The sequence below is a fragment of the Hetaerina americana genome, unplaced genomic scaffold (genome assembly GCF_022747635.1).
Source record: "Hetaerina americana unplaced genomic scaffold, ioHetAmer1.1.p SCAF_1, whole genome shotgun sequence".
Classification (NCBI taxonomy): domain Eukaryota; kingdom Metazoa; phylum Arthropoda; class Insecta; order Odonata; family Calopterygidae; genus Hetaerina; species Hetaerina americana.
This window is the reverse complement of record NW_027286069.1, coordinates 45363310-45507488: the sequence shown is the minus strand read 5'-3', so window position 1 is coordinate 45507488 and position 144179 is coordinate 45363310.

The window sequence follows — 144179 nt, the reverse complement described above, 5'->3', positions numbered from 1 at the left end:
TTCCAGGGGCACAGAGGGGGAAGTTTTGGGAGGCGAGTGGGGTGCGGTGCGGGATACGTGTGATATTGGGTACGGCGGGAGGATGGAATGAAAAAAAAACGACGACGAGGGAGGAGGAGGTGCGTCGGGTGGAAACGTCGGTGTCGTCGCAGGCGGGATCGATTTTAAGTCAGGGGAACCGAACCCTTTCTCCACGACCAGGGCCCTCCTCTCTCGACCCCCCTCTCGCCCTCCACGTCCCCCTGGGCGCATAATTCCCTTTACTCCTCGCACCCACCCACCCACCCTTCCACACCCTTATAATCCATCCTTTCCTCTGCCCACACTCACGGCTCGCCCTCTATTATGGAACTCGGGACGTGCTTTTGGGGGAAGCGGAGGGAAGGAGGAGAGTGGGCGTGGAGGGAACCCTCGGCCCGTGAAATTGGGCGAGGGGTGAGGGTTGTGGGAGGGGGGAGTGGAAGACCTGAGTCCTTCCTTTCGGTCCGGGGGAGAGAAGATCACGAGAGAGGGGGGGCGCGGATGCGGCGACGAGTGCGGCCGCGGCGGAAAGGATGCGGTCTCGTCCCTTTTACCTTTCAATACACGCTCCCTTGCCTTCTCCCGCAAAAACCGTAACTTTCCCTCTCTCTCTCTCCCGCATTATAGGCCATAGGGCTGCGGGCTGGCTGGCCGGGGGAGGGTCAGGGGGAGATGAGATGGAGGGAGCGGAATGGATATATATTTTCGTCTCCGATAACTACGTGGATGTTCCAATTCTGATACGGAGAAATCGTGCGGGAGATATTTTGGAAGGGAAGGCTTAATCGCGCGAACGAGAGAGCCGCATCTGCCGCACTCTTCGATCGGAGGGGAGGGAGAAGCAGACGCACCGTTCCCCTTTATCTGGAGGAATCGTCTGCAGCAGTTAAATAATCGGGATACGCTTAACATTTGACCAAATCAAACAAATATCCGTTTTCAGTGGGAGGAGGGTCACTCGAGTCTTTTCGGATCGCCGGCGGTCGGGAAGCGCACATTTTTTTTTGCGACGGGGAAACCTATTTGCTTAAGGTTAATTAGACAGAACACAAGTGGAAAATAATGGGCTCACGTTTATGTTCACCCGATCCAACCCCACGGTTCCATGCACCGAAGTGTTACGTCTCGGGTAAGGACAGCTTGAATTTCCTTCGGTTTCTATGGTTCCTCTACTGTACTGGCGACAGTAGGATTTTAATTGTAAGACTTAATTATTTTATATTTTTGGCCACATGCTGATCTCAAAAAGTGAAACAAATTTGAGAGACCAGTACGCCAATATCGAGTAGCTTAAGCTAGTAGCTTATTTATAACTACTGAAAAACTCGGGAATAAATCATACCCTCCAAGCTTCATCGGTAAACAAGTTGTACCTATGTCCATGAGGACAATTCTCACTTAAATATTATACGATTTTATTACTTAAGTTGAGCTAAAATTTCCGAAGAGGAAGAAGCAACTGGATGATTTTAAATTAAAAATAGTTAGGTTTTTCTATAAACTTGAACTTGAAGAGAAAAAAAAGTCGGAGGAACTGAGTTTTGCCTCTAGTAAACATTCATGAACAATATCAAGTATTCACAAAACGTCTTCGCCATTAAATAGATTCTGTATGAAATTTATAATATCGACTTCTCATTATAATTTTAAAAAAATCACCAGTAATGCATTTTTGAATCAAATATAATTAATAGCACCGCACATGCCATTCTCGAAATTCTTGATTAAGAGTTAACTTTTACTTAAGTCTATAGCAATACGTAGCACTAAATTGATATGATTTCAGGAGTAATAACAAAATATTTTAGATGTATCTAAGATATTGGAAAGGAAAAAAGGAAGGACGTCCACATTTTATGCGCATTATATTGTGACGTTGTGCTTGGCGCAGCGTCACTTGCCCAGTTCGAATACGCGCGCCCCTCTCGCGAGCCGTAGAACGGCGGAGCGCTATCTGTGGGCGCCGACAATGTATATAAGAAAAAAAGAAGAGCGGGGCGCGCCGCGCGCGGAGAGTGCCGGCCAACACGTGGTAAGGAGAGTTCGTTGTGAGATGTCCGAGAGAGAAGGTCGTGTGCTATCATCGTCGAGTCACCGACAGCCTGCGAACACCGGGGGTGCGCGTGCCAGCAACCGACTTCGCCGTGTGGGCCCCCCGCAGGCCCCGACCGGAACATCGGGAGCCAGCAGTCGACAGCGAGGCGGCCATCTTCGGCTGCAGCCGAGCGGCCACCCAACATCGTGGCCCAGCAGGCGTCGGCACCACGCGTCATGTTTGCTTGGGAGCGCCCACACCTTTTCTTGTGATAATAAATAGTTCTTGTGAAGTTTACTCGTCGTAGTCCATTTTTATGCGCCTCCTAGCGTCCCTCGTGATTTCAGCTGAAGAGCCGCTGCCCACCCCGGGGCACATAAAAGGTGAGCGAGCCCTCCCCTGGGACGAGGAGTGTGATGGGGCAGGTGACAGCCAGCGGCGTGACTCTGCGGCTAGCCATGCGGCTAGCCTGGCGCCCTCAAAACAAGTAGAGTCGCGGCCTCCCTTGTCTCGCGGTATCGGGGAAAATTTATCTATGAATTAAATACCGCGTCACAATATATATAAATGTAGTCTGAAGACGACAGCCGTGCTGTCGAAACGTCAAATAACAAATTGTGAGTGTCCTTTCTTTGTGTCTCTATATTCTAAAAATCTACATCTGTGTTTTTATATATTTGTGCGTCGCCAAAGAGCGTTCCATTTCGAAGATATTATATATATATATATATATATATATATATATATAATGCGCATATATAGATAGATAGATATATAAGTGGTGGAAGGGCTTGTGCATTCCGATGACCCCTAGAGCTGCACTGGCGGGAGTAATAATTATTGCTCCTGGTAGGGTCACCCATGCCAGATAGGTCGAAGGTTAGGAGCCAGACGAAAGATAGTCCACGCAGCGTCTGTTCCTTAGCGAGGCGGCTGCAATGGCGTCTGACCCCAGTGGGGCGGCCAGTAAGTGATGGTGTCACGTTAAAAACACTATTGAGGAAGGCAACGGGAAACCACCTCAATTATCATTCCCAAGATTAACATGATGGACTATGGAGATTTTGAGTCCTGGCAACTACGAGGCTCGGCCCAATGGGCCGTGTGTCGTGCCCGGCAGCGGGGGAGGCAAGGCTTCCGCGGTCGTCATCCCACGAAACCCTTGCGGGGGAAAACCAGCAGCAGCAGGACAGAAGACGCAGGAGAAGAAGACCACATTAGTTAGAATAGGAACGTGGAATGTTAGGACAATGATGAGGACAGGGAAATTGGAGAATGTTAAGCGAGAGATGGAAAGGGGAAATATCGATATTTTAGGTCTATGCGAGGTGAGATGGAAAGATAGCGGGGATTACTGGAATGATAAGTATAGAATAATATACAGCGGCGGGGACGAGAGCCAACGAGGGGTTGCCATAGTATTAAATGAAGAGGTAGGAAGAAGCGTAGTCACCATAGAGCAGGTAACGGACAGAATACTACTATTAGAGATAAAAGCACAACCGACGAACTTGGTTATTATTCAGGTAAACATGCCACAGATCAACCATAAGGAAGAAGAGATCGATAGGATATACGATCAGTTAGAGGACATAATCGCGTGTGTTCCCGCAGGGAAACATTTGATAGTGATAGGGGCTTGGAATGCGACGGTAGGCGAAGAAAGAGATGGTGATGAGGTGGGGGACTACGGTTTAGGCACGAGGAATGACCGCGGGGAGAAAGCAGTTGAGTTCTGCTGGAGACAGGGGTTAGTCATCTCCAACACTTAGTTTAGACACCACAAAAGACGCAGGTATACATGGAAAATGCCAGGTGACTCAGAAAGGTATCAGCTAGATTATATCCTGGTTAGACACAGGTTTAGGAACAGTGTGATAAATTCGCACAGCTTCCCGGGAGCGGATGCGGACTCTGACACAATTTAGTTGTTATGAAATGTAGCGTACGTTTCAAAAAGATATGGCAGGGGCGGCGAGTTAGAAAATGGAATGTAGAAGCATTAAATGGTTTGTAAAGGAAGGAATACAAACAGGTGGTAGAGGAATTCATGGAGGATGGTAAAGAGCTAAGTTCTATCGAAGAAAAATGGGAAAGTATCGAGAAAGGGTTGTCTAAAGCCGCAAAAGACACTATTGGAACCGTTGACGCTAAAAGGACTAGGAAACCATGGATCACGAATGAGATGATTACAGAGATGGATGAGTGGCGAAAATGGAAGAATGTAAATATAGAGTTAGGCAAAATGAAGTACAAAGAATTAAACAATAAATTGAGGCGGGAAACAAATAAAGCAAAACAAACATGGTGGAAGACGCAGTGCGAGGATATGGAAAGTCTGCAGAGGAAGGGTAAAATCGGTGCGCTGTACAACAAAGTTAAATCTTTATCGGGAAGTAAGAAAGGGAGATCAACGATAGCAGTTAGAGAAAAGAATAGTAAGAAGTAAGAAAGGTAAGATAATAGTTGACGCAGGTAAGATCCAAGAGAGATGGAAGGAATACATAGAAGAACTGTATAGTAAAGAGTTTAGACCAACAAAGTTAGACATTGAAAAGGAACATGGTGTAGAGGAAGATAGCTTAGGTCCAGGCATAATAGACAATGAGATAGAAAGGGCATTAAGGGAGATGAAACTAAATAAGGCCGTGGGGGTGGATAACATTCCCGCGGAACTTTTAAAATGCTTAGGAAAACGTGGGAGAAAAGGCTATATGGGCTGATCCGTAGTATTTATGAGGAAGGAATCTGGCCGGAAGACTTTGTGAGATCAGTTTTAGTTCCTATTCCGGAAAAGGTAAAGGCCACGTCACGTGAGGACTACAGGACAAAAACTAGACCAGGTAGAACCGTTTACGTATCTTGGTAGTGTTTTGGACCAACACGGTCAAAGTAGTAGGGACGTAAGGAGAAGAATTGCTCCTTGTGAAGAGGCTTTCACAAGGAGGGAGTTGATGACTGGGGCGTTGAGTAAGGATGTTAAGAAAAGACTCGTAAAAACTTTGATATGGAGCTTGGCTATGTACAGCGCGGAAACGTGATCATTGAAGCAGGAGGATAGACGTAGACTGGAGGCTTTTGAAATGTGGATGTGGAGAAGAATGGAGAAGGTGAAATGGACCGAGAAGAAAACAAACGAGGAAGTACTTGGTATGGTGGGCGAAGGGAGGGAGACTATTGATTGAGTCTCACTTGAAGAAGGCCTCTGAGATGACCGAAAGCTCGAACAATTTACCGTGTGAGTGTCCTTTTAAATGTTGCCATTCTAATCTATTTGTGTTATATTGTATCAGCCCATTATGTGTGTGTATATATATATATATATATATATATATATATATATATATATATATATATATATATATATATTCCATTGTTTGGAAATAATGAGATTTAATGGGCTTACGTGGAAATATGTTCCGGCAATAAAGTTTGTTTCGTAAACACCCTCTCCATCAGGAATTCAAGTGTGGACGCCCATTCCATTTATAATTCTGTCAGGCTACACCATAAAATATCTTCACATAAAAAAATTGAGATTCCTGGTACTTCCCGTGTGCTACACTATATTCATGATCTCAGTGCTTTAATAACAGACTTGCATTCCTTCTCGCACAAACCTTAGCGTTTGCGTGGGATGCACGATTAATCGACTTTTATGAGGAAAGGTAGAGGGGTTAAAAGGCACTTCAGGGAGATCACTTCTATCGTGGATGCCCAGACCACACAATAACTTTGAAGACCTTTGATCTCCTCGGTAGTGATAAGAGGTGAGGGGTTCACCTCTTTAAGTGACGGGAAGATAGTTAATGCCGCTAATGCATTAAGAACGTAAGTGGGAAAGATTTTTAAAAATTCGCTCTATAGTCTCATTATATTATCTCATATTGATATCTTTCTAAACCAGTTTTCCGGAATTGAGCTGTCTAACGGAGACCAGGCATCAACCTGGACTTCCCCTGCAATTTTCAGATATTAGGTAATTAAGTGAATTAAACCTTACAAAGTCAGGTCATTAGTCCGTTTGCCTCGCAAGTCTATCTGGGCCATACATTTATGTCCTGCATTTGCTGTTTGGTAGCGCAGAGAAAATAGTGGCTTTTATAAATAAACACAATGATTTGAAATTGTTTTACTTAATAAACGGCTAAATTTGGAGCAATTTTGTCATAATGCACTTAAATTGAAAGAATAAATAGGTCACTTTATTAATCTAATTTATAGATAAAATAATTTTCTACCTCAAAAATAGTAACGCATTTTAATGTTAAATTCTCTTTTGGAAACTTCACCTCACCATAAAAATTTTTTCAATTTTTCAATTGAACAATAGATTCAAATAATTTCATCTAAATTTAAAATTTAATTTAGGTATTTTATTTCGATGATCATATCATTTTATAAACCTTTGCCCATTTAATATCCTCTAGCGTAATGGTATCCTGCAGTATAGGAAAGAATTTATATTAAAATTAAAGCTTAAATAGATTCTGTAAAGTGGGTAAAGAATAATGCGTGAAAACATCATAGAGATATCACACTCACACTATTGTGTGAAGGTCTTGATGCGCTCTGCAGAAACGCCTTGGAACTCACCTGAAAATAGAAATGAAACTAGATTACTACAAAGTAAAATCAGAAGGTTATCTTAAATGCATAATATTTATTCATAATAAAACATTTGGAGCGTCTTATAGGGCTAATTTTGGGTGTAGATAATGAATTTCATTAAATTAGGGAAGTAGATAAACTAAGATGTAAACGAAATAGAGGGATATAAAAAGAATATGAACTTTTGAAGACGCAAAATACCCTATTCAAATGAGAAAGATACACTGTGAGAGATTTTAGTACCTTGCAGCTGGGATTGTTGCATTAATTTTTTACCTTTTATTCCATTGCGGTGATATGCACTTGGGGTTTTTAGGTAGGCCATCAAAAATTTGAGTTACGAATAATTCTTCGTATAGATTTGCTTTTGCTAGCACAAGTCATAGTATTTTACATCTTAGTTTGATATGGTATCGTAGATTATAATTTAAAGCATAGTTGGTTTTCATAGCCAGTTTTTACGAACATTATAAATTTTGCAAAAACGCAACGAACGAATTTGAAGGCGTCATATAGGGTCAGTCTATTCAATCCCTCCCCACTTAGAAACATGGGCGTACCGACAAATCGGGTACATCCAAAGTTTATAGATAACTCAACGCATGTTCCCTTGGTAACGATTCAGAAGAGCTGTCAACATTAAAAACTTTTTGATAGGGTATCAATAATGCCCATGAAAAACATCAGTTAGATTCGCGCCGTTTATTAAAAAAATTTGAAGTCAAAAAACGAAAGGATAATGCGAGAGAATTGCGCCGGGAAGTGATAAGGGAGCTTGGATATGAAGATAGATCGACGGATACGCAGTGGATTGATCAGTGTGCATCAAAAGTTATCCGTGCCGGTTAACGTGCCCGCGACGCCGTAAAAGAGGTAGATAATCATGTATATTGACAGTTTGATGGACTGGTGGGTGGAGTGTAAGGGGAGCGGGAGAAGGAGGATAGCGAAAGCCATTATATGATTGACGTGGCGAAGGCTGCCGGCGGACGCGCGGTCGGCAGACGCACGCGGTCGTGTTTGTACCGTCGCCACCGAACCGAAGTGCGTGAACATGACTTTATAAAACGCACGAGTTTGGTGAGCGAATTCTCCCTCTCTCTCTTTCTCCCTCGCCGTTTATGATCCTACTCTGCTCCATTACGGTCAAGTGGAGTTATTCATGGTTTATGGACCGGACCCTGTTACAAGAGTCAATGGTCGGATTAGGGACCGGGACTGATTCCAAGGCTTAACAGTAATGCGGATGCTCGTGCCTGAGCACGCATTGCAAGGTGCTCAGAACGGGCACGGGTACGACAAGGTGCTCTGCCCTCTACGTCACACCACAAAATCATGCGGCGAGCCATCAATGGCCACATCCGAATTTCGCATTGCCTCAAACTAGAAAACAACCGTATTTACCGTTGATTACCATTGGAATGGCTGAATAAATCCTCGATACTCCTCCACATCATTATCATTACGCCTGCTCCCATCCTGATCTTCAACTTATTAAAGAAAGACACACACACACACAGATTCTAGGAGAGTTCCACATGCATGAACACTAAGAACAGAATGTAAATGCTTGAGTAATGTGTACTGAAATTTGGAAACTTAGAGAGCAAAGAGAAATATTCTCTCCATTGTTGTCCAATATTTAACATTGACGGATTTAATAACGAAGAAATTCTGCGAATGCGGGGCGAAAAAAGAAACCTTTGATAGAAGAGAGCGAGGGAGAGAAGAGGGGGGGCAGAGAGAAAACCAAAGAATCTATTCACTAAGAATAAAAAAAGGACGACTGTAGACGGTAAAGTCAACGAGGAAAAATACATGAGAGGAACGTAAAGCAGAAAAGTGCAACATGAAAAGGTGAGCAAGCATAGCATGCAAAAGAGGGATAGCTGGAGAGAAAACTACCGATTTTAGGGTAAAAGTTAAAACAAGGAGACTCCTGAACCTCAATCTGAAGCGGTAAAACATGAGACGGAATACGCTCCAATATCAGCATCATAATAGTTCCACTTAAAAGAGCATTAACGATTAAAGTTAAACTACCATTCCCAAAGTTTTTCGAAGCATGATCATAGGAAGATTGTCTGTGGCCCAAAGTACATTTACGTCAAATGAAATATGAAGGGAGTGAATTAAGATACGAACAACAAGAACAAGAAGTAGGACGTTTTAAGGAAATAATCGATGAATAAGGTGAAACGAGGCACTAAGATTAATCAATACTTGGACATAGAGATTTATAATGTTGATTATTCTAGGCTATCTTAGTACAACTTGGTATTCCAAGAGTAAAAGAAAGGCTATAGGGCATAATGTGTGCAAGATTACTTAGAACTCAGATAGGCAAACAGATATAAAGAATAACATGAATGAAAAGTACCAAAAGAACTGCAAAAACAAAAAAGAATTGCTTGAGAGAGCAATAAATGTTCGTCGAAAATAAATTAGTTTTTTCGGATGACTTGATACTAATTCCTACAGTTTAATGTTCTTTCGAGTATCAATTACATCTGTTTATTCATTGAAACATAAAAATAGGATGCCATCAACTGAAAAATAATTAAATGCCTTGATAAAATCCTACGTTACTCTAAGAAGACTTGTATTGTAAGCAAGACTATCTGCATGCATGGTCGTATTACTCGCATGGTTGACGATACATTTTTGGTTCCACCATTTATTAAAAAAAAATATGCTCCATAAAACCTTTAAAAATGGCAATTTTAAAAAGAGCCGAATGTTGCGAGATATGCTGATATTTTACTGACGGGAAATATTCCAGGTGTGCCATAAACCTTCTCGCGTTAGTGAGTGCAAAATACAGATACACATTTGAAAAAATCTTGATTTACTGCTTTAAATGTTTTCCCATCGTAAATTTGATACATTTTTACTTTTATCCATTTTTTACGGGATTTTAAAAATCTAACTCTGAAAAAAGGAGAACTTCTGAAAAGTAGGTATACTCATACACACATAACTTTGCCAATTGCTCGAAACTGAAATTCAGGATTATTGAAAATAGCTCATTGTAAGGACTTGATTTCATTTATTGATTCCGTCGATAGCCGCTATCTTCCTGTGTTATTTTTTGCCACAGAGAGATTAAGACTTATACACTACTTAAACTGAGTAAGTGTATGTTTGATGTTTTTATTACTAGAGAATAGGAGTAAACAAGTAAGGCAATTTGAAATGAGCAAGATGGAAAATACAATATCGGCTTCCGTATTCATTTCCTGTATCCAAATATTACCACGACGAAACGACAAAAAGTTACCTGAACTAGAATGAGTGAGAGGGCAAAAAAAAATAAAAATAAGAATTAGTTTTCAAAGCGAGGAAATCCCCCAAAATATTCAAAGGGTTGAAATTTAGTATGCTTGCCGTCAAGCCGTTCTTGTCAATGAGATTATATTCTCGCTTCTTTTTGCCGGCACCAACATATCCCGCTGTTTGTTTGTGTGACGCCGGTTCTACAAAGCGTCAACGTCGCGGTAAAAAGATCCCTTCCCCCGATTCCGACCTCGAACGCGCGAGGCCATAAAACTTTCCGCGCATCCGCGACGGAATTTTTTTCGGAGAGAGACAGAGAGGTCACCATCCGCTTGAGAGCCCCTTCCCTCCCAGTCCCTCCACTTCCCTCAATCACAAAACCCCGACGCCCCCCTGTTTTATTCAACACCCAACTTAGAACACCTTAGATATTGCCATGAAATTGTTCTGCTGTGCCATGTTCGAATCGGAGTATCAAGGAGCGTATGGATCGAAACTGAGAGTCACAAAATGTGTGCAACTCCCGACAAGTATCGATACGGGTATGTAAATGGAGAACCGTGCGACCACATGGAGAAATCGTGTTCATAACGCTCAGATAAATTTCCAGGGTATGGGATTTGAGCCACAGAAAATGATTATAACTCATCTTTCGACCACATGAACACGATATTAAACTAAAATATTGCATTCACGATATCTATATATTTGCTCTCTGTCTTGATTGTGCAATATATGCATATAAATATATTGCTATCGCTATGTGTATATGGTACTGTGTGTATATGTATATATACATGTATATGTATGTATTATATATATATATATATATATATATATATATATATATATATATATATATATATATATATATATATATATATATATATATATATATATATATGTGTGTGTGTGTGTGTGTGTGTGTGTGTGTGCATATAGTTCGTCCTTTATGTGTGTTCCTATCCCTTTTCCTTATATCTGTTTCTGTATATATATATATATATATATATATATATATATATATATATATATATATATATATATATATATGTACTCAGAGATGAAGAGGGACTTGATATAGAGTAGGATGATGGATTTTGTGTTTTGTTAGGAGTAATAAAATATTTGTTTGGTAGTTAGTTGTGTCCATCCAAAAACCTACCTTAACCGGTAGATTACCTTAAAAAAATATATATGTGTGTGTGTGTGCATATATATATATTTATATTTATATCATTATGTGTATAGTAATCACTCGTCACATTACATTGTATTTCGTGCTGCACCATGACTAGAAATTGAATATGGCATCTAGATTATGAATGAAATTCGAAGCATGAGCATTATTCGGCGCTTAATTATTGCATAAAGTTATAGCATGGTAACCTCAAATTGAAATGCATGCCTCTTCACGCTGCTTTGTCCAACCCAGACGCACCTTGGATCTTGTCCCCTCACATAAGTGATCCTTCTCACCTTTTTATCCCCTTCCCTCTCGGTTCCACACGCAGGTATTTCTTTCTCTCCCTCTCTCTCCCGCCACGCCCCTCCATCATATCTGAGGGATCGCACATACCATCCAACCCTTGGACTCACGGACACGGCGAAACATCAAAACACCCGTAGACGTGTCTCATTCTCGGCTCTCACCGTGACGTGACCAATGCGCCCGTGTGGCCCGCTGGACGTGGGGCGACTCGTCCTCTCTCCCCATTACACCGCGGCTGAGCGACAGCGGCGGATGGATTCCATTCGGGGATTGGAAAAAATTCACCCTCTCCCCTAGTGTTCTACTTGTGACACTTGCCTCCTTTGAATAGTTCACATGACACCGAAATTGCCGAAAACACAGCAATAATAATATTGAGACTGGCGCCACTCACGTGGCGCCAGTCTCAATATTATTATTGTTATATAACTATTTTAATCCGAGGATTGATCGACTTTATGCCTGCATTTTGCCATTTCCGGAAATATTTTGTTATGCTCAAATAACTTTACCGCCTTCGATACCACTTTTTGGTCCACATGCACCGTTACCCGGATCTTACTCGAGAGACCATGCTTACTATTTTCCCCTCTGTTATGTTTCAACCGAATCCATTTTTTCTCGATGAGCATCCATTACTTATTTACAGAGTAGTTCACCATTGCCTATTCTCTTTATTCCTGTTCATGCTTCATTGTGTTTCACTTTACCTATTACCATTTAATATTAAATCTACGCTTCCGGCACTGAAGACTTCTGAGACTTTCATTGTCTTCTCTGGCCCGCTTTCACGATGAACCATGTCTCTGCTAATCCATTGATTGTCACATTCCACAAAGGCTTATCAAATACTGCATCATTAAATTGTAATCTTATCGTTAAGTATAAGTTATTATATTCTTATAATTGTAATCTTATCTAAACGATAACTTAAATTATTAAGCTATTCTGTTTTTGACGCCCGCAGTATTGATCCCAGATCTGTCCATACGATGCTGATTACGACGTTGTTAGCATGACACGTGTTTCAATAAATTAATTAGAGTATTAATCACTGTGAATTTCAATAGCTAATAAATATTAAACGTTTTTTTAGACTATTGAAAGAAAAGTGACAACGATATTTAGGCAAGTTCCTTTAAAAACTTGAAATAAAATGTGAGATTGCTGTAAAATGCTTTTACTGCAAAATATCTGGAAATTAATATCTACCATCAATATTTTTACCCCCACTTACTCGGAGGGGTCGTTTCCAAAACATAGTGATCAAACGAAAATACCGCTGATTCACGTAAATTAGGACATTAACAATGTTAAATACGTTAACATTAGCTGTGGCGTTGCATTTAAAAAACTATTATTCAGCAAAAAGATAATGGGGAAGTTAGTATAAAATAAATATAATAATTAAACTCTATGAATAATAGTGTTTGGATTGCGTCAGTTAGAACTCATTTCGAATCCGCCTCATGCATTGGTAAATCCGCGAAAAATTACCGAATTCCACAAAAGCAAAGGAAAGCTGCCCAATCCGTTAAAATTATTTATGAGTTTAATGAAGATGTCACACGAACTATGGAAAAACAAACAAAGGAAAATACCAAAGGCTAACTTAGATAAGTAGATGGTTACAAAAGTAAGAGCTTAATACAGTCACAGAGTAAATAAGATTGATCATATTTTAGAACGATGGTCAAAACCACAATGGGAAACTAATTGCAATGAAAATAGACTGCTAACACTTGCAGGACTCCACTTTCCCACATATATTACGTGGTTAATACACAAGAAAAAAACATAAAAATCTAATATTATTCTAAATATTATAACCAAATCGCATGTTCCCCTAAAAACTCGTGACGCAATACACCCTGCCACTTAACTCCGTGGCGGTGTGCAGAGCGGTTATTGACATGATTTCTATGAATCACTTTGAAAAATTCTTTTTATAATGAACTTACACTGGAGAATTTGGATTTGGAAAACTCATAAAGAAGCACTCACCTACTGCTAATACATCACTGAGTAATTTCGAGGAGAGAGGGATGGAATTGGAGGGGAAGTGATAATGTAATCCAATTGGGATTTTGGGTTACAAGGGCCGCAGACCAGAAAGCGTACTTATTCACCCGGCATGCTGGTAGAGAACCGGGAATGGGATGCGGTGAACTTCATGATAGGGTACCAAACATTATAAGAAAGCTTTTAATCCTTTCATTACTCATTGGGGATCTTCAGCCATAAAGTATCAAATGCTCGTACCTCACCAACCGTCTTTGTGTGCCTTCTCCTCTCTTCCCTCTGACCTAAATGATAGTTTGCTCTTCTTTTTTTTACATATTTGATGAAAAGCCAGTTTTTTTCAAGGTGAGCACTTTTTGCGAGGTAAAAGTTAATAAGAAATCGAGGCGCCCTTGTATGTCTACTAATCTCGTCTAAAAGAGGAATATTCTTTTTAGGCATTTTTCATCATGTCGTCTGAAAAAATGTTGTTTATTACATCTGTCCACCTGTCTCCAGGAAATCTCAGGAAGAGAATGAGAGAGATGCGCTATAAAATTTATTTACAAGGATAATTTTTTCTAAAAATTGCTTTTTCAATCATATTCATAACCCTAGAAGTTCTTTGGTGTGTAATGGAGAGAGGAGAGTTTCAAGGAAGTATCAACACTTGACAAAAGGAAAGCTGATGTGTTTCAAGCTTTCTATCTCGATCATTTTCTGAAATTAATTCAGTAATTAACTTGGAATACACTTATTTTGAGAATATTATTAATAATGAATTTGAATAGATAAGAAAAATAAAATGATTGCAATAAAAAATATGTGGGGAACTAAAATTAATGTCAAAAACTCTGTCATGAGACTCTTAATTAATGAGTAAAACTTGACCAAATTCTTCAAAAGGATTTTTTTATAAACCATGTCCTGAACGTTAAATTACGCTGCGTAGCTTAAAATCCGTTGAATAGCTATTCCTGTGATGTAAATGCAAGTCACAATTTTGTCCATTCAAATTTCAGGTATTTCTTACAAATATGTCAAATTGGCCCCTTCATTTCATGCCATTTGTTTTTCAAATATTGCATAATTCCGGCATTATATCAACGCAGTAGTGAGTTTTGTCGGAAATCCTATTTTACGCCATTTACCAAAAAAGAATTAAATGATTTGTCAATGAATAATGTGTCCAAAACAATCATTCAAAGTCATTAGAAATAAGTGGGTAACGCTAAGCACAAAGCAATGTGAATGAAACGAGTACTTCCTCGGTGAATTGTATGCATATAAATGGATACAATCGGAGCAATAGCGGAAATGTTCATTTTATTATGATATCTTATTTTCGATTTTGTATTAGCGGTCCTTCTCAAAATTTATTTAAATCCCCCGGAATTTATTCATGTTTCTGAGTGGAATGACCTTTTCTCGCTCAACGCCTGGTCAGGTGGAGAAGCTGATAGCCGAACGCCAAGAGTATATAATAAGATCTGGAATCGATGATCGAAAATCGAATCCGGATTGGGTGTGAAATTGGAAACATTTAGATTGAAACGGCATAAAAAATTGTTTTATATGCGTCACGTGATCCGATGCAAAATTTTAAACCAGTACAAATACTAAAACCTTGAAAAAGAACGAGGAAGATCGATACCGTAATCACCAGGAAATAAACGGATAACGAATGAGCGCAGAATGTTTGACATAGCCACTACAATATCAGGGCACAGTGGGGAAATTAAATATTTAGTACGACGGAAGCCGAAAGCACACTGCCATACGGTAGGTAGGAATAACCAGATTTCGTGACGCCCGTCACGTGACCCTTGACGTGGCTCCTGTACTCGTGCGTCACCCGCTCTCCTTCTGCACTCCTCACCGTGACGGGGAGTGACTCCATCCGCGCCACCCTCCTCCAACCCAGTGCCCCGACACCCATGTCGCCCCCACCCTCATTACCAATGCAAAACGATTACGCAAGAGGGAGGGAGAGAGCGCAGATGGCGATGCACTCCAGTCCGTGAATGAAAAAACATACCACGCGGATCTCTCTTTTTGTTTCACGAAAGCTCTCTCGCCGCCGAAACCCCCCTCGAAATCCCCACAAATCCTCCTTCCCTCCCCCATCGCGCCAATTCCTCCACCGGCATCCGTGATCCCCCCCAAATGCCGCCACTCACCTCCGATGAGGGAAATCGCGAGATCGCTACGTCCCAGGAAGCATTATTTCCTTTAATTTAGGTTGTCGGGGCGGTTGAGTTGACCCGAGAGTTCCAGGCAAAAAAAGTAGAAGCAAAGGGAGAAAGGCCCTAGGCGTGTGCATGCGGCATTCGGGTCGACGGGCGGGATATTTGCTCGGAAAAAATGAACGGCGTTCCACGTCGTCTGTCGTGCAGCGCTCATCCGAGAGCGTAGGTCTACTCCTTTCCGCCGAAAAAAATGGCTCGTATCAGCGCGGCGCGGTAGCGCTATCGCGGTCATGACTAATCATACGATCATTTACTAGCTTTTGAAGGATCGATCACTCGGGGCCTTATCAATCATATCTAGCGATCGCTATCTGCGCGCGGTCTGCTGATGAATGGTTCACGGTGACTGAAGTTATCGCAGAGGAATGAAGTGCTAAAAAGACTGATGAGTACAGGCATCCGAAAATGCTTAGTAATACCTCGCGGAGTCAGCAGAGTTTTTGAAAAATCAGATCACAAATGCAAAAGGACAGTTACAGAGAGGTGTAGAGGCATTTGTTAAGAGCGATTGCGGATTGCTCACGCGGGAAACAAGCCAGCAAACATGGACATGAACGCGCAGCACTCGGGTATCATTCCTCGCCACGAATTCTGCGAAAATTCATTTTCCCTAATAAAAACAAAAGCTAGGTTTTATTGAAGGAAAATATGTGCGACTATACGTATATTTAACATGCTAACTACTACCACATCGTGAGCGGAATAATTCAATTTTATCGGACGAAATTAAACTAAATGACTAAACTCATTATGCCTTTCTTTTATTACGAACATGGGCCTTTAGTGGGAAAAAATATACATTAAAGCCATGCACTACTCTTAGTTGCGGACGAGTTCATAACATGAGAACAATCAAACAACCAACCAGTGAAATTCAAATTGAGATAATAGTAATTATCATTTATAGCTATATAAAGTTTTAATGAGTCATCCTATCATTATCAACTTTAAACCTTCCCATTCTTCCAAAAGGAAAACAACCTTTTTACAAAGACATATAAATATATTTGTTCATTTATTTATTTGTTTGTATAAGGAGAACATATATGTATGTGAGTGTGTAAGAATAATAAGATAACGGCTATTAAAAATTCATCACCGAATCTTTTTAAAATGCTATCCCTTGTTCACACAGCATAAAGAATACGGGATTAAGACTTCAAAAGTGCGCATTCCCGGGAGGCATTTTTATCGGATTACGTATCGCGGGCATATCTTCTCCTTAAAAGACATCCGAAAACGTTTTATCTACAGTTTCTGGCTTAAGGAACTGCGGACAAAACTTCAAAGATTTCTTGGCAAATCTCCCAGCGGATCCCCCAACATGTTTTCTCGTCCGTGCTGATAGCTACACAACGAGAGGTGTCTCCCCCTCCCCACTCTCGACCGGCTAATACGCGACGTCATCATTCTACCCGTGTCCCCGATACACTACGGGGTGAGACCGACCCGAAACGATGCCCCGGCCGCGTCGAGGCCTATCGGTCGGGACCGTGACACATGATGGGCGAGACATTTCCGAACCGGTCATGGTCGACGTTTACTTCTAATAGACCCAAGCAAATGAAAATGCCGCGGACGCCTCTTCTCTGCCCGACCTAGTCATTGCTCACGCCGGCATCGCTTATCCTTTGTGCTCAGCTTCCCCTTTCCGACTCATCAGCCCCCGACCTTTTGGAGGAAGACCCGGTCCATTTTATACCCACGGGGGAAGAAAGGGAAGCACAAGCAAGGCCACCACCCCGATATCCTCTGCATCAAATACCTTCCACAACCAACCAACCCCTCCGCGCATCGTCTCCTTTTTATCTCGTGCCCACCCTGTCCGACCAAACAACCCGCGTCGGCATCTCCAGACCGTAAATGGATTTACGATATCTCCGGCGGAGATCGGACCGCCGGCGATGATGCCGCCGCCGACTCCATGTGAATGGCCTCCCGAATCCAATCCCCCCCTTACCCACCCACGCCTCCGATCTGCCGCCCTTCCACACCCCCCTTCCTCCCCTCACTCCCCCCATCACACTCCTGTGCCCGCTTGCTTATGAATGCTTCACTTGTATATTTTCCCTTCTTGATACATATCTGCATGTTCCTCTCTTCCTTTTCATTTTATACTCTCTGCAAACATCCTTTCTTTTTTTTCATTTGCCCCCACGCGATGCTCCTCTCTCCTGCCCCCCAAGCCCCATCCATCCCCAACCATTCCTACTACCGAATTTGAGTTATTTCCTCCCGCCGCCGTGAGTGGGCGCCGCCGGGTTGATAGCGCCGCTTTCTTTTCATCCCTTCGGCGCTTTTGACTCCGAGGATATGCTTCCGTCTTTTTTTTCTTCTTTTGACGTTGAATCGCATGAAGTTTTATTTCAACACAAATATGCTTGTGTAAGGGTATTGTTGGAGGGGGAGGAGGAGTCCTCGCAAAAGTTAAAAGCATGTTTGCAGATTAACTGCAGGAGGGTAGTAACATTTCTGTTAAGGTGAGTTGAATTTATGCCACCCAACTCTTTTGTTATTTTAAAACGAATATGTTTTTTCACAAATCGAATGATATCTGTACTCGGAAAGTTGAAAAAGAATCTAAAGTGAAATGGAAGAGATCCATTAATCCCCCGATATTCATCGCAATATCCCGAGAAACGATTTGTTAATAACTTTTTTTGACACACCACTATCCTTAAATGAATTCATCATGATTTATTCGAACATTTGAGGAAATGGACGTGAGGGGTGGCTCTAGATTAACGAAAAACGGAACATCAAGAATTTAACCTGCAAACCTTTGAGTACACACTCCTAGAAATCTTGTAATGGGGAAATGGCCATGATGGCATATGATCATAATTTGACACTTTGAAACGTTGCTGTCGTTTTATTATCCTTTCGGTCAGATAAATCGCCATTCTCCTGCCTGGTATGTAAGTACCCCATAAAACTTGAATGTGTTAAAAATCTTCCATAATAATTCAAAAACCCTTTGGTGAGGAAATAGCAGCTTTCATCGTTGATTATAGGGGAATAAAATTACAAATTTCATTCCTAAACCTTTTAAAGATATGTTACATGATTTAGTGAAAAATGAAATGAAAAATTTGAATTCATAGAATATACATACAAAAATTAAGGGTGTGATTTTAGATATTTTTTTTCAACCAGATAAATATCTTATATCTGGAAAAACCACGCTTTTATCCCTATAGTTATCCTTGAGTAAATTGCTAGTTCGCTAGTTATAGTTTGGAATCCATGTCCTTGCATTAAAAACATTTTTTCAAACTATGACTCTTTGTGGCTACTTGTGCCTTTGAGAAAATAACCACGTTGCATTTTCCTCTGCAATTTTGGTTTTTGAAGCACTCGTTAAAATTCCAGAAGCACGTTTGAGCAGTAAGATATCAAGCAGCCTCGAGCATTACCATCTCCTCCCTGACCCCCGACCGCCAGAAAGCCGATGTATCTAACGTTTTTTCCTCCCGAGAATTTTGCTGTGGTAGTGTTTCCCACACAGAGATAGACGTAGATTTGATTATGCCTTGAGACAGGCGCAAACCGTGAAAGAGGTCTATACCGAAATGCTCTCGGAGCATGAAGATGACCGCGATGCAGATAGCATAGCATGAAAGGAGAGCCAAGCGAATGAATAAGTACAAAGAAACACCCTAAGGAAAGAATTTAAGCTCAACCGGAGATGATATGTTTCTGATGTCTTTTAAAATGAAATAAATTTCAAAGATAAGTTTTGTGATAGGAATATATGCGGAAAATAAGAAAATCATATCGGAGAAACAAAAATCGCCCATGTTTTATGTGCATTGGCACCAAATTGCGTAAGCCATGATTGAGATTTTGCGCTTCCGCTTGTGAACGCGCATCAATTATCAAGCATGTGCAAGGGGAAAACATTTTCTCGCACATGCAACCCTCTAAGAAGTGATGAAATGGAAACTTTTTAGCCCTGTATCAAATTTATTACTTTGCTGCTGCTCATTAATGATATAAAAATGAAGGTTCATTACCTAGGTCCACCGCACAGGATGAAGGAGGATGAGTCTGAGTCATTGAGCAAGTGGATGTGATGGGAATAATTTGCACGAACATCAAACGGGCAGCGTCAGACGCATGGGTGTTCCAGCGTGTTTGGTGGCTGAAATGCAAGAAATATGTTGCATACGCCGGAGCACCTGTCTGGCATTATCTGGAACTTCATCCGACCCTCGCATTACATGCAGTAGGCGACACAATTAAATCTCCGTCGATATCAAACGCAAATGTTTGAATCAGAAACCGAGATTAGCAATGACAACGCTAAAAAATGTATCCAAGCTAATCGAGAAATATCATCCAAGGCTTGCAACAAAAATGTAGGACGGAGCGCATTTATTAAAGAGCATATATCCGCTTTTATTCACAGCAAGTGGGTCAAAAATGTATGACAGAATACGACTTCGGGATTGAATTTTTCTCTTCAAATTTTTCACGAAACGGTGAATGGATTTTCAGAGCCATCTCTGTTAATATGTCATCCGTTTGAACACACTGAAATCCCGGGTTATTCTTTCTCAGAAATAATAAAATACAGACACTCGTAACTTTCATTCAAACCATTAGAGAGCAATTAGAGATGAAAAATAAATGCTCTATCAGATACTGTAAGAAAGAGTGCTAACTTTACAATGAAGCTATATTTTTCCAAAAAATCACCAAAGCCTAATTTCTTTTGATACAAAAACACATCAAAGTTACTTTAGGATTTGATTGGCCATGAAGGCAATCAGATAAATTCAGGAAAATGAGTCAAGATTCCAAATAAATCACATGATCCGTATCTTTTTGATGGCCTGATTAATCATGGCAGAAAACGAACCATACAAAATAAATCCAAGCAAAAAAATAAATGCAGATTCTTTGCATTTAAACCGGGGAATCATAATTTTCCGCGGCGATAAATAATTCATTTACAATATCAAACAGATGGACGGTTCCATTTTGACGGTCTAACTAGACGTAAATGGAACACGCAAAGCCGATCACTGTCACGCATAGCGTAGTGCTGCATCCTACTCGCCAACAAGCACAGAGAGAAAGAGAGAGGAAGAAAGCGAGCGAGTTAGAATCGTACAAACGATAATGAATTTGTTCTGATTATTGGTACGACAACGTGAACGTTTGCATCTAAATATTTTCCAAGCGGATATGAGCATGGTTGAGATCTAAGTATTCACATATTTTTGGAACAGTTCAAAATTCATCACAAATAGATGTAAAAATATGACGTTACTTGCATAATTAAATAGATTATCATGAAAATTTGAATGACGTAATCAGCAGGTTATAGGTAGGGTGATATGCGCAAAGAGCCCCTGCTTGACCTGAAAATCTGATATCCAAGTGGGCTAGTTCCCTACGTCTCCTTGATTCACCCGAGGTTATATATATTTTGTGTTAAGGTGGAGGGTCAAAATGGGTAAATTTCGGCACCCACTGGTGAATTTCGACATTCATTTAGAATATCTTACGAATTAGATTGTGAGTTATCTCGAAAAATAAATAGCATTTTTAAAAAATCTGAATGCTACCGATGATTTTTGACGTTAACCACGAGACATTGGGCACTATGTACAATTCAGCACACTATATTCAATGCACGAAGTACACAGGTATAAAAAGCCATTTCTATGTTAAAGTAACTTTTAAAGTGCAATTTCATAATATGTATTTAGGAACATTATATATTCGTCTAAATCCACAGTTTTATACAATACGATATCAGCCAATGTTTGATAGCAAATGTAAACATTTACCAGTCAATAACATATTCTGATAAAATATTGTTTTTAAGTATTCAAACCTACTGAAAAGTTTCCCAAGATTACTATCGGAAAGTATCTCGCTTTAGTCCATTGCCGTGACATATGAAAAAACGAAATCAATTTAGCCTACACGAAATAGAGATTAAAAGAGAACCGCAAATAACGCATTTCTTTTAAAATATGAGACAATTATGTTATATATATATCCATATCTCTCTGTATATCATACACTAATCTCCTCGGAAATTAATAGCTTTAAAACGAGTTTTCATCAGCATGAAAATGAGTCCCAAGCCACCAAAGGCTACATTTTTCCCTCCAACGAAATTTATTTTTACCTAAACAGGAAAACGGAAATGGGAGGGAGTGTGATCCACATCATAAGGAGACACAGCGTTATGGAAGAGCCAAGGGGGGTGGGTGGTCGGAGGAGGGGAGCGGGTGGGGAGGAAGAGAGAACTTGGAGCGGAGGGGAAGAATAAAAGGATACGCAATAAATCACATTCGCGTCGAGATAAAAATGAATATTTCTTAAACAGGCTCTCACTACATCTGAGGGATGCGTAATTCTAAAAGGAGACACTTAGCCCCTTTCCGAAGAGGCTGGAGATGAAAGCGGGGGAATAAATAGGGAGAGACGTGGGGTGGATGGGGGATCGGCTCGGAAAGGAGAAATGATTGATGCCGTGGATGGCTCCCGACTTGCGATTCCGTGTCGGCGCGGGGTGAGGTTTTCGACCGGATGGGGTGGGAGGGAGGGAAGGGGAGCGAGGCGCGTGTGGGCTCATGCATGACCGAAGGCGGCACGATGGGAGCCTTCGAAGAGAGACAGGGAGGGGCGAGAGAAGGGGAGGTTTCGGCGGGGACCGCTGCATGATTCAGTCGCACGGAGTTCGAATGTTGATCAGCTGGGCGAAAAATAAAGTCAAAATCTCTCGCAGGAAGGATGGAAGCAGGCAGGAAGAAGAAGGCCGTGGCTTTCGAGCACGCTTAATTGATCCTAGAATAACACCTGCTGGAAGCTGGCAGAATCCACTCTCCAAGCGTCAGAGTTCTCGCGTCCATTGAATTGCTGTTTTACAATTATTCGGCTCTCGTCCCGTGAATTGAGGATGAAAAAAAGAATTGAAATGATCTGATGTCATCACGTGATCGCCTAACTTCCAACCCTGGTTCATGTAATTCAACTCGTCCGAAAAGACATCACGAAGTAGCGGAAGAAGTGAAAGGGGGCATTCTCCACCAAGCGTCTACACATGGATTCCGACTCTTAACAACGGACTTACGACCTCATGAAATAAAGTCAAGACGCTATGAAAAAAAAGTTCAAGGAAACAAAACTGATGTGCCTACGGGATCCGAGAATACCAGACTGAACTTCACTTTGTTTCACAAAAATATTAGAAGAGTCCTAAAAGTACTTCTAAATTATCGAATCTGAGATTGATAGATTGAAGTGGATGGTTGCGTTGAAACTGCGCGAAAAATATTCAACGAAACGAAAACTACCTTTGTAGTCGAAAATTTCGTTGAGTCTCCGAGCAAGAATTATTTTTCCTGTGAATTCAAATATTTTTTAATATTCAAAGAGAGAGAAACCATTTTATTCTTTTTTAAAATTTTAGGAATATATTTCCTAGTTTTTATCTAATTGCAATTTTTAATTCGCCTCTTGCTTAATTCCATTCAATTTGACTTAAAATATACTGTCTTATAGTCATAACAACATCAAAAGCATCCGAGATGTTTTTGAATTTCGCACATTTAGAAAGAAGCATACATTGTCGTGGGTGTAAAAGGATCAACCTTGGAAGTTCCAGGAAGAATGCTCAAATGTTACTCAAGTACATGAACTTTTATCACAATGAGAAAACTGTAGCATACTCGATGATTTTCGGCTTGTGAATTCGCGTTGGCGCGGGTGGTTTTTGCGCATGTATGACCGATGGGGGACATTAAAAGAAAAACATTTGACTACTACCTTGGTCACCTGAGGAAAGGAGAGAAATACTCGTTGTTGACATGGCTTTCAGTATGCAAAGGAAGTTAAGAGACAAAATAAGCATGGGAAGGCGAAAAATACCCTCGCGATGCTTGGCTCAGTGAAAGGGACTTAGCTAAAATAAACTATTCAGAGTTTCTGTCAGGTCTTTGCTTTCACAAGTTTTAGAACCTTTCCGTTTAAAGCAACAGAGGGCTTTATTGCCTAATTTTCACTAGCTTGTTTAAACCCAATTTAAAATCATTTAATGGTGCATAGAGTGCAACTAAAATAGGTTTGATTTCTACCTATCCTGCGAAATTAAATAGGTATGGGTTCTATGATGATTTTTAACCTCCAAATGGAGCAGATGGTTGAAGATTAATAATCTTGGCATATCGCTATTTGGTTTTTATCTGTTTAATAGTCTATGTTCTTTCAATGCCTATCAATCGTCTTTTAATTAACTTCATGTCGTAACACGTGACCAGACACGGCGAGTATATTATCCTATAAATTTCTACGGTCGGCATCATTCAGCTGAACATTGCCCTATATAATTAGGAACCTCTTTCACCAATGCAAAAAGTTCCCCAATAGTTATCATTCATACCATAATTATAATTCGCTATCGAAAGAGAGAGGAACGGCATATTATTTACTAGTCAGTTTTAATAAACCCTACTCATTGGCGGAATAACTTTCTAAATCGTGAAAAGTTCGACCTCGAATAAAGTCAGGGCAGTGCAGATGATGAATTAGGCTCAGCACTATTTTATGTTGTTACTCACACCACAAATTAATTTCCTCACCATTTTCTGCACTGAACTGATTTTATTACAATTACACTGTTACATATTCATCGATTTTTCGAACCCAAATGTTCAAGATTCTAATTACTCTCCTCATTCCCTTGCTCACAAATTTTCCCTCAGCACAGCGACAGCTGCTCCTTGCAATCACCCGTAAATTTTCCAATAAAAGTTCAGAGCTTCCTAATATTAATTCATGTTCGTGGAAACCCCGAAAACAAGAACCGCGTGCTGCTCAACCCTGGCAATGTTGATATTATACTTATTTCCCCACGTTTGATAAACCGGCCTGAGTAAAAAAAGATTCATTCTAGTTTCACGAGATTCCTTAAATTATAAACCTACATGTTTCAGCATGAGAATCTGACTTAATTTTTTTTGCGGCCCCCAAGGGAAATGGATGTGGGACGGAGAGAGAAACGGGAAGAAGGGGAAAGTGGTCGTTAAAACAATTGGAGTTCTTGGATGCCTACCGTGCGATGGAAGCGAATGGATGTGATGGATGTCGCGGGTAGTTCCCTGCACACGCGTGCGAGTTGTACGCGCTCGTTCGACCGTGTGTGAGCGTCGCTGTGCTCTGCTCCCGTGCTCGCACGCTTTTTGCGCTCCTCGCGAGGTGTGCTTTTTTGCGAGAGAGCGGGAGACAAGAGGCACACCATCTTTCCATTTCCCTTCATACCACCACCTCCCCAGACTGCGGGAGGGATTGAGAAAGAGATGCCGCGAAGGGAACGACGAAAGTTGTGACGGGGGTAAGGGGGGAGGGTGGGAAGGGAGGGGGAGAGAGAATGGAGGATAGTGTCTGGAGGGCTCCGGAGAGGTATGAATTAAAGTAAAGTGCACGCTGTGGAGAAAGAGTGAGTGAATGTGACCGCTTGAACTGAAAGGAGGGTCTGAGGGTTGCTGGTGAGTCTGCCAGGCATGGGGAAGAAGTGGTTGAAGGGCACGCGAGTGGAGGGAGGAGACACTTGGGACTGCTGGATTCTGGAAAATCTAGGAGAAAAAGGGATGACATCACTTCCCTGTCTAGCTAAGTCCAAAGGTAAATTAATCCATGTTTTCTCTACAATCTCATTCTCTTAAACCAATGACAAAATAAATTGCGACAATAATTCACATTCATTTTCAAACGAATAATGATGGATGCTTTTCATGAGATTAGCCTCATATCATTATTCCAGTAAGGTATAACATTGTCTTTAAATTATCTCAACATAGCAAAATAGAGGTTAATTATAATGGTTAACAAAACCTAACGATGCTTGATTTGTCTAGGTCGAGCACACAGTGCACCTTTTTAAAAAATTTAACCCCGCGGATAAGTAGGTTCTAATTCCATATATATATATATATATATATATATATATATATATATATATATATATATATATATATATATATATAGGCATAACTTTGAATCATTACAATTTTTAAAAACATAAGCATTTCCTATAATTATCACTAGCATACCTACACTTAGCATAACTAATGTAAAACATTAAAAGCCATAGGCTGTTGATAAAAACACACGAGAAAAACGTATTAAATCAGTCTTTATCAATCAGAAGAATGAAGGAGCGGAAACTCGGAAAAATCAATGAGGCGAAAGGTCAGGAACATGAAAAAAACTTGGAATGAGGGATATAGTCAATGGATATCTAAAGAAGAGCTGTTGCAAGAATGAGGGTGAGAGTGGTTTGAGAAGATCCGGTGTATGAAGGATTGTATCGGGGAAGGAAGCAGGAAAAGAGGGAAGGGTCATAAAAAAAAACGCATTATATAAAGAATAGAGAGAGAGATAGTAAGAGTGAGTGAGTGGGAGATACGATGGGAAGAATCGAGAATCGATACTATTGGATCGCGGGGAAAGGGCCTTAATCCAACTGGGATGAGACCGATTCCGTGTGCGTTTGTGTGTTAATGCGAGTGTGTGCGCGCACGCATGTGACCCCGTAGAGGAGATCATAAAAATAAAAGGAGGAAGAGACCGATGGAGTCCTCTATAGGAGAAGAGATAGAGTGGGAGGTGTTGGAATAAGGAAATACCTCGGGATAGGAAGAGGGAGTTGTGGGGAGGTTGTCGCCTGGGAGAGGAGTGAGAGAGGAGGTTGCCAATAAATCGGTACGAGTCGATAAATAAAACACCCCTCGGTCTCCTTTTTATGTGGATCCACGATGTGTTTATTTAGCCCTAAAAAGTTTCATTCCCCCGGAAGTTTCCACGCAGGAGTGGGGCCTCGGTACTTTCCCCTTTTGGAGGAACGACACCCACGCAACAGTTACGTCCCACCGGTTGGAGATGAATAATATCTCCCCGTGTGAAACGATTAAGTAATCTCCATACGTGGGCAAGAGGTAAATATTTCATGGACCAGATAGAAAGCATGTACTGGTATCAAACAACGCGATCCTCCCAAATGAATGCGGCATTCATATGTTCGGAGGGTTGAGCGTTTTGTTGACCACGTACTGGAGGATATATTGAGAATAACTATTGACAAGGTTTCCCCTGGTTATCAGATAGATCAAGATTTCGGAGCCATATGAAAAGCTATAGTCAAACGGTGGTCGCGTATCCAACGAAAATTTAAAAAATAAGGTTACATATTTGTTACTGTGTTTGACTGGACTTCTTATTAGTTTATATATTCAGAAACGTGAATGTATGGTTATAAATAAATTAATAAATATATATATATATATATATATGTATATATATATATATATGCATATGTATATATATATGCATATGTATATATATATATGCATATGTATATATATATTCATATGTATATATATATATATATATATATATATATGCATATGTATACATAGATATATATATATATATATATATATATATATATATATATATATACATACATAGATATATATATATATATATATATATATATATATATATATATATATATATATACATAGATATATATATATATATATATATATATATATATATATATATATATATATAAATGTACATGTGTGTATATACACACACACAAATATAAATTTTTATATAGGGTGTGTTCAAAAAGTAAGGTGACTTAAAATTTCGCGGGCAACTTGCGTCCGATTTACGATTTTTTTGTTTTTATGCATTGATACACACATTCCAAAAATTTTTGTACCATTTCAAAAACATAACATGCTTAGTTTGTTTTTGACAAATTCAAATCTTGGACGTTTTTTGGTGATTTTCTGCTATTAAAAAAATGGATCGAAGAATTTGCATCAAATTTCGTGTAAAAAATATAATTAGGCGCTCCAAAACGCTTGATATTTAGACAGTGGCATACGGTGAGTCTGCTCTGAGTAAAAAAGTATTTATAAGTGGTACAAGCGCTACCAAGATGGCCAAGAAAATTCCAATGACGACCCTCGCTCTGGACATCACAACACGTCAACAACAGAAGAAACGGTGAAAGTAGTGAAGAAAATATTTTTGAAAAATCATCGAGCCGTTATTAGAAAAGTTGCTGTGGATATTAGCATATCGGTTGGCTCATGCCATCCAAAGTTTTTGGAAGTTTTGGGCATGAGACGTGTGTCAGCAAATTTCGTTCCGAAACTGCTTAATTTTGACCGGAGGAAACGTCGCATGAGTATCGCTCAGGATTTGTTGAATGACGTCAATGATAATCCTAATTTGCTTAAAATGATCATAACTGGTGACAAATCATCGGTATATGGTAATGATGTCGAAATAAAAGCCCAATGGAAGAACCCAGGAGAACCAAGACCGAAAAAACCACGCCAAGTTCGATCAAATGCCAAGGTTTTGCTCACTGTTTTCTTCGATTACCGTAGTGTAGTGAATCAGAGTTCTTTTCACAAGGTCGTAAGGCCAATAAGGAGTATTACCTAAAAGTTATGCGCCGTTTACGAGAAGCATTACGAAAAAAACGTCTGGAATGGTAGAAAAACAATTCATGGCTTTTGCCCCAACGATAATGCACCTGCTCACTCATCGCTGCTTGTGAAAGACGTTTTGGCCAAAAACAACAAAATCATGACTTAGCCACCAGATTCACTGGATTTGGCCCCCCGCGACTTTTTTCATTTCCCAAAATTGATGAGACCTATGAAAGGACAAAGTTTTGCAACGATTGAGGAGATAATGCATCGCTAGAAGAGCTCAAGGCTATACCAAAAAAGCTTAGCAGAATAGATCCGAGGATTGGAAATAGCATTAAAACAATTGCATTATAACTGTTCGGGATTAATTTGAAGAAAACAACTTGAATATTGAAGAATTATTCAATTTTTTATAAAAATATAAAGTACCCTTACTTTTTGAGCACACCCTGTGTGTAAATAATATATATATATAGTTAAGTCTGGATGAACCGTAGGTACTTCTTTCTTCAGAGGAAGCTTGGCCACCGAAAATTTAGAAGAGGAGTGAGTGTCCTTCTGTATGTGTGGTTTGTCCGTTGGCTAGCCCTCTCTGGCCCCTTCGTTTGAATTATATATATGGGTCGTCGTGGTAGTCTATGGGGCAGAGCGTTGGACTACTGACCGGAGGGCCCGGGTTCAGTTACCAGGCAAGCCACTGCGGGCACCTGCAGTTCCACAAAAGCTATGTGATTTATCGGGTTCCAAATCTTTATGGGAAGCCATCACCGGCCCAGGGAAAGGAGCTGGCCACCCTACCTTGATGTGTGAATTTCAGGGGCGAGAACATTCAGGGTAGGGTTTAGTATTGTGTGAACTGTACCATCACCTACCAAACCGACCTTCGGGTTGTTACTATGTTTATGGTTTATATATATATATATATATATATATATATATATATATATATATTCTATATCTTCAGATGAAGACAGATTGTTTCCGTCGAAATATCAAGAAATAACGTGTGAGTGTTCTTCTTTTTTTGTGTTTCTATATTGTGTGTTACTGTGTATTGTACTATTCGGCACTTCCGTGTTACGTCTACAAAAGCATATACACACACACACACACATATATATATGTGTGTGTGTGCGTTTGTGTGTATAAAACATATGATCTAGAGAATAGAGTGCTTCATTTAGCCACCGCAATTGTGAAGCTAATATTCATCAGGAAGAGTAGAGGACGAAGAATGAATGCTCATGTGGGGATCAATTTGGATTTAAGAAGGCAAAATGGACGTTCGACGCTATAACAGTAACCATTACATTAATAGAAAGGACTACAGGGCAGAGGAAAGTGCTTAAAATCCACGAAGATTACTTATTGGATTTTGAGCAGGCGTTTGACACGTAACAACGGCGGAAATAATGAAAATTCAAATGATATAGGAGCAGGCAAAGGGACACTGCATAATTAAGGGTAGTGGAAGTAAAATCTGGGCGAGTGTGATAATCAGAGTGGTATGAATGGAAATGACTTATAGTTTATGGATAGGGCTTTTTAAGTTGTAGAGCGAGAATAGGATGCGTGCGTAGTGAAATATTTCGGAAACAATTTAAGAAGGTCGGTGGAAAGCCTAATTAAGCTACATTTGAGGATGGCAAAACTTTATAAATCCAATGAGCCAAAGAACGCTTCGTTGTAATGGTTTTTCATACGAAAGTCACATTAGGGAGACACCGGAGTTTTCGGATACGGATTCAACGTAGATGGAACCCGAAACCCCTTAGTCTAATCTTCAATAACTGTGTGACAAAGAAGTTCAGAGTGAGATGCATTTGATAAAAAGAAATCATAAAAAAGAAAATAAGCAGATAATTGAGAATAATGAAGATCGATTAAAATATTTAAATAAGAGAGCATAAGTTGAGAATTACATTTTGTAGTTTTTTATAGTCAGTGTCTTAGACAAAAATGGGTAGATCGATGGGGTGTTTAAAAGGAATAAGTTAGAAGTACTTTCTTTACTAAACAAGAGCATACAGAAAGAATGCCATTGATGACTGCAAGAGACGCAAAGAAGTAAGGAAAAATAAATGCTTTTTAAATCTGTCCTGTTTCAAAGTTTCATAGTTCAGAGAATTCTCTGAGAGAAGAGAATTATGGGGATGGAGACTTTTGAAATATAACTAGCACGCAGTTGGACGAAGAAACACAAATATAGAAAAATGATATATGTGAACACAAATTGACAATTAACAGACACAGCCGATGGAAAATATGAAGAGTCCTATTTAGACACGGCAGAATAATGAAAGGGGCCTTGGAAGAAAAATTGTAAGATCAGCGGAAAAGAGAACGGAAAAGAATGAACATTCGCTTAGGATTGAACAGCATGAGGAGATGCACAAGAAAAAGTCATCAGATAAAAGGTGATTGTATAGTGCGGAGCATTGCCTGGAATCAGTACATAGATATCAATCTAGTTAGGGAAACGGTAAAATTACAAATATAATAAGAAGTCACACAAGATTTTAGAACAAGTTTAACATGACCACATTTCAAGCAATTTTTATGATGCTAAGACCCAACAAAGTCGCTATAAGTAGCCAAATGAGCCAGACAAGTTATGAGTATAGACTTTTCAACTTAATTAAATATATATATATATATATATATATATATATATATATATACATATATATACATATATTATTATTATTAGGTAATCTACCGGTAAAGGTAGGTTTTTGGATGGACGTAATTACTAAATAAATAATTTGTGGCCCCTAGCAAAACACAACATCCTACTCTACATCAGGTCCCTCTTCAGGACTACAACCTTGAGGTGGTGGAAGGGCTTGTGCGTTCCGATGACCCCTAGAGCTGTGCTGGCTGTGCTGTGCTAGTATAATTATTGCTCCTGGTAGGGTCACCCATGCCAGATAGGTCGAAGGTTAGGAGCCAAACGAAAGGTAGTCCACGCAGCGTCTGTTCCTCAATGAGGCGGCTGCAATGGCGTCTGACCCCAGTGGGGCGGCCAGTAAGTGATGGTGTCACGTTAAAAACACTATTGAGGAAGGCAACGGGAAACCACCTCAATTATCATTCCCAAGATTAACATGATGGACTATGGAGATTTTGAGTCCTGGCAACTACGAGGCTCGGCCCAATGGGCCGTGTGTCGTGCCCGGCAGCGGGGGAGGCAAGGCTTCCGCGGTCGTCATCCCACGAAACCCTTGCGGGGGAAAACCAGCAGCAGCAGGACAGAAGACGCAGGAGAAGAAGACCACATTAGTTAGAATAGGAACGTGGAATGTTAGGACAATGATGAGGACAGGGAAATTGGAGAATGTTAAGCGAGAGATGGAAAGGGGAAATATCGATATTGTAGGTCTATGCGAGGTGAGATGGAAAGATAGCGGGGATTACTGGAATGATAAGTATAGAATAATATACAGCGGCGGGGACGAGAGCCAACGAGGGGTTGCCATAGTATTAAATGAAGAGGTAGGAAGAAGCGTAGTCACCATAGAGCAGGTAACGGACAGAATACTACTATTAGAGATAAAAGCACAACCGACGAACTTGGTTATTATTCAGGTAAACATGCCACCGAGCAACCATAAGGAAGAAGAGATCGATAGGATATACGATCAGTTAGAGGACATAATCGCGTGTGTTCCCGCAGGGAAACATTTGATAGTGATAGGGGTTTGGAATGCGACGGTAGGCGAAGAAAGAGATGGTGACGAGGAAGGGGAGTACATTTTAGGCACGAGGAATGACCGCGGGGAGAAAGCAGTTGAGTTCTGCAGGAGACAGGGGTTAGTCATCACCAACACTTGGTTTAGACACCACAAAAGACGCAGGTATACATGGAAAATGCCAGGTGACTCAGAAAGGTATCAGCTAGATTATATCCTGGTTAGACACAGGTTTAGGAACAGTGTGATACATTCCCACAGCTTCCCGGGAGCAGATGCGGACTCAGACCACAATTTAGTTGTTATGAAATGTAGCGTACGTTTCAAAAAGATAAGGCAGGGGCGGCGAGTTAGAAAATGGAATGTAGAAGCATTAAATGGGTTGAAAAGGAAGGAATACAAACAGGCGGTAGAGAAAATCATGGAGGATGGTAAAGGGCTTAGTACTATCGAAGAAAAATGGGAAATGATCAAGGAAGGGTTGTCTAAAGCCGCAAAAGACACTATTGGAACCGTTAACGCTATAAGGACTAGGAAACCATGGATCACGGATGAGATGATTACAAAGATGGATGAGCGGCGAAAATGGAAGAATATAAATACAGAATTATGCAAAATGAAGTACAAAGAATTGAACAGTAAATTGAGGCGGGCAACAAATAAAGCAAAAGAAGCATGGTGGAAGACGCAGTGCGAGGATATGGAAAGTCTGCAGAGGAAGGGTAAAATCGGTGCGCTGTACAGCAAAGTTAAATCGTTATCGGGAAGTAAGAAAGGAAGAGCTATGCTAACAGTTAGAGATAAGGCGGGTAAGGTAATAGTTGACACAGGAAAGATCCAAGAGAGATGGAAGGAGTATATAGAAGACCTGTATAGTAAAGAACTCAGACCAAAAAAGTTAGACGTTGAAAAAGAAAATGACGTAGAGGAAGACAGTTTAGGTGCAGGCATACTAGACAATGAGATAGAAAGGGCATTAAGGGAGATGAAACTAAATAAGGCCGTGGGGGTAGATAACATTCCCGTGGAACTTTTAAAATGCTTAGGAAAATGTGGGAGGAAGAGGCTATATGGGCTGATCCATAGTATTGATGAGGAGGGAATCTGGCCGGAAGACTTTGTGAGATCAGTTTTAGTTCCTATTCCGAAAAAGGTAAAGGCCACGTCATGTGAGGACTATAGGACAATTAGTTTGATATCCCACGCAGCTAAAGTTGTTCTCAGGATCATAAACAAAAGGATAGAGAGTAGGGCAAATGATTACTTAGGGGATGATCAGTTTGGGTTTAGGAAGGGGAGAGGTACGCGTGATGCCATTGCAGTAATGAGATTATTAGTCGAGAGGAATATAGAACACAACCAGGAGGTATTTGCCTGTTTCGTAGATTTCGAAAAAGCGTTTGATAGAGTGAATTGGGAAAAACTAATGAGTGTATTGCCGAAAATAGGAATAGATTGGAGGGAAAGGAGGCTAATCCGCAACCTGTACATGTCTCAGACTGCTCAGGTGCGGGTGGGAAACGGGGAGTCAGGATAGGCAGTGTTAGGAAGGGGTGTAAGGCAGGCTTGCCCATTATCACCGCTGCTGTTCAACCTGTATGCAGAGGAAATGATCAAAGAGGCATGGGAAGAACTCGAGGTAGGAATGAAAGTGGGCGGGGAATTCGTAAAATCAGTTAGGTTTGCTGATGACCAAGCTTTAGTTTGTCAGTCAGCGAAGGGGCTGCAAGCATTGCTGAGTGAATTGGAAATTCAGTGCGACAGGTATGGGATGAGAATCAATATTAATAAAACAAAGGTTATGCGATTTTCTAGAAAGAAAAAGGCCAAGCTTAACATTAAAATAGGAGGGCAAAAACTAGAGCAGGTAGAACAGTTTACGTATCTCGGTAGTGTTTTGGACCAACACGGTCAAAGTAGTAGGGACGTAAGGAGAAGAATTGCGCTAGGCAAAGAGGCTTTCACAAGGAGGAGGGAGTTGATGACGGGGACTTTGAGTAAGGATGTTAAGAAAAGACTCGAAAAAAACTTTGATATGGAGCGTAGCTATGTACGGTGCGGAAACGTGGTCATTGAAGCAGGAGGATAGACGTAAATTGGAGGCTTTTGAAATGTGGGTGTGGAGAAGAATGGAGAAGGTGAAATGGACAGAGAAGAAAACAAATGAAGTACTTGGTATGGTGGGCGAAGAGAGGGGTTTGTTGGGAGCAATCCTATGGAGGCAGGAAAAGTGGATGAAGGGGGTGTTGACCGGCAGTGGTATGTTGAAGACTGTGATAGAGAGTAGAATGTTGGGCAAAAGAGGAAAGGGAAGGAACAGGATAGGGTTGTTGGACGGGATGAAGGGAGGAAGGAAGTACTCAGAGATGAAGAGGGACCTGATATAGAGTAGGATGATTGATTTTGTGTTTTGTTGGGAGTGATAAGGTGTTTGTTTGGTAGTTGTGTCAGTCCAAAAACCTACCTTAACCGGTAGATTACCTTAAAAAAATATGTACATATATATACACATATACATATACAGGAAGGAAACTGGCCCTCCTACTCTGGTGTGTGAATTTTACACGCCGTCGGGCTTAGTAGTAGGTGAACTCTACCACCACCTACCAAACCTACCTTCGGGTTGATTACTGTGTTTATGGTTTAAATATGTATTAATAATGGATCGAAAGTTTTCAGAGAGTAAAATGTTATCGTTTACGCCAAAAAATAAGGTATTTCATTATCAAGAGAAAAAATATAACCCCTAAAACTATACATCGTGCATTCAAAATTAGTTTAAGGTGTTAAAAAGGTGCATTCCGTATGACTGGTGGCCAAGCAATTATTAACAGGCTCAGCTACAACCGAATACATTAGCAAAATGCTGGTGGTGAAAAAAATTCTCGGACCAGTGGGCTCATTTGTTCATCGCGCTCGCAATTTTTGACCGGGTACGCACAGACGTTTCACGCATTGTATTACGGACAAATTGCACGAAAGTTTGAGCAATCAGTCTTCCGATTAAAAATTCCAGACGATGGTTTATAGGGGTAAAAAACATAAGCTCTCCTGCACAGTCTACGCTGCAAAGGGTGGGTGGCTTGGTTTTTGCGGTCGTACTTTGTCGTAGGGAATTCGGGGGAGGGAAGGGGCGCTGGGGAAGTGGCGTGGGTTTAAGTGTGGGCCGGGATCGGGAAAAGGCTGGGTGGGTAGGGTGGGGCTTTTGGAAGACAAGGAGCGGGAAGGAGAGAAAGAAAGGAGATAAAGGGAGAGGGAGGGCCGGCGACGAAAAAAGCAGTTTCGGGAGAATGTTCCACCAAAGTGGAATGGGTGTTGCGGGCGTGGGAGGGAGGGAGTAAGGGTGTGCGAGGGGAGGTGAGGAATAAAGTGGAAGGAGAAAAGGGCTGCGAGTGGAAGTGCGGCTGGTGAAGGAGATTAGAAGTCGGGGGGGCCGAGGCTGGCGCCTTGTGGAACTCCGGAAGAGGCTGCGGTACATGCCGGAATGAAAGTCGGCGAAGTGATTATCTGGGGGAGATGGTGACTAGGGATGAGCTAAGATCGAAGGGGAGAATTTTGAGTGTGATGAGACCCAACGAGAAAAAGAGAGGCCTTGGAATCCTTTGCAGGCTATTCAATTTTATTACTTTGAATTTCAGGAATATCTACCCATAAAATCGCGGGGAAATAAAAAAATTGCAAAGACAGGAGTGAAAAGAAATAAACAAGAAGAAGGAATACAGATAAATACGTGATTATGGGCGTAGAGCTGGCGTGAGTGGACGAAGGAAATGATTTCGTAGCTACGACTCCGTGCAAATATTCTGCGGACAGTGGACTGGACTCGTGAATGAGGATGGGACGATAAAGGGATCACAAAAGACGGAAAAAACATGAAGAGATCTCGGGCACGCAATGAAGTACGTCCCGAAGAATGCATGGCAAAGAAAATGGGAATGAAGACAAAGAGATAAAATACCAGGGGCAGGAAGGCCTTGGGATATGGGAGTAGCCCTCGAGCAGGGAGAGAGAGTAAAACGCAATAATGGGGAGCAAGAGAAAGGAGATCATGGTACCAGAGGGGAGGACAGAGTTTTTCGGGACATGAGAATGAGTTAAGCATTGGGGTAAAAAAGGAGAGCAAGGGAGGTTACAAATGAAATGGAAAGGGATGAAGAAAGTGTTTGGGAATAGGGGGACAAGATCAGAAATGAGGAGGAGGGATGGGGACTTTTTTCTAGTTTGTAACACGAGGGAGGAAGGAAAGACACTGAGTGAAAACAGGGTCTCGCAAGGAGAGCTAAACCACAATCTTCCAGCACTTTTCCTCCCCTTTTATTTTTCTCCTTATTTTACTCTTTTTCCACTACCGTTTCTGTTCTTTTTCCCTTTTAATTCTGGATTAGACATTTTCCTCTAACTTACCGAGTCAATTCCTTGTTTGTGGACACATGTTTTTGCCAGTTCCGCTTGCCCTCGGCTAAGCGGCATACTAATTTGACTCCAACAATCTCCATCTCGTTTCATTTATATTTTTTATTCGGTTATCCTCAGAATTCCACTAATCTATTTGAGTTCCATAAGCACTTGGTTGATGTCCATATTAAAGAAGTTTGAAATTTACCAAGTACTTTATTTTCCGGTACAACGGGTTTCGCCGACTTACGGAATCATCAGGTACAGCTTTCGTTCACAAGCAACAGCTTAATAAATTACAAAACCCTTTAATAAGAACATCACACAATTCCACGAAGTGAGACCTGAAAGTGTAAATTATAAACTTGGCTTTTGCTCACCTATAACCCTGCATATAAATAAAAGTTTAGCTTTTAGGGTTTTAAAAATGTTGACTAAATTGTTACACTATTCTTATCAGCTAAATAGTTGAAGCGCTTACGAAACGGTTTGTCAAAACCAGTTTGCCGTTCTCTTCCCGGGGAACAATTGCCAATTTCGATTAAAATTCGAAAACACAGATGAAACATCGAGTCATTTATGGTTCAAATACACGAATTGATCATTAAAAAACTGCCAAATAATTTCAAAGAAATTCTAAGTATCTGCCTCAGCTTAAATACTTTTTTATGCAGTGCCCACTTATAGCACTAGGTAATCTAGCTCACATGTTACCAGAATTTCGTGTCGCTAAGATTTGAGCAGGCCAAAGAAAAATATCTTTGATGATTAATGCTAATCATTAGGTCAAGTCATTGGGCATAATAATAATACAAACCATGTTAACCTTATTTACGAGACACCCCTTGCGTCGATAAATATTCATTTTTCACTGGAAATAAATTTATTATGTTGGCTTTAATACAAGAGAATATATAGCCGAATGCTTAAAAAATAGAAAAGTTACGATGCTAATTTGTCCGTGGTTTTAGTGCCATAAATAATTATATTTCTGGATCCATAACCCTCCCGTTTCATCTCACAGCCAAGCCGTGTGCGTCAATTAACAGCATCGCGTTGAATCCATTTTCTTATGGAGGGTGTGAGGGTACTGAAATAGCCTCCATATCAGGGGATAATCGTTTGTTTACTTGTATATGCTGTAGTCCAACAATAACAACCACGCTCAAGCCTATTTGTTCACCCACTCCAGACACACCATAGAGTCTCTTCCATTTTTAATTGCTTCGCCCACACTACCTCCCATTCTGTCCTCCTTTCCAGGCTGACATCGAGAGAGAGAGAGAGCAACCCTATGCTTTGCTGCCTTGTTTCACAACTCCATTCGCTCTTCAAATCCTCACCTCAAGACACGTTAATACTTATTTTCCTCCGAAGCAACCCCTCCTCTCATCACCTCCTCCCCAGTCTCATCCCACAAATGACCCCCCCCCTCTAAGCCACCCACCCATCCTGCCCCCTTTCCCTCGACTCCAACCACCCCAGTCGCTCCTCAAATCCCTCACGCCATTCTCTCATTTCTTGCAACAGCTGCTGCTATCTGTCTATCCTCACGGCAGACGCATCGAGACCCTTTAAAATGGTGTAAGAGTGGTTGAGGGGGAGGAGTGTGGGATGGGGTGTGTTTGTGGTTGTGGAGGGGGATGTGGGGGGAGAGGGAGAGGGGGTTAGTCCGTTTCTCGGAACGGTGTTTGCCTTGGTGGATGGGTTGGATGCCAGCACACTATCCTCTCACCCCCATCACCTCTCCCTTCCTCCGCCGTACCATTCCTCCTCCCCGCACTCCCATCTCCCAGCTTTTCTCTCTCCATGAGGAATTTTAAAGGAAATGCCTTTCCCTCCCCCACACCACCAGCTTACGCCCTATCCGACCCCTACCTCTCGCCGCCTCTCCTCCTCTTCCGCCTCCCCAGGTCCCTTCGGAACACTCTCGAAAACCCTTTCGTAAACAAACTCTTTTCCCTCTTTCCTCCGCGGCTTTTATTGGGACCTCACACGTACTCAAGCGCACACGCGAACCAATCGGTACCCAGAGATGCTTATTTTGTTAGCGGTGTGAGTGAAATCTCTTTTTTATGTCGAATTAGAATGGTTTTTTGGTAAAAAAATGGTAAGTTGGGGAAATAAACTGCAGATAGGCCCACGTGAAGAGGGAAAAGCCGTAGAAAGATGAAAGATAGCTCGAAGTAATTGTCAGAGTTAGATTGGTCTTATTTAAAGGCTCATCACGATACTTTAAAAGTTAACAGCAATCGAAAAAGGGGTTTCTTATTGGCTATGACTCGTCATAAAGAACTCTGTTGTGGAATCATAGGGTAAAAGGTGGTAGGTAGTAGGACACTAGGGTGTGTCTAGCAAGAAATTTTGCATTTTCAAGTGGTCGTTCATAGGCCAACGGAAGTGCATTTAAATTATACTCTAAAAGATAAACACCATATACCTACATTCACAACGTAGGCAAAATAATTCTGCTAATTCTTAAATTTATAGAAACCCATTAACTTATATGAAGAATTCTGGAATGTAATATGACATTGGTGACCTAGTACGCGTATTCACATAACTATATTCTTCTTGCTCACTGTAGTTCATCATCTCATCCGATTGACCCGCTTTGTTCGCTCATGTTTCAAACTGCTAAATGATGTTTTACTCCTTTTGTACATCAATATGTGAGCAATCGGTTAAATGATGACTAGCGCCATTTTTGCTCAAAAATCATACATAATGACCTTTTTAGATGGCATTATGCTTGCATATTTTAAAACGATTGGTTTACGGTGGAAATTGCCATGCATTTATGCATTGAATGAAGTTTCACATCATATTATTTCCTTAGCGTACGATCCTTTTCAGCCTTAAGATTTATTTTCACACAATAATATTTCACTTCTTATAAAGTTTCATTTTCGTGTACAGCGTCACTATACCATCCTTTAAGTCTTGTATACTCCATTTCTCTTTATTTCCCGATCCGATATCAGGACAAGTTATTTATTGGTAGGAGGACCGCCTTTATTTTTTGAAATGTCGTATCGAAATCTGAGGGCACCGTCCTTGCAATGATCTGATCAGTTATTAAAATTTTACTCACTTCCTTGTGCTCGCTGGCCTGGAAACTCTTCAGGTTTATCGCCAACAACATTTACGTCCATTCCCTCCACCCCTTTATTTCTTCCGTTAATCTTAAACTTGAATCTTTCCCTCTTCCTCTTATCGTTGAGAACGCCTCTCCTGCCTCAGAGGTAAAAATCTGATGCGAATACAATTCGACGTCTCCATAATGAATACTGAGGCGTTATGCACGAAACACTTGAATTAAGGCACTCAAGTGTACATAGCTCGGTTTGAATGTTTCATAAATTTGTGTTCTAATGAACTGATCTACGCAAGAAAGAACTGATTCTTAATATGTCCCATTGTGCTTTTATTGAAAGTTATATTATCTGAGGATCATTTTTTCTTCAGTAATTTCAACCATTCCCACATCAATAATTGCATATTTTCTAGGGAAAATTTCAAAATATATTTTTCTACAATAATAATGATTCTGTTTCGACCAAAACACAGGCATACTTTCCAATACTCCAGAGGTTCTCCGTTATACGAAATTTAAATACGATGTTTATTTCAGAATTTGGTTGGCAGCAACAAAGTAACTTTGAGAAGTGCATGTTGATACTAATTTTATTGACCTATTTCACAGTGTAATTAAAGAAATTAGCCATAAGTATAGGAATTATATTAGAATTTCTATCAATAAATTTTAAAAACTGCAAGTATTTTTTAGTAGTAAAATTGCGGGTAATTTCTTAGGCGCACTATTTTAGATTCAATCGATTCGTATTTTTACATTGAAATTAAGCATTAAAACGACAAGCCATCGTTTATTCCTCTCCGCCATCTTTCCGTTCATTTCTTTTGTCATCTTTCCGCTCCTCGATCCGGAAAAAAGAAATAAGTTGAAAAAAGTGGCGACGTACGGCTTACCACGAAGTTTAGAATGTTCACAGTGTGCACGTGTTAGCACGCGACCTCACGTTTAATCAGAGTACCCGAATCACTAATTCACGGACGATGCTGCACAAGTGCTGAACTCAGGGCGACAAAGACGCAAAAAAATCCCCGCCCCGCGAGACTATAACCTCCCGGAAGCTTTTGAGCTTTCCGCTACTCTCCGACCCGCAAAACCGAAAGCCCCTTTTTATTCATAGATAATGGCTCTTGGTCGGGAACCTTCTGAGGAGATTAAAAGGGGATCTGCGATGGGAGTGGAGGTGAGAGGGTTGAGACGGGGAAGAGGAGGGGACTGCATACGTGGGCGCGGCTGGGCGTGGATGGGGGAGGAGGCGGTGGGTAACCTCCATACCAAGGGGTCTCTTTCCATCCTCTACCCCTTCACAAGATGAGAACGAGGTGAATGCGGCAACAAAAAGAGTGTTGTCGTCGTGCCCTTGCCGTTATTTACAAAGAAGGGAAGAGGATTTTGAAGTCTCCCCGGGAGTAGGTATCACCGTTGCCGGGGAAACGGGGCCGATTCTGTGGTGACCGGTCATGAACCGAGGTATTAGCGACTTTGTGCGGTTTCCTTTCCCCGATGCAAGCAGTTGGAGAGTAATCCACAATTGAGGCTGACGCTGCAGTTATTTGAACCCGAATTTAAGCTCTCCAATGCTCCCACGACTTACCTGGCGAAACACTGCCATTTCCGAGCTTAATTCTCACGCGCTGCATCTTGTACGTGCTGACCAAGGGTTTCATCGCATGATCATTTAAATTATGCGAAAAAACTGTCGGCCAAAATCAAGGACTTGATGGTAACCGCCATCGACATCAACCACTACCAAGGGCACCATCGGCAAGTGCTCTTGTTGATGGACCTCTTGAGAAAGGGTTTCACGGCTAACACATTCTGGGTTTTTACGTTTCACACTCTGACGTTCAGTTATGTAAAATTTTATGGAAATGCATGGGTAAGCACCAGGGGGAGTGGGGGGTCAAGATTTACGTTTTCAATGGCCGTATTCCCGAGAGGAAAGTGGTTTTAAGGGAGGATTTCCGAAAAAAAGAGGGATGTCACGGGGCAAGAGTGAGTAGCGACCATAAGGGTTGAGTGAGGACTAATAAGACCCCGTAAGTGGCTGGAAAAGGGAGTGGATATGTGGGATGAAGAACGGGAGAATAAATAAAAGAGTACGGTTATTGCAAGGACCCAAGCCGACGCCACCGCGATCCTTCCTCTCCCGCCTCGCACCCTCCTCCCCTCCTGGGGCCACAGAAACGCGTCCCGTTTGTTGCGCTCTCGAGAGGACCAGCAAGAGGCTGCGCGCCCGGAGATAGCGACAATGAGGTCGGGGCGGAGAGAGGGGCAAGGATGAAAGGGAATGGAAGGCTAGGGAGAAGGTGGGTGGCAAGGAGGTGGAAGTTGTGGAGGAGGGGTAGGGTGGGCTTTGAGGAGGTGTAGGATGAGTGGTATGGAGGGAGAGGGTTTGGAGTAGGAGGGGGTGGGGTTGAGCGAGCTGGCTTGATGGAGGGGGAGGGATGAGGAGGAATAGAGTGTGGGGGAGGGTTAGTGTGGGTATGGAAGAGGAAAAGGCGTAGAGGAGGGTGGTGGTGTGGAGTAAGGAGAGAGCGGGTGTGGAGTGAGGAGAGACTGGGGATGAGGAAGAGGAGGTGTGGGTCGGATCTCCCGCTATCGGGGAGGAATGTGCAGGGAGGCGAGAGAGGGAGAGACAAGGGGCAGGGTCGAAAAGGGTCGGAGAGGGGATAGCAGAGGAGGAAGGGGGTGTCAAAGAAAAGGGTGTCGGGGAAAAAAGTCAATAAGCAAGAAGGTTTCACGCTGGTAAATGGGGATTCCTCCCCCCGTCCACCGGGAGGAGGGCGGGGTGGGAGTGGCGCAGAAGGGAGGGAACAGAACCGGAGGGTGGGAAGGGCAAAGAGGGGATGAGATGACGAGGAGCGAATGGTCGCCCGAGGAGGGGGTGTGCGTAAATAAGGGAGGGGCTGCTCAGGATCTCTCTCCTGCCTGCGCCTCCTCTCCCTCACCCTCACAACTCGCCGCAACGAACCCTCCCCCTCCCGCCCTCATCTTGCTTCAAGGTAACCAACCACCCCTCTCCCACACTCTCTCTCTCGTTCGGCCGCGGAAATGGAATATGGAGTGGAAAAGGGAGATATGAAAAAGAACGGGGGTGAAGGAGGATGAGTGAAGGGAGGGAAATTTTTTTGACCGGGGTGAGGAGTAGTGCGTCCGTGAGAGAAAGAGAAAAACGGATAGTAATGGGTGAGAAAGGGTGTGAGAAGAGGTCATTGAAAAAGGAACAGGAAGGAGGTTGGAGGGGAGAAGGAAGGGTAGTGGAGGATAGCCAAAGTGATTAACGTAATTAAAGAACCCCGAGTAAGAAGCATACATAAATATAGCGGAAATGAGGGCAATGCGGAGGGTATGAAGAGATAATGATGAAAAGGATTAAAGTTGCCGTTATGAATCGCGAATCACAAATGGTTTCATTATCACAAATCACAAATGATTTCATATTAAAAAAAAGCGTAATGTATTCTCCGCTGTTAGTGGCAAACATGCAATACATACAATAACTCAATCTTTTCAAGGTGGTGATTTCATTGGAGGCCCAATGCATGCCCTTATTCTCGACGCATTTGCAATTTAAAAGTTTTCGCATTGAAATTACTTATCAGAATGACGAGCATAGCAGTTAAAAAATGAGTTGAGGGATCTAAACAATTGGTCGTTCTCGAAGAACATCGGATAATGGAAATATCGAGCTATTTGTAATAATCACGCGAGAGATTTCAACGTTAAGATAATTGAAAGGAAATTTCATGCACAAAGGATGCAAGGACTAGGGTATATCAAAAGACATATTTCATTAACCGAGGAAGGAACATTAATTAACGTCGTATGCTCAAGTTGGACGCGGAGACGAAATCAAATATCCACGGAGGTGGGGTAAAGTGGTATCCAGTTGGAAGATAATTCCAAAACAGATGACTGAATTTCGATGGGAATTAACTTCAGCTGCGCTGACGTTCCATTGGAGATCGAATCGCGCTGGAGTTACTCGATAAAGGATCATGACGGCCTAAGTGGCCCTTAAAATCACTGCGCTTCCACCGATATCCGTCTCTCGTTAATATGTCCCCGGGATTTTTTTTTCTTTCACGGTCCCTCATCCCAAACGGCATCCTTATACTACTTTCCATGCATACACTTTTCACGGAACATCCTTGCGTCCGTGCTTGGGTCATATTTCCGGAAGTTGCTACTTGCGCGGCCGGGCGAAAATGATTCCCCTTGAAACGTTTTCGGACCTTGTCACGGGTCCAACTGCATGATAATAGGCACTTATTTCCGATGCACGCTTTCTACTCCCTCGACCTCTAGCGTGCCGCCCGGCAATCACGGATAAGTTTCGGTCGATGACAGTGGAGATGAGAGTAGTGAGACTAGAATAGCCTCCTCCACGGAGGTTACTGTTCACGAGACAAATTCGATGTCGTAGCGGTTGCGTGTGTTGTCGTCCACCCCCCTACCGATTCCTGAGGTTGGGCATTTCTGGTAGGTTTTTAGCCGAGAAAGTGAGATGGAATCAGAACTCATGAAGGGCACAATATTATTAGGACATTGCCAGGGATTATTGTTAAGGTTATTGAACTAAAAGTGGGCAATTAAAACACTGACTTGAAATATCAAACTATTCCTTTTTTGAGATATCGGTTCGTTGGATGAAATAAATATTAAATTAAAATAATATTTATTATATCATTCTGAACTATATATCAACCTAAAAGAATACGATGAACCAAACCAAATACGTAACTTACGTATCTTATCTGGAGCTGTAACAGCCTCGTATGAATTTAGTAACTAGATAAAAGATCGTTGTAAATCATGATTTTTCGTTATAGCTTAAGGAAGTTATTTTTAATGCCTTGCGTAACTGGAAATGTAAGACGGGGATTATTATAGCAAGATGTAATTAAAATTAGGAGAAAATGAATGTATACCTAGACGTAATTGGCGAGCTAAAGAGTGATCTTTAGCTACCAAATAAAACAAAATAATTATCAATATTAAATGGTCACATGCATAAGGCAACACGAAGGATTGTAAGATCAACTGAATCAATTTAGGGTTCAAATACCTCATTGGACGGATAAAATTTTTGTCACAAGATAACAGCGGTATTCTACTTTACGACTGATTTTGCTAATAAATGCCATTATACCCATTTGCTATTTAAAGCATTTAAAGAGTTGCGATATGGCCGACTCTGTTTGACGCTCGCACCGCGGCCAAACCATTAATCGAGAGTTTCCCTGGGAAAATTTCTCCCTTCCAGACAACTCTCTCGACGTGTTTCGTGTACAAGTGCTGACCTATCCGACCATCTCAGTTTCCCGCGGCGGACAATACGCGAGAGACCCGCGGGTCGTGCACAAAGGAGAGTGTGCAGTAAACCTGGCGACGGAATTAGCTTGCTCTTAATGGAAAGCGCCGAGGGGTGGCGGTTCTTATCTCTCCCCAAGAGGGTAAGCGGCGCACTTCGTCAGAAACGTCCTCCCCCTAGCATGCAACTCGGAAAGGGGTTGCAAGGGAGGTGGAGGAGGAGGGGGGCGGGCCAGGCCGCCGTCCCTTACGGGGGAAAGGCACGAAAATCCACCCCGACGAAATATTTGGCGCGGGCTGTTTCGAGCCGGGGCGATGCACTCAGCCGGACGCACGGATCTACACGAGCGCCATCTTCAATTCGAATCGATTTATCGTTTTTTATTCTGATAATTTTTTTATGCGATCGGTGAAGAGGGAGCGAATCAGAGTGCGTGCGAGTAGACCTGCGCGTCGGATGCACGACTTGTCCTCCAAAGAGTTTTATGGAATCAACCCGGATCGGAATGGCTTGCACGGTTCTCTTATGAATCTTTTTCTTTCCTTTTATTTTTAAATCCGGGCGGCGTTCACACCCAAATGAATCGGAACTCTTCGATTGCTTCGGGGTGCTTTCGATCCGCCATGGCTTTTATCGTAATTGAAGCGCCTGCGCGTACTGGAGTGCACCACCTACGCTTCAGTATGTATACCTATGCATATTTTCCTGAAAGAGGAGTTATATTTCTCTCGTATTTTTTTTGTGTATTTCACATCTCCCACCCCCGCCCAACTTCTCACAATCTCGGAGCCGGGGAATAAATCGGCGGAGGAAAATATGTCTGAGCCGCAGATGCCACATTCTGTGAGGTTCATTCGACACGCAAGGCACGTGCGTGCGTAGAAGCTAGTTCCATTTCCGAGTCCAAATTCGGAAACGTGGAAACGCCATTCGTTTACTCGTGCGAGGGATGATTTGGAAAAGTAAAATCATTTTGTATTTTTTTTAGACGATTCTACAATCTACCCCGACAGAGCTCTCCGGACGAGTTTTGGAAAGTCAGTGTTCATTTGGAAAGTAGTTAAACGCCGGCGAACAGATAGTTGAACCTCCGTTGTACGCTCCAGGAAATATTTTTTGAAAGTTCAAGCTCATAGCTCTCGGGAATGTTGAAGATCCACGAATTAAAGAAAAAACGTTTTCTTTCTACAATATTCCATACCAAAATTTACTGAGCGTTTGAAATTAGGCATTAATTTTACCATAAATACACTGATCTCTTCCATAAATCTTCAAACTTAATCTTTCCCACTTACCAAGTCCTTTCCTGAATATAAGAGTTATGGCCCCTCACCTTCTAATTAATAGAAAAATTTACTTGCTAATCCGAATGGGCATCCAATTTCTTATGTTTCTCTTCCAAAAAGTTATTTTTATTTAACTTGAAGCCTTTCATTAAATAAAAGTCAAAATCTTAAATCGAAAGGATATAGGATCCGTTTTGGAGTCTATTCAAGGGTATGTCTCAACTTCGAGCACCATAACTCCTCAGGTCGGACATTATCTTTACTATTCGCATAAACAGTTTCAATGGTTCACATAGTAGGCTACATATTAGCCCATCGGGTATTGGGCCATTGACAGTGGGGTAACGGTTACAAACGTCTGGTGATTCCCCTGGAGAAATTATTTAAAAAGTCTTCACATTAAACCTTTCTGAATACCAGAACTTCGCGGGAAAATGCAAGTGATAGAAAGAAAAGGATATGTGTATTTCATAAAACATAGGGTTTCGATGGAGCTGCACTCTACTATCACCTATCACAAATGACTTTTGGGTCTATTTTTGAAATTGAATGTCAAGGTAAGCTGATTTTACAAAATATATTTCTTAATTTTTCTTGGTGTATTTCATGTTCAGATATCACCTCTGGGCCCTTCTGTCATTATGGACCATAGAATTATCAATTTGGTCGTGGTTAGTTTATCCCCAATTTAACATACATAACTTTAGACAATCAGCACGTTTCCCCTAGTAAATGAAAGGGAATATTATTGTCTCAAAAATATTGATGCTGTCTTTCTTGCATAACATCTTAAGGCAAATATCACTTACGAGCTATGTACAGTGATTTAACCATGCACTATTGCAAAATTCTGGCGTCATCATTTATGATCGTTAACACTAACTTCACATGGTAATAACAAGCCACTCAAATTTCCTTCCGGCGGGCCTCTAAAACTTGAATTGAAGCACACGACATCATACGTGAGGCGGTAAAAAGAAATCCTGCTCCTCCTGATAGATTCATCTACACGACTCTTGACTGTCTCCACACTAATTACAGGCCATCCTTCCGTCGGTTGTTCAATAAATGGCTAATTAGGCAGGATTCTTATGGAAAGGGGGATGGAGGGGATCCGTGGGAAGAGATTGATGGCTACATGGAAAGCAGAGAGCGGCGAATAGATGCAGGTTCGGGAAGGGGAGGGGAGGAGAAGGGAACCCTTATTAGCGTGTCCCTCGGCTAAGCCATGGAACGTGAGAGCCCGCGGGCCGTCAGCCGGGTCAAACTGCTTGGCAGGCGGGAATGCTCCTGCGGCTCGGAGGTGGGGCCGGCTCGCATGGCGGAACCGAGTGTTGGGGCTGGGGAAAAATAAATGAAAGCCGCCGAAAAAAAGGCTTGGGAAAAAAATGGGGGGGTTCTTCCCTCCATTCCCCCTTCGTCTCCTTTCGAGATCGTTCCATATTTCTCCGCGCTCTTTCTCGAGGGCCTTACTCGCCAGCTCCCCCCCCCCCCCCGACGAAGTGGCTCGCTGTCTGGGTAGTGTATGCAGGTCACTAACTGGGTCTCTTTCCCACTCTCCCTGCTCCTTCCTCTGTATCTCTCCCTGCTTCCCTCATGCCTCATCTTACCCCACTTTCAGGCTTCTCTGTCCCACCGACCTCATCCCGCCCATTCTTCTAAACACCCCCGCCGCCTCACACCCCTCTCTCCCTCTGCAGTGCCTCTCGCTAAGTGGCGCTCTTATCGCGGGGATCTTGCCAGAGCGTTTTCCTCTTGTGCGAACAAGATGCTCGCTTTTGCTTTGCTTGTCTCCCCCCTTCGTTTTTTCCCCGCCCCTTGTAGTACATAAAGCCGGTTCCAAAGGGAAAACCGTCGTCAGGGGAGATAGCGCAGTTTCCCGTCCGTGTCCCATCCAGGATGTTTTTTGTGTGCGCTTGTGTGTGACACTGCCCGTTAGCCAGAAACTTAATATGCGCGTAATACATATATTTTTGTTTTTCTGGGCCGAAGAAAATAATGTTTTCTCTCTCTCTCTCGGGTTGGGATATTTTTTTTCTTGTTTTATTTTTTTAACGGGCGGAAGAGCGAGCCAAAATAAATATAAGGTGCTTCCCACGCCGCCGCTCTAGGTTTTTATGGCGCGGGAAGGTCGGGAGATGTGTGCCCGTGGTACAAAGCATTGTCGTTGGCGCTGCATTTCTTTAATTTTTTGTTAATTTTGATTTTACCCAGACGGCTAACGCTAGAACATACTTCTGCGTTGTCCGTAAAATATATTGCCTTGCATGGCAAGCCACCATTTCAGAAATGAGAGGGCATGCGGACCATTAAATGGGATTGATATTGCCCTCACAAAGGATTCGAGATAGGCAATCAGTTCCGTCTGAAACAAATTTCGATTTTCTGTCCATCAAATCCTGTTCCATTACCCATTTTTTTCAATCCTGAAAAGAATTCACATCCACAGGCTGCTTGAAAAATTCTTTTATTTATTCGTGGAACAACGTTTTTTCCAAAAACTATTAATGTATGACAGTAAAAGCAACTAAAAATACTGTTTATTAAGAAACCGGGCGTTTGATTCCGTCGGTCACGCTTGATTATGATTGTTGTTCTTCCCGAAAATGATTACTTGAAACAACAGATTGGTCGTAATTCAAGAAATACGGGGGTTCACTTTATTATCAATCTGATATCTCGCAATAATGCATAACCATTCATGATTAATAGTTAAATTTCTTGTTAACAGAATGGTATGCAAGAATGTTGAATGGAACTGGCATATCGCCGTTACACCTGTCGGGAATTCCATTCGATCGAGTCTAATGAAGTAAGAATATGGATTACACATCCCAACTAGTTTTAATAAATAGAGTGATGAATAAGATACAAGGACAAGTTGACTAGAAACGTTTACCAGGGAAACCAATAGTAAATAACCAAAGAAAAATATATACAAAAAAATAGAAAGCTATCAAGGAATGTACGAAACAACATGAAATATCAATAAATGAAGGGTGGTCACTGGCAGAGACTAGTTAAGGCTTCAGAGTTAATCAATATTTAAAAGAAAAAATGAGTGAGGGCGATGATATTTGCCCCTAAAATCATACGCATCTTATCCGAGGATTTGAATAATATTCATATACTGCGAGATCAACGATGTTCTCAACTGAAAGGGTTTATTTTCATTACCACTTTAATGCACCGTGAATTTGTACTCCTGCTTTGGGGCTTCATCAGTGGACACTTGAGCGGCACTGGAAGTCGTAAGGAAAACTGAGACGTTAAAGGGAACAGAGAAAAAGGAAAGGGAGAAATACAGCAACAACGTACAGCCGGTTTTGGAGAACACCCCACATTTTGCTTCCACAAGTTACTCCCCTCTCCATCTCCTCCCTCACCCCCGGGCCTCACAATATTTTTTGCCAAGTTCGGAGGAGGCGGCAACTTCTTTTTTTACCAGTTGTAAAATATCCGAGAAATGAAGAATAGGGGGCCAGGGGACGGGAAAAGATAGAGATGGATGAGAGAAGGGGTTGGGGATGGTGAGCTACGCGTGAGGGTGGGAAGAGGAGGTAACCAGGGATGGGGAGCCGTTTATCCCGGACGTGGTAAAAATCGGGGGCTTGAAGGGAGGGGTGGGTGGTTGAAGAAGAGAGAAACACTCCGTATGTCGGAAGGAATGGACCGGCGGGGAGGCGAGAGTGAGTGTACAGTCGCGCGCCGGTCAGGGGCAGACGAAAGCCATACCGTTCGCATTGTGCGAGTGTTTTCTGAGGAAGTAGGAGAGAGGGGCTTTGTGGGAGGGGATTAAAGAGGAGGCGGAGGAGGAAGAAAGGAAGTTGACAAGAGGGAGAGAGAGAGCCCTTTCCGGAAGATGAAAGCGAAAAATATACGAGGGTGGGGTGAGGCGGAAGGGGAGTGTCCAGGAGTTATAGGGGAGAGGGAACAGGCGGCAGAAGGCGAGGTGTGAGAAGGAAAAGGAATGAGACGAAGGAATTATAAAATGGCGGAGAAATTATATGGAGCCACGAGGTCGAAAAAAGCCATTCGTGAAAAATACAGATTTTTTTATGTAGAGTTTAATTATCAGGTTAACCGCTCTCTCTTTGTTCTTTTCTCTATGATACCAATTACTCGTTTAAATTTACTCTTTTTGGCAATAATCATGCACTAAAGTAACAGACAAAGTTCTAAAAATCAGATTTTAGGAGCATAGTTTCATTGAATTCAGTCTTTTAAAGATTATGCCAGTAGCTATGAAATTTTGGACATCAATCCTCATTTTGGAGAAGTCATCTCCGCGGTCGGTTTTTTCCACGGGTCAGAGGTCTTAAACATCCGCATGGAATCGGTGAAGCTGCATACCTGAACGGGGAGCTTGGTGACGTTGGCGCATTTTAGGGATATGCACGTACCTCTTGATGAATAAATAAACTTATATGCAATACTTTATTATTATTTGATACTTAATTTTAAAAGAAACATTAGGAGCCAGATAATGGAAAGAATAAATCCATTCCCCGGAGGAGTATGCATTTCTACCGCGAAGAATGAAGAATGTAATATAATAAAAACATAAAAAACAGAAGCTAAAAATAAATCTAAGGAACTAGAACTTTTGCCAGCTAACTAAAAATAGACATGGGTAAGAAGGGGAAGAGATGAAATGATGATGAGTGAATCGAAAATACACACTTACAGGAAAAGTACTTGTAATATTGCTCTGCGCTCTTTTATTCTTCACGAGATATTGAGGAAATGACTACTTGAGTAAGAAAGAGTGAGTTATCGAGAGTAAAGAAAGGATGAAAGAATCGGCACTGGTATGGCTAGTATTTTTTATCGTTGGCGAAAATTCCTCGAAACTCCTTGGATGCTAGATATTCACAAGCATTCTTGTGTTGGCAGAATACATATACAAAGATGCAGTGATGTTTTTCAAATATTCTCGGTTTTGTTTTTTCCAAACCATGATCTGTGGGAGTGTAATCAAATAAACTTAAATTCTCTCGTCGACTTGCAAATAAATATTGAAAAGCTCAGACTAATTTTCTTTGAGGGTAGACGCTTCAGTCGACTGTTAACCCCTTGAATCTCGATAAGTTTTTAACTATCATCATGTCCCTCCGGGATGTAACTGCCTGCGCTAACAAAATAGCTAGGTCCTAAGCGGGAATGAAATCCACTTGACTAACTGCTTGTCATTGAAACATTTATGGAAATTACATGAAGTTATCATGGGTTTGGACAGAGGATTAATTTGTTAAACATAGGAGTAGTGTGAGAGGAGTAAGTCATGGTGAATTCTCGAGTTAATTTTCTGGGTTTTGCGTCCCACGGACTGAATGATGACGTTTGACGGACTCTTACAATACTTAAAAAAAAGAATGCAAAAAGACCGTGACCTTGCAAGTCCTGCTGAAAAAATCTATATTCCCTTAACCGAAATGAGAATTCCACCCATTCGTTGAGCGACGCCCCCCCCCCCCCACGGTATCTTCAGCGCTAATCCAATCGACGCCCCAATGATTTAAGGCTAACGTAATAACTGAGTCGACCCAGTTCTGAGCACCTCTTTGCGGAAATTTCTCAACTGTTCCACTGCTTTGAACAAAGTCAAGTCGTGTCTAGTTACAGCAAAGGCACCACAAACGCGGAAACGGAAGAAGAAACATCGGCCAAAGACCTCCGCTCCCCCCTGCGTCCTCCGTTTGCGCCTTCTCGCCGCCCTGAATCTGGTTCCAGAATTCTTCTCCCAGTGTCGTTCTATTTTTTCTTCCACTCCCCCATTGCCCTCTTGCTCTGGGGAGTCGACGCAGAGGGCCGAGATGAGGAGGTGAGCGCGGCACTGATGCAAACGAAGCGAGGCGGTGGGGGAGGATGGGGAAGGCGGGCGGCGCGGCGTCCCACGTGGGGGTGACGTACCCTCTTTTAGAACCGAATGAGTGAAACCGGAGACAAAATGTTTGGAGCTTGTCATCTTCCAAGCCAAAGGCGAGATAGAGGCTGTTACGCGCGACGGAAAAGGGGTTTTTAAGGGGAGAAACGGCAGGTGCGGCAGCAACTGCCCTCCCTCAATCAAAAGGCGAGTGCAGCGAAAGAGAAAAATCCATACTCAGACGGGGAAATTAGTTAGACACTGTCTATATGAACGTCTACATGGATCTCTTTCGAGCATAAACAACTGCAGCGGTTAGGTTGACATTTGGTAAACGATGGGCTTTGTACTTTATTAACACAAGAGTCCAATTAACGCGGAGTATTTAGTAAAGGAAAATATGTAATTAGAACAGGATATATTAAAACACATTTGTCTACGCATAGCTTGATTATTGACTGTTGAATGTGCTTGATTTTACAAAATGACCTATTTAATGCATACAAAATTATAATTCTACTGATTTATTCAAGAATCACGTCTCCAAACCTTTTATTTTTGAAAAATATTTAATTAATTTAATTAACTTTTATTATTCAAAGACTCTAAGTATCCTACCGGGTTTTGATGTATTACCCATCATAACAGAATTTAGCTACACTTCTTAAAGCTAATTTTGTGCTTCAACCGGGCATAAAGTTAGGTAACAGAAAATGAGGACGGGAGAAGCATAAAAAAAATTTCAAACTCGGAAAAAAATATTGAGAAGTATCGACAAAATTTAGATTACAAGGCTCTGGATTAAATTAAGTATGGGGAAATGAGGCACAATTGTGATAACTAAGTTTTACTGGATGGAATTAAGGAGCTTTATCTATTATCTAACTTTGAAGAGCACATCCGGGAATCCAGATTGTTATTTTTTTCTTTTATTCATATTAACCCGCACCAGAGCTGATTGAAGTCAATTCTAGAAGGAGAAATACATATTGCTCAAAGTCACACAATGTGGGGAACAGTAGTTTCCAGTACTGTATTTGGTGTTTCTATGCTTCATGAGATTCGAGAACAAATGGCCGGCGTAAATGAATGATAAATACTCAACATAGTCATGGTGACGGAAAATAAAAAAAAAACTTTTAACATTTAAAAATATTTCCTAAACACGGCGTTTCACAGGGTTAAAATTAGGATATTACCTCGCTGATGGCTTTCAAAGATAATGAAGTAGAGGCAAATTAAGTGAAATCAGCCCTTGATTTATATGAAATGATTATTTCGTCGGAATTGTGATTCCCATGACTTATAACATATGCGTGCATCCTGAAATGGATGACAAAGTAAAGGCGCAACGAATGATGATTAGATCTTTATGGTAATGACCTAATCATCATTCATCACACCTTTACTATTGAATATATATTCGACAAAAGGTGAACCATATTATTATTGAGTTAGCTTGATCGAGTTCTTGGATCGAGATCCGGATGGGGATTATTTAAGACGGACAATACCATAGTGAACATTAACGTTAATTGTCTTCATAAATACGGTTCAAATTATATTTAAATGATTTGTGAAGGGTGACAAAAGAATTCATGATTATTGATTAATGCACCAACGTATTTTACCATTGATCATGCATAGCAATGGAAACAAAACATTGAACGTGCAGCGCGTGGAGAGCAACTGCATGAGTTCCAGACATTTATCCACACTCCATGGTTTAAGTAATACTCAATCATCGTTTTATTTCTAATACCTGATAAAGAGGAAAGAAAATGAAATTAGTTAGAATTTCGTGCCTATTCCAATCCAACTACACATTAGGCATTATCATTTTTTATGTAATTATGGATTCGTTCAGAATGTTAAATTATTTAATTATTTTTGAAGAGGAAAAGCAGAGCGTTTTGCAGGGCAAAATAGCCATTTCCTTATTTTTATTTGTGCCAATTATTATAGTTGATAACCATTTTGATTTTATGCACTTCTGGCATAAGAATAAACGTTTCATTTATACATGGACATTACTTATAGAAACATTGTTTTTCTTTAAGAAAATTAAAGCAACCATTAATGATCGCGGCAAAAGCAATGGAAAAGTGTCAAACTGGGGTATTTTTTGACGAAATGTGAAAATGTGACGAACGTATTTTTGGAACCTTATTACGGGTCCCAATAACGGCATGAGTGCTTGAATAGAGTTATGGTATCGGGGAGGACATATAATGTTCCGAAATTAAAAAGTTTACTCTGCTGTTATGGCAAAGGTATAATATGCTAGCATATTCAGAATATATCTGTTCCGAGGATTTGGAGGATTTTTTTCCACCAGAATGAAAAAAGTTAATGGAAGAATTGAAAATTTTATTGCAATATTATTGTTGGGTAGGGCCTGTAATTCGGGAATCAAAAAACGGCAAAAGTAAAATCCGCAACTGGTGATCGAAAAGAGGCATTCAGGACGACAGTATGACAAGGCTGATCACAATATACAATTATTCGCCGAAGCAATGGCAGGTGTGGCATTGGTAGGCCTGAGATAAAGAATGAAATAAGATAGAAAATGTTAAGTTAATTATACTTGTTTGTGAGAAAGACTAAGGTGGAAGCAGTTCACAAAATGGAATACATTTGATTGTGTATTGCATAAAAACATCGATATGAGGCATGGAATGAATATAAGTAAATCATAAGAAAACAAGGAAATGATCTTCTAAAACGTATGAAATTTATAACAATATTTCTGTGAGGAAGAATACAATTAGTGAGATAGAGCAATACGTGTTGTTAATGTGCAGTAATTTGTGGCAAAACAACGGCAATTACTTCAATGAAAGAATAATAAGATATGAGATCAATTGATTACAAACAGAAGAGAAAGAAAAAATATTGAGTAGGATGAGAAAGTAAAAAGAAAGATGTAAAACAGACGCTGATAAAAGAGCTGAACTAACAAATATACGTAAAAGAGGTTGCGTAAGAAAGGAATTAAATGAGGAAATACAAAAGCAATGGCATACGGAATATCATTGATGATGTTTCCGTGATAAATGCCTGATTTCGGAAAATAAGAAGCGCAGTATTTTGGAAAATGACAATTTAAACGGCATAAAGGTTTTAAATACTTCGAGAAAGTAATTGAAGATGTGAAGCAATTAGACTAAAAGATGTTTTCATTATCTCAATAATCTTTATATGAAATAGACATTTAGACGTTAAGGAGCAAGCTATTTGTATGTGACATTGAACGTCTACCTTTTACACGACAACTGAAATTATTTAAAATTATTTTTTGAGAGAAATCAGGTGTTAATTCAAGTAACTAAAAATAATGGATTATGAATTGAAAGGGAATTTGGTTAGAATTGGTTTTCAAGGGTGCCTATCAAAGGCTATTGAAATGATTATATAAGAAACTAGAAAATAGGGTAAAATTAAGAGCCAAATTGCCTTTCCTTTGTAAAAATGAATTCAAAAGGAAAAATAATAAATGTGAATACTCCAAAGAACCGCTTACTATTTTCTTAAGAGCCGTTTTTGCTGGCAAACAGATGTGACATTTTGCCTTCCAATACAATAATCCACTTGCAAATAACAAGGATTGAAGAAAATACGCCTGAACATGATTAAAATGTGAAATTTTAGTAAAATTAGCCTCTGAAAATTTTTAATCCACTAAAACACGTGGAAAAAATAAACTTCTCTCACAAGATGCATGCCTGCAATTTTACATTAGACGAACTAGAAGAATACCTTTAAGGTTACGTGAGGAGAATGTTTGCAAATTGTGGGAGTGACACAAAAGAATGGCAGGAATTTGACATAAAAGGAGCACGTGGAAGTTTATCCATAGATTTCACCAGCAATGCATATCTAAGAGCGAAATTTATACGTGCCCAAGCCATTTCTGGATATATATCTTTTGGGATGAATTACAAAATGTCCCTTCGGCAAAGCATACAAGAAATTACCATTTCTTTGACTTTAGATCGAAGTAAGCATTTGAAGAGAATTAACTGTACGCTCAAACTCTGCCTTGGATTGCGGATTCTATGCGTCTCAGCTGATTCCCAAGATTCTCATATGAGAAATCGCTCTCTCCCTCTAACTGCCCAAATCTTCAGTAGGAATTTGCTTGTGTCTTAATAACGGCGTATCTATGCATTAATCTCAAAGTTTGTCGTCTATGCCAATTTATCGTGAGAAACTCCTATAAGAGGATATCGCGAAATCCCCATGGCAGGCAGAGATGGATGATTCGGGATCAGATTTTGCCACAGGTCGCTTGCCATTTCTCATCATGAGTGGTGCTAGAGGAGACCTCGTGACCAAGACTAAAATGGACTCGTATGTGTAAATATGCACCAAGAAAAAACTCAAACACTATTTTTCTAAGAGATGAACATTAACTTCAACATGAGGGTAACATTAACGTGCGAGATTAATATTTTTACTCGTTTAGGTTGCACGTTATCCACTAGTTTCAAATCTTATATACTCCTCACATATAAGTATACCTTTTGCCACGATGGCATATTATGCCATGCAATATGATAAGGAAAATTTGCATGAGTATCTAAAATCTGTCCGTAATTTGCTTGAGATTTAAGACATTAATTTGCATAACTACTCTGTTGCTTTAATCATCGTACTAATCAACATTAACCTACTTTTATATTTTCCTTTTTTACTTAAAATTCAAAAACGGCGTCGTGATATTCCATTTTATTAGTGTTAGTAATTAAAATGCAAAATTTTAGCATCTATTTTATTACGTTTTATCTTATTATTTTTAAAATTTTATTTATTAGTATTTGGATATAAGACTTTGATTTTCACGAAAATATTTCCTTTTTGGCTAATTTAAAATAATTTCAGGGCCTTCCGACTTTTTTAAATATAGTACTTCACAGTTTAAGCAAATGCTGACTCCGGAGGATGGGGAGACTACTAAATATTATGCCTAATGAAAGCCCAAATGCATGGGATACCTGGTGAAGACACTGTGTTAGTGAAATCTGTATTCTTTTGAAATATATTACATGGCACCTTAATCCTATGGATCTCATATATGTAGTTAAAAACAAATATACACTAAACAAAAGAGTGACTCACAGTTATTTTCGAAATGAGTAACTTGGCTTTAATTCTGTAATAATCTAAATCCAGCAATCTCTGTTAGAATAATTAGGGTATGTTACATTCCATATGAAATACATTTAATACTTTCTGGGCCAACGCTACTCTCCCACTTCATCGTCTTGTCACAGCACGATAACAAACAGTAACTTTCTCAGGTGTGAGATATCTTTTTTGATGTAAAATATCAACAAATTCAATTGAATAAAATGTATAGGTAATATACTTTTACATCGTTAAATTAGGAGATTCAGTTTCCTTTAAATAGTACTCTATTTTAAAGGATCATACCATGTAGCTAAAAACGATCTTGTGGAAGTCTGAAAAAAATTGCTCGAAAAAAATATCACTCAGGAGGACCTTCGTATATGAAAAAGAGACAAATAAATTTTATAAACCTTATGAATCACGTGTTACATTTGAGCCTTTTAGATTTAAGACAGGAAAATATTGGGAATTTCTATAAAGAAACAAATGAGCGAAACACTATTATATATATACGAATGAAGCCATTCCTTTGAGCCAAAATCGTGTAAACCGTAACGAAATGAGGGACAGTGGGAAGAAAACTCATTTCCTCCACACGACGGATATTCGAACTCCAAGAAAATTTTCAAGCACAATTATACTTGTAACGAAGTGATGGCTTCGGTCTGCCAACCGTTTTCTATTTCATTTTGATGGAGGTTGTCATTCGCATGATGGCCAAACGTGGGAGTTCGGAACACGGGGCTTCCGCGACAAGCTTTGCTCCCGTGGCCAATGCCGTGGGACACGACTAGGAATCGCATTCAGCCAAAGCTTCCCTCTCGGAAGCGGAATTCATCTACCCGCGAATGTGTTAGGGAGGGTGGGGCGGGGCGAACGGGCTCCCGCGAGGGAGGCAGTGAAAGGGCGGGCGAGTGGTAATGCAGTTGCTGCGCAGCGGTGGAAAGGATGAATGCATAGTGAAGAGAAGACTTATCAAAAAGGGATGGAAGAAAATGGCGGAAGAGACGAAATTCTGACGGAAGAGTGGCCCACAAACAAAACTAAGATGCGCACTGTTCCATCCAATAAAAATAGGGACAAGCACACGAGCATGCTTTGTGCGGTGGCGAAAAGGCACGCGTAGTGCATGGGCAACTTAATTTGGCGATGTAGACCATCACTTAGACACATAGGAGAGCTAAATAAGGCAATTTTCTCGGAAATTAAACCGCTATTTCTGAAGTTAATTTGCAGATTTTTTTAGGGCGTCACAAAGTTACTCTAATGTGGTAATTAGCCGCGGCCATCACGCTCCTCTCTGACTAGTCAGATTTACATTTGTTCGTAACCTACTTACATCATTGTCTCCACTATAAAAGTTGGAAGGAGATGACAAAATGGATTCAGAATGGAGTTTCGGAATAAAACGCACGCTTGATGATGCAATGGGAATAAATGTTCCCGCTTCGGACGGCTGGAGAATGAATATGGCCTCGTGCTTCGGAGTAATTATTAGTATGATATATATGTACGGAGTTTAGTTATGCCCATATTTATCTAAGCAAATATATCAGTACTTTCCGTACACGGTATCTTATTAATTTTGAAAAAGTAGCATTATCGTGATCCTGCTACCAGGTAAATGACAATTTTTTATTTTTATGAGCGCTACCAAGAGCGTCGACGTTAATGCATTTGGAATGAAATGCTCAGGATCTACAATTGAATGAACTCATTCAAAATGTGCGCAAAACTCTGGTCTGGTTACGTTTCTCCTACCTGTGTATAAGAGATTTTCATCCCAGTGGAAATGTTATCCTTATTTTAAAATTTAGAAGGTTAAATTTTCAATTTGCTAGGTACATGTTTGTATCCTAAAAGCAAGAAGTGCATTTATCACGATTCCGTGAAAAGCCATGGATGTACTCGGACTTAAATTCCAGCTTATGGTAATCACTTTTTAATCCATAGCTTACACAAAACCTTTTAACAAATTCCTTCAGCTAGGAAAAAAACTTCATCATATCAAGAAGTGCTCGTATGTGCACATGCATGTGAGTGTTGGCATATAGTATGTAGACAGTCATTCTCAACTGTCTTTTCAAGAGTCTTGGGGTGATACTTGCTTTCCTACCAGAAAGTTGACCTTCACTTTTTTCCATTGTGTTATTGGAATCGTCCTCGCAAGTAGCGAATACGAAAAACTCAGCGAGCAGTTGCCTGGAACAAATAAATGAAAGCCAATTGTGGATTAACTCGATCGCTTTTTAAAACATCCCTTGCCTCCATAGGACAAGCCTTTGACGGAAAGGGATGATGGGTGTGGTTGAGTTATCGCAATTTTAATGATAATTCATGACTATATATGACCCATCCCATATATTGAGTACGGCGGAGGTGATGTTCATTAGAATTTTTTATAGAGTATTTAAATGGAAATTAGTCCAACTGGCTTATGTACCATCAACTTTTATTTAGTTTATTTCTCCAGAAACAGTCACTCTACCATTTTTTGGCCAAGGTCCATCGTTCTGTAATGGCCTACTATCAACGGCGACGGAGCAGAAAACGGTCATAAACTGTTTGACAAAGGCTCTGAACTTCACAGGCAGGAAACAGGTTGAAGCTCTCGTGCAAAAATTATGTATCTTTTCACCATCAATCGGGTGCGTTGCTGAATTAGGAGCGAGCTTAAATTTGAATATTATCAAGTTATTTCGTCTGCAAAATGAAAATGACATTGGATTGTTAAAATTCAGCAAAAAACCGTAAATATAACCAACAATCATCAACATATGACAATAAAGGTCGAACGATCATATCGACTCTTCGATGGAATTTATTGATGTAAAATGTTTTAGACTATGCTGAAGAGTGTTAGCATTGGTGGTAATGAATATATTTCGCAGTAGTACAATAAGAACACTTGAACTTTGGTGATCTCGGAATGCAGGCCTATGCCTGTGATAAAAAGGAACGGTTACACTGCAAAAGAAACATAATATATGTATAGACATATTTTTGCATGGTGCAATCCAAATTTCACGGAAACATAATCAAACGAAAACCAGGCCAGTCTTTTAAGGAGCAACGTGCTGTCTTACCGTAGATGAAATTATTTCCGAGGGCATAGAAGCTCTCAGCTCAGTTCAACTTCAAAATTTGATAATATTAATTGAATCGATACTTAAGTTATGTTAGGTAACAATGAAGATATAATAAAATACTGAAAACCAGCTTTTTTATTTTGATTTTATGCCATACGCATTTGCCGCATTACTATATACCCTATGAAGTATTGACGACACCGTACAGCAATTAAGGAAGAATGTTGAAATACAAATAATCGTACCAGAACATGTCATGAAGTTCGGAGTCACCAAATAGTTCAAAATTTTAATGACTCCGAATTTGTCATCATAGCCGTTTTTACTCGGAGCATCTTAATTAAATTTAAGAATAATGCTATTATATAAACTGTTATAAATTACTATTCGCAGAATTGGATCACCTTTTATTCCAGGATTATGCAGCTTACGGCGATGAATAAAAAAACTATGCCACAGGCTGTATCCTCTGCGTTGGCTTAATTAGCTCTGCAAACCAGAGACTTCTATACTTATAAGACGGGCGCGATCCGCCCGCTTTCATACGAGCGACAGTGCGAACAGTGGCCCGAATGCATCCAACAGCTATTACCGTAAACCTCCTTCTCATGACTAAAATGATCGTTGCCTCGTTAGAGGATGAGTGCTCTCCAATGTGGGCGGTCTTTCTCGCTGCAATTTCCATTACTTCCTTCCTTCCTACTCAAGCCTGCTGGCGAGATGGGGAATGGGCAGTAGCGGGTTATGACGTAAGCCTAGTGGCCGGCTGATGGCCGCGCGCCCGGCCGAGACGCCTGGCCGGACGATGCAGGAGAAGGCAACCCTAGAAAACAGTCTAATGAATCCATAAAGAGGATCTGTTTAATTGTCCCAGGATAGCGTGTGATGAATGTGTCACGGTCGGACTCAGGATGTGACTCATGGAACACGGGAAAGTAGCGAAGTTGAACTTTTTGAATTGAGAGTAAGTAGCGGCTGTCGACGTTTAAAGAGGCATTTGAGGAGACCTTATGTGCTTGCGTGTGTTTCACCCCGAGTAGCAGAAGCGCGTGCATTTGTCACCGGAACAGAATCTTTCATTCGAGTGGAGCTGAGGCCCGCGAATGCTCAGATTTCTGAGTCTCAACGAAAGATAGTGAAAATAAACAAGGCACATTCAAGGCGGTTGGGGAACAGAGGATTACTTGACATTTCTGAGTCCCGTCCCGCGAACGAGCCATTTCCCTGCGAGGAAAAAAATACCTACCACCGATTTTTCACCCCGAAAACTTCACCTACGCCAAGAGGCATCTTTCTTTCTCCCACCTCCTCCCCAAGCTGGAGAAAAAAGCACGCCGCCGAGCCGGGTGTGGCCTTTTAACCCCGCTTATAGCTCGCGGGGGCCCGGCCTTTTGGGACATGAAAAATGAGGGTCCGCGGAGGAGAGAGGGGGGAAGATATGATAGCCAGCCAGGAGGGGAGGTGAGAGGAGTAGGAGGGTGAAGCAGAGAGGGTCGTCGCGGGGAATGGGGAAGAAGAGAGGGTATGTGCGGCCGGAAGAGAGGTGGAAGCCCAGAGGGAAGAGGTAATATGTCGAGGGAGAGATAGTGAGTGGATGGCGGACGTGGAGCGGCGACGTGGACGGAGGGTATCGGGGTGGGGATGGGCCGTGTCGGACGGAGAAGGACAGTGTGTGCCCTGAGGGAGGAGGGGCCCGTCACAGTGTGTGCGGGGGAGGAGCCTATCTCTCCCCTTTCCGTCCATTAACTGCAATACGCGGTTCCGGCGTGAGAGTGACGCGTGTAGGATGTGTGCGCCCTCTTCCTCACTCCAATGGTAAGAGAAGGGAGGGAAGAAGTCAAACTCATTGGGCTGACAGGGCAACGTAGTGGTTGACCTGGTGGGGGATGAAGGGTGGGAGAAAGTGGAGGGCGCCGGGGAACTGGCTCAGGCTCAGTCTGAAGGGTGCTACCACAACCTCACCCTTCGGACGGAAGGCAGCAAGGATCCCTTTTGTTTTTCTTCCGCGTTGCATATCGTGAATCTCCTCCCCCTACTCGAGAGCATCCAAATAGAATGAGAAAATTTGCGTATTTGCTCTCTAGCTTCTTCCGGGTGGATCACCAGCATTTCCAAGGGCTCTGAGCGGAAAGCAGATATGTTTCCACGGGCATTTAACGCTGGACCTATGTGACCCTTATTTCTTGTGCAATTTCAAACACTAATGATTTGTAATGAATGCATTACCGTGAGAATTTACATAATTTTTTTGCAAGAGTTCGTTGATGGTGTTTGGGAAATTTATTATGTTGGTAGCCAAATGGGTAAAGAGCATTAGGCCGCAAACCGGAGTGTCCCGGTCTCAAATCAGTGAAATAATTTTATTCCGCCTGAAATCTACACGTTGCGATTTTTAAAGAATCAGAGATTATTGGAAATTAGAAGGCGAAACATAAAAAATCTACTCCTCACCTTGAGTGTGAATTACACTTCATCCGAGGCTTTGCATAAAATATGCTGTTTTCATCTATGAAAATCAATCTCGAGGATGATTATTTTGGTTTGATGATAATTATTATGCATATATGTTGGAATGTAAGAAAAGAGAGTTTTTTAAATAACTTGAATCAAATGCTGTACTATAATTATTTTATGAAAATTAATCATATTTATACCCATATAAAGAAAATATAATGAACTGCAACAGTTAAAAAAATAAATTTACTGCTTTATCTGAGCATTCGATAAAAATTTTGAAATTTTCAGCAACCAAAACTTTGACAATAGGGTTTCATTGATTTTATTTGCTTTAAAGAGTGTTCTAAATGTGGGTACAAAGGTTAAATCATCGAAGGTAGTAATAGATAGAACGTAATTTTCGAAATGTGATATTTAACGTTTTAGGTTCAACATAAAATGTCAATTATATGTCGCGTTCGTGAAAGAAATATCTTTTAGTTTAAGAATTTGCTAATGTTTATTTCCGACAAAGAGAGCTTCCATCGGAGTAACAGTAGAAATTGAAGATAATTTATTCCCTCCTTCCCCAAAATTCAACGTTTTTCAACATAATTCCTTTGCTGAGAAAATTATTCAAACCATAGCACCATTCAAATAATTTATAGATCATAACGTGCTCTGATTGACACCACGCAGAATTTTTATCAAAGCAAAAAAATGTTTTATTTAGCGTATTGCCACCCCTGTTTACGATGGAAAATATAACCATCCAACAAAGAATTTTAGCCTAAAAGATGGAAGCGAAAATACGAGCAATAATAACGCTGAAATTATTGGCTCTGTCAAACCCTACTCTATTTTTCCGAGTTGAACTGTGTAGACACTTTTCCTATTGGTTAGTGACATGGTTGAGTATTAAATGAAATTTACGAACTTTTAATTGATAGTACATTCACAAAAATATGGAGGGTATATGGTAACTTGAAATTTATTTGGACATAATGTCAACATAATCGTAATTGGTCTGTGAGAAGTTGAGAACACAACTTTACACACAAAAACCATTTTTGCGTGCAAGTTGTGTTCTTAACTTCTTGCAGACCAAATATAATTTTGTTAAACATTTATTAATGTCTATACAAATCAATTCAGGCTAATGTTCATGATGAAAGGTAGTAAATAGAGGGTGGGGGTAATAGACAATGATTAATTGCTTTTATTGATTAGTAATTAATATGTGGGTACGTCACTGGTAATTTTTTTATTTTACATTAATTCGTACTTATTAGAAAGCCTAGCTTTAAAAGTTTTGTTCAGTGAATTGCATTTCTGTTTATTACATTACCGTGATATAATCCAAATCTATGATAACCTCGGCAGGTATATGCATATGTTACCTTTGTAATTTAAAAAATCAGGCGGCCTAGCCTGTCAGTTTCATTTAATTATGAAGTTTGGATTCTGTAATCATCATCAAAACAGGAGAATCCTTCCCTCACAGATATTAATCCGATAAGCTGATCACAATGTAACAACCAGCACAAGGCCTCAAAAGCTTGTTTTATTTGTTAGCATGTACGATATTCAAATTCACCATATAAATTTAGTATTCGTTGGACCTGTCAATGCCAGGCTCTTTAATTATCAAGCTAAAGAAATAATGCTCGAATAAAAAAAATTGCGCAAAATTTCCTCTGCGGCGTGGAAATTATTCCCTTGTCTGTGCACGTGATGACATATGTCAATGGAAAATTGCGTTCGCGTGTCGTGGACGTCGAGCGTTGGCCTTTACATCCCGGAATCGAAGAGGACTTCTCCCCTTTTTATTCTTTCATTTTTTTTTGAATTGCGTGATTGCGTTTTGACTCGATGGTCTCTTGCTCGATTGCCATATCGTGCGTCCTCGAAAAATCGAGATCGGACGAATAGTCGCGAGGAGAGGCCTCGCGAAAACAATTGCGAAGCCACCCACTCTATCCCCTCCCACAAATGGGAGTTTCGGAAGAGGGTCAAAGGGAGGATCTCTAGTGGCCCTTCCATCTCCTGTACCCCAACCAAAATTTTACTATTTCTCACCGAGTGCTATCATTTGGTGGGGTACCGACGAGTGGTGACCACTCTGCAGACATAGCTCCCGACACTGGGGAGAGAGGAGGGAGTTCGGTTAGCGGCGGTGATGTGGATTTGAGGTTGGGGAGGCCATCGAACGAGAGATGAAAGGAGCGCGAGGAGAATAGACCGGAATAGTGAGGGCTGGGCGGCGAGAAGGGAGGGGGGAGAGGGAAGAAGTGTAGGAGACGTTCGATGTGGAGCGACGGGAGGAGGGGAGGAGATCAAAGAGTGCATTGGAAGGGAGAGGTTTGTGGTTTGGGGGTGGGGGGCTGAGGCGAGGGAGGAGACAAGAGGGCGGGGCATAAGAGATTCGAAATAGGAGCGCCGGCAAACGGAAGGGGGCGGGCAGAGGCAGGCGTAAAGCGATGAGGGGGTGAAAGCTGATTGATTCGTCATTTATCACCGGATACAAAGTGAGGCACTCGAATAAAAGGTGTAGCGACCATGGTTACAAGCACCCTTATTAAAAACGGTGAAGTTTGCAGCTTGAAAAAAACTTTTCCAATCAAAATTCAGGAAGCGAAATTGGACATCGGACTTTCGTTAAAATGTGGAAAGTAAATAACAAAAAATATTTGTTACGAACTACCTTAAACATTTTCCAAGGATAATAGAACGTATATTTTAAAATGGCCCCTATGGTTCACAACAAAATATTTTTCTATATACTCGTATAATACCTATACATATAATACCTATTTCCAACGATATTATTTGATGCTCTTCTAGGTATCTCATAACTTCATTAAACAAAATAGCATCTCGTTGGACAAAGGTGGGCATCTATTCCGACAAAGCATATCAATTAATCTTAAAAACACTCAAATGGCTAATTTTTTTATTTTGTATACCCAAAAAACTAGTTCCTTCTTTCAAAAGAACAGTGAATTTTAGCCTTAAAATATGGTACCGACGGCGACATGAATGAAAAAATAAATAGAACTACACTTGCTTCAATGGCAGCCATGATTACATGAGTCAATAACCTGTGTAGATGTTGCTCGATTCATTTCACGTCTCTTTCTAAATTCAAGATAGATTGTGCTCAGAAGGGGATGGGTATGCTAAAAACGACGCAGGATGAGAAAAATACAGGAGGAAACAAGGGGGAGATGCCAAAAACATCACGTACGGTTTGAGAGTGGAGAGACGGAGACAATGACCGGAAGAGGAGTACAGATTCAAATGAAAGTGATGACAGCACGGGAAAGAAAGAAAGGGCGGACGGCCCACTCCATTGGCAAGGAAAGGCAAACCCCACGGACGAGCAACTGAAGTCATATGTTGTGGACCGCAGCAGATTTCACCGAAAACGTCACGGGCGGTCACCCTGCTTACCCTATGCCAAAAGTTAACGAGATAAAAAATACGCATAACCTATTTTTTGGTCCCCGTTCTCCCCCACATCCTCTTCATCCCCTCCCGATCCACCCTCTCTCTCATTCGCACACAAGCACACAAATCCCTCCAACCCCATGTCTGGCTGGCCTACTTCAATTTTCTTTTGATATTATCAATCAGCTGGGGCGTGTGAATGCTCTCGGAATAGGTTCTGGGTTAGCCACCGAGGACTGGGGACACCGGAACACAACTGCGGGCGGTGCGCCGTTGGACGCCGGGGGGGGGATTTGAACGAAGAGACAAAGGAGGGGGATGATGGGAAAGAGAGTGACGACGGGGGCGAGGCGGGGATTTGGTCGTCTGCTTTTGGGGCGGGAGAGTTCGCACGTATGATAGGACGGGGATTGGACGCAGTAGGGTGGTCGTCACTTTCGGCGGGAGGGAATTGGCAAGGGGCGGAGGCGGTATTGGGGTGAGGGTGCCGGGCTTGGCAAAGGAGAGGGGGACTCTTTTCGGAGGTTGCCCTGGACGTCGCGGTGTTTTCGGGCTCCCACGGGTTGGATCGGTTGGAAAGGCCTGTAGGGAGAGTTAGAGAGTCCCGAGGGGACGCGCGACTTGGGCGTGCTTGATGGCGGGGGAGGGGTGGATTGTAGTGTGGATTGGGTTGGCGTGACGGAGGAAGAGAAAAAAGAATTGCAGAGGTGGATAGGGTGGTGTGGAAAACCGGCGGGAGATAGGGGCGAGTGGGAGCGCTCCCAAAAATGAGGGGGAGGGATAAATTGGCGGGCGGGGTGGTTAGGGGTTTTCAGTGGGTCGGGCCGCTTGCGCGAAGGTCATTTACTCCGCAGAGCCATTGCAGACTATGGTCCTGAAGGGGGAGGAAGTGAATGAGTACGGGGAGGAATTAGAGTGAGGGGAGTGGAGAGGGGGTTTGGCACGGCGCGGGGAAAGAGGGAGAGAAAGTTGGGTTTCGGTGGCTGTGGCCGCGTGCCAGCGGAGATCCTAAATAGATATGGTGAGCCATCGGGAGTTCCCGTCCCACTCCGGTGGTGGGTGTTCGTGTGTGTGTTTGTATCCTCGAAATCACTCCTCTCTCTCTCCTTCTCGTAACTTCCACCCCTGCTCCTCTTCCGTTATTTTTCATTCTATACAGCCTCCGAATAATCCTCCGTTATCTCCAGCTTACCCACCGATGCTACGCGCGCACAATAGTGGTATAGATTGGGGATGATTCCCACACCATTTCCATTCAGGATGCATTGTTATTGAATGGCCGTGCTCAAAAAAAGATTTATTTTGTGACGCTCGAGACCAATAGTGCGAAATTCACGTCTTAGTTATTTGGATAAATTGATCCGCTCAATGCCTTGGAACACGAGCTGTTCCCAGCGAACTTCCTTTTAAAGCTCAAGGATAGGTTTTAACATTACACCAAAGTTTGCTTCGGGAATACCATTCAATGAAATGATGTATTCATGAATTTTAGGTCGAGTGTTTCCAAATTTATTTGGTTTGTCCTTGAAGTAGAGGTTTTATTCAAGTATTATATTGAATGATTACCATATCAACGCCAGCTCTAGTATGGAAAGAACATATATTTATCGAGGAAGTTAGTTTAACGAATAATGATGCCCTCGCAGCCGCTTAAGATTTTAGTCGCAAAATATGATGTGTGTTGCCTAAAATCAATCCAGAAGTTCGTCTTTTTGTCAATGAACCAATTAGGGGCTTCGGAATCAATTGCCTAAACTCTACACAATGCATCTTATTGCGTGCCTAGATCGTCATCTACTCACGGACGCTCCTAAATGACGCTGTCCGTATAATGTCACGCTCTCCTTCTCTCCCGATTCAGCATCTCTGAACTCCCATTCCGCCCATATCAATCCAATCGCACACCTTGATCTCCGTCCACGCCCCATTCTTATTCTGCCGCTTATCTCCCGCCCTTTCTTCGCCGTGCCATCAGTTTGAACCCCAATGCCCATTTCCCAATCCCATATCTCTCTCGCACTCCCTCGGAAGGGATTTCCACCATCCCCTTCCTCTCTTCACTCTTTTCGTCTTATCTACCATCCTCCCCCCACTCATCTTCACTCCTTGCCTCCGCCTTCCGTCACTCAACACGTTCACTCGTACTTTCCTCATCCCTCTCTTATCTAACGCCTCTTTCCCCTTCTCCTCGCCCCATCCATCCACCAACATATGTGTATCTATTGCGCCCTCTCAACCCTCAGGGTGCTTACAGTATGTGTCACACCAAGGGCCAAAATCTGCCAAAGACGCGTACGCGGGCTCGTCGGAGTCTTACAGCGTGACACAAATAAACGCTCCCATTTGCATGTATCATTGTGAGTTTGTCAAATCCGACGTCATTGCATTGGAGTGCAAAATCGACACCAAAAGCGTCAGTATCAAATATACTTGCGGTACTATTCACGCTCGGCTATTTAAATTTTAGGTTCATCACCCAAATAAATGGTCGTTTCCAAACTTTGTAACGCATTTAACGACAAGATATGCTGAATTTAAAAAAATCAGAGGTTCTATCGAATGTTTCACTCGTTGAAGGCTAATAATAATATTTCCTAGAATTGTGTACTTTGTGGTAATAATTCATGCGAAAAATTACAATTGTTTGGCAATTTTTTCATTTACGAAATATTTTTCCTGCAGCCTTATTGTAGCTTCTATATCGAGTAATATGGTTAAAAGGGTAATTAATTAATGAACTAACGAACCAATGACTTGAAATTAATGCGGTTTCCAAAGTCAAATTAATAAATTTATAATATAAATCGGTTGGAACTTTATTGATTGCCTAAAGGCAACCATTAAATAAAATTATCAATGCTCTGCAGGTCCTAGATTAATTTTTGACGTTTTAGGAACAAATACTCATTTGAGAACATACATGGCCCAAATTTATAATTGTTATAAGAATGTACACTACAGTGAGCCACGAATGAATGACAAAACTGACAGTATAAGAATTAGAGAATGTGGTATCCGCAACGGAAAGAGGTATAGCCAACAGCACATAAAAGAATATATTTCAATTGAAAATTTTCCAACAATTAGTGACTAGTTCCATGTTATTTTTACTTATCACAATAGAATAATACATTCAATGTTTATCTTAGTAATTAAACCTCTTTTCCACGCATGCATGTATGCATTAAATTCATATGATCTGGAAATATTCATAATTTGCCAACTATCGAGCAACTTAATTTAACTCTATATTCATATTAAACCGAGGAGTAAATAAAAATGACTAACAATGATTAATAAAGTTTCTATTTTTATTTTATCTATGTATTTTTTTTATATGTACCCGGCAAGCCACTGTCAGGGTGTGTGGCAAGGGGTAAATACACACCAGAATAATTTTACCCGCACATGACCCTATCACGGTCGAACAATGTTATTATGATCATCTATCTTTCGTTGAAAAAAAGACATCTTAAATCTTTTTTTTCTACACTTGATCTCTCTAATTTTATTAACATGATCTCTCCTAACGTAGTACGATGGGGGTAATAATACATTTTCAACACCATTATTAAGAGGCATCCGTCCAATTTATACAAGGGATTTGATCTGTAATTTAACCTTCTCTCCGTTAGTGATTCCAGGTCTAGCTACTCTAGTATTTTCGATACGCCACTAAGTTTATCGTAGCAACGTTTTAAAAGTCTAGCTCCTCTACACTACAAGCGATCCAATCCGCGGTAATTAATCCAACTTCGTGAAGATCCCATATACTTGCAGCATATTCTAATGGGGCCTAAGTAACGACAGATAACATCTCTCTTTGGCATTTTCATCATATTTTCCAAGCACTCTTCTAATTAATCCTAATTTTTTGCAAGCTTGTCCACGTTGTTTACCCTGTATGTGTTTCATCCAGGAGAGATCGTGAGTGAGGGTAACGCCTATGTATTTAATTGAGTCTAGGTATTCCATTCCGATGTTCACAATGCAGTAGGCGTTCGAGTTGGAATTGCTCTTTTTCCAAAAATATATAACTACGCTCTACTTTAAGTTTACTTCTAATTTCTAAGTGTCGCACCAGCTTTTCATAGCATTAAGGTCATCTGACAAAGCTGCTGTGTCCTCACGATCACGGATAGTACGGGAAACCACTGCATCGTCGGCAAATAAACGTATCTTACTAGTGACTACGGAGTCAATGTCGTTAGCGTAAGGTAGGAATAAAAGAGGCTCGATGACACCTCCCTGGGGAACACCTGAAGTAACTTCTACTGCATTTGAACTAGGTACATCTATTACTATTCTTTTTACCCGACCACTCAAAAAGTCTTTCATCCAACCTCGGATATTTGTATCTATGCCATATGCTTCTAGTTTTTCGAGTAGTTCACTATGAGGAACTTTGTCGAAGGCTGTCTTAAAATCTATAAAAATTACGTTCACTGGAACATTGCTCTCTCCCGAAATAAGAATATCATGAACGAAAAGTGCAAGTTTTGTCTCGCAATATCTACCTTTTCGGAAACCGTGCTGATTTTTCAGTAATAACTTCTGATTATCGAGGTGTCTCACGATGGTATTAGCAACTATATACATGTTCCATAACCGTGCGCGAAATGGATGAGAGGGAAATAGGTCTGTAATTTCTGGGTTCCTCTTTGTCTTCGTTTTTAAATATTGGTGTCAAGTTTGTCGTTTTCCAATCTCTGGGGATCTTGGGATCCGCCAGCGACTTCTTTAATATTATTCCTAGATACGGCGCTATTTCCGAGGCTAGATCCTTAAATATACGAGTGGATATTTATTTAGTTTCCGGAAATACTGCCATCTCTCTGCCATAAAATGTCTGTCCCAACAAAAAGTGCAAGAGTTTGTGCCTCAGGGACAGACAGTGAAGAGTACGTTTTACCTGGGAGTCCTCGAAAGGCTGTGGAAAAGAGTGCAACGCGTCAGGAAGAAGATCTTTGCCAATTGGAGGCTACACCAAAACAACGGGCCGTCCCATACCACCTTCCTCGTGACCTAGCCAATTAATAGGTAGCAACGCTGCCCAAGCCGACCTACAGACCCATGTGGCAGCCCTGGACTTTCTCTTGTTCTCTAGAATAGAAAGGATATATTTGAAAGGCAAACATTTTGGAACCAAGGATGACGTCGGAGAGGCCGTGACGAGGTGCCTGAACGAGGTTACCGTCGACGTCTTCCAGGAAGTATGTCGAGACTGGCAGAGGCGCTGGCATCGGCGAGTCGATGCACGAGCGTGCCTTTTGAAGATTTTAGTAATTTATACTCTGATCAGGAATAAATTTTTACCTATTTTAACTTATTACTAGGGCAGACCCTGTGCACCTTTGAATTGTACATGCAAAACTTTGGCCCAGTAATAATAAGCTACTTAAAAGATTTCGTTGATAATTAGTAATTAATTATAATACCATGGATAATGACCACCAAGCTAATTATATGGAATCTGTCCACTTCATTATTGCAGTCACTATTTCTTTGACTAAGTTCAGTCTCGCCATAAACGCCCTCTTTTGATTTTTAAACATATTATTTTAATATGCCTTTTGCCCATTACCAAAATTACTGGCAAATTCAAGTACCACTTAATTCCGCAACATTTAAATTTACATGTGTCATACATTTAAAAGTTAAAAAAATTCACTACATACATTGATGGAAGTAACAGGGATCACGTCACATTTTTGAAAAGCTAATCTCTCCTATTTGTTCTGGTTCATTGTGATTCGTGTGTCAAAAGTTTGTGCTAACAATAAACGATAAAATACCCCATTATTATGCCCCATAAATCTGAAATCCACTGCACATAATAGTCCACATTCAAACTTAATCACACATATTATCGTTTCAATCAATAAAGTAACATAATGTGATTTCCGTGCGCTGAAATCGTGCGTAAGTAAAAGTGTTGTCAATGGATTCAATACGAAAAACAGTTTTCAAACGTTTTCCGAGGAATCAGCAAACTTTGTGGTTAGATCCCACAGAAATGGAGCGGACATTATATTAAAATGGTAATTAAAAATTAAGGGAAGACACTCACACCTTTCATCAATGAAACGCATTCATTATACTCTTCGGGCGTATTCGTCGAGGATAAATAATGCTCTTGCTCCTAACAAAATCACAATAATTTCTTGATTTCTTCTATGAAGTTAACATAAAAATAATTAATAACAATTCATGTATCCATATATAATTCCGAATATCTAGAAAAAAATAAGTGGGAATATTCAAGAGACCCCTCACGATGAAATAGGTGTGAATTCGTGTCACGTAAGTACAGGTATGTAAGTTTTTTATCAACATAATGCGAAAACATCCACATAATGGGATTTTACATTGGATTATTCATATGAAATAACAAAAAGGGCCATGACAAATGCCAAAACCCTATCCGGGAGGACACTCACCTAGACGGGAATCGAACCCACGACCTGAGTTTTCCCGCGAGGACCTTACCCATCGCCACCCTGGCCGCGGAGTAATGAACAATCGAGTAATTTCACTTACAACCTATATTTGCATAAAATAAATTCATTTGATTAAAATAAATGGCAAATAGAGAGCAGGCTATTGTTTCCATATGATTTCTCTCGAAATTTCTTCTATTATTTTCATGTTTTTTTATTTGATCACCATGATCCCCATTCCGCGGCATTCAACGTCCTTAATATTCTGCAAGACACTTGACTCGCCTTAAGTCCCTCGAGATATGGAAACTTTACTTCCCCTTCCACCGCCCTATTTGTTCCAAATTCCTATTCCTTCCTCGGTACCCTGCTCTCTAGCACTGCTCTCTTATGACCCTGATATCCACTGAGGCTTTATCTATGCAAGTAACGGCAAAGAAATATTTGCCATCTAACTACATCTTAACAAGATTCTGTTACCTTCTATATCCTGTCTAGGTACGGCAATCTTATCCCTTGGTTCGTGCACACTTAAATCTCCGGACCGGAACGCTTTGCCGCTTTTATGTCACCAAAAGTCTTTTACTTCAAGGCCGTTTCAAAGACCTCCATGAGCTTGCACATTGGAAGGGATTTAATACTCTCTACTCTCCGTCTTTCTATTCAGAGCTCTGCGTGACTAGAAAAAAATCTCAGAACACACTCATATTTTTAGCTGGTGCGTGAAGTCAAGCGAAGGAAGCTTTTTGTTTTGAAAAAATAACGGGTAAATTTGTTAATTTCAAGCATCATTCTTTAGCTCAAATATTTTAGTTTTAACTATTCTTTAACTAAATGTTACCTATTATTTACTATACATGTCATTATTTCATTTTCAATGATTAGTCATTTAAGTCTCACGCATCCAATGGATAGCCTCGTTGTTAGCATTGTTTATCGTCGTAAATTTAATAACTTGAATGCGCGTTATTGTTGGCAGCAAATAATCAGTGATCGGTAAATGATTGATAGTGAAACCTGGTCTTAAATCAAATTCTACGTTTACAAGCATTTACGAAAGGCCATGAACTTCATAGCTTCACTGGATATTGCAAACTAACTCAAGAATTGTATGAGCATTAAAATCTTGCTTTAAGGATATCCGAAAGAGGCGAATTTCGATTTGGAGTGTGCGCACGCTATAGGTCACTATTCAAAAGACAATTCTTGGCTCTCCATCATTTTTCAAGTGGAGCTAGAGACCCGTGCACTCCTTATTAAAAAGATAAACTCTGCCCTCCATCTTTATATTTTTCTCTGGCGACTTTAAACTTCTTAAGTCATGCTAATGTTATCACGGGCAATAGACAACGAGTGAGAAAGAATGAAGTCCCAAATCCCTCTATTTTCATATCCATGTTGTATTTTTGGATATCCGAAGTTATTTACCCTCTGGTGAAGAGAAAATGAGATTTTGGTGGTTATCCATGGTGTTAATAAATGAAAGTCAGTCAAGAATGAAAATTCAAAGAATTATTCCATTGCTTAAATAAGTTGAAATTAGTGAATCTACATATATGTTTTGGCATATTGTTGCATGTGGGATATTTTTATACCTAAAATGAATTATATGTTCATGAATTAACTAGTTAAGGCTAGTCGGTATGAATTGCTCATCAAGTAAAAAAAACGTTTTCTTCTTTAAAATTAAAATACGAATGTTTAGAATAATATTTATGTCTGGATATAAGGAGCAAATGGGCAGCACTGTACCTCTGAACACATGTAAAATGAGTGTATAGTCTACATGTGTCCCCGTGGTTAGTCTAACACGCTGTTTCCTTAACCTTGCGTGAACTGTTTTCCTCTTTAGATAATGAATTAAAGATTGAAACATGTGAAATACTTCAGGAGAAACAATAAAAATACTCCATCATTATTTCCACCTTTAATGTAGAGAAAAATACAAATTTTGCGCTGGCGCCTTGAATAGGTGTGGCTAAATTCCCATGACTGGGCATTGCTTTATTAATTTTTATTCAGAGAAGTAATGGAGTAAAAGTGGGGATGAGCTCAATATTTATATGCTACATTTATTTCTGGAGCTTTTAAATCTATATCATTTGTACTATTAGTACGTTTGAATACTATGAAATTCATCATAAATATGTTACTGTTATACGCATATATTGGACAACATATGTGGCTATTTTGTGAGGTTCCAAGTATTATGAAAGCATTTTTCCAAGTAATTGAGGAAATAAGACATTAAACCTTGATATGTATACGCTTTAGTCATCTCCACGTAGTTTGGTTTGATAGGTAAGGATGGAGTTCACTTAGTGCCAAGACTGACGGCGCCTGAAAGTCACACATTAAGGAAGAAGAGTCAGTTCTTCCCCTTTGCCGCCAATGGTTTTCAGGGAAAATCTGGTGCCCGAAAAATCACAAAGCTTAGGTGAAATTGAAGGTGACAAGAGACGTCAACCGTAATCGAACCCGGGCCCTCTGGTCAGTAGCCGTACAATCTACTCCCTGAAGTGCTACGCTCCAAACATAAAACAATATCTATAATGAAAAATAATCGCATCCAATTGGCAATTATTTTAAATTAAAAAATTATTAGAATAGTAAAATTCAAATGAAAAAGCTCTGGTTCGAAAATGTTTTCTGCCTAAAGAGACCCTCTTAATTTATAATGCCTCCTATGTATAGAATCAATTTGACCAAGCCACCAAATTTATTATAAATAAATTATTTTAAATATAATAATAGCAACATGTAATGGGTAGAATTTGTTTAAAGTGAGATTTGCTCGAATTGACCTACGACTAATCAACGATGAATGAATAAATATAACTGTACAACGAAGAATAATATTTGCTTTAGAGGAGAGGCTATCAAAAGAGAACTTAGGAGAAAGAAAAACATTATCCTCTTTTCCACAGGACCTGGAGCAAAGAGATAAACGTTGGAACGCTTTAATGGGGATGCTAATATTCCAAATGAAAAGTCAGGGGGGATAAAATATGGAAGAGAGGGGTGAAAGTATATATTTTACCACATTTTTGGCCGCAGATGTTTTCACGAAATACGGACGCGGCTTTTCAGTCCAAAAACAGGTTAGTCCATCAACGTTTCTCATAATCTTCGTCCGTCGGATTCCTTAGGCTTTAGTGTTTCCATTAATGACCAAGTTATGAGTGACGGAAGGGAATAAAACCTTTCACTGAATTGTGAACTTACGAAAGGACCCACCGTGCCCCACAGGACGTATGTTTTAAACGGGACTTTATGGGTCGCGTTGGTGAAGGGAGAAAGCCATGGAAAAGGGCACCCCGCGACAATCCTCCGCACCCATTCCCATCCATCCCTCTTTTCCCCTCAACTTCCCACTCCCCTTCCGTACAAAAACCTTCCCGAAAAACGAACGAAGTTGCCCTCTCCACCCTCGCAGCGCCGGAAACGATGAAACCGCGTTCTATGCGATCGACTTACTAACTCCCTCATTCCCTATTCTTGAGATGTTCTCGGAACCGCCATAACTAGCGAAGTTATCAGATTCGATTGCGATCTCTCGTCACGTTTGAGAGAGGATCTCTCTAACCACCGCAGACCTTTCCCCGTTCTCTCCACGTTTCCATCTACCCACTCACTCCCGACCTCCCGCCCCCTCTTGTCTTCCCCACACACCCCATCCCCTCGACCCCGACATTCTCCGCCACCGGGGGTCCCCCCACCCCAGCCACCGCCGTGGCCTCCCCATCCCGTTCACACATGCCTCCTCTCTCGTGGTGCGCTCGTCCACCACACATCAGTTCGTCCCCCAGTTTTCCCCATCGCCTCCGGTTCGCCATCCACCCGTGCATCCATACCGCCTTCTTTCTAACCTCCTTCCCCTGGTGTTCTCTCACAGCCTCCCGTTCTCCTCCCTTCTCCCGACGTCCCCTCCCTCCCGCCTCACAATCTTTACACGCCCTCCCTTCTCCGTCTCTCCATACCGCCCGCTCGAGAGTATCCTTCATCCCCCGACCCCCTCCTCCACCTTTTATTCTCGTCTTCCTTTTATTTCTTCCCGCTAACTTTCCTCCTCCGCCCGCTGCCAACCCCTTTCACCCCTAATGCCATGCCGTGGAGCACTAATTATGCGCTCCGCTCCCTTGGGGAAATTGTTAAAACTAAGGCGATCAGGAAAGCTTTCGATGGAGATTGGGAACAATTCCCCTCTCCCCCCAATTTCTTGAAATGCTGCTTAATCCAGAGTGTGTGCGGCGCATGAATGAAATGTACCTTTATCTTCGTGAAATCATTACAAAAACCTGAATTAAAATTATCGAATTCCTCAGCTAATTTATGGCTACATGGCTAGATTGATATTAAAAATTCACGATAAAATTAAACGAATTATTCAATCAAATATTATTTCTTCGGTGTCTTTGAACACATTCTTTAAGGGCATCGGTAACAAATTGAAATTTATATCAGGCATATTATTAAAGAATAGGTGAACACTAAAAAAATGATGTAAATACTACGGAAAATATTTGAATGAACGAAATTTTGCGTATCAATTTCCATGACACTGCAAATGCAGTCATACGCACCGTATCACCTTAGGAGTAGCAAGACAGGGAGAATCCTACCTCTTTCTCTCTCTCTTGACCCCAAAGCCATGAAATTCCTGCGCGGCCTCCATTCTACTATCCTCTCTATTTTTTTCACTCTTGAGTTAAAATACGAACGCCTAAATATTCATTTAAATAACTATGCAATTTTATCGTGTTTATATTCTAAATCCAAGGGCATCAGCTTGTTCTCCACTGGGGAATAGTGACAAATTAGACTTATAAAATGAGAATATTATGGGAGGCATAAAGTTAGCCATAGGCTCAAATAAAGCGATTAAATAAATCGCTTTCGGAAATAATTGCTTTCATGGCCATTTCACATCGATGATTCTCGAGCCGACCCTGCAGGTCTGGTAGTAATCGCGTTCTCTTAAACACTTGAAAGCCGTGGTTTCAAATTCTTACTCGTGTATGACTAACGTCATGTGAGTCGTAAAATAGTGATGACGAAAATCGTTGACTATTGGCTTTGGTGTTTGCCAACTTCGGGGTAAACGAATAGGGAATGATTATGAGTCACCATGAGAGAGCCCGTTTTCCGTCCAAGTCGCAAAGCAAGAGTTGCGGGCAAAGTAGGAGCTCGAGGATGTATGGTTTAATACGCCACAAGAACTACAAGGTACCTTTCAAAGTTCGATGTACGCGAAGAGAAAACTCGACCTTGTTTTTGTGGAGGAGACAGACGCATATCATTCCGCATCTCAACCTTCACTTCGGAAACCAAAGATGGCGCCGGTGGTCGGAGAATGAAGAGAATACGCGGGGAAGTGCGGGGGGGGAACCTGGGGGGGGGGGTGAAATGTTCCGCCCGGGAGAGGAAACAGTCACTCACGACTCGATACCCGACGAAAAGAGACGAGCGGCATTTCACATTTTTTGACGCGTCCCCCTTATCTTTTCTTAACGTTATTCAAAGGATTGAAAGACAGAAATAGCAAATGTTGTGGAAAACAGAGTTCACGTTGTCGTATGGTAAAAGGTTTAAAGTTTTCCTGGTATAATAATATCTATCCCGCTAAAGACACGCAAATTTGCAAGGGTCGATGCTAATTTTAATTAAATTAGATTACTTTTCAGTCGAATTTCAGATAAATGGATATGGTTTACCGATTTTGAATACATATTTAAATGCTGGCACAATATTTCCACCGGTCGTGCTATCCAAATTACTCGACGCGTACCTTAAATAGCACGATTGAATTTTCATCCGCTAGAGTTTTAAATATCCCATACGCGTGTTGGCCTCAAATTATTTGCTGGATTAAAGGCCATTTCTTCAAAAAACATAAAGCCAAAAAAATTAGTGAACAAGATCTCATATTCATGCATCATGTTCCCAAAATATAGTTCGCATAGATAACTCTGCGAAGAATTCCAAAGAAATCAGAACGAGCGAGAATACTTATATACATTGTACGCAAGGGAGAAAATGATAGCAAACCTGCTTATTTCTTCACTGGAATCGCAGGGTCAAAAGGCTACTTCTACCTTAGCCCCTTCTATCCTCTGTAAAAAAAAGGCCGGTACGGGTGGGAGGGAGGGGAGAATTCGGAGTTTGCCTGAGGGGATAGAGTAGAGTAAAGATGGGCAAGAGGAGAGAGCCATTCAAACCCTTCCGAGGCAGTAGGATTCGATAACCCGCCCCAACTCTTTATCTCACCCATTTCTGTACGCGCAATCCTTTCTATTTCCCTTTCACAGAATTGGAGGAGATATACATCTCTTCCCTCGCACTACCTCACACCATCTCCTCTCCACCCCATAGTTTCTTTCCTATCTTGCTCGTAACGACAGTCCCTCCGTCCATGGGTGAAGACAAGACGAGGCCTCTCACGGGCGTCAGTTCACCATGCTTTCAACTTGAATCCCTTCCTCGTTCATCCAACTCCACCCCTTACCTCCGCCGTGCTTGTATCTATCTTCCGATATTAATATTTAACGCTCTGATTTTCACCAGGGCACGAAACTCTCTCTACCGCTCCCTTCTGTGATTCCACCCCGTGCGCATTTCACGTCCGTTTCCCTACCGACTTTTTCGTTGGATAAAACCCCAAAATATTGTCTCGCATATATGGAATAAAAATACGAGGGATTGTAGGCCACTTCTCTTCATCATAATAAGCTAGTTTAAAAGTTAAAATAATCTCCTGATATTTAATCAATCCCCACAAATGCTAGGAAATTGTTCAAGTAAAAAATATAAACCAACTCAAAAGTTGGTTTGAAAGCTGAGGGTAGAGCTCACCTCCTACTAAGCCAAACGGTGTGTGGTATTCCTACATTAGGGGGTAGTTCCTTTTTCTGCTCTGCATATGGTTTCTCAGGAAGATCTGGTACCCGAAAAATTACCTGAGATGCCCAGAGATGATCGGAATCGCACCCAGCCCATTCATTTAGTATCCATACGCTCTACCCACCAAACTACAACGTCCCATCCTTGCGGCGGTTTGCAGGGTAGTACTGTGTAGATAAGGGTCTAGGTAATCCTGGGCTAGAGCGTTGGACTACTGACCGTAGGGCCCGGGTACAATTCCAGGGCAAGAGTCTGTGGGTGCCCTCAGCTCAACCCAAGATGTGTGATTTTTCGGGTACCAGATCTTCCTGGGAAAATATTACCTGCCCAGAGAAAGACACTGGTCCCCTTACCCTGATGTGTGAATTTCACACGCCGTCGGGTTTAGTACTGGAAGAAATCTACCATCACCTACCAAACCTACCTTCGAGTTGATAACTGTGTTTATGGTTATTGTGTAGATGTAGATGTCACCCATATCAAGCAAAGTACTTTGATTAAAACCGCAAGCGCTGTGCGGATCCAAAACCTTGCCTTAGAGACTAAAGGTGAGCATAGATTAAAGGACTTTGAGATGTGGGAGGATAGAAACGAGTGGAAATAAGTTATGCATCTAGGAAGACTAAATATTAGGTTATATGTACATATATATCTGGTGAAGGAGGAGAAATTAATGGATGCTATTAGTGAAATCCGAAGAAGGCAGAAAACAAGGATCGAGGACATGTTGAGAGTGAGCGGTATGCTGCCGTGATACAGGGAAGCATGTTACGTGAGCGAAAGAAATGAGCTGGCATTTTGGATTGCATGAAGCCAGCTAGAATGTCTGAAGAACTGACGAGGAAAATAAAAAAGTAAAACTTGTGGAACCGCCTAAAATCTATCTGAAACAGTTTGGTTACCCGTGATGATAATGACGGAACGAACTTATGTCACTTTTATACCATACATTTTTAACACAAAGCAGGTGAATTCGAGAATAACATCATTCTATGTTCTAAGTCACTGCACGTCATTCACCAACCTATCAAATAAAAATATCATTTCCGCAAGCGTCGCAGTTACTCGCTATTTTTAATTTATAAAATTTTGAACAAAAATCAAAAAGTGCTAGGCAACAAAACAGAAATTTTTTACAGTTTTTACAAGCCAGTAAGAACCCGTCTTATACAGTGTTTATTCGTAAGGAATTTGATCCAGAATTCCGGTGAAGCTGCTGAATGCATGGAGAATTTTTCAATTGTAATTATGGCTTCATATCACTGTTACAACATATTTTTATTACATTTGTAATCGATCACAGCCTAAAAGTCTAGTGAGCTGGATTTGTGAAAAAAATAATATCAGGGAGCTCAGTGGATGTGTGGCGTCGAGGATGCTAGGAGCGAGTTACTTTGTCAATTTTTCCCGATTAAGGAGGAAGTTATAGCAAAGGAATATTTTCAAGGGTTTTTGCTATGAGTTTTGTGGGAAGCAAACATTTCCACCCGAGTTTACCCACCATAAAATTATATTGTGAATGAAAAACCCTTTGATCAAAACCATGATTTAAATAACTTGAGTAAATCTACAAGTAAGACATTTTATTTGAGCTTTTTCAAAGTGGACAACTTTAATGAACCAAGTGAGGTAGCAAACGCATGAACTTTAACATGACTTATGGCAAAATTTGAATAAAAAAATAGAGGAATGACATTAAACCAAAATATTTAGATTTCGGACACCGTCTGACGTTAAAAAAAATTGCCTGATTTTTTTAAGTCAAAATAAGGGATTAGAATAACTGAGACAAGTTTTTTGATCCAAATGGGATGGTCCTTAGGCATTGAGAAGCAATTTCATACCAAAATTTGGGAGGAGACCATGAAGTATAATTTAAACCATAAACACAGTAATCAACCCGAAGGTCGGTTTGGTCGGTGGTGGTAGGGTTCACCCAGTACTAAGCCCAACGGCGTGTAAAACTCACACACCAGGGTATGGGGGGCAGTTCCTTTCCATGTGCCAGTTATGATTTCCCAGAAAGATCTGGTGGCGGGAAATTAACATAGCTTGTGTGGAGCCCAGAGAAACTTACCCAGGAATCGAACCCGGGCTCTTCGGTCAGTTTTCCAACGCTCTACCCATGGACTACTGAGACCCTTGAAGTATAGTTAGTCGTCGTTTTGTTTGCATGCACAGATACGCAATCACCGCGTTTCTTCCAATCCTTTCGCGTGGATGAGTAATAAAATAAGCTCAGAGCATATTTCCATACACTCAGTGTTAAAAAATATTAAGTAATTAGATCACCCAAGAGTTATTACGGAATACCTGTACATGCACATTATTATTTGAAAAAATGACATAACAGAAGGATTAATGGATTCCTTCCAATGAAATTATTTCTTCGTCATGCAGGGTAAAAACTCACTTCTTCAATAACGGTCATATAGGTGCAGTGAATTTATTATTTCCATTTCCGACTAAACTGAACGAAATTAATGCTGGACGGTTGTAATTTTAGAATTGAATAGAGGCCGTTCAATGAACAGGTAAATACACTTTTTATCATGCTAACCAGCTTAGCTGCCTCATCGCTATATAATTATGCAAGCATGCGACTAGTGCCGTGAAGTGGAAATTAACTAGCTTTTGCTAAAATTAGCATTTACAATTATAAATTGAAATATCATGCACACACACATCATTCATCCTGGCTGTTACGTTAGCATTTAGTTAAATACAGTGACATAAATTTACCACATTTTGTTATTATAAGCATTATGGAATATGAAATAAATCTCATACGAACTGTCTGTAGCGTTAGCATTAAGGTAAATGTATTGGTAACGGAAATATATGCAAACAAGTTCGATTATCGCATTAAAGTATACAGAAATAACGGGTGACACGGAATCAATATAATTTGAATACAACCTAGAAATAACTTCAGATTTTTCCTAGACTTGAAGCTATTCTATTTACATTTTCTCCATAGACACAGAAGCTCAGACCGTAGGTGGAAAAAAATCTTTCATCATCAAATAAAATAACCAGGAATTAAATAAAAAATAAACAGATTACTTGCCAGGAAGGCATTAAAAATAATTCGGGAGCTCTTTCGATCCAAAGTGAGCACTGTGGGGAGAGTGAAGAACCACCTCGAACTCTCACAACTCTCTCTCCCACTGCACCCTCTTCCTCCTCCTCTCATTCACTCTCCTCTTTCCATCCTCCACACTCTCTCCCTCTCTCGCTTTCCACGGCGCTGATACCACCCATTCCTTACTGAATCAATAGCTCTCACCATAAAACACGGATCGAACATGAAACCCTATGCTTCGGACGGAGTGCAAAACAGGACGAGAACTTTCCGCCATGATTCATGCGCATCATCTCTTCTTTTGAACCTTCCGCTTCTGCTCTCGCCAACTCGTCCTTTTTTTCATTCTCCGTTCATCCCGGAGCCCAACGGATCCCGCACACCTGGAGGTAGGGTAAAAGAGAATTTCCAAGCAGCATGTTTTTCATTACCGCTTGCCTGCGCTCATATATTTTTCTTTTGGACTAGAAGGTCCTCTCATCCCACTTTTTTTTGTCCCTCCCCTCCCGCCTTTCCCACACCCCCGCAGCCACGTAGTTCTCCCGACATTAACCGAGAGGAATGATTTCTGGTGCCTCTGTTTTATTTACTCCAGTTGTCCCGGTCATAAAATTAAGTGACTATCTACCTAGTGGTCTAAGAGTCTGTGTGCGTGTGAGTATGCGCTTAAAATAAATTCTACATACACATGTGAAGTACTATCGTTGCCGAATATCTGTATGAATTGACCATATTTGCAAGAATTTGGGAAATGTGAAAACTTTCGTTCTGCCGGTATTCAATGGCTGGCAGGCACTTTGACCGCGATGGTTTTACTTCGTTTACTTCGAGGGGCTGGAGTATCTGCCAGTCAATAAATGCCAGAATAGCGAACGTATTTCTATTTTCCGAAACTCTCAGCACTCCAGTGGCCGCCTATAAACTTGGAAATAATAGTAAATTTGTGAATTCCTAATGATAATCGAATGGAAAAGAAAGGGTCATCAACATTCACTCACACAAGCTTCGCTCAAGCAGTGTGAAAAGAAAAGGTCCACAATACTATACTTTGAGGTCATAGTCATCACTGCAGGAATAAATAGACCTAAAATGCTACATGCTTTACGTGTTTCGGGATTCTGGATGGGGGAGGGTTGGACTACACCACTCGGCACCCAGATATTCCGGCCCAAACTATCGAAAACGCATTTCAGTGTCTCACTCAGTCCCCTCTCTCAAGTCTCTCTCTCCCGTGCAACTCGCCCCGCCTTTCCCAATCCACTTGCTCGCGATTTCCTGTCTCGTTTGTTTGTTTGTTTGCCTCTAGAGCTTATTACGTTTGGTCGATATAGCGGCGCCATGCGCAGCAATAGGTAGTATCGTCGGGAAGTGGGGAAAAAGGGCTGGAGGGAAAGAGAGGGACCTTGGGCGGGGGAGAAGGAGGAAGCCGGAAAGTGAAGTGGGGGCGCAAGAGGACGGCTTGATGTGATAGAGATGGAATGATGCGGGAAACATTCGAGGGTTATTATCGTGCTCTCCATCTTAGTTTAAACGTAGCTTTTGAAGCTAAGGTCATAAGGCCTTCAGCTGCTCACCATTTTGACTTTGCCCAACTCGGTATAGGCTACTGAAATTCGAGAAAAAATTAAATTTTTAAGTGCTTGCATTTACTTGAAGGTTTGTTCACAGAAAAACTATCGTCCTAAAGTCTTTTCATAACCGGCAGGGTATGCAACGATGAATTCCATCAACGTGGGCATAAAAGAGAACTTACTGTTTCTTACAATGATTGAAGTCTCCGTAATAATTTCAACCTGTTTTATTATTTATCACTGCATTCATAGAGGGAAAAAAGTGCATGCTTTTGATCTCAGAACTGATTTTAACACACACATCTTTCGGAAGTTTGTATTTTATATGTTTCATGAACATTTAATAAGGGAATCCGCCACACCATCGATACGACGCTTTAAAGTGTATCTAATTTAGCCATACTCTGCCGACCATGGGATTATTTTCAAGTTACATATCTTATCACCGAATTTAGGCGAGTGCCCTAATTTGTAACATATAGTATTTACACCCATAATAAGAGAGATAGAGTAATGTGAAATAGAGTGAAATATTAAATTAGATCTACAGGCCTGGTGAGAGAGGAAGGGTGACAGCAGTTCTAATTTAGTGAGAACTGGAGTAGGAAAATTCTTGACATTCATTTGCATCCACGTTGTAAAAGCAACTGCGGTGTACTGCAAAAGATAAATTGTAAGCACAAGATGAGACGCGAAAATGCTGAATGAAATACTTCCTGGACTTTTCTATGAGTAAAACTGGTGCTAATTAATCCTTTTTCTTCGAGGGCGTAGATTATTAAAAAAGTAATTAATCAAATGCATCGACTAGCATAATATCTAAACATGTTCCCTCGAGAGAGATGGATGAGGGAAATATGCCAAGTGCTACAAAAATCCTTTATACATTAGGTATACTTATTTTTACGTTTTAGTTGGTGCATAATCGGAAAATTTAGACATATTTCATCAACTGTGAAGTCAGTTTGGAAAAGGTTATAGCGAGAAGAGAGGCAGTCAATGACAGTCGCAGGAAAACGAAAGGGTACATAAAAAAGATCTCTACGGGAAAAGGAAACAAAAATGTGAAGTCGTCATGAATACTTAAACTGATTTAGGACGTCTGTTGAAAATAAATATTGCAATCAAAGCAAGCAAACCTCTATTTGAACATTGCATCGAAAAAACTGAAATATCTTACCAACACTTGTTAAAATGGCATTTATCATCAATGGTATCACTTGAAATATCTGTCGATTTCTATAGACAAAAAATCATTTTGCACTATAAAAACCTTGGCTGCATTAAAAGCTAACATTTTTAACGTATTGCGGTTGTCAAAAACTCATGAATAACGATTGTGGGAACGATGGAATGCCATTTTGGATTCGGAAAAACATTAATTCTCAACAAAATACCACGAAAATCCGAATTTTTCAAATAATCTTCAGGGCTTCCAACAATTTGAAATCCTAAGAAAATGTGAATTCGAACAACTAGGAAGCTCAATGTTCTATAAATATTTTTCTACACATATCGATCAATACCAGTTCCAAAGGTCTTCTACAAATAGACGGATGAATAGCCGAAAATAACGACTATCGAAATGTGACTGCTATGAATTTGGCTTGGAGAGCGATAGTAATAAAAAAAATTCTCAAAAAAATGATGCAGTATTACCCAAGAATGGAAACTCGAAATGGAATAATGAATATAGGGAAAAGGGGGGTAACTTAGAAAATGAAATGGGTAAGTCAAATTTAGGGTGCTGATGGTTTATTTAGTTGGTATAATTGCGAAATAGGAAATAAATGGTTTCTCATGGAGTGAAACCATGCAAACCAGACAAAATGTAGAGGTTGGTTTTTTATTATTGCTTAGAAATTAATGCAATGAAAAGACCTTCTACTTTTTGCTTACATACAGTCACAGTTCTTACAGCTCATGTGTTACACCGTAGTTTGCACTTTCAATGTGTTGATGGTATTGTACCTTAAGATTTTAAGTTCCTCATTGGCACACGTAATCTACTTGCACAGGTACTATGGGTCCTAACTCTCCCCTTTTTTCTTATACTCTGTCACTCTCTTCACCTCTCCGTGCGCTTGTCCATACTTTAAGCTAGAATTTTCATCATTCTCCCCATTCTTTTCATCCATATGCAAGTTCCTGATTTTACTCATACATTTTGGATACAAAATTCACCTACTTTAACACCGACAAAACAAACTGGCAAAGTATTTAATAGCCTAGCGTAGAGGCCTACATGGGAGACAAAAACCCATCCTTTCCATCACAAAGATTGGAACGGAACGAATAGACCATCAACCATACTTTAATCCTTGATGTATATAATAGCAGGTACAAGTCACTACACACTATTTTCCGGCTCCAATGGAAATAAAGTAAAATATAATTGGTTCTCCTCAGCAAAATGCGATGCGTTCCGTTCCCTTCAGCGAAAAGTTACGGACTGCCTCATTTTTCTCCCTACCCGAGGTTCCTCTCTCGAAAACATCGGCAAAGCCCGAGGGGATAATAAGAACAGCCAGGGTTGAATACCGTCGAAGTGCACCGGCGGTGGCGGCGGAGATGTATGAAGCGGAGGAAATCGCATACCAGCAGTCGGAGGGAGGAGTCGGTTGGGGGGGGGGCGAGTGAAGAGAATATAAAACGGAGACCATGAGGAATTGGACAATTGAAACGAACGGCTACGCGGCGCAGTTACAGGTGTACTCACGCAACCTCTAGCCCCCCTCCCCCCTTATCATAGGTACACGTGCGTGTGTAATGTACATATACAACATAGAGCTATTGCGCTCATATCCTCCCCCCCTTCCTGTGCTCCCCGCGCCCATAAGTTCCCGTGTGATTCCAACCCTCGCCATACCATCGGGTGGGTATGTGGAGGAAATGCGAGGGGGGCCGTGGGAGGAGGGAAAGGAGGAGTGGGTGGAGAGGCGCGGTATATGCGGGCGTGCCCCGTGGGTAGGGCCTGTTGCCAAAGGCTTGTCGTGTGTCGCTTCGTGGAATTTAAATACGAGGGCATGCATGCATTTTACGACGCATGGAATCTCTAAAATACTAGGGCAAAACGACTGCCGAGGGAGAATTTATTCCCGGGGCTTATCGTGATTCTCCTCGGTACTTACTTTACCTGGGGCGAAAATTATATTTTTTTAACCTATAAAGGTATCCTACTTCGAAAAATAAGGAAATGTGATTCATTTTGTGGAAACTTAGTAGTCATAGTTTGCTTATATCTTAGCTCTATCGTTTACACTTTAAGAATTCCAACATTATCAGTGAATCACTGCTGGGATTACAAAGTTGAATAAGTGATAAATGCAGGATTCACAAATAACATTTCATCATCCCTACGGTCCTGTCACTGCTAGAGTTTAGTACGTATTTTAAGTACTCATCTCAGGGGGAATATCATGATGGATTATCATTACTCATAAAAGCTACGCATGGTGGGATTCGTATATTTCATACCTAAATGAGTTCGCTCTTCTCCAATGTGACAATAATAGCACGTTTGTAGCAGAATCCTAAGTCCGGTGTTGTTACTATGAAAATATTTATTAACAGAGTTATAGATTAAAAGGTTGCTAGGTTAAAGCTAGGCTATGATATTAAAAGAAAAATTCTAAAACTGGAAAATATATTAATCACGTTTGCGTATATAATTTTTCCACATTCATGTTTTCTCTACTTTTCTCACTGGTACACGAGTTCGAAATAAGGGATTCCATAGTATTTGGGATTTCAAAGAATCGTGTTTTGATTATATTTTACAAGAGCTCTCACAGTCGAAAAAGGTGGATGAGCAAATAAATTAGGATTTAAAACATGAATAAAATTGGCTAATACAAACTAAGGCAAAACTTAGTCACATGCCAAAACTTTGGTTGGCAACTTATATGAATAGGAAAAATCTAGTCAAATTTGTGGAAAAAATAACACGCGCATTAAGGCGCAACACTAGTAATTTTCGAACTGACTCTGAGCAATTTTTCTGCAAAGATCTGTATGTAACGTCTTGGAAAATATCTTCATGGGCCTTTCCCTTTTTTTAGCTCCATTTCAGATATCTTTTCAAAATATTATTTGGCCCTGCGACTTACTAGCAAATTTTCGTGCCGTCTTATCTGACTAAAATATTGGCAGTTGGAGACTGAAGCCATTCTTTCTGCCATCAATTCAAATTCAGATATTACTTTGCATTGAACAGTTCTCACCCCGCGGCCTTTCAATTTTGTATGCATTTTTTTTTCGCTTCTATTCGGAGGGAAAGGGGGAGGGTCGCTTTTCGGGACATGCGTATCGACCAATCGGTGCTCACGGCTCCCACTACCTCCTCCCTCCAAACGTTAGAACTCGGAGGGCTATTCGTCGTCCTAATCTTCACTCTCCGCACTCCGATCCCCCTCTCTCCGTCTTCTCTCTCCTTCTGCCCCGTCCCACTCTCTCATCTTCCTAATCGTTCTTTCCCCCGTTTTTTACGCCTCTCAGAAACTATTGGCCCCGCTTCTTTTATCCCCCGTCTCTTTTATACCTTTGTCTCTCTTTCACTCTCTCTCTCTCTCTCCCTCGAATTTCTCAGATTTCCCTTTTTTCCTCTTTCCTCTCATTGTGGAAACCATTCCCAAAATATCCATCCCTCTTCCTCCCCTCCCACGCCGCCACCCGTCCATCCCATTATTTTGTTTTATCGAGCCGTTATTTCTTCATTTTCGGCAGCTCCATTTTCAGGAGAGTGATGGATAGAGAGAATGGGCAAGGGTGCGGGGAGGATGATGGGGTGGGTGGAAGGGGAGGTGAAGGGAGAGAAAGAGAGAGAGAGAAAAAGAGAGAAAGGATGGGAGGAGAGGAAGGAGAGTGCGGGACAGGGAGAAAGAAAAATATTCCACGCCAGCCAACAATCACGAATCATCGTCGTCTCCATGGTTACGTTTCAATGCTTTTCATCGACGCCCTTTCCTCCCCTTATCTCCCTCGGAGGTGGAAAATTTATTTCTCCTTCTACTCCAGCTCCTCTTGTAACCCTCCCTCTCTTTCCCTCCCCACACCCCCTTACACAGTGGTCGCCGCCCTCTCCCTCCTCCAGCCCCGCCCCTCTTCCCTCCCAGCCACCACGCTCTCCTTCCATGCTGCCTCAGGGACCATGAAAACCCTTATCTTTCCCTCGTATCCATGCGCCTCGTAACGAGATAGAAATATCTCCGGGTGGAAGCTGGGAAGGAAGAAGTGGAGGAAAAAAAATAAATATGTGCGCACGCACACACACATTTCTTCTGTTTCTTTCCCCGTTTCCCGGCTACCCTAAATGGGAGAGAATGTCAGAATCGCACGCGGGAGAATAAAAATTTGTGAAAATTGAGATCGAAAGAGTGAGAGAGAGAGAGATAGGGAGGCTGGGAGGGAGGGATAAAGAAATAATAGGCTCGATAAGCGTCGGGGAAAAAATGGTCCAAAAGATTGATATTGAATTGCGGAAAGATGCGTAAAAAGTAAATTCCAGAAAAGAAATCGCTCAGTTTTTCTCTCCATCCGACGTTCACCGATGAAGGGAACTGCACAGTTGTCATGGGCCCTAATGCCCTTTTCGGAGAAATGCGGCATTCATTTTTTAAAACTGAAGGATTGCGATGCTTGACTGTGTTTTAAGCAGCGGTTTGTAATTACAGCGACAAAATCGGCTTCATTTCACTTATTCACTACGTGGTTTCACTCTAAAACTGTGTAGGATTATTATCTGAAATAAAGTTAAGGTATTCCCACCTGCGTGGAGTGAAACGAATGCTGCATATTTCTATACAGAGAAAATATAATTATTTTTCGGCCTGCATTTTCCACCAGGACTACCCTCAGCAGTACCTAGTATTCAGCAGGGCAAAGCATTTGCCTAGTAGTGGATTACTTTAGTCGTAATGCATGAAAATTTGGGAAAAACTTATGACAAATAATATATTGTTATATAATAAAAGATTAACTTGTACTTCTAACGGTTTTCAAATGAATACTTTCATGAATGATGACATTTTCCTCATTTAAGTTCAACTTAGGAACTGAATCAAATAATTTTATAATATCAGTCTCAATGCTCCATCATACCAATAGCTCTTAGTGAAATAGAAATAATTACTCCGTATATGAAGTATTTATTCACTGAAGTGGACTTTTAGAATGAATTTCAAATTAATACCGAAACTCTTCAGCCTTCAGGCTTTGAACATTGATATAACAATTTTGCAATTACATACACCTAAGCCCTAGGTGTAGGATAAACCACCTAGGCGGGAATCGAACCAAAGATCTCTAGGTTGGCAGACGAGGACATTACCCCGCCTCTACCGGGGCCCGCAGGGTAGAATCGTCAGAATTACAAGTTAATTTTTTATCATATAATGATACTTTATGGTACCGTTTTGGTCCCATATCGGGCAAAGAAATATTATGGAAAACTTTCTACAGGATTCACGAACTCAAGAATTTTGTTCAATATTTATCTGTATTTGCGATGCATTTGCGAGGCTTGCGGGAGAGTTTCCTCTCGAGCTCCAAGGAGATACTCTCACTCAACCTCGAGTAATTCTCTTCGGAATCAGGAGAGGCGAACATCTTCGAAGAGGACGCTTCAGCTGCTTACCGTCTCGACTTGGCACTCCCTTTTCGCACTCAATCAAATCCCGAAATCACCCCTTTATCCCTTGAAGAGGCTCCTTAAATGAAAGTGAGTTCCACCCCAAAACATTTGGGGCCAATTCACTCCGGGTTAAGGAGTGATATAAAGAGGAACGAAAATGCACTTAAGGTGTCCTCCGTCCGCCCTCTCCCCTTTCTCTCCTATCTAAAAAGTCTCAATCCTTCTATTCGCCCGGAGATCGTGCGAGCCTTCAGCAGAAAAGTGCTCGGAGCGAGATAAAAGTGAGGATGGGGATATAGGTCGGGGGGAGGAAAAAAAAGTCAACGTTTTAGTGCACATATTTTCCGCCATTAATTTCCACGTTCTCCCCCGCCACCCACCTCTTACCTTCCCCAATCCCGCGCCACTTTAAAGGTCCCCCCTGCCGGCGAGTGAGAGCCGCGCCATACTTCACATGAGCTTGGGGAGTTGAGGATGGGGAAGGAAGGACAGGAAACTAAAAAAATCCCTTAATAAAAGCCACCTTATTTCTTGACTGCACCACCACCTCCTCCTCCTCCTTTTATTCCGACTAACTCCACCTCTAGCTCTGCAAGACACCGCCCCGCCACCAAAATCCTCAGCCTAACTCTTCCGCCACCCATGGAGACCCCCGTGAGCCCTCCTTCCACTTCCACCACTCCGCCTCATACTTTTGCTAACTCCTTCCCCCCCCCTCTCGCCTCCTTCCTCGCCCAACTTCCTCCCGCCGCGCCCCCCTCACTCAGTTTTTAACCGCACTCAAGGCATTTTGCCTCGCTGGCCGTTTTATTCTCCACTAAACTCGCTAATCCGTTTTTCCCCAGCGTTAAAAGAGGCCAGTAATCGAGGCAACACGTAAGCAAAGCCGAGAAACCGACGCCCCAAGTTTTCTCTCTTTAGCAGTCAAATTGCACATGTCGCAATCGCTGTAGCTACTGAAATTTATAACAGGGCACCCTGGGCTCACATTTCCTTTCTGCGGTTATTTTTCCGAAAGCGATTCGAATATGACCAAAGTTTTGTAGAATGCAGGAAAGAGATTCGGCGAGCCATATATTTTCGTGGTTCGCCAAATTCGAGCGGGGTAATTGTTTTCACGGGCCAACTTAACGATCGATTTGTGGCAGCTTCAAAATATATTCTTCCAACTTTTAAATGTAATTTAATTCGGAGAATGATAAACATATCTAACACATGTTAGCACGCTCTCACGAAATGAATATGTATCGCCACGGCAAATGATTAAAAAGATTGCGTCAACTAAGCCTTAACTTTACATCAGGGCTGCTCAAAGTTAAACAATTGCTATTTTTTTAAATGCAAAAGAATTATTTAGATGTCAAAAGAAGTAATTAGATACATGATGTTACTTGCTATATTATGATATGGTTTCTCACTACGGGCATTGATTTATTCCGAAAATAAAGGCTGCATTATTTGAATACATACTTATATGCAGAAATGTTTTTATGCCCTCTCAAGAATAAGATTAGAGAATAACATAGGTAATCGGAGGGTCTTGTACTTCTAATTGTCGAATTTTCAGGATGTAAGTAAATTAAAAAAGGTAATATTGATCATTAACATTAGGAATCGCATCTTTTCAATGACATCCATTTTGAATATAATGTTTTTTCACTGACCTTGGCTGACACTGAACTATTTCCAAACTCAAGACAAGAGCTCCTAACGCAGGTATCTTTCTCATGGAGGCTAACTAATAATGTATCGAATTCGTTTGCTTTTTTAAGCGCACGGCGAATGAATAAAGACAAAAAAACGAACGGCATATTACGGAAACATTCTCATTCTTCCTAAAAAAACAAAGGAACTTCAACACCGGTTGAATTCCAGTGAGAATGGCTTTCAGATAATTTTATGAGTTTTTAAGGGAATACCGTTCACATCTCAAAGAATAGAAGCTTCACATGGGCTCATTCTAAAAAAGTAACACGAGGAAAAATTGAAATTAATATCTAATTTTTTCGACGGGGAATTTTGAATCTTGGACTTGAGCCTTCCTCCATTCTCCTCACGAGACTAACTCACTTGACACGCATCGTGTGATGGAAAACCCGCCGGGGAAACGACTCTCTCCCGCTGCAAAGAATAAAAAAAGGTTCCCAATTCTCCGTGACTTTGGGTCGTTCTCAGGCGTCACCGAGCATACACGTACCCTCCAGCTTCCTTCTCCTCCACCATCCCCGTCCCATTTTCGCGATCTCCCGGTGCGCTTCTTCCCATGCCCTCGAGCAGAGGCGGGGAAAGAAAAGAAAAACAAGACCCAGTCTCCTGCACTTGAGAGAAATCCCCCTCCCACTTGCTCCCACTACATCCCGGCGTCATAAGAAATTTACGCAGCCCTTTTATGCAGTTGCACGGTTTAGCGGCGCAGACGGAGACACATTACGTCTTCCCATCTTTTCCTCGCCCGCCTTCCACTTCCATCCCTCCTCTCCTCTCTCTCTCTCTCAGCATACACGTGCCTACGTAAGAATCGCTCAGCAAACGTATACTCGGGCAAACACTGTTTCGTGGAGGTGGCAAACTCCTCCTGGCTAAATTCTACCATCTAGTTTTATCATCCCATCCCCTAATTCTTCCCTTCTATCCTTACGGTTTAATTTGCATCTGAATTTTTCAGATTTTTAACCGCTTATTACCAAGCTTTTTCCTCCCAATCGAATTGTTTTACCACAAAATAATTGGAAATGGTGAGTATACTCATCACGTACCATTTTTCATTAAATTTACAGTATACAAAGAACAAATCCCATTGCAGCGTATCTAGGTTTTCCTTTACTGAAGTAGAATCTCACACGATCGTAATTCCTCAATTTTTCATTTTTCATAGCGCTTATTTTAATATTTTTGACACATATAGTAACGAGAAAATTACTATATATATATATATATATATATACGAGGGTCATCCGGAAAGTAGTACCCGTTCGTGCCGCATGAAGTGCTGACGACGCGAGTAGCCGCTGGACGAGGTCAGATAGCTTCAGTGGCTTGTCTGCCTTCTCTGAGCCAAGTTGCGTGACGCTAGCATTGCCTGTGTTGTTTCTGTGATTGTTTACAATGTTTAAAAAAATTGAGAACGCCGCCAGTTGTGAAGTGAGGGCAGTGATTAAATTCCTCAATGCAAGAAACGTTCGCCCATGTGATATTCATCGCCAATTAAAGGAGGTGTATGGAGACAATGTAATGGACGAGTCGTCTGTTCGGCGGTGGTGTCGCAACTTCAACATGGGGAGGGGGAACACACACGACGATGAGCGTTCGGGGAGACCGTCTGTCATTACAGACCAACTGGTGAGCTCAGTTGACGAATTCGTGAGGAACGATCGGCGCGTCACAACTGATGACATCTGTGAGCATTTTCCCAATGTTTCTCGAACAATTGTTCATGAAATTGTTAAACACCATCTGCATTATGCAAAAATTTGTGCAAGATGGGTCCCTCGCGTATCTCAATGAGCTGGCGGCGAAGGACTATGCAGCAGGAATACAGAAACTTGTCACACGTTATGACAAATGCCTTAATTTGCTTGGAGATTATGTTGAGAAGTAGTTTAAAGTATCCTCTTTCAAATAAAATTTTTTATGTTTGTTAATATTTACTTTTGTCTTTTTATTTCACGAACGGGTACTACTTTCCGGATGACCCTCGTGTGTGTGTATATATATATATATATATATATATATATATATATATATATATATATATATATATATATATATATATATATATATATATATATATAGCTATAGCTATATGTGTCTTACACATATCTCATTTCACTAAAACATGAAATAAGACCATATTTTAAAAATTTAAACAATATTTCCATCCAAAAATATAACAACACTCATTAAAATAGGTTATTCCTTCAGATTGAAACTTAATCTTTCGGTAACTAAGAAATTACACCATAAAATTGCGCAGATCTTCCAACTTTTGTTTCTGGAAAAGAATGGGGAAAATATAAATTAAATATTTATGACGTTGATACGAATGATTTCGACGCTACTGCGTAATTAATAGGAAGAACGCTGTTAAAAATGGGAAAAGATAATTAGAAGTATAATCAGTAGGGAAAATTTTCACTTATTTCGTTGGGTAAATTTTAATTTTGGATAGTTCCATAAGGATCAGTGAAGAGAGTTAAAAATTTAAAGAAAAGTTAACAAATAAGAGGAATTTGGTACTCCATCTCTGATAGTGCACCCTATTATTCTCGTAGTATATTTTAAATTAATTCATATAATGTGCAGAATTTTTGCTAAGGAGTGTAAATTGAAATGTTTTAAGTTATCTCTGGCAGAAATGTATGGAATTCAGATATTCATCAAGAAAAAATAAATAAGGGTAAAGGTTTGCTAAAATCATAGTCTATTATGACTTAGGAGGAATTAAACAGTGAATTACGACAGAGACAAATAAGCGGACCTTCGGCATTCATGCTGAAGATATTTTTAAAAACATGAGATAAGAAAGAACGCCAGTTGAACGGAAAAATGCAGGGAGACTAGAAGTGAAAGAATAGAACAGGCAAAAGATAGTTAGGAATATCAGAAACTGAAGATACAAGGCGTCCTCCAAACAGGTGAAATAGGTCTCTAAATACGTGGAAGGAGAGAGGGGGATTTGTTTATTTGCGACATGGTCCAAAAAATAGGAGGTACCGATGTTAATCCTGAATAGAAAAGTGGAATCGTACAGTAAGACTACAAGGTATAGGCAATGGTAGAAGTTACTTGTGAAAACATGAAGTAACGAAAACAGTTATTTGTGAACGTGAACTACTTGTGAACTCCGAGAGAGCATTGCCTGTTGTTAAAACAGGATGGATGAGATCGACGCAAATTTTGCGCACTCGGCCGTGGTGTCGGCACGATTTGAGCTATACTTCTTAATGGGGCATCTCGGCTGACAAATCGTAAAGAAGCGAATTTACACATCATTCACCTGATCACAAGCCTCACCTAGAGAGGTTAGGTCATCTGAAACTGACACCAGTTTTTCAATCCTAAATTTGGTATCTTGAGTTTAAGAAGGTAAAAAATCCATTGCAAAGATTAAAGAAGAATTGATAAGAAAAGTACGACGCATATTGTATGCATGTGCGTGTATGTATATGTATGTATGTCGCGGTAGTCCAGGGGGCAGAGCGTTGGACTACTGACCGAAGGGCTCGGGTAAGTCACTCTGGGGACCTGCAGCTCCACCCAAGCTATGTGATTTTTCGGGTACCAGTTCTTCCTGGGAAACCATAACCGACACAGGGAAAGGCACTGGCCCCCCTACCCTGATTTGTGAAATTCACATACCGTCGGGATTAGTATTGTGTGTACTCTACCATCACCTACCAAACCGACCATCGAGTTGATTACTGCCTTCCTGAGCGAATAACAATTTGAGCAGTCTACGGGAATGGAAATAAAGAAAATCGAGAAAATAATGGTTTTGTGTGCTGGAATCTTGGAGACAAATATATACATATACACAAAACGACCAGCATAATAATGATAGGTCTTAGGGTAATTCAGTACGAGGAAATTCAGAAGTGCAGCGCATATTCTAATTAATTAGGACTGGAATGCTGGTAAATTGGAATGAATAAGGCAGCGGATAGATGTGTAGGTATATAAAGCTACCCAGAAATCAATATCATAACATTAATAACTGCTTTTATTACTTTAAATTGGTAATGTCAGTTCAATTATCTACTTCAGTGCTTTTGAAATAGAAAAACAATTGAAAAATTAAAATTGGATTGTGATCCAACCTCACGGTTTTAGTTTCCTGAATTTCATGTTTCCAATGATGTGAAAACATCTATGAAACAAGATGTCGATGAAATGCTTTCCATTTCCTTCAGCAAAAGAATATAAGATCTACACCTAAAAGATCTACACTTTTGTTAGATCTACACCTTAAATATGCGGGTAAAAATATAGGTCAAGGAATCGATCGGTTTAGCTGAAATATACATACCAAATGCCCAAGTAAATTTTCTTTAAATTCAAAACTGAAAGGTATTGTCAGCTAAATAAAGCATATTTAAACAATAATTTAAAAGTAGAAAACTAGAGTTGTATGTAATAATTTCACGGAGTAACCTTTGAAGAGTTAGGTGAAAATTACTTTGCTGAATACACTTGTTACAAGAGCCAAAATTTTATAAATATTTTCTTCTTATTACTTATATCTACCTCAAAGCTGTACAAGGATTTTGTTAAAAGTATCGACAATTATTTCGAAAAAACAGATTTATTTCAGATATCGCTACTATGTCTCAAAATTCCTAATAGTACATCACTTGAGTGTTGACACACTTTGGCCAGAGGCTTTTCCACGACTCGGAGGCTCCTTAGTAGGTGGATTCCCGAAAGTCCGGGAGGAAGAAGGGTACGCGTGCAAGCTTCTTTAACGGCACTTAGGGTCCCATGGTGGTGCCCTTTGAGGGAAGATGTTACTTTTGGAAATAGGAAATAGCCAGCTGGTGCCAAACCGGGAGTATCCAAAACGTCGGGGTCTTATTCCACGCGTTGAAGAAGGTCCTCGCAAGCAGACACTCGACTCTGCTTTTGGTCGTCCATCAAGACTTTTGAACGAGTTCAGATCTTATGCATCTCCAAATTTTTCAGTGATATTGGTATGAACTTACCAATGCCAATATGATCTGCGATCATGCGAACGCTTAACCGACGTTCTGAACCACACGTCTTCGGTACTTCACGCACACGTCGTCGGTTCCAGTGCAACAAAAAAATTGGTCTTGCCGCTTTTCAATCGCATTTTGCGCTTGTACCGAGTTAATCGACAGGGGTCCCCTAAAAACACGATCAAGCCTGAACGAACGCTCGCCGACGATTGGCGCGTGTTGAAGGTCAGACCCGGCACCAACGAGCCTGCGCCGTGCGGGCGCGCTTCGACGTACATTCACGTGTGGAAAACATTGTTCCCGATACTTTTTATTAAATCTTGTATTCGATCATCATGGATGGGAGTCACACAACAAAATATTTTTCAGAACTTAATACGAATATTTATGTTAAACATTGAAACTTGGGGGTCACGTGTTCGCTTCACGTATAGTGTGCCTAGCATTAATGTTAACGGTGCGAAATTATTTCAGCGGATGCTGTCGCGCATAAAAACGAGACCTGAGTTTAAAGGTGATTATACCATCAAATACGTAGAATTCTCGTTCACCAGGGGCTGAACTTAAACCTTGCAGTTATACACAAATTTATACCAAGGTATTTGAAGATATGTTTTTCCATTTATTTTGGAGGGAAGTATGAAGGCAGGAAGCGACGAAACTGTGTTTCTGAGTAGGTATTTATCTTACAATTTAAAGACGCACCAACAGGGAGAAAGAGAAAAATGCGAGGGTTAAATTCCCTCTCCTTTAATAATAAGATCTTTTCTGATCGAATTCAGTTAAATTTTTAGTTAAGCAATATAAGATAAAATTCTGAGCACCTATTTGATGAACACTAATTGTTTTTGTTAACTAATTGAGTGCCTAATTGTTTAATAATGGTTGAATAAATAAGTTTTCATTCAGGAATATCGAAATGGATGCTCTTTGGAAATACGCCTCCGAGGAAACGTTGACAGGAAAAATAATGCCATAGATTTTAAAGCGTAGCATCCCTTCAGGGAGAATATACTTATTTATGAAGCTATATATCAAGTTATACACCCTAGGGTGATTCTCTAAGAACCCTAATGACGGTTCTTGCATAATTATATAAAGTAAATGTAGCCAATAACTAATTTATACATTAATGATGCAAGGATCGAAATTTGGAATTTTTTAACAACTAATGTATCCTTACTTCCCATTAAACCTAAAAAAAGTAACGTAAATACATGATACAGGATATCTCGTATTTTTAAAAGCATGAAATCAGAAGGCTCAAGGTGTCATTATATAGCTGTCTAACCTTTTCAAATGGCTCAAACGATAATTAATCCTATATAAATTAGTGGCTCAAAGAATCATTAATGTCATATAAACAGGTTAAGAATTTTTCCATATAGTATTTATAGCTTTAAATTGTACACCTTGATTTCCTAAAATAATACGATCGAATTTTACTTCAAACAAACATCATATTCATAAATCAAACATTAAACTTTTCCAACATGAAACCTTCTGAGCACTAAAATGATACATTTATTAATTGTAAGACTTGAATTCAATGTAATGGCATGTTTCCACGACAAATTCGTAGTAGCTTCTCCGAAACAAAAATTAAGAATTTAAGTAAAGATAAAACATCTTATATCCTTCATTAAATTTACATTGAGCAGATGACGGTGGTTTCCACTTTCCAAGCTCAGTTATACAATAAATCCGGTGGTTTTCTTAGAATTCTTCCATAATTTATAACTGTTAGTCAGAAATTAAATTAAGATAAGGTTCCTCCATTTGAATAATTGCTCGCTAACCCGTTTCATCTTTGTTAGATAATTGGTTTTCACGTAGTCAGCGAAGATTAATCGGTGAATTTGGTGAGGAAGGTGGCAAATGTTGGTATTGATTCCTTTTAACACCTTCTTTCAGAGATATGCTAATGACAGGCGTTCATTTCACTATTGCTGAGAAGATAAGCTCCCTAATAATCATTGAATTTGTTGAACATTGTTTAGCCAATGCCCAACAGGATGTAGATTATTTGGGCGTACTCCATGTTGACAGAAATTTGATTATTAGGTACTTGCGAAAAAAATTAGGTCAGTTACGCGAATGTGTAATATATATTTTCAAGACTATGGTGTGGATAGTGTATTAAGCTGGGAGCGATAACATATTTTATTTAAATTTTTCATGTCATACAACTTGCAGTTACTCACAAAATATTTTTTACTCTCTTTTAATTCGCTCAACTTAATTTATGTAAGTAAAATTCCAACAACTGTATATTCCAATGTTTACACTTTTAAACTGTAAATGGTAAATATTTAACTTCAACCGCAATGTTGTTTACGTTCTATATCTAAATGCGTACGATAAAGAATGATAATATATCCGATATGTGAAAGTAGGAAGTTCTAAAACAGGATTTATATCCAAATATTTATTTTAAATTAATTTTTGAAACAAACCAACCCTTCATGTATTTTTCTTCTACATAAAACAGTCAAAAACCTGAAAGTGGACTGCATCAAATACGCATTAAATAAATCTAAGGGCAATATTTTAGGATGATTTAGCGGCAAGGATAATAACCAAGTAGTACTTGAGTATATTTCGATTATCATGGAATGATCGCAATTTGAGGAACTAAATGATTCTCAAGAATTCAATTTCGACGGAATAATACAAATATGATTGCCAAAATGATATGTTACCTTCGAACAGTTTGGGATAAAAAATGACGCTAATACGTATTTACCATTCCTGTATTTGAAAACTACGGCACGATAACTTTGCTGGCTATGTTAAAACTATGAGTTTAATCAGGGAAATTGACCTGATGCCTTCATGGAAATCTAAACCAGGTCGTTATATAATACCAAGTAGAAATGTAATTTGAGAGAGTAGCTTAAGATGCAGATGGAAAAGGAAATGGCACAATAATAACTCCCATAATTAGTGAAATTAAAGTCAACGATAATACGCTGACAACAGCAGAGAGCATTCAAGCAAACAAATGAATATTCGAAATCACAATTATAAATTTATAACTACGGATCCTCATCAGCCCAAATGAGGAGGATTTTTAAAAAGAGAATCTTGTATTTTCCTCACAGGGATTTCAATGAAGGTATCATTTTGTATAAAAAAATCAGTAAAGAAGAATGTAGGAAAAAATAATTTCAATTGAAAATGAAGCTCGTAAATTGCGCCAAGTTAGAAACTTGTCTCGAAAATTTTTGCTCCACTTATATTCCTTACTTTATGAAATTTTTCTCTCACTGAGCCAGACGGACTGGAATTCACTAATTTGTGGGAAATAACTTCATGAAGAAATTCACCGAAAATATGCAACATAAGATAGTTCTCATGTGCTAATTCTAGCACTGCCATAGAATGCTCATCAACAAAATTATTTTCATCTTGGTGATATAATTCAGCGTTCGGTAAAGAGCGGTCTCCCATGGCACATCATTATTCGAAAAATCCACCAAGTGTTTTTTTAATTATCATACCCCTCACTCGCCAAAACATTCTAATGTAGCGAGGATATGTGTTACCTCGGGTGAAAGTATTTTTCAACTACGGTAAGCTCTCCGGGTTGCTAACTAGGTATGTTTGCAACCGTAGAATAAAGCTGGAAAGCTAATGCTGAAAGAATCTGTGCGTCAGGAGACGAAACGTGATATTATATGACAATGACACATGTTACTATATTATATGGTCAAAGACTGATTCAAAATGCTTTAAAATCTTGTCGATCTCACTCAGATAAGCGTAAAATAAGATTTACTCATATTCAAGGCACCGCGTACCGAACAACCAGCGCCAATTAATGTATAGGATTTATGCTAGGATTTGAAGCTGGTTGGCAAACGCTGGCGCACGCCATCTCCGTTTCCTTGGATTGGGCTAAAACGATATAACACCAAAAACCTTTCAATATCATCTATATACAGCTACACATATACATTACCGGGTAAGTCGTCACAAAAGCGTCTGGCAGGGGCTGTTAAGTCACTAGTCATACTACATGCAATACACGTATTTCAACAAACATGTGTCACCTCGTGATCCATCCAAAGGTCGCGTGTAAGGACGCGATCGGACGTAATTCATATAATATCTGTCATACACTTTAAAACTGCACCGCTGTAAACAACAACTTCACTGAATACTGAAAAGAAAAATGAACTCATGCAGAACAGAAAATTTACAAGTGTATCAGATCTAAAAATGTATTCACGTAACACTCACTACCCGCCCAAGGGAGCGTTGTGGAAGACGTTAGGATGCCGGCCGTGAAGTGAGTTGAGGGGAAATGTAACTTGGGTGCTCCTAATTATTTTCGTCAGGACCTTGTGCGTGGAAAACACAAATGATTGAACCTATTCGTTTGTCAGTCCATTTTTCTTATTTTTTTGATAGTTTTCTGTCCTCTCCATGTGGTTGTTGGGAGGCTGAATTATTCCTTTTATGTCGGATGCAAAACCAAAAGATAGGTATCTTTGCAATTGGTTTAATCTTACTTTGAATCTTTGGACATATTATCATCGCGCCCTAGATTTGAAGTAAATATGTAACATTTAGTGTTCTTCCGTACAAATTGCCACGAATCTGGCGGCCCTTCTCTGTACTTTATTCAATTCTATAATCAGACTTTTTTTAAGATGGCTCCCATATTCTCGCCACATGCTTTATGTGGGATCTGGCAAAAGAAAATTACCACGTCTTTTACAGTACATTTTCCAATCTTATGTCTAACGAATACCAGCTTCTTAGGGGCTCTCTGCAATAAGTTCGTGTATATTTTTCCCAATTATGTAAGTTCCTATGCAACGGTGACACCCAAGTATTTTACAAGCACTGCAACATTCATCCAAACATCTTTTAGTGGGTAAGCTGCTAAAGTGTGTCTGTGTTTTTTGTCTGAATATGCACAGACACTGAAAATATCTTTGTCAGACAAACAAATAACTCTCGGGCAATATACGATGACCGAATATGCAAAATTCAAAAAAAAATAATTCTCCGATTTTGAGTCACTTACGCCGATTCACACTTTGGCTCACGGGTAACACGCGCATGAACTTAACAAAGAAAAATGAAATGTGAAAGAACCTTTTAAAATATTGATAAATTTTATGGAATGAAAATTGCCCTTTAAAATTCCGTGTACAATTTCCTTTCTCCCTCGGGGCTATTCTATTCTCTTTCATCTTTCAAACCGCATATTCCTTCGCAAATTCTTTTCCCTAGCCTTGCGAATTTAATGAGTATGTCCATCAGACGTCATTGCCGTTGCTATGACTTTCATACGCTTTGTCGATTGCACATTCTATTATTACACGATGATGACGATAGTAAAAAGCAGAGTTTATTCCAAAATTGTACAAAAATAGGAAATAAAATAACGTGCTCCTTTATTAAAAGCCTCCGCAAGCTTCGTATTAAAAAGTTATTACGCACGAAAAATATGATATGCTCAGAGTCATTGAAGTTATTGAAAAAATCATTTTCTCGGAGAAAAAATAATATTCGTTTTTGTTTACAAAGAAAATTTAACCTAAGCCCCAGGGAATTATTTCACGTCAACCTCAGATTTAATTTGCCTTTTCAGCACAACTAAAAAAAATTAGATGCTCTTAAATTTATACACAAAATGAAAACACGAAGGTGTATACCGCCGAAAACATAATGTTTTGGCAATAAAATATTTATTCATTTCCGTAAATGACATTGATTACTCAGATTTCCACCGAGCAGTGATATACAATTATTACCTACCATTGATATCTATACATAAATCTGAACTATATTATAATGATAGGCCCCCGCTTACCAAAAGCAAACGGCTATTCGACAAGATTAAATATAGTCTACTACGTAATTTTTAACGATTTCAGAAGACTAACGAGACCAAAAAGAGAAAAAGATAATTAGCACTTACACTTTCCTATGAACACTGTCTGATTCGCGGTTACCGTTATATTTACGATTAAAACGCCAATTAAATGCCATTTAACGAAAGAGCGTTTAATTTTTGTATTCATTCGATCATTCGAAATGCCCGAATTGGATATTTGAAGATTTTCGAATAAAAAATAATGGATGCCAGAAATATGACTTAGTGATATAGCACCTAGAGAAGTTTTCCATTTTGATTAGTAAATATTTAATCTGCTAATATAAAAATTTAAAATATTTACTAAAATTGCTTACTATTATTGATAAAAAAGAAATCTTATCTAAAAAAGAACGCATATGTACATACAGTTCATGGGAATCGACAGATTGAAATCAAGATGCAAGGACACCAAGGAAGCTGTCAGATTTATACCCATCAGATCAGATTTATAACCATCCCATTTCTCCTACTAGAACCACCTCTTTACTATGATACAATGCCATTCTCGTACGAGATTATACTCGTCATATCACTGACACTCCCTCCTTTGCATTAACGTAATATTATATACATTCATAACGAACACCACACAACGTAATATAAGATTATTATTTTCCCCCATTCATTGCTATATTTTTCACATAAAAAATAAAATTCAGGACGTCATGTAAAGTGTTCTCTATTTAAAATTCATCGTCACAGTCACTACTGTTATATTTGTTGTAATACTTTACGTGTTTAATAATCATTAAATAAATTATCATAAAAATAATTGATTCAAATTGAATTTCACTTTTCAACAATTATCTTATTAAGCGGTATTGGAACTAGTTAACTTCGAGTATCTTCTATCTATCTGGGGCCACGCCTCCGTATCTTTTTCCAGTTATATCGTTAGCTGGGAAGAAACACACTTATGTTTTGGACCCAAAATAGGGATATATTGAAGGTTTTATTAAAGTTTCAGGATATTTGGATTAAACTGCCTGATTTGAGCTACATCAATACAGAGATAAATATCAGTTATCCTATCAAAATGTTCTTTACGAGGAAGATAAACAGGACTATGAATAAGCGGCTATATATTCTTCAATATTTCTTTAATTATGAAGTAGATTAATAATTTGCTCTATCTTTACTGTTCTGTTTTCCTGAGAAATCGAAGAAGTTCCGATAAATACAAGGGAAGCACTATTTGTGTTTAGTGTATATTAAAAAATCCCATGAAAATCTTGGAATTTTTTAAATCCTCATACTTGAAAATTAATTTTAAACCTCAGTAAGTGGCCAAGAAGTCCTAAAAAATCATTCATTATCCGTCGTTTGGAGTACCTGCATTTTCAAAGACGTCAAAGAAACTCAAGTAATTAGCCATCATGCTTAAATAAATAATGACCTTTGTCGAATCTATCGCACTGTCAGCAATTTGAAATTCAATGTTGCTTAGTTTAAGTTCATTTTCTGGGTGATAAAATCTCCAAAGCAGTTTTTATGGAAATCATATTTCCAGAAAAAAGTTGAATCCAATTATTTTCAGCAGACCATGAGTTACACAGCGCAGATAGAGATATTTCCCTCGGGCTTTCTCCAAGAAGAGGTTTCATGCAAAAATCGAATAACCACTTTGACTACACCCACTGTATTTCGGAAAGTCATTCAAATCTTTTAATACTAAATTTCATCCATGGGCAGTGTGATGAAAAAAAAAATTGCCAGAGGGTGCTGCCTCCAATTAATTTTCGGACAACTCTCTTTGTCAGCCATTGTCGAATACCGGTCGAATTCTAGGCCAGGTTATGTTTATTTTAATTATGTTTTCCCAGGATAGCCCGGAAAATGGCTGGTGCTCTTTATAGCTTTAAATTATTTGAGAGGCATAAAACTAAATATTCTCCTCACATTGTGTGATCTTTATCAACGAAACCAACGTCAACAGAAAGCTACATTGATCTGTTAATGACAAACAAATGTCGATTCTATTACTTGGGACAAACAAATGAGAATGTTCCTTTTTTTCACTATTTTTACAAAAATACAAATCCTAATACTTGCATTACTTCATACTCAATTCATGTGTGATCTTTAATATGTAACTGAATCTTAAGTTAATTAATAAAGATTCATTTTTATGTGGGTTTACTCGTATTAGCTTAAAATATCCCTTAAAATAGAATTGGGTTAAAATCGTTGGAATAGCCCAGGTTATCAACGTTAATTTTCACTTTTAACACAATTTGAGAGAGTATGTTAAATAAGTCAATTGGTGATGCAACAATTTCAGAGCGTAAAAATCATTCGCCTTGACTGGGACTCGAACCCAGATCCCTCAATATCCGGTCGAGTGCTTTAGCCACTTAAGCTACCGAGGCGTCCTCTTAAACTCTGAAATTTTGGGGCTTTTAAAGGAACTAGATGTTATGACGAAATACCGTACATACAATGTCACATGCATTCGTAGTCGTGCGCGAGGCGCCACTGTCCACGAGGTTAAAGCCAACTTTAAACACGTATGGTGTTTTCCCTTTGACAAATTCCAAAGAAACTGCGGGAGATGCCGCAACAGTAACTTTTAACGGAGTCATCCGCTAATGTGCATTTTAATGCAACAATTTCAGAGCGTAAAAATCATTCGCCTTGACTGGGACTCGAACCCAGATCCCTCAATATCCGGTCGAGTGCTTTAGCCACTTAAGCTACCGAGGCGTCCTCTTAAACTCTGAAATTTTGGGGCTTTTAAAGGAACTAGATGTTATGACGAAATACCGTACATACAATGTCACATGCATTCGTAGTCGTGCGCGAGGCGCCACTGTCCACGAGGTTAAAGCCAACTTTAAACACGTATGGTGTTTTCCCTTTGACAAATTCCAAAGAAACTGCGGGAGATGCCGCAACAGTAACTTTTAACGGAGTCATCCGCTAATGTGCATTTTAATGCAACAATTTCAGAGCGTAAAAATCATTCGCCTTGACTGGGACTCGAACCCAGATCCCTCAATATCCGGCCGAGTGCTTTAGCCACTTAAGCTACCGAGGCGTCCTCTTAAACTCTGAAATTTTGGGGCTTTTAAAGGAACTAGATGTTATGACGAAATACCGTACATACAATGTCACATGCATTCGTAGTCGTGCGCGAGGCGCCACTGTCCACGAGGTTAAAGCCAACTTTAAACACGTATGGTGTTTTCCCTTTGACAAATTCCAAAGAAACTGCGGGAGATGCCGCAACAGTAACTTTTAACGGAGTCATCCGCTAATGTGCATTTTAATGCAACAATTTCAGAGCGTAAAAATCATTCGCCTTGACTGGGACTCGAACCCAGATCCCTCAATATCCGGTCGAGTGCTTTAGCCACTTAAGCTACCGAGGCGTCCTCTTAAACTCTGAAATTTTGGGGCTTTTAAAGGAACTAGATGTTATGACGAAATACCGTACATACAATGTCACATGCATTCGTAGTCGTGCGCGAGGCGCCACTGTCCACGAGGTTAAAGCCAACTTTAAACACGTATGGTGTTTTCCCTTTGACAAATTCCAAAGAAACTGCGGGAGATGCCGCAACAGTAACTTTTAACGGAGTCATCCGCTAATGTGCATTTTAATGCAACAATTTCAGAGCGTAAAAATCATTCGCCTTGACTGGGACTCGAACCCAGATCCCTCAATATCCGGTCGAGTGCTTTAGCCACTTAAGCTACCGAGGCGTCCTCTTAAACTCTGAAATTTTGGGGCTTTTAAAGGAACTAGATGTTATGACGAAATACCGTACAAATTTCAGAGTTTAAGAGGACGCCTCGGTAGCTTAAGTGGCTAAAGCACTCGACCGGATATTGAGGGATCTGGGTTCGAGTCCCAGTCAAGGCGAATGATTTTTACGCTCTGAAATTGTTGCATTAAAATGCACATTAGCGGATGACTCCGTTAAAAGTTACTGTTGCGGCATCTCCCGCAGTTTCTTTGGAATTTGTCAAAGGGAAAACACCATACGTGTTTAAAGTTGGCTTTAACCTCGTGGACAGTGGCGCCTCGCGCACGACTACGAATGCATGTGACATTGTATGTACGGTATTTCGTCATAACATCTAGTTCCTTTAAAAGCCCCAAAATTTCAGAGTTTAAGAGGACGCCTCGGTAGCTTAAGTGGCTAAAGCACTCGACCGGATATTGAGGGATCTGGGTTCGAGTCCCAGTCAAGGCGAATGATTTTTACGCTCTGAAATTGTTGCATTAAAATGCACATTAGCGGATGACTCCGTTAAAAGTTACTGTTGCGGCATCTCCCGCAGTTTCTTTGGAATTTGTCAAAGGGAAAACACCATACGTGTTTAAAGTTGGCTTTAACCTCGTGGACAGTGGCGCCTCGCGCACGACTACGAATGCATGTGACATTGTATGTACGGTATTTCGTCATAACATCTAGTTCCTTTAAAAGCCCCAAAATTTCAGAGTTTAAGAGGACGCCTCGGTAGCTTAAGTGGCTAAAGCACTCGACCGGATATTGAGGGATCTGGGTTCGAGTCCCAGTCAAGGCGAATGATTTTTACGCTCTGAAATTGTTGCATTAAAATGCACATTAGCGGATGACTCCGTTAAAAGTTACTGTTGCGGCATCTCCCGCAGTTTCTTTGGAATTTGTCAAAGGGAAAACACCATACGTGTTTAAAGTTGGCTTTAACCTCGTGGACAGTGGCGCCTCGCGCACGACTACGAATGCATGTGACATTGTATGTACGGTATTTCGTCATAACATCTAGTTCCTTTAAAAGCCCCAAAATTTCAGAGTTTAAGAGGACGCCTCGGTAGCTTAAGTGGCTAAAGCACTCGACCGGATATTGAGGGATCTGGGTTCGAGTCCCAGTCAAGGCGAATGATTTTTACGCTCTGAAATTGTTGCATTAAAATGCACATTAGCGGATGACTCCGTTAAAAGTTACTGTTGCGGCATCTCCCGCAGTTTCTTTGGAATTTGTCAAAGGGAAAACACCATACGTGTTTAAAGTTGGCTTTAACCTCGTGGACAGTGGCGCCTCGCGCACGACTACGAATGCATGTGACATTGTATGTACGGTATTTCGTCATAACATCTAGTTCCTTTAAAAGCCCCAAAATTTCAGAGTTTAAGAGGACGCCTCGGTAGCTTAAGTGGCTAAAGCACTCGACCGGATATTGAGGGATCTGGGTTCGAGTCCCAGTCAAGGCGAATGATTTTTACGCTCTGAAATTGTTGCATTAAAATGCACATTAGCGGATGACTCCGTTAAAAGTTACTGTTGCGGCATCTCCCGCAGTTTCTTTGGAATTTGTCAAAGGGAAAACACCATACGTGTTTAAAGTTGGCTTTAACCTCGTGGACAGTGGCGCCTCGCGCACGACTACGAATGCATGTGACATTGTATGTACGGTATTTCGTCATAACATCTAGTTCCTTTAAAAGCCCCAAAATTTCAGAGTTTAAGAGGACGCCTCGGTAGCTTAAGTGGCTAAAGCACTCGACCGGATATTGAGGGATCTGGGTTCGAGTCCCAGTCAAGGCGAATGATTTTTACGCTCTGAAATTGTTGCATTAAAATGCACATTAGCGGATGACTCCGTTAAAAGTTACTGTTGCGGCATCTCCCGCAGTTTCTTTGGAATAAGTCAATTGGTATTACTTTCACCGGCTAAGTACATGTAATTAGCCCTTCAAATTAACCTCTGTGTTTGCTATTTTCTCACAAATTCGCCTTGGATGTTATAATATGTTTACTTCTAGAAGATTCGACAGTTATCCAGTTTCGCATTAAATATTAGATATTTTACATATGGCTTGATATTATGTTTCAATGAGTTTACTTATAAAGAAAGTCCATATTGTTCACATAGCAAATCAATTAAATTCCAATCAGTACTCAGGATTTATATATTGGAAAAACACCAGATGCAAAAGGCCGCTTCCCTTACTCATTCGACGCGAGGTCATAATTTATGTAGAAAGGTTTAAAAGCACATATTGGATGCACATATACATATATATATATATATATACATACATATATATACATACATACATACATACTATATATATATATATATATATATATATATATATATATATATATATATATATATATATATATATATATATATATATATATATGAATACACCTGTAAATCTCTGTGCATCCAAGATAGAGGCGAGCATTGAAGGTAAAGAGAAGGGCCACAGTATTCCTGGAAGCTCTCTCTCAGGTCATCGCACGTGAAAACCACTCATACAAAGCTAACAAAAATGCTTTACTCTCACGTGTCATTGCTACAATGACTAACTGTATTGATCACATTTTTTCATGATAAAACCTCATTCCACATTGATGTATAAGGAAAATACAGTTAGTTTGAATAAGGTTTATAGGTCTATACAACGTTCACGGCATTCAATTTTTGTTAAAACCATTGTAATCAACCTGAAGGTAGTTTTGATAGATGAGGGTACGGCTCACCTAATACTATTGTAGGTGGAATGAACACATCAGGGGACAGTTTCCCTCCCTATCTCGCTAGTATTTTCCCGGTGCCTACGGAAGATATGGTACCCAAAATACCACTCAGCTTAATTGAAACCAAGGGTACCCAGAAACATCACCTGGAATCAAACCTACCCCTATAGGTCAAGATTCAGATGAATAGTTTAGCGTGCTACCCACTGGGCTACCATGACTCATTAAGTTTCACTACACATCCATTAAAAATTATAATGAAGTTTTTCACGGTTCATTAAGGGTGACTGGAAATGCAAATAACATCAATGTACAGGGGTATTCGGCAGTTAACACCCCCGTTTTATCTGAACAAGTCCTGAGAAAGTATGATTGGTCCTCTGCTCCTTTCAATGAAATAATTTAGCACTTGGTGTTTGCTACATCGCTTATGCGTCCATTACTATGGGTAGATTGTGTATCACAAAAGTGCTTGTCTATATTGGGAACTCAATCCGATGAAATAAGCCCTTTCAATAGACAATTAAATTAATTTCGACTCACACGCAATACAATACGCCAACTAAGGGCTGATTCGTCAAAAAAATATGAAAAAAATGCAATATCGATATATAGTACCAAGAAACTGTTAATTTTGAATTTTTGTATCAATACTTGGAAATCAAGCTAAAGATATTATACTTATTCAACAATAATCATTACGAAAGTTGGAAATTTCGTTTAAGTATCGCTTGGAGATTTATTTATCCACGAAGGAAATAGGATATAATATTTATTAATATTTCCTTAGAATAGCCAGAAAAGAATTGGATAAAATTGACTTTTTACCCTTGTGATAATTTCGTTACGATTTTATTCATCAGTAATATGTGCATCTTGGTCATTTGAAGTTAGTAGATATGCGTATTTAATTTAATGCCAAGTTTTAAAATAGAAAGTTGTTGTTTTTATGATATTTTGGGACACTTAAGAATATAAAATTTTCTACCATAACCATGAATAATATCGCAGACAGCCTAAGTGAGAGAATATAAAATTATTTTAAAGGATATCTTCGATGCTTACCGATTCGGTAAGCAGACAATTAAATTTACACTTTCATTTAAACTGTTTACTCATTAGGTACCTAATCTATAAGTGCTGCTGCAATGAGAATTAGTAAATAAAATGTAGAAAAGGTGGTATAACGTATTAATAGCGTAGTGATAAATTTGAAGAATCAGTTTTGGCCGTTACATTAGTTTCCAAGTCCACTTTGGCAATTTATTCTAAACCGAGACAAGGAATGTACTGCGGTATGTGGAATTTGAGTATCACGATTTTGTTTATTATGATAATGAGAGACAAATATAAAACGGGACACTCAACCCTATGCGCTCCTCATATTAAAAATTGAGAATGTTGTCAATTCAAAATTGAGAAATGGACTTGATAAATTTACGAAAATAAAAGCACGACAGAGAGGGAAAGGGAAACAGAGAATACAACTATTGTTCAACATAACAGAGAAATGGAAAAGGTGTTGGTGACGAAACGACAACGTGAATTCTAATCCCCATCGTATCGCGGAAGTCTCCGTATAAGTAAAATTGAGAAGAAGAGTACTACGCAACATCCTTCCACCTGGGCGACTTCTTTGACAAATTCATCCCCCGAGTCCTTCGCTTTTTTGCCTCTTTTTCTCACAATTTTGAGATCCGCGTTTTCCAAATTATCTCAGCCCTCCCTCTTCGTTCTATTTTAAACAAAAACAATGAATAATTCCCGGAAAGCGACCGCCGTCCCTCCCATCCTACCCCAAAAACTCCCCGGAGAGAAAGAAAGAGCAGAGTGAGCCAGCCTGGCCTTTCCCTCGTTTACCCCAACACCCTTCGAGCGGATGAGGGGATGACGGGAGGGAACGAGAACCCGGTGGGTCGGTGGGGAGGCCACTTTTTGTCCTCACCATCCTTTTCCTCGGTCCTTATTTACTTCCCATTCTCTTAATTTAGATTTGCCTCCGCTCAAAATCTCCCAACCCACGAACCAACCATTCTCCAACTTCTCTTTCGGACGAAGGGTGTCCGTTCTCTTCCACCGCCCCCTCGCCTTCTCTTCTCTTCGCAATGCCCTCCGTACTCCCAGCTCCCTCTTTATCTCCAACCCAACTCCCATTCCCCTCCCTTTAGCCTTCTCCAAACATCAATCCAAATCCTTTCCTTTCTCCCTTCATGTCTAAATCAGTCACTGAATTACAAAAATGAATTGAAAATAGCTATATTATTTTTTATCGTAAATTACCAATTGAAAGGGAAGAAAAATAGCTCAATCAAAATGTGCAAAAAGAAAATGCGGTTTCTTTAATATCGATGGCGCCATATTCTCCCTATGGATTTTCTTTTACAAATACAATGGTGTCCTCGGATATACTCGCACATGCAATAAAAGCAAGGAGTACGGCGTTCCGACTTAAGCTGGAATCGATTCACATCATTAGCGCAATTTTGATTATTGAAAGAATTCCCCTGTAGACATCTTGCTCACGAAAAATACAGTAACTATTACACTATTAAAATAATGCATTTTGAATGAATATCCAATGAATTTGATACCTTTCATTTGCGTGAATGTATGTAAGCAATGAATTTGGAAAGAATTAATGTCTTTTGTTTCTGGCATAAATTTTGTGTTACCTCTTCAGGGTGACTCTAGAGATATCACCTAAGAAATATACCTATTTATACTAACAAATTTCTCAGTGGTGCCCATTAAAGTGTATTTATTCCTTAAACCTGAGAGATCTCCGCCTAGAATGAAGAAAAGTTTCATGGACCTTGCCCTTTGAGTTTCTAGCTTCAGACCTCTCCAGTCCCTTTACGCCCTCACACTCCCTACTCCCCCGTTTAACGCCCTCCTCCCTCACCTCAGCTCCGACGTTTCCCTTACCCTTCCACCACCCACAAACTGACTTCCCTCACTCCTGGTCCCTTTGTCCCTGCCCATTCTCACTTCCCCGACCCCTTACAGCGCTCACTACTAACGCCCTCAAGGAGGAGAATCCTTGTCCCGCCACACCTCCCCCTTGCCACCCCATAATCCCGGTGCTCACCGTAATGGTTCATTCTAGGGACCGAAAAATAAAGAGTCCGGAGCCTCTGGAAGGAAAAAAAGAGAAAGAAGGGTGGAATCGCGGGGAAGGGAATTGGAAGCAGGGAGGGATAGTGGGATACGATTCGGACCGTCACCTCATTTTTATTCTTATTTCCAATCTATCGTACCCAATACCCTCCCACCACCCAGACTCCCCTTTCCCCCTTCCGCGCTCTCCCGAATCCATGTTAAAGCTCACCCTCGCTCACAACAGACCTCTGATGTTCCATTTCCCCATCCGACTCTTTTTCCCGGAACCCACTAATTTGCCCTCCCAAATGATCTCTTCCCTCTCCTGCTTTTCTTTCCATCAACCCCTCCCCATACTAACTTCCACTAACCTTGTGCCCTATTCTCAACACGTTAATTATTTCTTTACTCCACACATTACGTATTTAGAATTATTCGATCCAATTTATTGCAACACGCTACTTTTTTCTTCAGACGATGCGACGCAACAACGATAGGCTGCATGCTTCTTCCATGCCTCGCTGATGTTTCATAGAATTTAGCGGTTTTGATATGAACCAATGTGGGAGGATATACCTAAATTAGAATGTATTACAAGAATCACATCATAATCTAAACTAAACAGAATTGTTATCAACCATAAGTTTGGATATGTATATTTCCAGTCACATTGGAACTTTAACTGGGTGATTTTTAGGGGACCATGCCTCCCCGAGAAAACGCAAGTGAAAGCAGGAAAGATAGACCTAACCCTATGTATCTGATCTGTACACACCATAATACTCACTACAAGGTGGACTCTCCATTCATCTATTAATTCAACCTTCGGGGTGATAACTGTGTCTTTACGGCTGATCATTTCGTTTCTCATTGGCCACCAGATCGCGTACATTTGGATTCCAGGTGATCGTGTTGGTAATTTGGTCTTGGGAATTAAAATAATTAGATATCTGTCCGAGAGGGCCTCATACCGAAAATAATAATGCAGAACATAAAGTTGGGGTAGATCCTCACTTTGTGCGAGATCCGCGGTTCATAAAAATTTTCTTTTTTTTGTAATTTCCCAGGTCAATCGTTTGTTGTTCTCTCGAGTATCCTCATCTTTCCTCGCATTCCTTTCCCCCTCCAACCTCCGATCTCCCCATCTCATACATCCCCTCCACTCTTTCCATCTAGTTCCTTCCTGCCTCCCCATTCCGGTTGCCTCCGACCCCTGTCCCTACTGCTATCCTACTCTCGTATGCCACCACCCTCTATTTCCCATTCCACCCCGACATCTCCGACGCTCTTATTCTACCCTTCCGCCCCTCACACGCCCTCACTCGCCACCCCCTTCCTGCCCCACCCTACACCCCGTCGACTCCCACTCCTCCTCCCCGGTCGTCGTCTCTTCTTGGAGATACCAGTTCCGTTCTTTGCTCCCTGCCACCCTTCCAACCCACCCCCATCCCCACCCACGCGCGCACATAAAGAGGCTTTTGCACAATCCCCCACGCCCTCCACTCCCCCCCCCACTCATTTATTTTTTAATTCCACCGTCTTTCCTCCGACGCCGCTGTCCCCGTTTTTATCGCGCCAAGGAACAATTAAACGCCGTCCCCAGCCTCTCCCCCTCCTCCATCTCTCCCTCTGCCGCCCATCCCGGAACGCTCCTAAGCTATCTCTTCCCTTTTGCAAATTCTCCTTTCTCAGTTGTTTCACCCTCTTTTGTTTTTAATCACCTTACCCACTCTCTTATTGCTCATTCTTATCCCATTATTTTCTTATTTGTCACATCCCAACGACGCCATAACACACATTGGGCACTACGTGACCCTCCCGAGTGACAAGCTGGAGGCCTGGAAATCACCCGTGTGGCATAATTTTTGAGATATCTGTTTAACCTAGGACCCAGCAATAGATTCACCAATGCGTACATACCATTTAGTGCAAGGATTCGCCAAAAATACAATTGTAGTTCTCCGAGGTAATATTTTAAGAAATAAATACTGTGAAAGGAGTCCTGATTTGTGTTTCAATAGATTTCGGATAAAATGACGAATCATCTAATCAATTTATAAATTATTCAATACCTTCATTAACAATATCCATTGAATTCAATAGAATACCATTAAATTGAAGAGTTAAATTTGGAATTCGTGATAATATTTTATGTTCCGCTCTTTTAATGACAACTGTGTTATTACCACTGTATAGCCAAAAGCTTGCGCTCTTTCACTTAATTCTACATTTATTATTTTCACTTTTCTCCAAATTTTTATTGATAATTTGAGCTTTTTTATCCTCATGCAAGATTAAAGGTTAGGTTTAATTAATAGGTTTTGAATCTCTAAAAGCATTTTTAGAACTACGATTTTGACTGGTGTATACACATTTCAATCTATATTTTACATTCTAGTTAAAAATTAGGATTCATTCATTATCTATACCATCATTTCTAGGAAAATAATATCGAGCATATTTTTCCCTACCTAGTCTTGTGTATCATGTCCCCAAGTGAGGCATAGTGAGTTAAATTCAAAGTTATCCCTTAACTTCATAAAAGTTCACCACCGCGTATACATTCATGAACGTGTGTTCTGCAAGCACATACCATTTAGCAAAAATATCAATTTAATATTTTGCGACAGCGAAATAAATTTTGATGGCACTCAATGCAATGCACGTGCATTTAGATATGTGCAACTGACCAAATATTTCTGGCAAAAAATCATTAATCATCGCTCTTATTTTTTCACCGCGTCATTAACATTCCCTTATCGTCTCATTCTTAATTATTCTTTCATTCAGACCTCCTCATTATACAACTTCCTGGATTTTCTCATTCCTCTTCCCTTTATCCGTGGGTACTCTCATCAACTATAACACCAAGATAATATTGTTTTTCTCCTCCCCTTTCACAACCTACTCGCGAATGGTTGGCCTTGATGGGCGTAATGACTTGCCGAGGACATTAAGAGTCCCTAAAAGAGGAAGATTGGGGAGGGACAGTCCCGTGGGGTGAAGAGACAAAAGGATAGAGAAGAAGGGACAGTGAAAGGAAAAGAGAGAGAGAGAGGAGACACGGACTGAGCAAGAGTTGAGGGATTTCGGGGGTGCACTAGTTTGGGAGTGGGCGCCGTCACCTATTGATGGGGGTTCACAAGAGACGTCGACTTGCCTTCTGAAACACAACGCTCGCCTCCAGTGGAAGCAAGAGCAATAAGAGCGACACGATGGAAGGAACTGCTCAAGTCATCACTCGAGCTACTTACCATTAGTAGTAAGCATGCATTTACGTTGAGAGCAGCAACTGGTTCCCTATCCCGGAGTGAAGGAACGAATCTAAATTGAAAAACAAAAATAGAGTGGCGAAATGAAATCGTGCTCACAAATGCTGCTGGCTTAGACTAGTATACGCTTCCTCAAAATTACTTAAACCCTTGGTAAATTATTTAACTCCAATACCGATGAGATGACGTGATTAATTTTGACATAATTTCTAACCTTTTGCACATAAGTGCATAGCGATTCACAATACTGATATTTATTAATCTGTTGTCAATAGGTTTTCGTGCTAAAACTTTAATTATAATGTAGTTATATATTTCGTGAAATATAAATGGTCTATAATTATCGGAAATAACGTGTCTTTTTGCATGGATAATCATGTAGTATTTTGTTCCCATACACTCTGCTAAAAATTACATACTTTCTCTCACCATTTAAACTAAAAGGGGCGGCTAAGAACTTTGGTTTAGCAATAAAATTAATAGACGCTAAAAGGAAAAATAGTTAGGTAGGCTTGCTAAAAAATACTCTTGCAAATATATGCAAAGATAAACACTAAATGAGATACACAAAAATATAAAAGTGGCGTTCGAGTAGATGGAGAATGGTTTAGAAAGGTGAGATATGCGAACAGCCTACCTAGGTTTGAAAAAGAGAAAGATCCGGCGAGAATGCTAGCCCGCCTGGAGAGGAGAATGCAAAAGTGGAATATTAAAACAAACAAGAATATAATTTAGGAAATGGATGGCAGTAAATGTTTGGACATTTTTATTATTAGACTAGAGAAGGGCAATCTTCAACAAGTGGAAGATTCTTTCTATTTCATCAGCAGGTTATTCACGTAGCAAGAGGACAGTACGAGTATCGTTGAAGCAACTTGGGAGTATTTTCACCACAAGAAAGAATCACTAATAATCCGACTACTAATAAAAATATGAGGAAATAGGTTCTTAATAATTATATGAAGCTTTTTTCAACGGCTTATGAACATGGACGGTGGAAGCTAAGAAAAACCGAAGCGATGGATTCACAGTGACAAAGAAGATTGATGACAATAAAGAGAATTTCAGAGAAACAAATAAATAAGATTCAAATGAGCGAAGAAATCTGTATTAAGACAGTAGAAGAAAAGGAAACTAATTGGGATTTACAGTAAGCAGGTGCCAGAGGACAGTGCCAAGAACCATGCTGGAATGAAGACACTTCACTGGTAATGGGATATCTTGAAAGACGCAAGATACCAATCAACGGATTGATGAGGGTGAGGACGAGAAAGGAGATTTGAATAGTTTCATTTCTTCTCCATCATGAGAGTGTTTTGCCCTAAATCTGAAATAGAGGTTCTGCCCCAAAATTAATTTTGAGAAAAATTAGGACTGAATTAATTTTTAAAAAAATTTGTTATAATTGATATGTCCACTGAATAGTCTTCAAAGTAGCACCCGTGTGCGTCCATATACTGCTACCAGCGGGTTTTCCAAGCCTGGTACGTCTTCTGAAAGGCGGTGCCCGGAATTCTGCAAAGCTCTCTTGCCACGGCTTGTTGTAACGCTTCCTCCGAGCCGCAGTGACGTCCATTCAGCACGAATTTAAGGCGAGGGAAGAGGAAGAAGTCTGATGGGCAACGTCAGAGCTGTAGGGTGGATGAGGCATGGTCGAGATGCTCTTGGCACTTGCGAATTTCCTTTTGTTCGTCCGACATCACTCGTAGCACCAACTTCGCGCACACCTTTCTCATGCCATATTTTTGGTTACAAGTCAATGCACATCCCTTTTAGGGATACCAGGTTCATCAGAAACCATGCGAACACTTAAACTGCGATCTCTGTCCAACAAAGCCTTCACTCTTGCAAAATTTTTATCCCTTTTTGAGGTCGAAGGGCGCTCTGAACTTGCGACGTATTCAACATCTTCTATACTCTCCCAAAACAATTGTGCCACTTAAAAATACCCGATATACCCATGGCGTTATAACCATAAGCTGTTTTGAACATTTAATGAGTCTCGTTCCTGGTTTTGCCCAGTTTTACGCAAAATTTGATGGCAAAGCGCTGTTTCATTAACCGGGCCATGACAGAGCGTAACAATGTCACGTTATAGAGGTTTCGCACCAAAAGATCCTCGATCTGCAGAGACGGAACCAACTACCACCGGACTCAAGCCTTTCCTGAGACTGCCCCTCCCTTGAACCCAGCCTGAGAAACCGCCACCTATCCGTCCGTCTATCCGGGAAATAATAAGTCATACTTCTTTTGAGACTGTCCTTGTGCGCTCATAAATCATCTAATAGGGAGGAAACAAAATGTGAATCACCCAGTTTAGGTTGACTCCACTTGGAAATGAAAATATTTCTTCACATAACGATCGTAATGTGTGTTTAAAGATGGTCCTCCTCTTAACGGCATTGCAAAATCCACATACAAAAGTCTATTTCAAGATAGCACCATTTCATGCTCGAAGCGGGGTTTAAACCATTCGGTAGGTCAACGGATAAGTTGTCTACCTAATTAATCGGATACTCAAAGAAAGAGCTCGTTTTCTCATTCCTCGAAATTTTAAAGAACTCTTCAGTTGTTCTTTAAGGTAATCCACCGTGCTCGCAAAGACAAAATATTTCATCTGAATAATATAAATTAACATAAATTATAACTTTGATGAAGTGGTAATAGCATAAATAGGTTGATGAACCATTGCGATATGACATTAAAATTATGGAAAGAAACATATGACTGCAATTTCCGATTATTTGGTTTTACCAATTATAGCTAAACGGTTTAGGTAAGTAGAATGGTTTGAGGTGTCACTGGGTAGAAGCAATTCATATCGGAAAAGAAAATACTTTGTTTTTACACGTATATTTTATTATTCACCACCTAGGTTTCAACTTACGAAGTCCTCACCTGAAGATGGCTTTGTAAGTCGACACCTCATGTCGTGAATAATAAAATATACGTGGAGGAACAAAGTATTTTCTTTTCCGATTTAAGTAAGTAATTCATATAATTTGCAATTTAAAATTTTTCCATCAGAATTATAATTTGATTTTTCCCAATGTTAACTATCAATCACATATATTAAACGCTAAATCATCATTTATAATTTCGGTTTTTAACTTTGTCAATAGGGAAGTATTTTATTCCTCCGATCCATTTAATATCCAACAGAATAAACTTTATCTCTCTAATTTTGCTACAAAATTTATTTTACGATTTAATCGCAAATGGTAAAATATTTGTTCAAGCTAAAACCTATATTATTATAATAAAATTTCATAGAATATTTAAATACTTAGTACCCACACTGAGCACCACAATTCAATGAGTGGAAAAACACCATTTACTGGCATTTTGCAACCGGATAGAGAGGTCATTACTCAACCAAAATAAGTAAATTTCAACACTTTTAAAACACGTTAGAATTGGTGACTAACCTTATCAAAACACGAAGCCACACGAGGAAAAATTGTGTTTTCTCTATCTCAACCAAACAAATTTCCTGTTGGAATGCATGATATCCTTTTAAAAGGGTGTATCTACAACGCATTTACAGAGATCTTATGCATGCCTAAAGCAAAAAGAGAATGACACAAAATAACTTCTACGTCCCGCCTTTTTTTGAACAAAAAAGTCACCTTTGTTTGTTTTCAAGCAAATTATAGAAAAAAGGCATGCTTGTACGCGTGTAAAATCAACCCAGTCTCTAAGGACCATTTTCAAAGCAATCTATCTTGGTGAGACAAATGTACTCCAATGAAAGCGGAATAAAAAACACGAACTCTAAGTGGAAAATTATTATGCCGTCCACCCGTAACGAAAGCGCACGAAAGCCCCAGTGATGTATTTTTTTGTCACAGCGCACGCAACGGCAGTCGTCATGGCAATAGAGGCCTTAAATACGTCACCGCCGCGCTTCTATGCAGCCGAATATGTTGACTCTTTCGGAGAGTGCCTCGAAGATAAGGCCATAGTTGTTTTGCTGAAAATGTACACACATTTAGAGTATTTTGTTAGAGCTCCAGTTGATGCAAAAGAGGTCAACAAACCTAGTGACATTCCGGTCCAGTTCCGTGCCGACTAAACCGTAAGGTGCATTAGATTTATGAGAGAATTAACAAAGCAAAGAAGGGGACATGGCTTAAATTAAATACTTCCCGTGCACCCAGATACACGAACAAAATTAATTCCGTTTCCATCGTGCCTTACACTCCACTTAATATCCATTACGCGAAGGGGATGATGGATGCACATTACTTGGCCTTCTGCTATTTTCCTTGTGCCTGGCTTGCATGATCGCTCTTTCCATAACGATGCACTACATACGACGACCATTGGCCGTGCAGAGAGCGGAGAGAGCAACAGTGGACGTACAGACTCGAAGCAAAGGTTGCCTTATTTAGGGCCACACAGATCACGGCTCTCCCCCACCGACGAGACCTGCGTGCTCCTCCTACCCTCAAAACAAAGGAGAGCGAAACGTGGTAGTTGGAAACCTGCCACGCCCGGAATCGCTGTAAATTACACGGATGATGGATATACACTGACCGTTCCGCCATCCGTCACTTTTATACTATCGACGCAGAGATAGTAAACGGAAGATAGGCCAAAACCGTTCAAAATGCGGTTAAAAATCGAACCACAACTCCCCCCACCCCCAATAATGGTACTGCATTAGGAATCTTTGATGAACCGGAAAGGGGAGAGGGGGTTGGGATGATGATTTTCCCGCTCCCGTTCGGGCGAGATCGGACGTGAGCACAAAAACGGAGCTGAAATTGAGCAAAATCCCCCAAGGGGGGCACCCGCCCACTCTCGGGTACCTACTTACCCCGTTACACCCCCGCAGCATATGTTCACCGATCTCAGGGGGGGGGGGGGGAGTGGAGGGGTGACGGGAGAGCGAATAACCAGCCGCGCACACGCGCTTGTCTTTCCTGCAGTGCGTAAAACGAGCGGGGTTATTCGAAGAGACGTCATAAAACGAGAGGGCACCAACACTTTCTTTCCCCCTACTCCCTCCCTACCCGACCTACTACCTCCCCATGCGCAAACACCAATCCACCCACACCCCCGGCGGCGGCGCCGTCACGCAAATGTACCCCGCTCGCGCGCGGCCATTCGTTACACGCGGCCTCAAGTGAGCGCTCTGGGAAAAGGCGGCGTCGGCGGCACCGGGTGGACGAGAGGGGAAGGGTGAGAGGTGCGGCGGAGGGAAATGTGGGAATCAAAGAAACGTTTCACCCTTCCCTACCCTAACGACCGCGAACACTCGAGCCCCCGCGGCCTCGTCGCTAACGAGCTTAAAAACCCTTTTCCGAAAGCCGCACTCGCGCGTTCGGAACGGCAGACGCGGGAAGAGTGAGGAGGGGATGGGGGAGGAAGAGGACGAAATTGAAACGCGCCAAGAGGGGGGTGAGGGAAGGGGAGAGGCGGAAGAAAGAGGAAGGGAAAATAAAAAAAAATATATATGAGAACCGAAAATAGAGGAAACCCCCGGCACGTTTCGGTTGCATATCAAAACTTTCGCTTCCTTGCCCTCCTCGCTCCGAGAAGGTTACCCATTTATAAATATATATTTTCCCCCTCCCTCTCTCACGAGAGAACGGGTGGAGGAGGGTATAGGAGGGAGAGAAAAATAAATAAATAAATATATATATATATATATATATATGTATATTCGAGTTTTAAAAAATAAATGAAAACACGACGCCTTTCCACTCAATCCCAATGGGTTCGAGCGTCGAACTGAATTTCTAAAGGGGCGCAAAAAAGGCGTAGGCGTCCACCAAAATAAAAAAAGAGCCGACTTGACTATGAAACCCTTGCCTGAAGTGCGCGGACACACGACTCTCGCCCCTCCCTACGGAGCGCTCCTGAAAAGAGCGAGGCAAACATCCATGGGTTCTTTATCCTTATTTTTTTCATTATTGCTATTATTAGCACTCATTTTTTTCAAATAGAAAAAAATGCGAATGCAGGAAGCGTTCTTCCACCGATTCCCTACGCCTTTGGTAAAATTCTCGCTGGCAACCAGTCACTCCATCACCTCTACCCACAAACCCTCCCCCAACCTTCTCTCCGCCGACGACCCTTACGAGTCCCCTTCACCGGCCCCTACTCCCCTTCAATCCCCACCTCTCCCCCCGAGCCTCACGATCTTCGTCTTCCTCCCTCCTCCAATAGGGATTTTATTTTAATTACCAAAGCAGCCGCTATTTTTAGCCCGCGACTCCGTCGTCGGGACCTCTTCCCTTTCCCCTCCCACCCGACCCCTTAAATCCTACCTCCATGCCTTTGGTGGTCTACCCCTTCCACCACACTCCCCTAAGTTAGGCCTGCCCCATCTTCCACCCTCTTCTTCCCTGTACGGCGTAACGGCGGCGCCTGTACGGCACATCTCGCCGCGGAATGAAAAGCAAGGAAGACCTCGTTGCCACTCCCACGGTGGGAATCCACTTGCGCACGAGGAATCCCTTCTGCAAACACGTTAACGGGTACCACTCTACAAACACACCCCTGGCACCGTCCGTGCCCTTCGCTCCACCTCTCCTCCCCTCTCCATCGGATCCGCGCTGAAAACGCGTCTACGGATTCTCTCCCTCCCGCTCACTCACGTACACATGAAGCATGGACTCACGGCAGTGGATCGGGCCGCTCGCATGCGTGCGCTCTCTCTTAACGCATGCATACCTGATGCTTCCTGAAAGGCGGCTAAAGTAGAGTCATGCAAAGGAGGGAGCCGGCGGAGAAGGCAGAGAAAACTTCACGGTTCGTAAGGTGCCGAGGCAAGGCATGGTAAATCGATTCTGAGAATATATGTGTGGGTATATATATGTATATGTATATATATATATATGTATATAGTATACATATATGTGTGTGTAAATATATTTACACACCCTTGCCTCTTGTGAAATGCGCGTTAGAAAATAATCTCGGGTGAGTGGGTTATTTTGGAATTTTGAGAAGCGAGGCGACACGTGTTCACCAAATGATATCCGACTGCGAGAAGGAAAGCAGATGCGGAAAAGATATGGCGTGACTTTTAACCAAGTTCGTCGAAAATTGGATTAATACAAAGATAGTGCACGTGTCGCTTTTTGAGAAAACAATTGGAAAACATGATAGTTTTTTTTGGGATTTCAAACGAAAAACATATTAAATGTCTGGGCATAAAAAGAAGTTTCAATTTGAATAAATACGAAACTCTCGTTAAAACTTCGGAGAAATTTTAGTGAATGAGGAAAAGCATCAAGATCTTATTAGGAGAAAACGTTTTCCCGTCATGGATGCATGTAGATTTACAGACGCTAGATGTTATTTTAATGATGAAACTTCTGCCTCTAGGAGTAAGGGAAAATAATTACAGTCGCGTTTACTAAGACGTAAATGATGACACAAAAAAATTAAATAAGAGGCAATTACTGAGTTTTTATCCCTTATCAGACAATATATCCATAAAAGTGTTTCCAATTTCAAGATTCCATCTGGATAAAAATAATAAAAAATATAAGCAGCATAGATTTATTTTTAACACTGTTTACTAGAGGTTGGTATGTAAACATTCAAACAACGTATAAACCTCTAACCGTATTAGCCTTGATAGAAAATGTTTTTCAGCGAAGACTCTTTTTAACGCCAATCGGAGGATAATCAACTCAATTTTAAGAAGCTGTTTCATCTGGCCACATAAAAATCCAAAGATAAGATTAATAGGTAGCAGCGTAAATCGTGTCAAAGTTGGAGCAAGGCACTGATAAACAATCAAAGGACTTACTTACGAAAGGGCTAGTGAAATGATCGCTGCCACGAAACGCCATTTCACAATTTTTATCATCCGTTCAGAGTAGGCACTCACCTGAAAAAAATAAAAAAATCACTTATTTTATTCGTTTCAGTTATCAATAAAATACCAAATGAAAAGGATATCTGAACTACTATTAATGATTCACATAAAGACATTATTATAAGGTGATGCGTGAGCAAGCTTATACTTAGCTAACATTATGTATATTAATATCCTGATAGAAATCATACTACTCAGATGGAATGTGTTTCACAGTTCAACAAATTTCGTGCTCTTTCATATAATTATTCACGTTCATTATGGCACAATCATATAAGACCAATAAATGTTACGTTCAAAGTCGAGGTGAAATGATTTCCATTAAACGAGGTTTCCGTCCTGCTAGTCGCGTTCGATCACTTTCCACTGCAAACATGATAACCCTTCAGCAACGACACGGACTGCATTTAACAAGGAGTATTTGAGACAATAAACTAACTCCTGCAGAGGGAGAAGCCTACTGCCACTGTGGTGTGTACCCTCGATATCTTACCTGTCGTTACTAACCTTAATCTTGCCATTGAAATGTAAATGGTTACCCTTGTCAAGAGCAAGCTGAAATGACTACAGATACCACGGCAATTGCTTAGCACCTCTATTAAGAAGTTAATTTTTCATCCCGGGGCCTGTACTGCCCTAGGATAAATAACCAACCTCATGCAGTTCCTCCACTATAGGCACGCCAGAATCAATAAATGAGGGATTTATTAAAAGGACGCTGAAAACATGTGATGAGAGGGTGAAATAACTTAGGCTTTAGACTTTCCTTCGGATAAGACGCTGGTAAGAAGATGGGAACGAGGTCGGCTTGACTACAGAATTGATCTGCGTTAAACTAGAGGCATATACATATATATATATATATATATATATATATATATATATATATACATATATATATATATATATATATATATATATATATATATATATATATATATATATATATATATATATATATATATATATACATTCAAACACGAAATCCCGCCAAACGGCGAATAAATACTCATATATACAGAAACAGATATAAGGAAAAGGGATAGGAACACATATAAAGGACGAACATATATATATATATATATATATTTATATATATATATATTTATATATATATATATTTATATATATACACACACATATATGGTGTTAGGACTAGCGAACAGATAAAAAACACACAAAAAAGAAAAAAATTCACTCTTTTTTTGTGTTTTTGTTTATTTTTCGATAGCGCGATCTTGATATACATTTTTATTCACATATACTATTCATATATATATATATATATATATATATATATATATATATATATATATATATATATATATACCTCCTGTTTAACGATGATGGTCATGAAAACTCAAATTAGTGTCTAATCAAATGCAAGTTTCATCGATAGCTATGATTTTTCACTGTTGCTGCCCTTGGAATTCATTTAAAATGGATTGTGCACGATAGGTGTGGAATCGCATCCTGATTCACATCAAAGCAGTACATGCATAATGAACAGTAATTTATTACCATAGAGCTACCTTTCCGGGTCACTTAATTGAATTATTCTACAAATTTTTTCCCGGAGTAATTCCCAACTGGTGACGTGCCATTGAAATTTTCTTCAGCACCGTTACGTCAAATTATCGCACCCCCGTGACACGCGAACAATTGTCTGCACGCTCACGGCCATCGTCACCGGCCAAGTTGGGACAAAAAGATCGTCCCCAACAAACCACTCCGCCCGGGGGTAAAAGCCTTGGAAGTAGTCGCCGCCGGAATTCCCTCTTCTCTCGCCGCCTCGCCCGGCGATTTTTACGATGGAAAGGGGTAGGGAGGCGCCGAGGCTTCCTGCATTGTGTGTGACCGGAGAACAACTTCCTCCGAGGAGAGCGCCCTTTCATCCAGCCGCATTCGTGCCGGCGGTCATTGAATTCAAGCACACGCAACCCCTTCTCCTGCCCCCCGAGCACGTGAGTGTGTATCGTTTTGGATTCCTTCACGGAGGGAAAGAGCTAACTGCATCGACAAGACCACTCTTTCGGGAGTTATTCGCCGTTCCTCTCTCCCATTTTCTTCCCTTTCTCTCGCCTTCCTTTCTTCTCACTCACACCCGCAATCACGTTTCGCCCCATTGATTGTTCCTAACCTCGCTCCTCCCGCCTGCCTACGCTCCCACCACACGGCCCATCCCGTCCCATCGTCCCTCAGGGAGAGAGAGATCCCCGCTCGCATCTCGGTCTTGATCTATTTACTGAACTGAAACTTTTGTCTCCTCTTCTCAAAGCTTGAGTCTGCTTTTTTTCTTGCCACCGGGATTCCAGAAAGCGATCCTAAGGTTCACTTCGCTATCGGTCCATGTGTGGTGAAATGCGAACAAAAGAGACATCTCCCCTGTGGATAGAGGCGATGATATTCCCGCGGCGCCCCACACCGGCGAAGGGTGGGGTAAACGAAGAAAATGCTAACAGCTCTTTGCATAATTTAAAATCACCACCGGGATCCCATACCTATATAATACCGTTTGGACGAAGAGAAAAATGTATTTAAGTCATCAGTTACGTTGCTACGTCATTTTTCCACAACGGTCAGAAATAATTGCTGTATCACTGATTTTAGTGACAGCGTCTCACATTTAGCTCATTCCACCTCCGAAAATACTAAATGCAATAGTAAAACGTCCGAAGACCAACTTGAAAGAATTATCTGTTTGACCAAACGGGAACGGAGTGAATGTATGAACGACACCCTGATTACTGAACCACGATAAACGAGAGAGTAAATGATTCGAGGTGTTACTTGGTGGAGTCTTTGTATTGACGAATAGAAATAAACTGTGTAAAATTCCATAAAACCAGTTAACTGATGTTACAAAACCGAATTAATCGTTGGGGCATCATCATGGATCTACAATTACACAGAGCATAATAATTTGTGAACTATATCTCATAATGGTAAAACGGGTGGCACCGATCGGCCTTTAAATATAAGGGCCCTTTATGCTTGTTATTGAAGAATGTGAAAAATGGAGAAAAATTTAGTAGAGGAATTTAGTGTGTAGAGCAATGCAACTTAGTAGAGGAAATTAGAAGAGAAAGCACATTTTTAGGGAAAAACCTTTAATACATGTGCACATATGTACATGAAGAGTATGGGAAAGCAATGACGCGTTTGAGAAACGTTTATTTTACAATTGTTCGGATGTTTAACTCGATTTCCTGTGATAAGGATTCATAAGTGGGGTTTGGAGTTTCTCTCTATTTTATTTGTCTGGGTTAATTCTCCTATTACAGTGTGAAATACTATTATCCCTTGATTGTCTGAAACAGAGCCGATGCATTCCCCATAGTCTCGCTTGTTTTCGTCGTCCATGAAGGAATATTCTAACTAGTTTCCCACCTGAAACCGTCATATTTAAGTTCGTAAAATAAAATACTCGTAAAATTATTCATAAATTAAAATTACTTAGCAGAGAATTTTTAGAACTGATCAAATCCCTGTATTCGTATATTCTCAGACGAGATCCAACTATTTGAAAAAGGCTATTAAACGTGAGCCAACCCATGTAAAACACTTCCCATTTAAGTGCTCTTCTTTACCTTATACTACAACCAGTACAATGAAGCTATTTTAGGAAATTGGAGCTGTAGAGTTTTCTAATGCATGCACAGTCAGAGCTATTTTAAAGTTCCTAAGAATAGTCGCCTTACATTTTGCTAATGACTTATTCGTCATGCTCATCACGTTATCATTTTTGTTTTTATTGAAAAATATGAGTTTATCATCCAAATTTTACACTTCAGAAGATTTTGAGTGTTTTATTTAATGCCTTATGATCTATTTTAAAACTCAGAATGCCTTAATCACTTTGACGCTCTGTTAGTTTGATTTCCCATAAGGCTCCCCGCTCGCACGCCTCTTCTTCTACTCTCCTGTATACTTCATCATTCCTTGGTTAACCTGCCCATTTAATTTTCATCATCAGCTCCAGCTTGAGGTTTCACATATTCCTATAGTTCTCCCGGTTACTTTTCAAATTCTCTGCGCATGGCCTCTATAGTGAAAAGTCTGCATCAGCATGCACCTTTTTATTATTTAAACTTTTCAATTAAACCTGGAAATTGAAGTTCTGGGTGTTCATGATAGGACCTAATATTGAAATGTGAGTAAGGGGTAAAGACATGAGTTTCGCCTAATTAACTGTGAGTGAGTAACACGATTGGAATCGACAATGCACACTCACGGAAGTCAATAATATTTTGAACGCATGGATCACCGACAGGAATAGCATTATAAAACCCTATTTTTAGGGTAGTTCATGACGATACGACGACTTGGGCGTGAAGCCTCACGTGCCGCCCCTTCGCCTACATCATTAGGCCGCAACTCTTCGTCCATAATTCCCGCACCGCCAGCTCCTCCTCCCTCCCTTCTCCGTTCTCTTTCATCCTTCGTCGTCCCACCCATTCGCTTCGTTCCTATCATTACTTCTCTAGCTGGCGAGCAGGAACTTCTAATAATACTGTTCCTCATATCGGGACTCCCGAGTAAGATAAACGCAAGTAAAACATTGCCGGATACAGTGATGGCAATAGCAAATGGAAGGTCAAACATGCGTTCTTAAATCCCATAATTGTCCTGAGAGATATGTTGCTATTCCAAGAGTTTTTTAGACTGAGTTCTGTATTACAGATTGCGGTAATCCCAAATATTACGCTGCTTCTAAAAACCGTCTCTGATAAAATCTAATTATGAGCGCATATAATTTCAGCAGATTACATAACGAAATAAACGTGTATTGAATCAATCACTCGGCAATTGCTGTGATTTAATTGGAAAAAAACTCAGCGCATCTGCATGCACGCTTTTTTCCTGCTCACATCCACTTATTTTGCGAGTTAATTTTCCGCATCTTTGCGCATGCAGTCGTCACGGATTGGCGCATTGCCAATATTTTAGTTCCGGACTTCCTGTTACAACTCTACCAGTATCCAATTAATTTTAAAATAATTCCTTTTATGAACATTAAATAAATGAGCCCATGCATGTTTTCCATCATGATATATTACTTACACGTTCATTGAAAATACCCAATTGATTCATCAAGAAAAATGATTACTCTCTCCATTTTTAATTTTAGATTAAGTTTGATGAAATCAATAATTACCATAAATTAAAACGTAATCTTTGACGAACATATTCGGGGATGATTTAAGGGCCATCTACATGAATATAAGCCTGAACATAGATTGGTCGCAGGTCTATCTACCTACCCTTAGACCCCCTGCGGGAGAGTTATTGATGTTCCATTGACATATGTGACTAGTAATTCGTTTGAATGATAGCCAAGGATATTTGCGTAGCTCCCTGACGTGCAAAGATTTAAGACAGAGGACCCCCCTCATTTTGTGACTATACTTTCCTCAAAAGCGACTCTCTCACTCATTCGGCGCCTAACAGAATTCGTCGTCGACAGCCAAATAGGCGCATTATTCCCCGTCTCCATTCTGTACTTCGTGTCGTTTCTTTCTGGATCTTCACGGCCGACCGTGATTCACTTATTCCGAAGTCAAGAGTCACCCGACCCTATAACCCTCCCCCTTTCCTCGCAACACTTTCATTTCTTCCCTTGTGACTCTCCCATCTCATCAGCCCAACCTCTCGCCCCGTCCCATCCGCCAGCGCAATTATCCCGTTTCCTCAGTCTCCCCCATCTCCCTCCCGCTTGTTTTCCCTTGCCCCGCCACGCCCCTATCTTTCCCTTCCCGCAACTCTGATCGTCCCCAGTGTAACACCACACCCTTCCCCCGCTCCCTCAGCCCCAAACGTCTCCATCTCCTCGTGGTGGCTTCCGGAAATGCCCTGGAAGCGAACGCGGCTTCCTCTCCCCTCAACTTACTCCCCCGCTCCCCTCCTTTCCTGTGAATCCCCATCTTCCTCCTCCCTCCCTCCCTCTCATCCGTCGCCCTAACCCCTCGACGTCGCCTGCCGCTCCGCCTATATCCCCCAAGACTCGCGGCTCCGCCATCCCCAGGGAATCCGAGCGAAACCACGTGCCAGGGTTCACGCAACTCTTGAAGCGTTCTCCCGCTGCTGCGATCTGGGGTTTTTCGGAGGGTTAGGGGAATAGAGAGACCTCGGGGTTTTGCGTCGGAATCGGAATGATGTATTTGTCGGAAGAGACACGCGAGGGAAGGGCGAAATGACCTCTATACCTTTTAGAGTTCTTCCACAGGGAGGAACTAACTGGATGTACACTTTCCTTTGTTTGCCCGAGCAGGGTCTGGGATGGCTAAGCCCCGGATGATTCTACTACAGCTAGCTCTATTTGACTCACTCTCTGTATTTTATCTCCTCCCAAAGACAAAGTCTTCGCCCTTATTATTTTCCCGTGAACAAGGACTCAGAATAAACCCGTGACTCAAAATGCCTTGAGGGAGGAGTTCATCGACAACACGTGGTCATTTGCCGTCCCGCCTTTCCATTCCGTGCGAGACTCGAATGGAAGCGGGTGCGTCATTTTTGCCGCCATCTCATCGGCACTGCGGATAAAATTATCCTACCCTCGCCGGTCCATGTGCACTTGTCCCAAGTTGATCACCTCTGAAGCGGGGGGAGTTCCTCGGAGACATTATAACGAGCGCTTTACAGGACCTCGCTAAGAGGCCTCTCGTACGAGCTGCATTATTCGCCATCAATTCATCCTTTCTCCTTTTAGGCAATCACATGATCTTTGATGCCGATACAAAACTCACCGCAGGCAGGTTAGTAGGTAGGAGGTTTATATGGTTTGATGGTTTGGAGCAGAGTAAAAAGAATAAAACAGGGTGGATTCTTGAAGTCTGTGGGAACAATGAACGATGTTCTTGGCCCTTATACCGGTGCTAGACATTTTTATCGGGTACCCCTTTCACGCTCGAGAGTCGCAATGGGCAAAAAAAAAATCGCAAGAGACAAACGATATCAAAATGGATGAGGAAAGCTTCGTATCAAACCAATTTAATATTATCAAACGAAGTTGCTGCGCTATGAAAAGTAAGTGAAATAATGCAAGTAATTTTAAAAAAAGGACAAAGTCATTAAAACTGAAAATTTCTTCCCAGAAATTACAGCAGAAGATAAATGTTTCGGAAAGGTTAAGTTGCATACAGAAACAAAAAGAGTTCTAGTACCCATGAGAAAGGGTATTCATTTCAGTCAACTCATGAGACCTTTTCCTCACTCACGAGTTTAATCGCTATGTAATTGGGTGCAGTTGATGCAATGCAGGTGATTATAATTATACATGTAGATATACACCAGTATGGCCATTTTACGGGCCACCTAGAGAAAGGCTAATGTAGATCTTCCGGTCACACTGGGTGACCAAACTTCATTACATTATCATATGTTCCCACGAAATTGCCACTACATATATTTAAAAATATCAAAATCGTAAGAAATAAAAAAAATCAGAAACACAGTAATCAACCCGGAGGTCGGTTTGGTAGGTGATGGTAGAGTTCACCCAGTTCTAAGCCCAACGGCGTGTGAAATTCACATTTCAGGGTAGGGGGGCCAGTGCCTTTCTCTGTGCCGGTTTTGGTTTCCCTGGAATATCTGGTATCCAAAAACTCACATGGCTTGGGTGGACCTGTAGGTGCCCAGATAGGCTTGCCCAAGAATTGAACCCGAGCCCTCCTGGGTCAGTAATCCAACGCTCTACCCCTGGACTACCGCGATCCACTCGTAATAAATATAGTTCCCTTAATATAGGAATATAACGAAAATTATTTGAAGCATTACTGCAAATGGAATATTACTAGGAACCGTGATTCTTGTTACTTGCTGATCAGTGTATTCCAGAAGCTAGCTAATACCCTCTTTCCGCATACCCTCCATCCATTCACCCACAAGAAAAATGTGGAGTTGAACCGACGCGTATGAATGCAAACTCTTCCAGATGCCTCTTTGTGCAATTCTACAATATCTATCATTCCCCTCCCCCCAAAGTATAAGAGGAAACATGGTACGATTTCAATATAGAACTATATAAAATTGTATCTGGCAACATTTTCTCTCAGTTAAACTCCAGTATAAATATATGGAAGCAATTTGACTAATCAAGTGATACGTTTATGACAATACAGTGCGTTTGTGCAGAACTACAAACTAAGAACTACTTTCCGAATTTATTCCATAATTCATTACGCTGACGTTAAAATGAATTACTTCACTGATATATTTCTCAATTTACAAGATTAGAAAATAGTGGTGTCATTACAAGTAATTAAGCTCGGATTTCATTTTTTAAGTCCGCAGCCTTTCACCTGGACGAATGAAAAGGAGAAAAAATAACGCAAATGCGCCTTCAACTAATTAATTCCCTCATATTCGACGCTCACTCCCGAGTTCCGAGACGGAATTTCTGGATATTTTACCGCAATGGAAGGTACTCGCTTGGCGAAAAAAACCAAGCGAACTCCATACTGCTTTATAAAAATTTTCATTTGGAGGTATTACCCTGAGTCTCGCGTAGGCTCCTAAGGTTTTTAGCCTGTGGACAACGGCACATATTTTTTTACCTATAAAAAATTTCGAATGTAAATTTTCATTTTGGAGTATGCTTCTGCAGACGAACAAAATTCAATGGTATATAGGGAAAACAAACCATACATATATTCCTGGAATCTGTTCTTCTTTCTTCATACGGGAAAAGGAAATCAATTATTTTTATATCCTGCATTAATGAATCATTATCCCAAACAGATATTTCCATCTATCTTAAGGAAATAATTCAACTTAAAAATTACTAATTATAATTTTACATTTATTTACGAATACAACTAGCAGTGATTATTATGCAATTGCTGAATAACAGATGAGGAAAATTTTAAAAAACATAACTTTGAGAAAGGGTGTTCAAGCACTTTTTATTTTTTGCACAGTTAAAAGATATTCAACATTTTTCGCCAGTTGAAGGACAAACAATGTTTCATAGAAATTGGCACAGTAGAAAGTTTCATAAATCTACTGTTCGATATGACTTTCTCAGACATTATTTGCCTTATCAATCTTTAGAGTGGCACATGTTAAAAATCGCCATGCTATAAGATTTAACGGTTATGATGATTTTCCCATCAATCTTATGTTTCTTAATTCTCAATGTAATATCATTACTCAAAAGTTTGGTAGAGCATATTTCAACAAATATTTTTGAGAGTGTTCAATATTTATTCCCTGAAAAAATGTATGCTATGTAAAAAGACCATCACCACTCTGCTAACCAATCCAATTTTTGGTTTGCAGCAGTCCAATGTGATACGGATACCTGTATACCTGTCTCGATTTCTTTCTGGCCCTTTCGCTGCCATCTACTTTCAATTGCAACTCATTACACTTTCTACTCTCATGGCGATTTGAACAAATAAATTTCAAGTACCCTAAATAAGTTTAATTAAACTTCAGCTATTTATTCACCAGAGCATATAATTTCGCCTTAAATACCTGTACATACTTAATGTCAGTTTCCTAGCATCCCCTGTCAAACCATAGTGGTGGTTCTCAAAGCGTGACGTCAACTTAAAATTAATTTGCATTTGGCCTCCGCGCATAGTTTTTATACTGTAAGACTCCTCATTTTACTGTCTCCACAATGGTTCCCCATTATGTGTTCATTAGTTTTTCTCCTTAATATATGAGTACCTTTCATTTGCTTCGCATTTTACCCGCTTCCAGGGGAACTTCATTAGTCACTCGGTCTACACATTTTACTTTCATCATTCCTTGTTGCCACTGTATCCCCATGACTTCTTACATTAATTTCTCCTCTAACGACATGGTCGCACTCCCATTGTAGAAGAAAATGACGCTCTAAGTGCAGGTTCTGGTTTTCCATCCCTAGCATATGTAGACCGATAGTGTAGTTGTAGCTATATCATCATTACGACTTATTTCTATTCTTCTTGAAGTTTGGATATTTCCCGATAAAACTAGCAAACTAATTATCCTTTACCTATTCTACGTATCTTAGAACCTCCCATTCTAATTTCCTTTATTTCACTTATTGTCCTCTCGACGCATTCATAAAAGATTAAGGAGGATAATGAGCGTCGCTGACGTTCTCCTTTCTTTACATCAGCGTCTCTAATTTCACCGCATTTAATGACTGTGCGCCTGGTTTCTCTAGGTAATGTGGGTGTGTGTGTGTATATATATATATATATATATATATATATATATATATATATATATATATGTATATATATATATATATTATATATATATGTATATATATATTTTATATATATGCATGTACACAACTCTTTGTTGTTTCTTCCATTTTTATAAAGGGAACGTGGTGATATAGTATTATATTTCTTTTCTTTTTTTCAAAAGCTCTCTCCGGATCTTGTCTTTCTTGAGTCTCTTCTCTGGGGAATTTTTGTAACCAAGAAAACACTCTCTTTTTAATTTAATCCATACAAATACAAATTAATTTCCTCCTATGCGCTATATGTAATCTAGATAACGCTTGACAAAATCCTCGATAAATTGGTAGGTTTACAGTTCGAAGTCTTTCGCATATTTGCGATGTGATCAACAGTTTCCACCTCATCGCCATCCTTATCCACAGATACATGTATATATTACCCTTCTATTAGTTTCTGCGGGTTTCGTTTATATCTCCATGGTCCCATTATAGTTAACGTAGAAAAACTCCTCTCTCGTTTCATTACTTTTCGTTACCAAATGGGTGGGTGACGGGTTCTTTTAAGACGCCAACTTATTTTGCATCTAAATGTGAAAAAAACATCCAGGATTCGTGAATGGCATGACATATGTTAACATGGTTAATCTTCGTGTAAATTTTGGAGTACATTTTTCAGTGCAATCAGAAATACATATTCAATTGATTTTCCCACGACACTAAATTTCCACTTCCTTAAGAGTGGAAAGTTAATTATTGTGCATCCGTTGCCCCAAAAGTCAACTTTTATTTCCCGATTAAATTAATTTGTTCCTAATAAGTCTAAATCCGTTCTCCGCATCCATCAATGAAAGTTAGACCGCATCCATCGAAGTTTCTACGTCCCTCAAGTCCCATGAGACCTAAACTTTTACATCCGACTCCTCAATTGAATGCTGAGCTCTTTTTAAATGTTTCCCACCCCCAATCCGAATGGCTTAGCTCAGAACCTCCTCAAAAGTTTACTTCCAAAATATTTTGCGCTGATTGAATCCATCACCTCTTTAGCAAGAATAATCTGAGTTCATCACCTAATTCTTTTTTGCTTAATAAGCATGCTATTTACTGAATTGATTATGTCGCAAAAATGTTTTGAGGTGATCAAAATTGGAGCTAATTGTCAGGGTTGTATTTTATAGTCTTATTAAGTTAGTAACTACTGTTGGTAATATACGATTAGCTCATAAATATAAAGTCATTTTGTCAATATTTTACTTTTATCTTACTAAGTTCTGTAATTGTTCCATTCTCCTTCTTGCCATTTAAAACACTTTATATTGTTCTCAATACCTCATCAACTAATATCCTCCGTTTTTTAAGGATCTTCAAAAGCCTTCTCCACCATTGAATATCCATTTTCTTCCTACATTCCTTTTACTGCCCCTTTCAGATTTCTCTACACCAACGTCATCTCTTTGTCAACTCCTTCCAAAATTTCTTTGCTTGCCTTCTTTCCACCCAGCTTTCTTTTTCCATCGTTCTCCATTCCTTATCCAAGAACTTCCCAAAACCCTCCAATTCAAGCAACTCACAGGGGTTTCTAAAAGACAAAGTTCCTAACTCACATACGAGGGTCATCCGGAAAGTAGTACCCGTTCGTGCCGCATGAAGTGCTGACGACGCGAGTAGCCGCTGGACGAGGTCAGATAGCTTCAGTGGCTTGTCTGCTTTCTCTGAGCCAAGTTGCGTGACGCTAGCATTGCCTGTGTTGTTTCTGTGATTGTTTACAATGTTTAAAAAAATTGAGAACGCCGCCAGTTGTGAAGTGAGGGCAGTGATTAAATTCCTCAATGCAAGAAACGTTCGCCCATGTGATATTCATCGCCAATTAAAGGAGGTGTATGGAGACAATGTAATGGACGAGTCGTCTGTTCGGCGGTGGTGTCGCAACTTCAACATGGGGAGGGGGAACACACACGACGATGAGCGTTCGGGGAGACCGTCTGTCATTACAGACCAACTGGTGAGCTCAGTTGACGAATTCGTGAGGAACGATCGGCGCGTCACAATTGATGACATCTGTGAGCATTTTCCCAATGTTTCTCGAACAATTGTTCATGAAATTGTTAAACACCATCTGCATTATGCAAAAATTTGTGCAAGATGGGTCCCTCGCGTATCTCAATGAGCTGGCGGCGAAGGACTATGCAGCAGGAATACAGAAACTTGTCACACGTTATGACAAATGCCTTAATTTGCTTGGAGATTATGTTGAGAAGTAGTTTAAAGTATCCTATTTCAAATAAAATTTTTTATGTTTGTTAATATTTACTTTTGTGTCTTTATTTCACGAACGGGTACTACTTTCCGGATGACCCTCGTAAGTATCTTCCCATCTACTTCAATTAATCTACTGAATCAAACCTTGATTATGTGTTACTCTTCGCCATCATGCCACAACAGCCTTACTTGGGTTCCACATATAATATTTTTTGTTTTCCTAACAAGGTAGGCTTTCATGTTTTACAACACGTAAACATCTTTCTTGGAATATAGAATAAACTCGTGAATTATTTATTTTCGGCGGTCCCTACTCTCTCTTTCCCACATTTTGCTTTCCAAATTTTATAATGATTCGGCCTTCTTGCACAATTCTTTATTAAAATTGGAATCTCTAATGGAAAACTCAAGAGTCAAACTTTGGAAATAAAATGAAATCATAATATTTACAGTGTACACCTAAATATATACCTACATACACAATAACACGCCACCATTGTTGATTCAAAATACATAAAATTCTATTGCTTGCAATTTATTTTTACCGAAGAAAAAATGGATCCAATTTTCTTGCAGTATCATGGGGTAACATACCTGTTTTTGTCAACTTCAATTCGTAACTTAAATATAATTTCATTAATACTCGTCATTTTTGAAATTATTAAAATTTTGAGAGAGATTAACATGTAATTATTGTGATCAAATCAAGACAGGTTTATTGCTTAATAAATAATCTTCGCGATTTAGCCACAAAAATAAATAATATTTCCCATTCATCCATCTGTTTGAAAATGAATTGCCTTAATCATGCACTTGACATTTCATCATTAGAGTGCACATTCTCCATGCTTAAGCAACGGCTTAATATAAAGCCACTTATTTCGGTAGGATTTTACCCCAAAATTCTCCACTATGCATAAAAATTTTGTCCTTTCATTAGCCAGAGAGGCCTTTCCTTAAATCTCATTTAGAACTTCCTTACCACAAATATCCCGTTTTCCCTCTTTGCCCTTAATGATTCCTTATTTTCTCTTTACCTGGCAGTTTTCCCCTTTCGTTTTATGAATTCCATTAGTGAAAGAACATTTCCCTCTATTCCTTCTTTTCCCCATCATGCCCAATGTTAAAACATCCTGCGCCTCGATCCGAGTTATACCGAACAGAGCAAATATCTGAAACGTAACTTTCCACCATTCTCAATTCTACGCATTCCTAATCGTTCTCATCAGGTACGCTCAACTATACTTTTACAAGTCCCTGCTTTTGGATCTCTCAAAAGCAGAGATCATTCCCGGGGATATACTTTCAAACCCTCATATTTTTTAATGAATCCTAAATGAATCGTAATACTTGAATTAACTAACGGCATATTAATACACTGTTATTTATATTTTTAAGAATATTCACTATGACTGAAGAAAAGAAGAACATGACGTTACAAATTTTGAATCCACGTACGGTCCACTATTCCCTCAAGTAAATGACATTAGTGACGCGATCAATTGTTTTAACACATGCCTTAAAGATTATCAGGAAACCATGGTGAAATTTCTGAACAAGCTTAAAAATGTATTGAATTTTTAAAGCAGTAAGAATAATATTTATAAGAATGATGAGAGTGTGACCACATTTCAATTAGGCGAATATTAATGGGCTCTTAATATTTTGTAAAAATGTAAAATTTTCGAATAAATATTTTAATTGGGGAGCCATGTATGAAAATATATTAAATCATCAAATGCTTAACGCACGTAAATGAGATATAAAATATTTACTTTATAATTTAACCGACGTTGAGGTGAAAAAATTCATCATCAATAAATGATGAAAATACGGTTAATTGTACGTAAAATCGTATCACGTCGATTTTCTCAAAGTATTCCTGAAAAAGGCTACTTCCTCCCGAAATTAACTCAAGATGCTCCTCACGCTATAGGAATTTCTTTGACACTGTGAGTCTTTTCTGTATGGAAAATTATGTCTACGTAAAAGTTACAGCATAATTTTTCCGACAGAAAGTAGCGGCATACTTGAGACTTTCTACGGGGATAATAGGATTAGGAAATACGTACGTAGGTAGAATTAGGGTGTGTGATGAACTGAGAAATAAAAACAGCCGTAACTTGGAATTTCCGCTCCATTCCCTCCTTAACCAGCTTGTGCTCCCACTCCGCACTCCGAGAAACTCCCCTCTAGGACATAATTCCTTCCCCAATTCCCAGACCATTTCCTCATCTCTTACCCCTCTCAACCTTCAACGTTTTGTCGCCGCAAAATTTATTCTCTTAGACATTCCTCACATCCAACCGTAGAGAAGGGGATCGGGTGTTCGCCCGCCCGGAGATAATTCCGCTCCTACGTGTGTCGAGGCAGGAACGGGTGCGGAGCTTTCGCAAATTGCTACATCCTCCCTCCAACCAACCCGCTGGCATTTCCCGACGTCCGCAACGCGAAAAGACATCGATTTACCCCGAGAACGAACGAACGGAGACTCGAAAAGCCAGAGATCCTAGGGCGCGAAAGAGGTTTGGTTCCTTGAGAGCATCGGAATAGATGGAGGGGATTTTTGAGATGCAATGGCTAAAGAACAGTGTATTGTCGAATGCTTCCACGGCCGAGGTCAACTCTCCTTTTACTTTGGTAGCGATAAATGCGGGCGGTTGAAAGATTTAGGAGACGGTTGACGGAAATCAGTTTTTAACTGTCTCCGCACTCGCTCCGCCCCGCGGGGAAAGCCTTTCTCCTCATCCCGGGGGAACCGGCGGGGTTTGCGGCGGCCGTCGCTGCCAAAGGGTGACTCACGACACCGAAGTCATGAGATACCGTTTTTCGTGGTGTGCCCAAGGTTTGCTCCAGACAGCTGCGTGCAGGTTCTCTTGGGGGTGGTGGGGGTTACCGGAACGCTGCCTCCGGTTCCCTTGACCCCAAAATCCATTCCACCTTAAGCAGCCATACCTCGCAGCAATCCGAATGTTTCTCCTGGGCACTTCACCATCCCCGCTCACTCGCCTCCTCCTTCGATCCTAACCCGACGTTATCCAAACAACTCTCGCCTTCCTCTCGCTGAGCGCTTCCCCAAACAGTCAACCAACCAGCGGTACTCCTGGCCATTAACACCATGACCCACGTTACCCTTTCTCTTTCAACGCTCTTTCTCTCTCGACTACATAAGATTCGATCATTGATCTCTTTCCGGAATTCTTTTTCAACTCCTGTTCATCAAAAATATTGAAAACGATGACAGAGATACGCCATAGGCCCCCCATTGACAATATGTCAACGAATTTCATCTAAATTTTTACTCGATAGTTTTTTGTGCTTTTGCTTAAAATCACACAGCTAATAAAAAACATTGTGCAGAGTCATGTAATGAGAGAAGCATCATTAGGCAAAGCTGTTGTTCATGAGAGGCTTGAAGTATAAACTACAAACCGATCATGAGCGTGCTATATCAATAAATAATATTATTTTGAAGCAATATAAAAACGATGTCAAATCAATACCTTAGTTATAAATACAATCATATAAAAATATAATTTTTGGGTAATGATTACCGTTGTCAAATTCAAGCGCTCTCGAAAAAATTTCTACAAAATAGGAAGTGAAAGTTTTATCAGACAAAACGCTTTCAAACCAATCTATACACTAGACCAGGCTTGGACTTACAGAAGCATTCGAGTGAGTCGTAAATGGTAAAAAGCTGGCTAGTACTGATATTCTTGTAGAGAGCGAACATTTACGTACTTTAAAGGGATCTCAGCTTGAGGAGCGAAAATGTGTAAGTGCCGTCACATAACAAACAGGCATAATTCATATGAGATACGGTACCGAATGGAATAGATTTTGCAGATTTTTTATGTCAAGAGAGAAATTGACGTCAGCAGTGGCAAAACGTGAAAATTTCGATATTGATTATTAGATTTCGTTTGTGAAAATTTGTGGAGCGAGGATGATCGGAATATAAATTACACAAATGATACAACTTTCAAACCCTTTTCAATGTCTGCGTAATAATGCTAAATTTGGGTAATGTTTGATTGATTTCTATGCATAAATTATGTTAGAATAATATTGAAGTTATATTTCAAAAACCAAAGACAATAGTGCATCGTGAGCAATAATTCATAACTGCAGTTCCTTTGGTGCACGACAATATTGAAGAAAAATCATAAATTTAATATTTTCGAATTTCACAGGAGTATCCCAGTAAGTGCGGATTTAAACACTATAAAGCACATTGCATTTTGAAAAATGAAAATGAAACATCATTTTAATACATCAATATTCTATAAACATAAAATTGGGTGAAATTATGCCTATGGTGTTTAATTTGTAACTGATGTTTGAGTTTAATTTTGGAATTGCGAACCTAAGAACTAACAAAAACATTTTCACAAAAATAATGAGCGTAAATGTGGGAATACTAGAGCTACAAAACCATGGGAGACCAAAGTATCAAATAATGGGGAAAATTATATAATGTAATAAGATACGTGAGATTTCATGCTGATGACATTATTATCCCGCGAGGAAGGCCAGAGGGTAAGGGAATGAAAACTAAATAGAGCAGAATGGAGGGCTGCAGCAAACCAATCTTAGGATTGAAATACTGATGATGATGATATTTTTATGATAAATCTACCGACTAAGGTAGGTTTCGTATGGACACCATAATCAAATAATTATCTTGTCTCTCCTAATAAAACTCAAACCAACATCCTACTCGACAACAAGCCCCTTCTTGTCTTTATTCCGTCCAAAATATTATTCCTGCCCCTTCCTCGTTTGATTAACATTCTCTCTGGTTTCGAGTCTGGTTTTGTTTTGCAAGGGTTTCGTGGGATGACGACCGCGGAAGCCTTGCCTCTCCCGCTACCGGGCACGGCACACGGCCTATTAGCCCGAGTCCCGTAGTTACCAGGACTCATATTCTCTTTACTGTCCATCATAAAAATCTTGGGATTAATAATTGAGTTGGTTTCCAATTGCCTTCCTCAATAGTGTTTTTATCGTGACACCATCGCTCAATACTTGTGATAATGATAGTAAAAAGATAAAAGCAAATACCTCTTACACGGTTGAATTATATCATATTTCTTGCATTTAACATGGTAGAATATTTACTGTAAGTAATTAAAACATCACTACAACTATTTCCTCAGTTAAAGAAATTTGACGTCAAAATACAGGAGAATTTTCAAGTAATCAATAGAAAAAAACCATTGAGGAGCCCAATAGTAAGAATAACAGGAAGGCTAGTATAAATTAAAGATCATTTAGAGTGTATCGTATAAGCGGAAAAACTCATAAGCACATTGAGAAATAAAAAGTACTCAAAAGAAATAAAGGCAAACGAAAATACATAATTTTTCCTACACATTTAACAGTTCCTAAAATGTATATATAATAGTGTCCTTATTAGAAAAAACGGAGCTGCAAGACTGAAAAGTAGGTAGCTCTCGTCATATCTCCTCGCACAGGACTAAATACAAATGAGACCGGCAATTACAGTGCCATACCAGTGGCGCATGTTTTCTTAATCACAGCCTCGCCATCTCTGGCCAGTTAATTGGGATTTTAGCGAGGGAAAATCATTTCAGTTGCCGCTGGGGTATAATCACCCACTTGGTTTGCTTACATTCGAATGTTAGCAAGTGGAAACGTGGGGAATATAAAATTTAAAACAAACATTCATGTGCATACTGAAGTGAAATTATGTAACTGAAAAATTAAGATGCTGTATTGTAATACTTTAACTCTAAATACGGTTCTTTTTTATATGGATAATTTGTTAACACTAACAGTAATTGAAACAAAGCAATGGATATGAATATAGCCATAAACTGTTCCATACTGTTATCGAATACGGCTACGTCAGACATTATAAAATATATTGTTTTTCATTATTTAAAAAAATATAACATTTTTCATAATGGAAATGCGTATAATATACTATCATAAAGCTTTTTCATTTTTGTCTATTTTACACTGTGGAGGAAAACCGTTACTGAAAGTAACTTTGCCGGTAAAACTTCTGTACAGGGTTCACCATATCACTTTAATAAATGCTGTAAGCTGCATTTAACACATCTCTTTTAAAACCAGTTCTCGAATTGAATTCGGGATTCCGTTTGAAATTTCCCTCTGGAGTTTCCAAACGCTGGGACATAAAAAAGGATTATTTGATGCGTCGACTGGGGATTGATAACCTATCGGTAGGAATGTACGCTTCTATTATATTTCAACTGGAAAACGTAACTTTAAGCTAGAAAGCGTAGGTTTAAGCCGGACTGAAAAACTTTAAAGTTAATTATGAAAATATTTACCTTATCACTTATACAGTAAAATCATTATAACTATCAGAGATCGAAAATCAAAAATGTAATCGGATGCCCCAATGTTTCATGAAACAGGATTGTGTACAGAGTAGATGGCGCCAGAGACAGTTATGGCTTAAAAAAGAACGAAACAGTGGTGATAAAATTTAAAAGTCATAATTTTAAAGGGCCGAATTTTACTTTCACTTAACATTCTTTAATTGACAAGAATGAATCATGACTTGGGTATTACGGAGGGCAGTTCATTCAGCTTCGCTGACTGGGAAAACCTTTTGCCATAAATATGATCCAGGAATCCAGGAATTCGATAGAGGCCGTTCAATGACGGACGACACATTTTGTGCAGGGTGAAGGGCTAACAAAAGACAAGCTTGATGGACTATATCGTGGTGATGATCAGAGACATATTTCAACCCCGGATCGATCAAAAGGTAGACTTGAATAGTAGGTAACTTAGGCATTTATGCAAAGCCATCAATCGAAAAATTCATAAAAAGAGCTATAAGAACATCATAAAATTTGAAAAACATTGATAACGTTTTAATAAGTCTTATCGAATTATGTTTAGCGGTGAATATCCACAAAATTGGTAAATATCAATAGAAGCGTAACTTTTACCTTATCAATTATATTTTCTGCGCCGATTATTTGGGAAATTTTAAATGTAGATACTTATTATTTGAAAAATAAGACCGAACGTGATAGGTAATTGTGATTAACACTCTATTTTGACTCTCGAACGCTTACTTGATTCAGATTATTCATAACTCTTAACAACATATACAATTTTTAATCAATGTGTATATTTTTTGCAGAAAAAAGGGTGTAATTTGGTATTTTTTTTAATTTCGAAAAATGTCATATTGTTAATGTTACAAAACCTAATAAGTCCAACGTACTAATATTTTCAAACAATGTTTTAACAGTAAATGAGGTACAGGGTTCAGTAGTTTATAGGCTAATGAGTATTTAGTACTATACATAAGACATTTAATATGGACACTCTTCAATGGTGAAAGGAGCAGATGTAAAAAAACACTTTTATCAGAAATATTTAAAAGGAATAAACACAATATATTCATACGAGGCTGCCTTGTGTTTGCAGAAAATACTATCTATACTCGAGGTTCCAACTCCGTTTGGAAATGAGAAAACCTCTGGCTATTTAGGTTACTATCGATCCAGGTTAATTGGTTTTTAAAATTATCAGCAAGAAATTCGCACTTGAGCGTCAATCCTATACTACTGAATTATCAGATGACCAAAATATTAACGGACGTGTGAAAGCAACAGCAAGGCAAACTTAGCAAGTATAAATAACTGGACTTAACATCTCCCAATTCTTCAACGAAACATAAATGAACGAATACAAACAAAATAACGCAGGAGGTAAGACACGAGATAATAAGCTTATCCTGCTTTTCCCACTAAATAACTGAAACGAGTGTGTAAAAAGGATATTTTAGTTGGATTCTTGCAGTTATGCAGATGCTGAAGGAATCGGCATGGTACGGTGGCTATCGTACTTCCTTCCCACCCTGAGGGTCTAGTTTGAATCCCCGGTGCGGAAGATA